The sequence below is a fragment of the Lytechinus variegatus genome, chromosome 9, assembly GCF_018143015.1.
Source record: "Lytechinus variegatus isolate NC3 chromosome 9, Lvar_3.0, whole genome shotgun sequence".
NCBI lineage: Eukaryota > Metazoa > Echinodermata > Echinoidea > Temnopleuroida > Toxopneustidae > Lytechinus > Lytechinus variegatus.
The window spans coordinates 11,467,853-11,612,031 of record NC_054748.1 but is presented as its reverse complement, the minus strand read 5'-3'; the positions used below and the strand labels follow the sequence as shown (position 1 = coordinate 11,612,031).

At 36.9% G+C, this 144,179-nt stretch overlaps 4 protein-coding genes across 4 annotated transcripts; 1 reads left to right on the top strand and 3 right to left on the bottom strand.

Annotated features, from left to right (window-relative positions):
* Positions 1 to 28,221: 28,221 nt before the first annotated feature.
* Positions 28,222 to 50,870, bottom strand: LOC121421729 (caprin-1-like). Its single transcript, XM_041616512.1, has 15 exons — positions 50,679 to 50,870; positions 47,877 to 48,026; positions 42,889 to 43,050; positions 41,796 to 41,896; positions 41,165 to 41,247; positions 40,486 to 40,790; positions 39,919 to 40,141; positions 39,156 to 39,254; positions 37,928 to 38,268; positions 36,207 to 36,297; positions 35,495 to 35,611; positions 34,975 to 35,226; positions 34,332 to 34,487; positions 33,297 to 33,464; positions 28,222 to 32,217 (listed from the first exon to the last, which is right to left on the bottom strand). The coding sequence occupies exons 1-15, from the start codon at positions 50,793 to 50,795 to the stop codon at positions 32,129 to 32,131; spliced, it is 2,454 nt and encodes an 817-aa protein (XP_041472446.1). The 5' UTR covers positions 50,796 to 50,870; the 3' UTR covers positions 28,222 to 32,128.
* Positions 50,871 to 63,583: 12,713 nt separating this feature from the next.
* On the bottom strand, positions 63,584 to 72,311 carry LOC121421110 (60S ribosomal protein L27a-like). The gene is made up of 4 exons (XM_041615744.1): positions 72,198 to 72,311; positions 68,638 to 68,780; positions 68,131 to 68,302; positions 63,584 to 63,957 (listed from the first exon to the last, which is right to left on the bottom strand). Exons 1-4 carry the CDS (start codon positions 72,294 to 72,296, stop codon positions 63,829 to 63,831), a joined length of 543 nt encoding a protein of 180 aa, XP_041471678.1. The 5' UTR covers positions 72,297 to 72,311; the 3' UTR covers positions 63,584 to 63,828.
* Positions 72,312 to 72,325: 14 nt separating this feature from the next.
* On the top strand, positions 72,326 to 80,436 carry LOC121421108 (hsp70-binding protein 1-like). Its single transcript, XM_041615743.1, has 7 exons — positions 72,326 to 72,490; positions 73,652 to 73,822; positions 75,962 to 76,142; positions 76,747 to 76,968; positions 78,230 to 78,385; positions 79,040 to 79,251; positions 79,868 to 80,436. Exons 2-7 carry the CDS (start codon positions 73,667 to 73,669, stop codon positions 79,943 to 79,945), a joined length of 1,005 nt encoding a protein of 334 aa, XP_041471677.1. The 5' UTR covers positions 72,326 to 72,490; positions 73,652 to 73,666; the 3' UTR covers positions 79,946 to 80,436.
* A 14,147-nt stretch (positions 80,437 to 94,583) lies between these two features.
* On the bottom strand, positions 94,584 to 130,222 carry LOC121420943 (transcription intermediary factor 1-alpha-like). The gene is made up of 15 exons (XM_041615497.1): positions 129,892 to 130,222; positions 112,054 to 112,250; positions 111,618 to 111,814; positions 111,186 to 111,365; positions 107,708 to 108,805; positions 106,744 to 107,179; positions 106,039 to 106,110; positions 104,726 to 104,854; positions 102,584 to 102,694; positions 101,342 to 101,488; positions 100,338 to 100,681; positions 98,682 to 98,790; positions 98,128 to 98,202; positions 97,048 to 97,200; positions 94,584 to 96,403 (listed from the first exon to the last, which is right to left on the bottom strand). Exons 1-15 carry the CDS (start codon positions 130,091 to 130,093, stop codon positions 96,233 to 96,235), a joined length of 3,621 nt encoding a protein of 1,206 aa, XP_041471431.1. The 5' UTR covers positions 130,094 to 130,222; the 3' UTR covers positions 94,584 to 96,232.
* Positions 130,223 to 144,179: the final 13,957 nt, after the last annotated feature.

The following is a 144,179-nucleotide window of genomic DNA, read 5'->3' as shown; positions in this document are numbered from 1 at the left end:
CCATATAGCTCGTTAATGATGCGTAGGGAAATTGGAAAAGTTAATGAAGGAAAATGGGAAAGAATTTATTTATTCTACTTTATAGGCTGACCACCTGAAACTTTTGCTGAACCACCCTGAACACCTACATATCCTGAAAAAAAAATTATTGCGAAATAAAAATTTGCACGATAGATATAAAGACAGGGGCTGCACCATAGGAGGGTGAGTGGAAAGAAAAAGAGAATGGAAAGGAAGAGCATAAAGAGGAGTTATGTGAAGTGCAATTCAATTGAGAGAAAAAAAGTAAGTCGTCTTCATATCCCCCTCTCCTATTATTACCTCAGTGTCGCCCCTATGTACAGAGCCCCACCCCGCTCTGTACCGTGATGGACTACCTTCGGTTTTTGATATACCGATTGTTCCATCTCCGTTTTATGAATAAAAACTGAAATCTAGATTTTTTGCAGTAAGTTTCATCGGTTCTTGTGTTTTTGCTTCGTTTTGATTTTTTTTGCGATAGCGCTGAGTCATATCCATGCAATAAATAAATTTATGTTTGTATTATAGATCAAGTAGCATTGAACTATTGTGCCTACCGGTATCATGATAGTTGTTTATATCTTATTTTCTGAAATGAAAATGAGATAATTCATATAAAAATAATCATTGTTGATCAGCCTTTTGTAGTACAACGGTAAAATATGTTTTATACTGAATTTGATTAATCTAGTATGATAATTTAGTTAGTTAGTTATCACAATGGCATCTTTTATGAAACTAGAGCCCTGATATGATTTAGAATGCTTTATCAATCATAACTGTAATATCAAGCAGCTCTGAGAATTTCGAAGTAAAAGAATATATAAAAAAATTTACAGTACTTACCTTAACACTGCATTTCAAAAGATAATAAATCAATTTCCCTGCGAATATCTAAAGTTTAGTTAACTTTCATAATAGTTCTGATGTATATTAATGGTAGTTCTGTCTTTGAGCCAAAGTTTGTAAAATTATCGTTAATCAATTCGTTGAAATTTCAGTTTGTCTCCCTTTTTAAATTCCATTTGAGTGATTCAAGTACTGCTAGCGAAGAATCGGATTATCAAATGCAAAGTACACTATTCTTCTTTATGACGGGAGGAACCAAACTAAGATATAGGCTGTTTATTATTATTATTCCGATTCAAAAATACTTATCATATGATAATTTTGAAAATACTTTATTTCTGTATCTGACAAAAACGTTTGATTAAAATGAAAATGCAAAGAAGTGATACTTCTGGATTATTTGTTGCATCTAAATCTTTACGTCATTAAGTGATCAACCATTTTTCTCTCCCCGAAATTATGTTCGTTAATTTACCTTGGAGTCTTACGACAGCAGTTGGTTCTTATATAATGTTTGATGCAAGAAACACCTCAATCAAATAAAATTCGTGATTTCCAGAAATATCAAAAACATAATGGCCCATATTCAAGACCCCCTTTGTGAATACAGGCCACTTTATTTGCAGTTGTCTTCAATACACATCAACGCGATAGAGAATAGGCTTTTTACTTTACAACTTTAAATCCAAAAGGGCTATTACTTCAGAATAAAATGTATTTTTATAATCTTTTGAAGTATGTGAAAAGGGGAACTGATTTGATATCTTTTGAAATACAGTGATTATTTACATCACCCTCTCGAGCTCGTCGACGACCTCATCGATGGTAGGTCGGCAGAGATGGGTATTCTGCCGACAGATGTTCCCTATGGCGGTAAGATCGGCGTTGGTCGTTTGATCTCCCATCATGGTCAACAGTCGTCCGAGCTGGAACACGTCACTCGAGACAGAGATCGGATGGTCATCGAGGGCGCACTCGGGGGCAATGTGAGTATAGATCTCCTGTAAAAATAAAAGTATAAAGGTAAATTACATGATTATATCATTTCACTAAATATCATCTGATCAGAGATTGATCTACTGTGATCCAAATTAAACAGAAAAGTAATACGAAGGTATGTTTCGAATTAGATACATAAAGGGATACCAAATTACTCTAAAGTTGATAAAATTTAAACTTTTGAAAACGTATTAAACATACCCTTCTTCGGTACTTCTCCTTATCCTCGCTGGAAAAGCAGAAGGAGAAGGGTTCAGTTCGGGAACAAGCCAGCCCAAAGTCTACGATAACCGCTTGCCATTGTCCAGATGTAGCCTTTCGAAGCAAACAGTTGTCTTCCTTGAGGTCGTTCATCAAGAAGCCTTTCTCGTGAATCACCCCAAGTGACTTGGCAATGTCGAGAGCCAGACTGAACCTGTTTCGAAAAGAAAGAATAGATAATGAATCTCGAAGAAAGCCAAATGAAACTCTAAATAATCCTACATAATATAAATACATAATATGAATCATCATTCTTACCATTCTTGTTGACTCAGTGCTAACTCTCTCATGCCACGGCTGAGTGTCCAGGTCTCTCCCGTAGTCGTGTCTCCGATGAAATCCATCGCAAGGCCAATCGTACCTGTGCTGATCTCCAAGCACCCAAGGAAAGTCGGGAAGCAATCCTCTCTGCCAAGAACGTCGAGGATGAAAGCTTCGGACTGGATGACCTTAACCTATTAAATGCAAAACGTTGGAAAATTACATCAAAATGAAAAGAGTATTTTATTCCAAAATATTTTTTAGTATGCCTTGAGTTACAACCTTTAGTCGATTGCATTGTTTAGCCGGTGTTACCCTGTCTAATGTTACGCTGTAACTGCTTTATTTTATTTTGATTTTTTTAAGAGAATCGACAAACCTTCTTAGTCATCTCCTCAAAGTCGTTGGGGAGGTCGAAGGTCTTCAATGCGATGGGATGATCGGTAACACGATGACGGAAGAGATGGACTGTTCCGTTTACTCCACTGCCCAAGAAGACATCCCCACCTCCAGGAAGGAAGGACTTCAGATCACCCATTGCCTGGACGAAGGAAGATGCCTGGACAAGGGCAGGGGCGGTTGAACTGCTGGAAGGAGAGGTGGATACAACAACAGCTGTGCTCTCTGATGTTACTCTACAAAGAGGGTATAAAAATAATAGAGCTTTATTTAACTCGAGGGGTACTAACTGCTGCTTCAGAACCACCGGCCTGTGTGCTAGATGTTGGTGGTCTATTGACAAACTGTGAAGAACGGAAGGAACATCATTTTATCCATGTTATTCATTTCACAATATTTCTTTTTTTTGGGGGGGGGGAAGGGCATGCAAAAGATTTTTAATGATGAGCTAGATGGAGTTTTTCACGAATGTTATTTATTTATTTATTTTTTTTTTGCTTTGGGGTTAAGTTTATATTACGGAGTTATCTGTTATAATTTTCTTTTGTATTATGTTGTTGTTTTGGTACATTTACAAAATTGATTTGATTACAAACTTTTGATTTATAATTATGCTTGCTTACGCAGGTGGTAGTGCTAAGGTGTCAATGGGGGCTGTGTCTGGTGTTGGTGGGTTGTACGGTGCAGTGTCTGGTGTAGATGGGTTGTATGGTGCGGTGTCTGGTGTAGATGGGTTGTATGGTGCGGTGTCTGGTGTTGACTGGTTGTAGGGTGCTGTGTCTGGTGTAGATGGGTTGTAAGGTGCTGTGCTAGGTGTAGAAGTGGGTGCTACTCCTTGGTCTAATGGTGCTGAAGACTGGGGGTTGCCTCCAGAATACCTGGGCGACAAAAGACTTGACATTAATCTAAATGTTTAAGTATCATTTATTTAATGAGCAAATCTGTATACGTCTGTCAGCTAACTATTCATTTTTAATGTTCCTTTGAAGTTTTCTTTGTACTTGCTCTTTACCCAACAGTTTGTTAGAAAAATAAATTTTGCGTTGCAACTGCCAGGAAAAAAAATTAATGAACATTGTTTTTTTATAATTTTTTTTACTTATGTTTATATCAATTTCTTTGAATGCATTTCATTCTGATTGTTTAAATTGATATTTATTTGACATTTACCAAGAGCCTTGAGAAGCAGCTCTGTCGGCAGGAGAAGAGCTCTCAACTGGCTCCCAAGTCAAATCCTTGGAAACAGAAATGGAAAGAAATTAAAATATCACTCAAAATCTTTCATTAGATGGATTCAAGATGTAATTTGTTTGGTGAAATCGAAAATTTGAACATTTGGGATATTTTTCGAAGCTATCTGAAATATTGTACCAGTAGTGTTTAACAATATATAAAGAAAGTTTTTTGTAGTTTCTAACAAATACTACAAGCTTCCTGTCAAACAATAATGAAATTGAAGATATTTACTTGAAGATTCTTTAAAGCAGCATCTCTCTGCTTTCTGGCCTCTGCCAGTTCCATCTTCAAGACCTGGACTTCGATCTCAGAGTCCAGGAACCGATCTTGGAAAGCCTTGGCCTTCTTCTCTGCCTGTAGCCTCCTTCCCTCTGATTCTGTCACCAGAGAGTTGATCTTAGCGAGGAGGTCTGCGCTGTCTCCATCAGGCCCAACACCAAGCTGGGAAGCCAGGCTCTGTGATTTAGATTATAAAAAAAGATTTGTGTAATTTCGCATTGCAAGAATCATAAATCAATAAATCTGTAACTTTTTCTTTTATAACTTATGTATGAAAATTATTTAGCCATAAAAAAGCAAAGCTGAAACATAGTCGTCACCTTTCCATCAGTGAAACTTTGTCGAAATTCTGTTACCATGATAATATTTTTCACATCATATTTTAAATTAAACTATGGATATAACATTTTCAAGGATTTATTCCCATAAATTTGTAGATTACAAGTGAAATCTACTTCAAGAAAAGTAAAAGGACGTACAACAATCTTTTCCTGAAGTTGCTGGTTCTCCAGGGACTGTTGAAAGCACTGCAGAAGCAGCTTGCCCGACATGTTGCCAGCTGATTTGTTGGGTGAGATGGTGGATGGGGAGAAAGTTGGATCCTGGTACGACCAACACAGCTCCTGTTTAGAATGGAAGATGTTGTTTTTATTGATGATTACTATAATAACATAAGTCATATTTTACTATAATTTACCATTCCATATATCATAAAAGTGTTTTTTTTTTTTTGAGTCTTATTTTCATTTGTATTAATTCATTAATTTATTTTCTGTACTTATACAATCTTCTATTAATTAATTTTGTTAATCATTTGTTGATTTTATTTTTGGTCACTTATTTGCTGATTAAATGATTTTGCGTTTTTAATAAAACTATTCGTTTACATTATTTAATGATTATTAATTAATTTATTCATCAATTATTTTCTACTTATTTATTTATTTGCTTGTTTATTTGTTGATTCATTTAGATATTATTTATTTATTCATTCATTAATTTATGATGTATCATTCATTCGTTCATTCATTTATTTTTTCTTATAGGTATTGAGGAAAAACCTTTTTAAATTTAATATTTCTTTATTTTTAATTCTACCCATAGATCACGTGCTTTATAATATACTTTCAATCTAACTATCTGACAATGAATTCAAATATAAAAATGAATCTTATGACTTACACAAACTTGATAAGCTTTAGAAAATAATATGAAATAACTTTTCTGTATTAAAATGCTATATTGTCAGTAATGATTTAATAAGTATTCATTCATTCCAGAATGTATTGTCATTGATATAAGCTTCATTATATAATATTCTTTCGGACAGAATAACAGTCTGATATTTATTCATTGTTATTGTTTTGTTGTTGTTGTTTTTTTTTTATTTCATGACATTTACACATTCTATTTGGAAATACTTTGCTTACATCCATGGGTTTAACCATCGGTGATCTGATGGCCGGAGAAGCTGACCCAATACGGGGAACTGGTCTCAGGACCCAGGGGGTAGGGGGACGAACAAGTCGATTGCAATACATCGCCAAAATATCTGTTTCCCGTGATCAAACTAAAAGAAACTATGTTCTAATAAGAGAGAAAAGATGGAAATATATGAATGAAGAATGAAGAAATGGTAAAAGGAAAAATTGATTTATAAATAGAAGAAATACAAACCTGGTGAGGGCGCTTCTTTCCCGGATGAACCCAGATTAGATTTGGGCGAAAGCGGGGGGGGGGTCTATATGTTCATTTTAAAAATATTTCACTTTTCGGCTTAACGTTAAATTTGTAAAAATCTACACATCAAGTAAATTTCGCTTGCAAATTCCTGAAATTGACTGTGATCTGTTCTAAAGTATAGTAAACTGATGTAACATGCCTAGGCCTACATCTAACAGAGACATTCATTTATAAATTATGTACACTCTTTTCTTTTTATTCAACTGTTTTCCAGATTTTATTATTCTGATATTTGAAATCTTCTTATGTAATTTATGTAAACTTTGTATGTGCCTTGTATTTGTTTTTTATGATGAATGGAATAAATGCTATCAATCTAATCTAATCTAATATGCGATATATCGGCCTTAATAATTATTCAAAATAGTTCTAACGTATACTCATCTAAAATATACGAGCTCACTATTTGATATGAATCTATCGTTTTGTAAGACTAGGTCCCTGCCATGTACAGTATTCTATCCCGACAAATTATCCATGGGGGTAGATCTAGGCCTAGATCTTAAACAGAAAATTTGACATTTATCCCGGGCATTTATCATGCCACATTTTTGTTCACTGCGTTTTTAATATTCATCCTATTTTCTCCAAACTTGCTCAGGTTATAAAGAATTACCTATAATTATGATACTGACCTGGCGATCGGCAAAAATGACTCGAAAATGCAAGCAAAATTCGTCAAAAACTGTCAAAAAATTGGCAGTGAGTTCTCGAGATCGCAAAGTTGCAAAGAGAATGAAGTTTGTTTACAAACAGTGACTATTGTTACCATGGCGGGGCGCGGTTGTTCCCAGGGCGTGGTCACCCACAGTTCGTATGAGTGTCAAGGCGCTGCGCCGTTATGCAGCGCTGTCATGTTATTGGTGCATTTTGATAGGCGTTCTATGCGTAGTCTGCTGACTTTTTACTTTCAAGATTTATATTATTACGTAATGTTTTAAGGATGACGTAATAATATAAATGGAAAGTAAAAATGTAAAATATGAATAAACTTATCATTCATCCGGCCGACGTTATAAATTTGATGGAAATTCAATTTGATTATATTCAAAACTACATTTTACTGTAAAGTGTGAAACGCTAGCTCATAAATTTTGTCAATCAGACCTGAAAAGGAATATGGAACATACGAAGAGGATAGGTACTTCACAAAATAAAATAATGCAAGTGCGTAGCGATAGCTTTAAAAAGATATTCAGACCTTTATACGGGACATTTTACTGAGCTTATTTTTTTATCAAATTGTAAATCGAACAAAATAATAAAAGCTTCGTGCCCGAGTTTAAATATGTTTTGCATATTGACTTCATAACTTCTCCTATATCCACTGGCGGAAATCCCGGGGGAGGGGGTATATCCCCCCACTTTTCGAGGTATGGGAATGGCCTGTACAAACATCCCCCACTTTTTACGAAAGAAATGAAAAAAAAAATCACAAGAGATAATTGTTTTATTGGTGAAAATTCTTCCTGAAATACTGCTTAACAAATAAAACAATATTATTGAATCATAAAATGCAAATAAAGAGCCAGTTCACCATTTCCAAACGAAATATTTATGTCCTTATTATAACATTGAAGAGAAACCCCCGTTTCTTCCAATTCATCAATGTTGGGGTCTTTGGGAAGGGATTAAGATGGAATGTCAATTCTTTTTTCATGTAATCTATAATAAAACCATTAAACCGTGATCATGGGGTACAAAGATAATAATAATATTGGAGGGGTATTTGCCATATGGGCATCAGGGGCGGATCCAGCTTTCGCCAATAGGGGGGGGGGCCGAAAAATATTTTCAGCAACTTTTTTCTCAATTGGCCGCCATAATTCTATTTTTTATGTTTTTTCAGGGGGTAGTCCTAATTAAAGACTGAAGTTTTAAGTATAGTTATAAACAAGAGAAGGTATCTCATGTGGTCTTAATATATACTGGTCTATCTGATTCCAAAAATCTGATCTCAATTCATCTACTATCCGTTTACCACTTTGTCTAATTGCATTTATCCCATTCATTATTTCGTCTCATTTCTAGCGAGGCTATAACAATGTTGTCTGATGCCCAATTGGTCTCACACTGCCCGGTCTATATGAACTGTTTATAAACCAAATTTTCATTTGAAAAAGAGCAAAGTAATAAGGAGAAAAGGTGAATATCAGACCATCTGGACATTAAAATAATTGAAAGTTAGCATTAGACCAAGTGATGATTCAACCGAATGGTAATGAGACCAAATTAATTGTAGATGAACTTGGGTGAGTCATGATGGTGTTAGACGATCTACGAATTGTACCATCTGCTATATCAGACTCTGTGGATACAAATCGAGAATTGAGAGGAGAGAAAAAATACAGAAAGGAAAAGCAAAAAAAATCAAAGAGAGTAAAGGGTAAGAAATTTGAAAAAAAAGATTACAGGAAGTCCCATAACAAAGAATATTCAAGACAACATTTTATATATTTGAAGAGATTTTTTTTATTGCATGACTGCATGGTACAAGTTATACAAACCAACTAAAACCATGTGCACCAACTCTTTATGCAAATCTTCCAATCACAATTACACAATTAAGGCAAAATTTTGAGCTATCCGTAACAAAAGAACACAAAATAGGAATCTTCACAAGCAGTTAACACACCAAACCATTGACTTACCGCAAGAAGGTCATTATGCCAAGTAGCACCAAGGACTTTCTTGCGGGTGAAGTCAACAAAATATACTTGGTATACAATAAAAATAGGATAGAAGCAAATAAATTGGATTACAGTTTTGAACTGGTTCATTTTTTCATGCTCTAATAGAAGCATAACAAAATATTTTTTGAACAATGCAGTAAAGGGGTTCATTTCACAAAATCATCATCACTGTCTATGACAACCTAGTGTGTTTAAGATTAATACATGATTCGATGAGATATGCATGAATGACTGATTGTGAAACATGGCCCCACCAGACCATGCATATCTACAGAGGTTATGATTTAGCTTTCTATCCAATACAAAGTCAGACTCCAACTGTTGACTAAACTATAAACTGCTGCAATTTCTGTGTATGTCAATTACTACCAAGAAAGAAAAATTTCATGTAAAGTTATACTTTGCTAAAAATTTCATTACAATTTGTGATATTCAAAGAAATACATAAGATTCTTGTCATTATCCCAAGCACACTGAATGGTGTTTCACAAGGCAGTTCTAGGTCATGTCCATCTTTATACAAAACTTAACAACTCAAACATGTTTTGGATGCCAAGTCAGCTAGCTACATAGGGAAACAAGTGGGCGTGTCATAAAGCTGTTACGCACAACTGGAACATGTTCTTAGGTCATATTATCAATTATACAGGGATATCATTTAGCACAAGAAAGGTTCACCAGTCATGAGTAAAGTCATTCTTATCTCATGAACAGCTTTACGAAACGGTGCATCAGGTCCCGGAACACAAAGGTTACCGATTAATTGCTCAATGAAAATGGCCTATCATCATCATCGTTGCATGCATATTTGCTCTGAAGACTGATGAGGAACCAATCAGAATTGTTATTTCAAATTGATGATTAATTGCTGACCTTTGTGTTACGGGGCCACGGTCGTTCTTAAAGTCATACAGCTTTATGAAATGGCATATTGATACAAATCAGTATTAATCGTCCAAGATGTCATACTTAGAGCAATACTTGCAAATCTATGTATTCTAATAAACCAAAGATTCGCTACAACGCCAATAAGGATTTTTTTTATTGATAAGACAACACCTGCATCCCCGTCAACTATTAAGACAACTTTGCCAACCAACGGTTAATTTTACACTAAATTCCTGATTTTGATTGGTCATTAAGCATCGTTACCATGGTAGCTACCTATTGTTTGGCAACGTAACCATGTTCAAATACTCGGGCGCATAATGGATGACGCTGGTGTGGTGCTGCTATAAAATATTAGATTGTGATCCCCTCTCTTTAAGGAGCCCCCATCCCCGCGGAGAGGACCCATACCCTCTAAATCCGTCACTACTTCTTCTTCCAGGTGTAGTACAGACCTCTGGGTAGAGTATTTTCGTACTTTGTGCAGTGCTGAAAAACTAGTGTGCCATGCTGCATTGCCAAACCTCAGTTATATGCTTATGAGGTTAAAGGTGTACGTACATACTGGGTAAAAGTGCTCCTTGTGCAAGTAAAAACTAACTCCTTTTCCATCTAAGCCTGGCGCAGCGTTATCCCGTCCAGCTGCCTCTTAAACTGTTCCAGAGAAGAAGCAGATGTTACACTGGCAGGGAGCTGGTTCCAATGGCGTACAAGACTAGGAAAGAAGGAGTTCTGAAATCCAGAGGTCCTACACAATTGTTGTCGATATTGAGTATGTCGTCGTCCAGATGATCGTAGTGCTGGGTAAAGGTAAGGTGGTTCAGGTGGGATGGCAATCAGTCCATGAAGAATACGGTAGAGCATGATCACTTTCAGATGAGCTCTCCTTTCAGCGAGAGACTGCCATTTCAATGAGTGAAGCATTTCGGTGACACTATGTCTGGGATGGTAGTCTCCAAGTGTAAACCGGGCAGCACGCCTCTGAACCATTTCAAGTTTTGAGATGTAGTCTTGGTAGTGAGGATCCCAGGCTGTTGCTGCATACTCAAGGATAGGTCGTACATATGTCCTGTATGCCTGGTCCTTGATTTTCTTAGGGCAGCCATACAGGTTTCTCTGGAGGAATCCTCGTGTACTGTTTGCTTTTTAACATGTACTGTCAATATGCGTCTTCCAGCTGAGCTTTGAGTTGATGTGTACTCCGAGGTACTTGGCATTGACAACAGCTGGAAGTTCAACTCCATGTAGAAAATAAGGTGATTTGATGACATTTTTCACCTTATTGGTCACTCTCAGAATTTCACATTTCGATGGATTGAAAGACATCTGCCACTTGGCTTCCCAATCTTGCAGGTTAGTGAGATCTTCTTGGAGTGCGTCTGCGTCAGATTGCGAGCTGATGTGTCGGTAGAGAAGACAATCGTCGGCAAACATCCGCACTTCCGACTGGACACAGTTGGGCAGATCGTTGATGTAGGCCAAGAAGAGAAGCGGGCCAAGTACAGTCCCTTGAGGTACGCCCGAGTTGACATCAGCTGGGAGAGAGGTAGTTCCTTCAAGCACCACTTGTTGGACACGATCTTTAAGGAAGGCTCTGATCCAATAAAGAAGATTTCCTTGGATGCCATAGAAGGCTAGTTTTCTCAAGAGTCTTTCATGTGGTACTTTATCAAATGCCTTTGAAAAGTCCAACAGTACTGCATCTATCTGCTGTTTGTTGTCAATCCCTTTGGCAAGGTCGTGTATGGTCAGTAGCAGTTGGGACTCACAGGAGTGGAATTTTCTGAAACCATGTTGCTTTTCAGACAAGATACTGTTAGCCTCCAGGTGATTGATGATTTCTGAGAATATGATGTGTTCAAGGGTTTGCACACAAGTGAGGTCAATGAAATTGGTCTACAATTGCAGTCTTCGTGCCGGTTACCTTTCTTGAAGATTGGTGTGATGAATGCAGCCTTCCATTCTAATGGAATTGCACCTTGATGTAGGGTGGACTGGAACAGTAAAGATAGGACAGGTGCAAGCTCTGTAGAGCACTCCTTCAGGATACGTGCAGGAAGGCCGTCAGGTCCTGGTGCCTTGTATGGGTTGATCTTGGACAACAGTTTCCAGACTCCTTCAGAACCAATTTCAATGTTGCAGATCTTCGGGTGTGGACTAGCTCCCAAGTCAGGAATGTTGTCTATGTCTTCTTTTGTAAAGACTGAAGAGAACTGATCGTTCAGGACAGCAGCCTTTGTTTTGCTGTCACATCGGAGGACGCCATCTTTCAAGAGTGGTGATACTCCAGAGTTGTCACACCGCTAATTCTTAATGAATGTCCAAAATCTCTTGCCTCCACTGGGACCTTCTCCACATATCAGATCTGAGATGTAGGTCTGGTAGGTTTTACGACATTCCTTTTGCATAGTTTTCTTAAGTTCCTTGTAATTACGGTGTTCTGTGTTGTCAAACTCGGCTGCTGCAGCTCTCGATCTCCTGAATGATCTTTTCTTCTTTCTGGAGAGACGTTTCAATTCTGTCGTGATCCAGGGTTGGCTAAATCTGCATGAGGTCATCTTCGATGGTACATCTTCCTCCAGTACAGATAAGATCTTACTTTTTATCTCTGACTTTCGACCGGGGTATCTAGTGAAGTCTGGTCCAAGTAGCTATCAGCAAAACTTGCCGTTGTTCCTCTGATGGTGTCCATGTTTGCCTTCTTCCAAAGATAAACTTTCCTCTTGATTGGTCTCTGTATCTTCGCTCTTATATCAGCAACCGTGAGGACCATATCATGATCACTGATACCTGGTAAGGGGATGCATTTCCTGATTAGAGATGGACGATTTGTGAGGAAGACATCTAGGATTGATTGACCTCTCGTTGGAAAGTCTACTATTTGGCTGAGGCATACGTCTTGAAAGGTTGCAAGGAATGCTGAGTTAACGCCGAGGTTGTACTGATGGCCCGTCACAGTCTCAGTCTGCCAGTTAATGTCTGGCAAATTAAGATCACCCGAGATCCAGATGGCCGATGGGTTGTTTCTTACGACGCCACTGATAGCACTGCATATTTCCTCACCACTGGCTATGTTGTTATCAGGGGGACGGTAGAGACAGATAACTATCAGCTTGTGACCACCAGCGATTTTTATTTCAGCAGCCACAATTTCCTTGTTGGTATCAATGGACACTTCTGATACGATAATATCTGATTTGGTTGCAATAAGTACACCTCCGTACCCATCATTTCTGTCTTTCCGGATGGCCGGTAAGTTGTAACCCGGTGGGAGGATTTCACAGCTAAGGATGTCTGGCCGTAACCAAGTCTCACTGCCAACAATGATGTCTGGGTTGCAGGATTCTACCGCTTCCCAGAAGGCTTCCTTCTTGTTCCGGATGCTCTGAAAATTTACAGTAAGGACTTTAAAGGACTTACAGTTATTTTTCTTGGATCTCCTTGCTCTTTGTGGTGATGAAGTCCTGGGTGGTGAATCTAAATCTTCGATTGTTCCAATCGAGATAAACGATGAAGTATCTGAAAATGTGCTGTATTCACTTTGGCCATCCGGAAGATCAGAGAGAACAGCAAAGCTGTTCTGACTCTCAGCAAGGAAGATGAAGTGTTGGGTTGATCACATTTTGCGCAGAACCATGTAACATTGCTGTTATTGAGACTGTTGTATGTGGCAGTTGACATTCCCATGCAATCTGTATGGTACCAAACATTGCACGAGTCACATGCAACAGCTGTCCTTTTCTTTGACCATCTTACTGCCTTCGCACACACTCCACATGGATACTTTGGTGTGTACGGTCCTGGGTCGAGCTCGATGTCATGGGTGAGGAGAAGTACACTAAGATACAGAAGAACCGGCTTACTACTAATTCTGCTTACAAAAGTTACAGCATACATGTTTCCTTGTGGAAAGAAAGAGTTGGTGTTTACACTTGAAGTCATTCCGGCAGGTAGGTTTCCCAAAGATGTCACATGGCTTCCTACGGTCAGGCTTGAGGCTGGGAACCATGTTGTCATTGGGAGCTGTTCCCAGGAAGGATGCTTGAGATGTGATTTCAAGGATTGATTTTTTGTATGTATACAGTTCACAACAAGGACTGGGAGAAGTAGAAGGGCAGCAAAGATTTTAGGGTTGCCCATATTAACTTTAGGTGTTATTAATCTAGACCAGTCGATAAATGCATGTAGTATACTCACAAACATTAGCATACAAACAAGAATATAATAGTATGTTATGTGTAGTCACTGTAGATCTATACTTATCAATGGCCTGTCATCAAGCAAGTTTCATGTTGCATATGCAGTCACATGGGTTCCACTATTCTTGCATACAATAATACACTGTGTGTGTTAAGGTGAACGAGATCCTTGAAATTATACCCTTTGATCCTATTAATGATGGCACGCTTACAACATCGAATAACCCTTGCTAGCACGCGACCAAAATGGCGCGCGAACCCTCATAAAAATACATGTAGAGATAAGACTGAAAACATTCAAAATATGCATTTTGGGGGAGGCCATTTTACATGGCATATTGTTGTGTATAATATGACTACAATCTTCGCGCCATTTTTGGTATCTTTTGTCTCTATATCACATCAGCTACGAGATGATCTCACAATACACAGGATTCAGGACTATTCTTCAAAGTAGTCATTTTGGTTGACATTCATTTCCGATTTTCTCCAGACTCTGAAAGTTGATAAAGTTGAAATCATGGTGATTGTACACCGCATTCTCTTGGTAATGATATCGACGATTATTTTAGGTAAGTTTGTATCGATTCTGTAATAGTTACTTTCTCTTGTTTATTTTATGTAGTACAACAAGCATCCAAGATGTATTTTGCTAATATCCAAAGCGCCCAACCTATGACATACAAGAAACCTATTATGTATTAAGGTAGATAAATAAAAGAAACCAATGTTTAGATCTAATATAAAAGAAAAAGAAAAATGTTTTCAGCATTTTTTTTGGTAAATTATGTCTTATTGATCCTTTTCATTAAATATACATAACAAAACATTCATGATATAATGGATCACATATTAAAGTTCAGATGTCGTTGGCATATAAAATAACATGTCTAATATACAAAATAGTATAAGATGAGAAAACATGTTTGTTTACAACAACAAAATCAGGCACTTGGCATTTGTTTTCGGCAGTTGCCTTTCCAAATTTAACCTTCAAATCACTCCTCATCATATGACGTTTATCTATCAGTATATAATCAACTAATTTTGTTTCAATTGATATTTCAATGAAAATGATGATGCAAACTACAATCAATTGATTCAACAAAAAATTCTTTATTCACTTGCAAATCGAAGGCCTCCATAGTAGCGGGATCAGTAGTAATATAACGATCGGATAGTCCTTTTTACGACCTTCGTTTGGGCCAAGTGCCAAGTGTCAATAATTAGTTGCTAAAATTATTATTTTGTTTTAATCTAATACGCAGTTGATGCCTCCATTGTTGGCACAAAACCATCTGTTCAACTTCTTAACGGATCCAGAGCTCTCCTACCATGTCAGTACAATCATGCTGTATATGAGATATACTGGGTATACCACAATGGCGACAACGAATCAGGAGGGGACATTATTGTCGACCTGGACATGTACTTTAACACTGGTAGCCGGTGTGGTAAGGGCTTTGAAGAAGGGCGTTTCAACATCAGTGATGACTTTTCTCTATTGATCGAGCCTGTCATGATACAAGATTATGGTCAATACTCGTGTATTGTGTCTGATAGAGCATCGGGAATTTCATATAATAATTCCACAAATGTCACTGTATATGGTGAGTTTTTGGTTATCATCCAGAACAAGATTTTTTTCGTCTAGATAATTGTGGTTTTCTCGCAACATGAATATCGAGAGCTAGAGTCCAAGTGACGCCTGGTTTGGTTTTATTCACGATTTAAAATATACATAAACAAATTAAACATTACATGATCAAATTATATACAATATAACAATAATTAAACTTAACAATGCAAGTAATTTCGACACAGTCTAAAAGTTCGAGCCTATACAAAAGACGAGTTGGGGAAGATCCATGGCCTATCTAGCATCTATCTCTACCAATAATTCTATCAATAATATTTTTCGTTTCTTATCTATTCCGCCTGCAGTTTATACCAACACCACAAACACGAATTTCGTCACCATCGAGCAATGTGAAGACTTGACCAATCTAAACCAATCCACAGCTTATGAAGAAACACCATGCATCCACCCTACTACCGATAACCACACCGATTTCCAACTGAACTGCTCAGTGTACGGGGCGATGCCGGAGGTTTCTCTCTCTTGGACGACCGACGGAACCAACGTCGGGACGAACCTGACGTTAACGATCGAAAATCGAGAAGACGGAACGTTTGACCAGATGCTGACGATGACAGGGTCTGTGAATGAGACTAAGAATGGTACTGTCTTTACCTGTGTGGCTGAAGGGTTGTCTGTTGGTGGACTTGCGAACAGTTCCGTTATATTCATCAAGACTGAATATCAATCTCCAGTCCCAAGTCATGAGCCTACAGGCTCTACAAATCTACTTGCAATAAAAATCGCCCTACCGATTGCGATAGGATTTGCAGTGACCGTTGTTGTGGGATTTTTCGTCTGGAGAAATCTGAGGCATGAAAGACAGGGTATGTGTATTCCAGCTTGTGTAAAATTCTTCTGTAACGACGGGACAGTGGTGACATTAAAAAAGTAAAGAGGGATATGAACTCTTTAGATAAAGAAATCGTTTTATTAGATACGTACATCTTCACACTGCCCCCCCATTTGAGAGCCATAATCAAATTCTGTAATGTAAATTAACAGTTTTAACCAAAGTGTACCCCCTCTTTGAAAGTGACGGCCCCTATGGGTTTTTTTTTTAATTTTCTGCGAACGAAATGACCTCCTTGTCACAATTTCATCGGAAAAAATGCCCCCCCCCCCTTTAGAATTTGGTTCCACCCCTGCAGCTCCACACTTTATCGTCATGCTGAACACCGAGAAAAAGGGTGGGAACGGTTATAGGTATCAATCGTGTAAATTGCCATTAGTTTATTTAAACAACTGCAATTTATCTTCTTCTTTTTTTAAATCTATCCCAACTATCTGGCCTGGTATCGGTAATAATTGCCATATTTAATTTAAAAAAACGAAACAGATTATTCCTGTCATCAATCGGCTATCATTATCAATTGCTTTTGCAGATCAAAGAATACCCGACTCTGAAGAAGGTGAAGAACTCCACGAATGAAGAGGAATGAAAGCAATACAAAGGATAATTTCACAAGCACAGAAGTTTTGAGAAAATGTTGAGTGTGTGTATATATTTGACTACGTGTCCTAATTTCATACTGAATTGCTCAATTATCTATTTATGTATTCATAAGAGATAAATCAAAATGTTTATACAATAATCCAGCTTTAACAAAATTAGCTTGAATGTTAAAAATTATGTACACAATATGGACATAACAATCTTGAAAATAGACAGTTTGCACCTATTGTAACAATTTTTATCACATTGATCTTTGACGCCAAAATGCAAATACAGCTGCCGCTAATTTTGTTTGCTTTCAACCCTGTCAGCTTTGCCTGTTGTTGTTTAGTGTTTTTTAAGGGGATGGCAAAAAGGATGTAAGAAGTGATAGCGGGCAGGTGACAAGATTTTTTTTTTTTTATTTGGGGGGGAGCAAGAGCATTTTCTTTACAATATTTTCTTGTAAAAATTATGGGGGAGCAATTTTTATTTTTATTCTTAGGAGGCGGGCAAATGCCCCACATGATCGTTCGCAGAGGAGGGGGTCTTGCCTTTAAAATTCCAAAACATTCACTGGAATAGTGCATGAAGTCCTTCACTTTAACAAACTCGGTCACTTCATTTCGAGTTTTTTTCGCAAATTTTGAATGTGTCTTCCCCCAAATTATGCTATCCTTATCTATTTGTATATGTATTAATAAAAGAATTTATCTGTCAGTCAATATGACTTCGCTCTCTGATTCTGATTGTTAGTGAAGGGCTCTTTGTCTGAATGGCGTCTATTATGGGTGATCTTTCATAAATTTGTTCATAACCTTTTAAGCACGACTGACCACCTTGACCCTTTTTTCGGCTTAATTCTGACACAATTTGATTTCCATGAGATAAAGATCAAGTCCCATCTCAACAAAACAGGTGATTGAAATGAGAAGAGATAAATCATACTATCATGGCATTCAAAATGGTATTAAAATTCAATGTAGAATAGGAAAGTTATGACATTTAAAAATTCCTCTTAAAACAATTATGCACAACACTGATTTGTAAATGAGAGAGTCGATGATGTCACTCACTACTTCTGTTGTTTTTCATTATAATGTCAATGGAATGGAATTTGGAGATAATGCATGTTGATAGGGAGTGTGAAAATGAAGGAAGAGATCAAGACGAAGAAGGGAAGAGGAACAAAAAGGAGAAAGCGAAGTTGAATAGGGAGAGAGAGAGAGAGAGACTGGAGGTGGAGAGAAAGTAAATTTTGAATAATTATTGATTGGTTGATAGTATTTATGCAATTCATCATATAAATAACTCTCGCCAAAGGTCTAGGGAGAACTAAAATAGAGAATGAATGAAAGAATGTGGAGCTAATAAAAACAGGAGATCGGGATATTACTTCAATGAAAAGGAGAATGAATGAGAGAGGGAAAGGAAACCTAGACAAGGAGAGGAGAATGGTGACTAATAGAAAATGAATGACAGAAAGTGGAGCTAATAAAAACAGAAGATCGGGATATTACTTCAATGAAAAGGAGAATGAATGAGAGAGGGAAAGGAAACCTAGACAAGGAGAGAAGAATGGGGACAAATAGAAAATGAGAGACAAGATATAAAAATACAGGTCAGGTTGGAATGGGGGTTGTCAAGATAAGATTTTGAGAGAAATAGATACATGGGTGGGGTAGGGGCGGATCCAGGATTTTCCAAGGGGGAGCACATTTTCCCGAAGAAAAAGTTTTCAACAAAAAATAAGGAAATTTCGTCAACACAAAAAAATGACAAAAAAAAAATAATTGTGCCTCTCAAAAGGAGGGCACGGGCCAGCTTTGCCCCCCCCCCCCGATCCGCCAATGAGTTGTGGGAAAGTATAGATGAGAGAAAAATAATAGAAATAATGAGAGAGAGAGAGAGGAGCGAGGATATGAAAAGATTAAAGTAGAGATAATGATAAATCAATAAAGACAGAGGGTGAATGAGGATGGGGGGAGATGAAGGAAAATACTTTGAGAGAGTAATAGGAAACGATTATGGGCAACGTTTCATCATGGATCTAATACTGTGACAGATCAGAAGTGCATGGTTTCATGAAATCATCATTTTTACCATTTGTTTTAAGCTACTAAAATTCTTGAATCTTTTTGACTCGCAGCAAAATTTTACTTACAGCAAAACTACTGAGTGTTTTATGAAACATTTCCTAAGATATTCAATATGGAACTCATACGGAGGAAAGAGTGAAACGAATCTCCATATGGACAAGATTTGAACCTGCATCGCCCCCAAAATAAAAATAAGGTACTTATTTTTAAGAGCGCAGGTGTCAATGTCTCCTGAAAAATAAAGGATACTTAAGATACCTAAAGGATACCTAAAAATATATTTTTTTTTTTACTATTCAAATTCTACAATTTTCTTGCTCGTTTGTTACATGCTCTTCGCAATATAACATCTGACTGATCTGAGAATACATAAATGCTCTCTTCAAATAGCAAGTCTCTGGTCCCCTGCAATATATTGCCTTTTTCTTTAAATTGCCCCCAACCCCCTCACTTCACCCACCACGAATATAACAACACTCATGCTGTAACTTAAAGTTTTTACTCAAAATATGACTATTTTTGTCGAAGGCGCTCCGAAATTAGTCATTATGTAGGATAATTTGTTTTTTAATGTTGAAAAAAATGGCTCAATCGCTATATCCTCCCCGAGTCCCCGACCGAGGCAAAAGTTACGAGTGTAGTCTAAAGTTCGAAGTTTCGATCAACATTTCCGATTGGATGGGATTAAAACCATATCCTAACTTTTCGCCAAATAATAATAAAGAATTTTGCGCGTAAAGTACGTCGAATAATTGACCATATTCTGTATATTTGATTTCTTTTTGGTCAAGTGCTTTCCGATTCTTTTCCAAATATATTTTATATTGCACTTTGTACAGTTTTTAAGTAGCCAAATTTAGGGGGGGGGGGCAAATCGATTTTCCCCAAATATTTTCATGGGGGCGATCGCCCCCTGCCCCAAATGATTGACGCCTCTGTTAAGAATTATTTAACTCTATTCTCTGCAATAATTGTGAATTGAAATAAAGAATTGAAAAGTGTTTAGACCACCGATGTGCCTTACATGAGAGCGATCCTGCGTGTCACGCTCTTTGCAGCCTTTCATTTTGAGTATGCCTATCCCATTCATGAATCTAAATAAAAGAAATACATGTACATTTCTTTGGAAGGTCATGATAATTAAGGTTCTCTAAATTAATGATACGTGTCACATCGAAAATAATCTCCCCGGTCACCATAATATTCCTTTGTCATAATATACCCTGAAAAAAAATTATTGTGCAATAAAAATTTGCACGATAGATATACAGTATAAAGACAAGGGTTGCACCATGGGAGGGTGGCGGGATTTCTCCCAGTGAAAAAGAGGAGAGTGAAAAGAGAAAGGGAAAGATAGAGCATGAAAGCGTATAAAAGAGAAGGTTGTGTGTAGTGTAATTCAATGCGAATAAAAGTAAGTCGTCTTCACAGTCCCCACCTATTAACACCCCAGTGTCTCCCCTATGTACAGAGCCCCACCCCGCTCTATACCGTGATGGACTACCTTCGGTTTTTTATATACCGATTGTTCCATCTCCGTTTTATGAATAAAAACTGAAATCTAGATTTTTTTGCAGTAAGTTTCATCGGTTCTTGTGTTTTTGCTTCGTTTTGATTTTTTTTGCGATAGCGCTGAGTCATATCCATGCAATAAATAATATGTTTGTATCATAGATCAAGTAGCATTGAACTATTGTGCCTACCGGTATCATGATAGTTGTTTATATCTTATGTTCTGAAATGAAAATGAGATAATTCATATGAAAATAATCATTGTTGATCATCCTTTTGTAGTACAACGGTAAAATATGTTTTACACTGAATTTGATTAATCTAGTATGATAATTTAGTTAGTTAATTAGATATCACAATGGCATCTTTTATGCAACTATAGCCCTGATATGTTTTAGAATGCTTTATCAATCATAACTGTTATATCAGGCAGCTATGAAAATTTCGAAGTAAAAGAATATATAAAAATATTTACAATACTTACCTTCACACTGTATTTCAAAAGATAATAAATCAATTTCCCTGCGAATATCTAAAGTTTAGTTAACTTTCATAAATAGTTCTGATATATATATAGTTCTGTCTTTTGAGCCAAAGTTTGTAAAATTATCGTTAATCAATTCGTTGAAATTTCAGTTTGTCTCCCTCTTTAAATTCCATTTGAGTGATTCAAGTACTGCTAGCGAAGAATCGGATTATTAAATGCAAAGTACACTATTCTACTTTATGACGGGAAGAACCAAACTAAGAGATAGGCTGTTCATTATTTTCTGAGTATTCCGATTAAAAAATACTCATGTGGTAATTTTAAGAATACTTTATTTCTGTATCTGACAAAAACGTTTAATAAAAAATGAAAATGCAAAGAAGTGATACTTCTGGATTATTTGTTGCATCTAAATCTTTACGTCATTAAGTGATCAACCATTTTGAAAATTATGTTCGTTCATTTACCTTGTAGTCTTACGACAGCAGTTGGTTTTTATACAATGTTTGATGCAAGAAACACCTCAATCAAATAAAATTCGTGATTTCCAGAAATATTTGAATAATAATTTCCCATATTGAAGACATCCTTTGTGTATACGGGCCAGTTTGATTGAAATTGTCTTCAATTAACATTAACGCGAGTGAGAATATTACTTTACAGCTTTAAATCCAAGTTTTTTTTACTTCCAAAATGAATGTGTTTTTATAATCTTTTGAAGCATGTGAAAGGGGGAACTGATTTGATATCTTATGAAATACAGTGTGTACTTACATCACCCTCTCGAGCTCGTCGACGACCTCATCGATGGAAGGTCGGCAGAGATGAGTATTCTGCCGACAGATGTTCCCTATGGCGGTAAGATCGGCGTTGGTCGTTTGATCTCCCATCATGGTCAACAGTCGTCCGAGCTGGAACACGTCACTCGAGACAGAGATCGGATGGTCATCGAGGGCGCATTCGGGGGCAATGTGAGTATAGATCTCCTGTAAAAATAAAAAGAAAAGTATAAAGGTAAATTACATGATTATATAATTTCACTAAATACCATCTGATCAGAGATTGATCTACTGTGATCCAAATTAAACAGAAAAGTAATACGAATGTATGTTTCGAATTAGATACATCAAGGGATACTAAAATACTCTAAAGTTGATAAAATTTAAACTTTTGAAAACGTATCAAACATACCCTTCTTCGGTACTTCTCCTTATCCTCGCTGGAAAAGCAGAAGGAGAAGGGTTCAGTTCGGGAACAAGCCAGCCCAAAGTCTACGATAACCGCTTGCCATCGTCCAGATGTAGCCTTTCGAAGCAAGCAGTTGTCTTCCTTGAGGTCGTTCATCAAGAAGCCTTTCTCGTGAATCACCCCAAGTGACTTGGCAATGTCGAGAGCCAGACTGAACCTATTTAGAAAAGAAAGAATAGATAATGAATCTTAAAGAAAGCCAAATGAAACTCTAAATAATCCTACATAAACAAAATGAATCATCATTCTTACCATTCTTGTTGACTCAGTGCTAACTCTCTCATGCCACGGCTGAGTGTCCAGGTCTCTCCCGTAGTCGTGTCCCCGATGAAATCCATCGCAAGGCCAATCGTACCTGTGCTGATCTCCAAGCACCCAAGGAAAGTCGGGAAGCAATCCTCTCTGCCAAGAACGTCGAGGATGAAAGCTTCGGACTGGATGACCTTAACCTATTAAATGCAAAGCGTTGGAAAATTACATCAAAATTAAAAGAGTATTTTATTCCAAAAAATTTTTTTGGAATAGTATGCCTTGATGGTCTGCCTTGAATTACAACCTTTATTCGATTGCATTATATAGCCGGTGTGACCCTGTCTAATGTTACGCTGTAACTGTTTTATTTTATTTTGATTTTTTAAGAGAATCAACAAACCTTCTTAGTCATCTCCTCAAAGTCGTTGGGGAGCTCGAAGGTCTTCAATGCGATGGGATGGTCGGTCGCACGATGACGGAAGAGATGGACTGTTCCGTTTACTCCACTGCCCAAGAAGACATCCCCACCTCCAGGAAGGAAGGACTTCAGATCACCCATTGCCTGGACGAAGGAAGATGGCTGGACAAGGACAGGGGCGGTTGAACTGCTGGAAGGAGAGGTGGATACACCAACAGTTGTGCTGACTGATGTTACTCTACAAAGATGGTATAAAAAATAATAGAGCTTTATTTAACTCGAGGGGTACCAACTGCTGCTTCAGAACCACCGGCTTGTGTGCTAGATGTTGGTGGTCTATTGACAAACTGTGAAGAACGGAAGGAACATCATTTTATCCATGTTATTCATTTCACAATATTTCTTTTTTTTTTTGGGGGGGGAGGACATGCAAAAGATTTTTTAATGATGAGCTAGATGGAGTTTTTCACGAATGTTATTTATTTATTAATTTTTTTTTTGCTTTGGGGTTAAGTTTATATTACGGAGTTATCTGTTATAATTTTCTTTTGTATTATGTTGTTGTTTTGGTACATTTACAAAATTGATTTGATTACAAACTTTTGATTTATAATTATGCTTGCTTACGCAGGTGGTAGTGCTAAGGTGTCAATGGGGGCTGTGTCTGGTGTTGGTGGGTTGTATGGTGCGGTGTCTGGTGTCGGTGGGTTGTACGGTGCAGTGTCTGGTGTAGATGGGTTGTATGGTGCTGTGTCTGGTGTCGGTGGGTTGTATGGTGCAGTGTCTGGTGTAGATGGGTTGTATGGTGCGGTGTCTGGTGTTGACTGGTTGTAGGGTGCTGTGTCTGGTGTAGATGGGTTGTAAGGTGCTGTGCTAGGTGTAGAAGTGGGTGCTACTCCTTGGTCTAATGGTGCTGAAGACTGGGGGTTGCCTCCAGAATACCTGGGCGACAAAAGACTTGACATTAATCTAAATGTTTAAGTATCATTTATTTAATGAGCAAATCTGTATACGTCTGTCAGCTAACTATTCATTTTTAATGTTCCTTTGAAGTTTTCTTTGTACTTGCTCTTTACCCAACAGTTTGTTAGAAAAATAAATTTTGCGTTGCAACTGCCAGGAAAAAAAATTAATGAACATTGTTTTTTATAATTTTTTTTACTTATGTTTATATCAATTTCTTTGAATGCATTTCATTCTGATTGTTTAAATTGATATTTATTTGACATTTACCAAGAGCCTTGAGAAGCAGCTCTGTCGGCAGGAGAAGAGCTCTCAACTGGCTCCCAAGTCAAATCCTTGGAAACAGAAATGGAAAGAAATTAAAATATCACTCAAAATCTTTCATTAGATGGATTCAAGATGTAATTTGTTTGGTGAAATCGAAAATTTGAACATTTGGGATATTTTTCGAAGCTATCTGAGATATTGTACCAGTAGTGTTTAACAATACATAAAGAAAGTTTTTTGTAGTATCTAACAAATACTACAAGCTTCCTGTCAAACAATAATGAAATTGAAGATATTTACTTGAAGATTCTTTAAAGCAGCATCTCTCTGCTTTCTGGCCTCTGCCAGTTCCATCTTCAAGACCTGGACTTCGATCTCAGAATCCAGGAACCGATCTTGGAAAGCCTTGGCCTTCTTTTCTGCCTGTAGCCTCCTTCCCTCTGATTCTGTCACCAGAGAGTTGATCTTAGCGAGGAGGTCTGCGCTGTCTCCATCAGGCCCAACACCAAGCTGGGAAGCCAGGCTCTGTGATTTAGATTATAAAAAAAGATTTGTGTAATTTCGCATTGCAAGAATCATAAATCAATCTGTAAGTTTTTCTTTTATAACTTATGTATGAAAATTATTTAGCCATAAAAAAGCAAAGCTGAAACATAGTCGTCACCTTTCCATCAGTGAAACTTTGTCGAAATTCTGTTACCATAATAATATTTTTCACATCATATTTTAAATTAAACTATGGATATAACATTTTCAAGGATTTATTCCCATAAATTTGTAGATTACAAGTGAAATCTACTTCAAGAAAAGTAAAAGGACGTACAACAATCTTTTCCTGAAGTTGCTGGTTCTCCAGGGACTGTTGCAAGCACTGCAGAAGCAGCTTGCCCGACATGTTGCCAGCTGATTTGTTGGGTGAGATGGTGGATGGGGAGAAAGTTGGATCCTGGTACGACCAACACAGCTCCTGTTTAGAATGGAAGATGTTGTTGTTTTTATTGATGATTACTATAATAACATAAGTCATATTTTACTATAATTTACCATTCCATATATCATAAAAGTGTTTTTTTTTCTTTTTGTTCGTTGAGTCTTATTTTCATTTGTATTAATTCATTAATTTATTTTCTGTACTTATACAATCTTCTATTAATTAATTTTGTTAATCATTTGTTAATTTTATTTTTGGTCACTTATTTACTGATTAAATGATTTTGCGTTTTTAATAAAACTATTCGTTTACATTATTTAATAATTATTAATTAATTTATTCATCAATTATTATCTACTTATTTATTTATTTATTTATTTGCTTGTTTATTTGTTGATTCATTTAGATATTACTTATTTATTCATTCATTAATTTATGATGTATCATTCATTCGTTCATTCATTTATTTTTTCTTGAGGTATTGAGGAAAAACCTTTTTAAATTTAATATTTCTTTATTTTTAATTCTACCCATAGATCACGTGCTTTATAATATACTTTCAATCGAACTACCTGACAATGAATTCAAATATAAAAATGAATCTTATGACTTACACAAACTTGATAAGCTTTAGAAAATAATATGAAATAACTTTTCTGTATCAAAATGCTATATTGTCAGTAATGATTTAATAAGTATTCATTCATTCCAGAATGTATTGTCATTGATATAAGCTTCATTATATAATATTCTTTCGGACAGAATAACAGTCTGATATTTATTCATTGTTATTGTTTTGTTGTTGTTGTTTTTTCATTTTTATTTCATGACATTTACACATTCTATTTGGAAATACTTTGCTTACATCGATGGGTTTAACCATCGGTGATCTGATGGCAGGAGAAGCTGACCCAGTACGGGGAACTGGTCTCAGGACCCAGGGGGTAGGGGGACGAACAAGTCGATTGCAATACATCGCCAAAATATCTGTTTCCCGTGATCAAACTAAAAGAAACTATGTTCTAATAAGAGAGAGAAGATGGAAATATATAAATGAAGAATGAAGAAATGGTAATAGGAAAAATTGATTTATAAATAGAAGAAATAGAGGGCGCTTCTTTCCCGGATGAACCCAGAATAGATTTGGGCGAAAGCGGGGGGGGGGGGGGGGTTGATATGTTCATTTTTAAAATATTTCACTTTTCGGCTTAACGTTAAATTTGTAAAAATCTACACATCAAGTAAATTTCGCTTGCAAATTCCTGAAATTGACTGATCTGTTCTAAAGGATAGTAAACTGATGTAACATGCCTACATCTAACAGAGATATGCGATATATCGGCCTTAATAATTATTCAAAATAGTTCTAAAGTTACTCATCTAAAATATACGAGCTCACTATTTGATATGAATCTATCGTTTTGTAAGACTAGGTCCCTGCCATTTACAATATTCTATCCCAACAAATTATCCATGGGGGTAGATCTCTAGATCTAGATCTTAAACAGAAAATTTGACATTTATCATGCCACATTTTTGTTCACTGCGTTTTTAATATTCATCCTATTTTCTCCAAACTTGCTCAGGTTATAAAGAATTACCTATAATTATGATACTGACCTGGCGATCGGCAAAAATGACTCGAAAATGCAAGCAAAATTCGTCAAAAACTGTCAAAAAATTGGCAGTGAGTTCTCGAGATCGCAAAGTTGCAAAGAGAATGAAGTTTGTTTACAAACAGTGACTATTGTTACCATGGCGGGGCGCGGTTGTTCCCAGGGCGTGGCACCCACAGCGCGTATGAGTGTCAAGGCGCTGCGCCGTTATGCAGCGCTGTCATGTTATTGGTGCATTTTGATAGGCGTTCTATGCGTAGTCTGCTGACTTTTTACTTTCAAGATTAATATTATTACGTAATGTTTTAAGGATGACGTAATAATATAAATGGAAAGTAAAAAATGTAAAATATGAATAAACTTATCATTCATCCGGCCGACGTTATAAATTTGATGGAAATTCAATTTGATTATATTCAAAACTACATTTTACTGCAAAGTGTGAAACGCTAGCTCATAAATTTTGTCAATCAGACCTGAAAAGGAATATGGAACATACGAAGAGGATAGGTACTTCACAAAATAAAATAATGCAAGTGCGTAGCGATAGCTTAAAAAAATATTCAGACCATTCAGACCTTTATACGGGACATTTCATTGAGCTTATTTTTTTTAATCAAATTGTAAATCGAACAAAATAATAAAAGCTTCGTGCCCGAGTTTAAATGTTTTGCATATTGACTTCATAACTAGATATTTTAAGCTCCATTTTAAAAGACACTTGAAGATATGTAACTCATCGAATAGGCAATCTGAGCGGGAAGTGCGAGCGAAAAATATAATGAAGCGAATTTTTTTTTTCCGAATCTTCCTCTCATCTTATTTTATTTACTTGTCTTTCTCCTCTCCCTCTCTTTTGCGCCATTAGCCCCCCACTTTTTCTCCTATATCCTTTTTTCTTTTTTTCCATCCCCCCTCCCTTTCTTTGCACCACCATTACCCCCCCCCCCCCCCCGATTCGCCTATGGAGAGGAAGGGGTAAAAGTGCCACTTGGCCTACATCTTCTTTGGTCTTTCTGATTCAAAAAATCTGATCTCAATTCATCTACTATCCGTTTACCACTTTGTCTAATTGCCATTTAGCCCATTCATTATTTCGTCTAATTCCTAGCGAGGCTTTAACAATGTTGTCTGATGCCCAATTAGTCTCACACTGCCCGGTCTATATGAACTGTTTATAAACCAAATTTTCATTTGAAAAAGAGCAAAGTAATAAGGAGAAAAGGTGAATATCAGACCATCTGGATATTAAAATAATTGAAAGTTCGCACTAAACCAAGAAATGATTCGACCAAATGGTAATGAGACCAAATTAATTGTAGATGAACTTGGGTGAGTCATGATGGTGTTAGACGATCTACGAATTTTACCATCTGCTATATCAGACTCTGTGGATACAAATCGAGAAGTGAGAGAGAGAAAAAATACAAAAAGGAAAAGCAAAGATATTCAAAGAGAGTAAAGGGGAAGAAAAAAAAGATTACAGGAAGTCCCATAACAAATGATATTCAAGACAATATTTCATATATTTGAAGAGATTTTTTTTATTGCATGACTGCATGGTACAGAATATGAAGTTATACAAACCAACTAAAACCATGTGCACCAACTCTTTATGCAAATCTTCCAATCACAATTACACAATTAAGGCAAAATTTTGAGCTATCCGTAACAAAAGAACACAAAATAGGAATCTTCACAAGCAGTTAACACACCAAACCATTGACTTACCGCAAGAAGGTCATTATGCCAAGGACTTTCTTGCGGGTGAAGTCAACAAAATATACTTGGTATACAATAGAAATAGGATAGAAGCAAATAAATTGGATTACAGTTTTGAACTGGTTCATTTTTTCATGCTCTAATAGAAGCATAACAAAATATTTTTTGAACAATGCAGTAAAGGGGTTCATTTCACAAAATCATCATCACTGTCTATGACAACCTAGTGTGTTTAAGATTAATACATGATTCGATGAGATATGCATGAATGACTGATTGTGAAACAGGGCCCCACCAGACCATGCATATCTACAGAGGTTATGATTTAGCTTTCTATCCAATACAAAGTCAGACTTCAACTGTTGACTAAACTATAAACTGCTGCAATTTCTGTGTATGTCAATTACTACCAAGAAAGAAAAATTTCATGTAAAGTTATACTTTGCTAAAAATTTCATTACAATTTGTGATATTCAAAGAAATACATAAGATTCTTGTCATTATCCCAAGCACACTGAATGGTGTTTCACAAGGCAGTTCTAGGTCATGTCCATCTTTATACAAAACTCAAACATGTTTTGGATGCCAAGTCAGCTAGCTACAAAGGGAAACAAGTGGGCATGTCACAAAGCTGTTTGTAAAGTTACGCACAACTGGAACATGTTCTTAGGTCATATTTTCAATTATACAGGGATATCATTTAGCACAAGAAAGGTTCACCAGTCATGAGTAAAGTCATTCTTATCTCATGAACAGCTTTACGAAACGCCCACCAGGGCCCGCAACACAAAGGTAATTAAACGCTAAATGAAAATGGCCTATCAGCATTATCGTTGCATGCATATTCTGCTCTTAAGACTGATGAGGAACCAATCAGAATTGTTATTTCAAATTAGTGATTAATTGCTGACCTTTGTGTTACGGGGCCCCGGTCATTCTTAAAGTCATACAGCTTAATGAAATGGCATATTGATATAAATCAGTATCAATCGTCCAAGATGTCATACTAATAGCAATACTTGCAAATCTATGTATTCTAATAAACCAAAGATTCGCTACAATGCCAATAAGGATTTTTTTATTGACAAGACAACACCTGCATCACCGTCAACTATTAAGATAACTTTGCCAACCAACGGTTAATTTTACACTGAATTCCTGATTTCGATTGGTCATTTAGCATCGTTACCATGGTAGTTACCTATTGTTTTGCATCGTTACCATGGTAGTTACCTATTGTTTGGCATCGTTACCATGGTAGTTACCTATTGTTTGGCATCGTTACCATGGTAGTTACCTATTGTTTAGCATCGTTACCATGGTAGTTACCTATTGTTTGGATTTGTTACCATGTCAGAAACTCTCATGCAAACTGTGTGTCAATCTAGTTGAGTGGCACCATTGACTTCCTTTAAAAACCTTTAAGGATCACATCTAACATACATAGCTGCAGAGTTGGCTCATGATGACTGAATGTATGTAAAACAGTGAACACAAGTCCATGTCATCCCTCATGACGCGAGAAGTATGGTTTTCAAAATCTCAATTATGACAGTGGAAAAAGAGGAGAATGTAATGCGATGAATGCGCAGTGCCTTGAATGATGTTATTACATCACAGTCCAATATTTCAACATCCTTACCTAAAACTCCCAAAATCTACGTGCCTTCGGTTTGCATTTCATGCATGATAAGAACCAACAAAAATAAGTAATCAGATGGCCATGACATTGCCTGATTTTTTTTCTGACATAGCAACACAACACTGATATTACAATCTGCATTAGTGTACAATGTATAATGTAAGAATTACAAGTATAATCAGTCATTACCATGGTCATTTAAAGCAGAACATTAATGTGTATGTCATGTACATGACAATATCTGGGATAAGGCAATATAACAAAAATATCACACTTTCAAGGTTACTTGGGCAATAGCTTCTACCATTTCCTCAGGAGCCTGTTGATAATGATATACTAACTCACAGATGGACCAAACTAAATCACACACATAAGCATAGAAGTGGAATAGAAAGCAACCAAAAAGTGCCCACATAAATGTCAAAATTTATTTAATTCCAATAAAATGTACTATATGATTAAATTTGGCCAGGGTTCTGATTGCTTTCAAACAGAGAAGTTATTTTCATATGGTTTTACCGAATACTATCCAAATTGTACAATCCAACAACCAAAGATGTCTTTCAAACACTATGAAATAGAACCTTTTCAATTGAAATCATATCTACCATTTCTAAATATTCAGGACAGTTTCTACATCATTGATTTTGATATTGTGAGAGTTTTACTTCATTGGAAAAAAATAAAATATTCTACCTATATTTCTGACCACAAGTTTCAAGTGCAATACATCCTGTAAGGATCCTTACTGTGGACTTATACAACATATTATCTCAAGCCTATTTGTTAATGCACGGAGCTCTGTATATAATTTTCCATACGATCATACTCAAATGTCTTTCCTTCTTTTTTTTCTGTTTTTAAAAGTCAATTGCAGAATTCAATGATGAATATGGCTCAATGTGGATCAGATTGGCTGCTATTCTAAAAAGATGGCTTCATGTTTGCCTGAACAAAGATCAACTTTAGTATTGCCTGCAATGTGCTTCTGATTCAATGCTAGTTTCAACATACCCCCCCCCCCAAAAAAAAAACCCAACTATGCATCAATTACATTGTTTTGAAACCATACTGCCAGAAATCACGAAAGTGGTTTCAATGGATAATGCAGATAACTTGTTTCATTGTGCATCATTCAATATGAATTTTGCGCTGTCTGCCAAATACAAAAATTTATGATCAGACTTTTCTTGGTAACACAATGATTATAAGCATAATTATGTATGAGAAATCTAGATTGACCATGGTATTGTACAATAGTACAAATGAAACAACCAATGTGATTTAAGGCCAATGTATCTCTATAATGGCAATTGCATTAGAATAACTTGAAAAATAAATGACCAGATATAAATGCAAGGGATTAGCAATCTCAGGAAAAACAAGCACGTACGCATGCTTCTTTCCCCTAACAAAAGGAAATCCAGCAGTATCTAAATATGCTATTTGGGGATGTGCCGATACGCTTAGGTATAGTGACAGGTTATAAAGTTGGTATGTAAAATCATCGCAGATGGAGAAGGACTATACTGTACATGCTCATACATATGCAATTTTGATTATATATTATCTTATAATACCTAACAGAAACAATAACTAAAAAAAAAGAAATTGATTCACAGAAATAACCCCTCCTCATTATTACACTCGTACACAGTGGATCCTTAGCTGCCATGCTTCGTCAAATTGGCAACTCCAAACCACACCTCTTTTTTATAACGACATTTTTCAAGCTTTTACAATTTTTTTTCAAGTTTTATTTTTCAAATTCCTCTGCAGTGCAGCCATACTAAAGCCTTCATGATTGCAAAAGTGTAAAATAATTACAACGCAATGTAGAAAATAAATATAATCTCATAAGCTTAGACGGGTAAATAATAGAGATTCATGTACCAGTAAGGATATCAATTTTTGTAATAAAAAATGAAAAAGAACTGAAATTAAAAAAGAAACATGAGATGCGAAGAATCGATGTAAAACTAAACTGTATTGGCTCCACTGCAGAGTAGCGTTTCTTGGTTTCTCCTTTCTTCCTCCTCCTCCTCCTCATCTTGCTGAGAGGTCAAAGGTTAAACGGTCACCTGACTTGGTTTCCCAAAGCTTCCCCTTCCTCCTCGGTATGGGACTTGATTACGGGGACCTCCCTGGGCACCACGACCTATAACAAAAAACAAATCGTACACTACTCTAATGGGGTTTAAGGGGTACTCCAGGCTGAATTCAAATTCATAGATAAGATAAAGAGATCTTCATCGCATAATAATAAATTATATTAATATTACATGTTCCAATAGGAATCAAAATGAAGTTTATTGAAGGAAAATATTGGAAATTCAAACAAATTACAAAAGAAATGTCATCAGATAACTCATTTGCATATTGACTATGAAGTGTACATTTGACTCTGACAGAGTCAAATTTCTTTCAACCACAAGTTTTGGAACCCGTAACACAAAGCTTAGTTATCGTAGAAGAATTATACCTTAACCCTAAATATTTTGACACCTATGAAGACAGGGGGAGGGGGTGGTGATTCAGCCCCCCACCCTATAATCTCTGCCATCGATGGCACAATCGCGCCAAAAATTGGCATGAACGTTACCAATTGCATAATCTACCAACTGTAGGATCAAATTCTTTCCAGTCAATTGAAACTGTTTATTTGTGGGACTTGACTCAGGGTGGGAAATAATTTTGATTTTCAAGGGGCAATCTCTTATTCGACATTTGGGTGACTGCAGAATTTTGGGGGCTATTTCTCTCAATTTAAAGGGCAAAATGTAATTATTAAGGGCCACAAGAATTTATGCAGTAGATGCAAATATCATTATTCTGCCATAGTTAAGTTAATGATTTTCTAAATACTCTTGAATATCGTTTGTGATAGATCTTGGGGCGAATCTAGAAAGAAAAAGCATGCATTTTGAGTGAATTCTAAGGGTGACTTGGGTCGTCATGAGGATGATATCAATAATTGGCCTCATGTACTTCCTACAAAGACCTAATACAGAGCTGCCAACCTGAACAAGAACATTTCAGTATTTTTAAAGCTTAAAATCAGTATTTTGGCGAGGAAATCAGTATTTTCAAAGAAATACCATAGGACAACACATAAAAATGGAACTTGAGAAATCAGTATTTTACATGAAACCATCAGTATTCTTCTCATTTTTCAGTACTAAATACGGAAAATCAGTACTGCTTGGCAGCTCTACTAATATATGATTGTTGACTTACCACCACCTCTAGGTCCCCCTCTTGGCATGCCTCCACGTCGATTGTAATAGTTCTGTTCTTGTTGAACTTGACTGAAGCTACCATAACGAGCTTGTGGGTTGTAACTCATATCAGGTCCTCGAGGTGCAAAGGCATCACGATGACCAAACGTATTGAAATTCATTTGACCTGCAAGTAATGATTCATATTACACTATTATATGAAAAAGAGGGCTAATTTCTCTCCCCCCATAAATGCATCCCAGACCCCTGGAAACTCAAAAGATCATAAAATTCTGTGAGAGATGAGATTTACCAAGTAGCAAATTTCTTTTTATCATTTATTTTCCCCAGATTACGGTGTACTGTTCAATTGCATTTAATCAAAGGATTTTTGCTTGATTTTTTACTGTGGTCTATTTAAACTTTCAAGCACCTTTCTTGCAAATCTCAATAGTGTATTCTAGGAAGAATGAATACAGAATAACCTATACATAAGGAGAACAAAAGAGAGACAGGAAAAGAATGTGGTCTTTATGAGCAGGGGCCTGTTGCACAAAGATACTTATAGCCCAAGAAAAAAATCCCTAATACGTGTGTCTCCTTTGTTGGAATTCAAATGTTTGATTTTTGAGCTGGCGTTTGATCAAAATTTTTATGCCTCAGGCCGCAGACAATCTTTCTGGACAGGGTGCCATCATTCACAAAATGTTTTTTTTTTCCAATGGAGACACATCTTGTGGTCCTGAAGCTACTGAAATCCTTGCATCCCCTCCCTGGATTCAAGAGATACACCATTTATTACCTCCTCTAGATTGGGGTGAAGTGTAGTGAGTTCCACCCCTGATAAAAAGAACATTTCCCCTGCTTCCATTGAAGTTAAGATACCCCCCCCTCCTACCTTCCTGAAATCAAGAGACACTGATTATTACCTCCTCTAGATTGGGGTGCAGTGTAGTGAGTTCCACCTCTGATAAAAGGAGCTTTTCCCCTGCTACCATGGAAGTAAAGATTCCCACCCCCCCTCCCTGGATTCAAGAGATACATCGTTTATTACCTCCTCTAGATTGGGGTGCAGTGTAGCGGGTTCCACCCCTGATAAAAGGAGCATTTCCCCTGCTTCCACGGAAGTTAGGGTTCCCCCCTCCTCCTCGAGGCTTGCCACCGCGTCCATTCTTGTAGTATCCCTGGTAGCCGCTGCCATATGAGTTACCTACAAAGAAAGGATATCAATGATCAGGGCGTAAAAAAAAGATAACACTGGGAATACAAAATTGAAATGCCAGTTGATTATTACGTATGAAGATGGTATGTAAACTGAAGTGAAATTTAGATGGATTTTGACTAAGCAATAGAGGTTTAAACTCAACGCTGTGATCTTGTGGGGTTTAAAAAAGCAAAAATTATTCTTATTGCATATTTCTCAAAACCTTTCAAATGGGTGAACATCAAAGCCTGATAGCAAAAAATCAAGCACATGAACTTATGTTCATTATTTGGAATAATTAGATGCTAGAGTAACTCGTGTGCAAGAGTTGGTGAAAAAGATATTTATTCAATTTCAATTGTGGAATGTCCTTAAAACTAGAAAATGGAGACAAATTACTTAAGGAAGATTCTCACAATTAGGTTGTAGTATATGCATATTTTATGGTATTGCTCAAGTGACCAATTGGAAATAAACCATAATGCATCATTACCATGTCCATCTGATGATTGCTGATGGTGATCCATTTTCATATCCTGTGAGGGTGAATGCGTCCTATCAACATCCCTCCCTCCAGAATGGTTGAAGTCCTGGCTCTGATCCATCCCAGTGTAAGCACTCATATCTTGGGGCTGTCCCACTTGACCTGTGGGGGTGGACTGCATCTGAGGGGATGATCGCATAGTGTTGGTCATCTGGAAGGGTGGGGCGCTGGCATTCATTGTGGACTTAGGTGGAATGGATCCTGAAAAAAATAATCACAATAGTGTAATCTAGGTATAAAGACATCTAAGATGTACGGAATTGTGTTTTCCCTTCAAAGTGGGAGAAAAAATACAGGAATTTGTGAAAAAGAGGACCTGAAGACCCCCCCCCCCAAGAAACTGATCAATACTCGCCGTTGATACATCCGATGTTTGCTCCCAAAGGAGTGGGATAGAAGCCTGTGAGGGATCAGTTATGTTGTGAGGACTAATAAACTCCCACTCCCCATGAAATTAATCTATACTCACCCTGTTGTACATCCGATGTTTGTTCCCCAGGGAGTGGGATAGAAGCCTGTGAGGGATCAGTGATGGTGAGAGGACTGGATGAAGATGGAACGCCATCATTCCCAAGCTGGCTCGAACCTGAGGAAGATCATAAGAGAAAACATCTGACCATTTTAATTGAACATTAATTGACCTTGGTCATGTGACCTAAAATGCGCACAGGATGTTCAGTGATACTTGATTACTCTTATGTCCAAGTTTTATGAACTAGACCAATATAATTTCAAAGTTATGTTAATTCAACAAATACCCCCAATTTGGCCAAAGTTCATTGACCCTAAATGACCTTTGACCTTAATCATGTGACCTGAAACTTGCACAGAATATTCAGAGATACTTGATTACTATTAAGTTAAGTTTCATGAATCAGATCCATAAACTTTCAAAGTTATGATGGTAATTCAACAGATACCCCCAATTTGGCCAAGGTTCATTGACCCTAAATGACCTTTGACCTTCATCATGTGACATGAAACTCAGGTAGGATGTTCAGTAATACTTGATTAACCTTATGGCCAAGTTTCATGAAGTAGGTCCATATACTTTTAAAGTTATGCTGTCATTTCAAGAACTTAACCTTTGGTTAAGATTTGGTATTAACGCCGCCGTCGTCGGAAAAGCAGCACCTATATTCTCACTCTGCTATGCAGGTGAGACAAAAACTATTACATACCTAATGAGGGTGAGTAGCTTTCACTGTACTGTGATGAAGAGTGGGTAAGGTTCTGTTGATTCAACATACTGGTTTGTAACACTGACTGATCCTAAGGAAAAAAGAGAGAAAATAAACATATTACAAAGCTTTGGATACATTCTAAGGGTATTTAGACAAATATTAACAACCAGTAGCACTTATTACATGTATATTTACAAGAGATAAATAAATTATAATTAGAGCTAATTGGTTTATACTGCTTGTTACATGAAGCAGACCAACAATTCAGTACATATTTCCAATTAATTGCCAGACTTATGATTGTTTGTTGGACCCTAAATTGCCATGGAATTGACAGCGAGTTCCTTGCAACACCTCATATAAGGGAATTTTCTCCTCAATGTCCACAAATGAAAAGAAAAGGTAAATCACAATGCATCCAACATATGCAGTTGAGGTTCGAAAATGCCACAATAGAAAATTGAATCTCGTGAGAATCACATACACTGCACGCAGAAATGCTAGTATGGGACTACAGATAGTTTCATAGTGTAGGGACAGTGATTTTCCGTTTCTAAAAATTGCCTTTTCCGTTTCAGAAAATCTTAAATTCCGTTTCAGCATGTCAGAAAACGGAAATTCCGTTTCCCCATTGACATTGTTCACTCTGAAAAGTAACAATAACACAAGTTAACGCTCGCGCTGGTCAAAATTTGGATCTGTCACTGTACCAACAACGCAGTAGAATCCGCTGTAATCGGATCTATGCGGGCACAAAAAAATATTTTGATACATATATCTAACATGAATACATCCTCACCTTTCACATTTCTAGCATTATTTCACTGTTGAATGAACTTTTATAGATAATTTGGGAGGTTTTGGACATCGTTTCGAGCAGTCAACGATTTCAATCTATCCGCCATTTTGGATTTCAAGATCGTGCTATACATTTTCAAACGTAGAGGGCAGCAAAACACGACCTGCATGTGAATGTTTTGGATACGGCCGATCGACCGTAACCTGCCAGAGCGGCTGGGATCAAGGACCGGGGCGAGGGGTACGATCAGGTGTGAAGGAGTGAAGAGCAGTCACGATGTGTTGATTTAGTTGTGATTGTGGTTTAGTGAGATCGTGTTTTGTGAGGTTTTGTGGCCATTTAATATTCATATTTTGTTGAGATTTTGGAGTAATTTATGTTGCTATTCTGTGTATTTTGAGGAAAAATATGTTTTCCGTGATTTTCCGTTTGAACTTTGAAATGCCACTTTCCGATTCATAAGGCCATTTCCGTGAATTCCGTCCGTTTTCCGCGATCGCGGAAAATCATTGTCCCTAATAGTGTTTCATCTTGTGCAGTTTTGTTTTAAGTTTTTACTGATTGTATGTTTTGTCATTTATACAGCACTTTGTAACTTTTGAAAAAACACTTAATAAGAAGTAAATATCATTATAGTTGATCGGTCCAGACTTTTCAGCAATTTTTAGTCAAATTACGTCTGTGAGGTATAATTGATGAATAATGTCTTCAGCATTAACTGTTCATGAATATGTTTTTTTTATACAGCAAAGTCTGCATAAATCAACCTTCAGTAAGTAAAATAATTACTTGATCGTTGCACTTTTTCAGACCAGAATAACTCATGTGATATTTACATCTCATAAGTCGATTTATGCATAAGTTTGAGAAATTTGACTAGAACACAAAAATTTTGTACAATCAATAGCATGATATGTACCTGTTGTGTATCAACGGGTGGACTTGGAAACTCAGGGAGTTCATTCATCTTGGTACCCGTCGACGATGTCTGCGACGATCCATAATCAACCTGCGCACTGCTCGTACTCGACAGATCCGTCTGGCCACCATACCCCGTACTACCCGCATCCAACGTTTGGCTAGCGTAAGGTGTTTGGTCGGTAATAGATTGAGAGCTGTATGTCTGTTGGGAGCTGTCGTATCTAGACTGCTGCTGGTACGTCTGCTCAGAGGGCATCTGTTGTTGTTGTGCCGCAGCGAGGGAGTCCGCTAACGTTTGGTGGTCTCTGGATTGTGTAGCCTGTTCCGTTTGTGACAGGTCTATGAAGCAAAAAAACAAATGTCAGCCAACAGTATTAATCTCAGAGAATTGGAATATAAAAACTTGAGCTTGTTTTTCTTACAATGTTTCATAAAAGTGCACGACATAACAAAGGAATGTAATTAAGACAGTATGTTGGTTGAAGGTTTGCATGGTGGCATGTACAATTGCTGATGTGGTTTACGGTACACCATGTGGAGTGTTATAGAAACAGTGGATAGAAGATAAGAAGTGGATAGGCGAGAAAGTGGAGATTTGAGAATAGAGTATTCTTTCTTGAAAATAGTCCTGAAAAGGACTGTAAACCAGAAGGAATGTTGAGTGAGAACAGCTTGAGTAGAAGAGCTGATGAGGAGATGCTGGCTTGAGTCGGCGAGTAGAGATGATGAGTAGTAGAGAGACTCGACGTTTCGGACAGGTTGACTGTCCGTCTTCAGGAGTGAAGACAGCTTCTACTCAAGCTGTTCTCACTCAACATTCCTTCTGGTTTACAGTCCTTTTCAGGACTATTTTCAAGAAAGAATACTCTATTCTCAAATCTCCACTTTCTCGCCTATCCACTTCTTATCTTCTTCTATCCACTGTTTCTGTAATTAAGACAGTAACAAAATTATCGGCCAAAATGTCCATGCTTCCGCCCTTAGCTCACCTCCCCTCCTCCTCTCCTTTGATCTCATTTCCTTCTAAAATTTATTCTATTCTATCTTGTTTAAAAACTCTATAATGATTCTTTGCTCCACTCTTTTCCTACCTAAATCACACCCTTCATTTATATTCCCAGTCCCTAAGAATGTAAATTTTTACTGATGACTGTACATTGTTTGTGAATGTTGCTGAAGGGATAAACGATTGTTGGATCCCCCCCCTTGTACTACCCTATTCTTACCTTGTGTATTTGTTGATGACTGTACATTATTTGTGAATGTTGCTGAAGGGATAAACGGTTGTTGTGAAACTGCTACCACCGCAGGATCCATGTGTGGCGCTGCAAAATGAAATAACAATAACAAGGGAAAATATTTGATAATGAGATAAGTGCAGAGAAAAATGTCACATAATTCCTATGAACAAGCTAAATCAATGAAAGCTTCTGAATGGAAAATACAATATAAGTTTGATTAGATAATTAGTTTATGGTTGATAGTGAATTTGATAAGGATATTCAAAGAAAAATATGGGCCTTCTTTTCCTACCTAAGTGTTAAGAGTTCAGCAATCTTGAACAGAATATCCAACTACGAAGTCATCCTGTCAAATGGATCTCAATATATCATGAGAACAAAATGGGACAGACAAACAATCAGACAGACGGACTGACAGTCAACATGAAAATATAATGCCTCGGGCAAGACCCGCGGTGGGCAGGGGCACAAAAAAGCTGACATCAGTCGAAGAGGTGAACTCTAACACCCCTAACATGAGTAGATATTTTCCAGATAACTACAAGTTAAATATCAAAAGTGCCAAATTCCTCCACTAAATCCAATATTCGAAGTCTTGAGCATTTCATGAAACAAATGATATTCATTGACAACTATGCTCTGAGCCAATCAGATGCAAAGAATTTCAGTAGCTTATAACAAATAATCAGTGAAAATCACTATTTGTTTCATGAAAAGCTCCTCAGAATACTCTTGTAAATCTACTTACAATCGTAATCAAGCATGGAGTCTTGGACAAAGTTAAAGTTTCCCAGGACGGGGGCCAGCACCTCGTTGACATCATGATGCGTTGTCTGTTTAGGTGGAGGCATCTCAATTGGTTCTGGTGCTTGGGGAAGGTCATGAACTCTGGATGGTGCTGCCATCTCATTGAGCGTTTGCTGCTGTTGGTGCTGCTGAGGCTCTGATGACAAACTCTGCATCGGAGGAATCTGGTATATATGAGAAAGCAAGATAGAAAGAGAAAGAACGGTTATCCTATGTCAATTAACCAAATTATTGAATACATGTAACATCTTAAAATACAAATGAAGAGGACCATGAATTTGACCATTTAAGCCCTGCCCCCTCCCCTATATCTATCACTGAAATTAACAATTTTCTTTTGTTAGCTCTTTAATCATAAATATCACTTGAAAATTAATTGTTTGATATTTGTGTAAGTTGTGTAACAATTCTTGTTAAGTGCATTTCTTCACACTGAGTTAACAGTGCAAGTTCACACACACAAATATCTTTTCAGGTAATTGTGAATCAATGCGGAATACAAACTTACTTCACTTTGTGTTGACTGCATGCTAGGAGGCTGTTGCATCTGCTCTGATGTTACCCCAGTAAAGAAACTCTCTGACGGAGCCTCATTCAAGGACTCAACAAACTCTTGAGGGTTCTCCTGGTAAGTCTCCTCATACGTCTCTTCCTCCTCCTCCTGAGCCTCATAGGCTGGTACAGGAGCCGGAGCTGGAGCCGTTGCAGGAGCAGGCTCTTCTGCAACAGGTTCAGGTTCCTCAGGAGGAGCAGGGATGTTGTCCAGGTAATTACATTTGTGGATTCTCTGGACTAAGTGGAACAGTTCTTTGTCTGGTCATTACAGGAGTCAAGGAAAGATTATTGTATTCAAAGGAATGGGTAATGATGGTGGTGATTGTCATGACGATGGCAATGATGGTGATGATGATGGTGGTGGTGATCGCATTATGATAGCAATAATGATGATGGTGATGGTGGTGATTGTCATGATGATGGCAATGATGATGATGTAATGATGATGGTGATGGCAACGATGATGATGGCGGTGATTGTCATGGTGTGCATCATTTACAAGAAAAGATCACCAGTCATTTTGTTAAGTTGCTCATAACTTACAACCAACTCTACAATACATTGTCCTATCTCTTCAACAAAATATATTTACTCATCATTGTGATAAAAATCATAATCACTATCAAGGATACATGTCGTTTGACAGACCTCCTTCTCATCCTCTTTCACGTAGCTGTTTAGATGACTCGTTGCCAACTCTAGCTTCTTATCAAAGCTGAAATGATAAACAGGCAAGACCAATCAATATGCAGAAAGATGATTTAAACAGAAGCTGAATTTTAGTTTCTTTTTCAAGTTTTGGTAGATTTCCCCACCCCGAAATGCAAGTCACCATTCCAATGTTATGGAGAATAAAATAATAAAATGTATTTTATTGCAAAAGGTTTGAGGTTTTACATGCAAAATTATCAAAAATGATTAACCGATCACAAATAAATATCTGCATTTTTCTTCTTTCTTTTTAAAAATTAAATGACTTGTCAAGCATGGAATGGAGTGAGATTTTTGGATATGAATTAATATTTCTGCTGTTTGATATCCAATAACTACTGAGTGTGTAAGCACTAAGACAAAAAATAAGTCATTTCTATGAAAGGGCTCCAGAAATTACCAATAATTTGTCCGGAATTCTAATTTTCACAAAGAATTAAAGACTGCTGCAGAGATCCACCAGTCACAATACTTAAGAAAGATCTAAAGCATTTATTTGACACATAACCAAAGCTTTAGATGTGCTTCCAAATAAGAATCGTTCTAAAATACCTTAGATTTTCCTCCTCGACATCTTCTTCTTCTGATTCTCTTGAAATATTAACCAGTTTGTAGAACTCATCTAGATGATCCAGCTCTTCTTCTTGTAGACTCTATATATCAATAAATTAATAGATATTCACAAGTTTCTGACCAATATCACGACTCAATTCTTTGACATTTAGAGATAAATGCCCGTAATGGTAATGATTTCAAAATGAGTTCATACAGAGTCAAATCAAATGACCACTGACATGTTTGTATGTGTACCGGTAAGTCAAATAATATGTGACAAATGATTCTGGAATACAATGATTTATTGCTGAGAAATTAGCAAAGTAAGCATGGAAATCTAGCCCTATGGTCTTTTACCAAGCAATGATAATACACTGTCCCACATGTGCTTACCTGTGTTGGTGATCTTCAGTATGATTGTTTTCTGCTAGTAAGATTTCATGATTTCACAAAGTTCAGTTTATGTAACTGTACCAGATTTTGATCTATGATGATATAGTGACAATTAAACTTGGTTTTACAGATTTTCTCATGAAGTCATTGTTTACAGCAATTACATTCCTTAACCAGGGTGCTACATAAGCACTTGCTCGATTGTCCTGGGCAAGTAATAGTTAGAGTCAGGCAAGTGTTTTGAAGTAAAGACCAAAACTACTTGCCCAAATTGGGCAAGCAAAATTCTCACAGTATGACCAAAATTAGGGTCGATATGATATATTGACCCTAATTTTGGTCATGGCAGGCAAGATGAAATCACTTTGGAAAAAGAAATACAATAACAAAGTAGATCAGTTCATGTCAAAAAAGAGAAAAAGGTCAATGGTTTATGAAACCGCAAAACTTTCTTTTAGAGAGGTAAAACTTTTTTTTAAATGATTTTTCGGAAAAGTGAAATAGATTTTTGGGCAAGTATATTCCAATTATTTAAAAATGTACTTGCGTGACCGGGAAAGTGCTTCTCAAAAGTTATGTAGCACCCTGCCTTAACGTTAATATGATACCCAAAATATATTGAACTAAAGTAACATTAAAAAGACATGAGGTCACAGTGATGGTTTGAATCTCTTCTTTCACACGATTGGAAACTCACCAAGGCTCCGTTTGTCCCTGCAAGGAAATCCGCCCTAATATGAGGTTGGCCCATATTGAAGAGTACATCCTGCAGTAAGAGAACATCCGATATCCTTCCAAGTTCTTGCTCATGTTTCTGCTGTTTCTCTCTTTTTGCTTCCCTTTTCTGCGCCTTGGTTGCCTGTAAATAGAGGTGAAATATGGACATGAGAGTCACATGCCTTGCATACACACAGGAATGCATGCATGGGAATACACAAAAATGGAGTGGCAAAGTGTATTAGCTATATAAGGATTATGATAGCAAATGTTTTGGTCATTTGGGGGTTTGTGCAGGTTGAGGGGTGTTTGAAACTGGATTTCAAATGCATTTTTAAACAAAATGTTCTTTTTGTGCCAGACGTGCTACATAAAGTCAATTAGTATGAAGCAGGATTTTTGAAAGGGGGGAGGATTTGAGGTTGAATGAAAATTTGACAAGTAAAAAAAAAAGGTTTTTCACCCAATGAAAAAAATTAGAAAAAAAAAATTGGTATTTCCATAAAAAAAATGACAATTGACAAAAAAGAAGTTTCCAAAAAAAATCTAAGGGGGGGGGGTGAACCCTGGCTGTACCCCCCTCCCTCCCCTTGTGTATGTGCCTGGTATGAAGCAACTCTAGAAATGTTTCAGAATTACTCTGTCCATATTAAGGATTTAAAATGAAGCAGATGAACTCTGGATCTAATAGGGGAAGGTCCCTTAATCATGAGACAGGATACAGGAAGGATATTAAAGGGGAAGTTCACCCTGAAGAAAACTTTGTTGTAAAAATAGCAGAAAAAATAATAAAAATATTGGTGAAGGTTTGAGGAAAATCCGTTAAAGAGTAAGAAAGTTATTAGAGTTCAAAATTTTGGATTTGTGACGTCATAAACGAGCAGCTGCCCCATGTGTTATGTAATATAAAATGTATGAATTTCAAATTTTTATGGTTCCTGATGACTTAATTTTTTTTTCAAGATCTGGTGTGAAATGATTTGTCTATTGATATACAAAAGTTACAGTGGAAACCATTTTCAATTTTCTGAGAAAATGACATTTCATTGATTTCTTACCATTCGCTATGTAGGAATGCTGCTCGCATATGACGTCACAAATCAAATAATTGAAATTCTAATAACTTTCTAATTATTTGATAAATTTTTCTCAAACCTGCGGCAATATTGTTTATTATTTTTTCTGCTATTTTTACAATAAACTTTTTGTCAGGGTAAACTTCCCCTTTAAAGAGTTATAAGAATTTAACAGATTTGGTAATTTTTAAGGCTAAATTCAGTAAATTATCAACAGAGTACAAGCATTAAAAACAAACATTTCTCAACACATCTTGGCATGTTTTTGTGGAAAGCTAAATTCAATCCTTTTTATTAAGGCTATCCAAGGAAACAGAAAAAAATGACCACTGTAGACAAGTGACCGTTATATTCAGGTTCTACAACACACAGTCCTTTCAAATGGGAGATAATGTTAGTGGCAACTAAAGACAGATTTGCTAATTGACTGTATGGCAAGTTCCCCCAAGTCTGCACGGTCCCCCTTGCCTGCACACACGCGTATCTGCACGATTCTAGTAAAACTAGCACATTAATGATGTGGAGCTCATCCGGCATCTCACAACACAATTTAACACAATTTTCATTTCAGCCCAGTTGACACTGTAGTGAATTATATTGGTGACATAAATTGAGGATATAGAATTGAAATTGATGAAGAAATGACATAGAAGCATTTTTGTGATCTATGAATAAATTTCATATGAATTTAAGTATTAATTATTATCTAGTCAAAGTTTCTTAACTCTGTGTAGAAACTTGGTGAACGGTAGCTCTCACATTGAACAAAAATAACCAAAATCAATCAACAAATAAATACCAGTAATCAATTTTTGTGAGTTTTGAAAATATATGAATAAATAGCAGATTCAATGAGTTTCAAAATTCTATGTTTAAATTTTGTATCACCACCTCGAGCTACCATATAAAGCAAACAAAACAGAAATTGATCAACAAATGAAGAAAAAACATTTTTTTGTGATTTATGAATAAATTTTGTATAAATTAGAATAAATAATTTTCCAGACAAAATTTCAAAATTTTGTGTACAAGTTTGGTGAACCTCATGCAGCTCTACCAGATGGAAGAAAAAAAATCAAAATCTGTCAACAAATAAAGAGAATTTTTTTTGTGATTTATGAATACATTTTGCATAAATTAGCAAAGATAATTTTCTACTAAAAATTTTCAAAATTCTGTGTAGAAATTTGGTGGGCCTCCTGAAGTTCTACCGGATAGAAGAAAAAATATCAAAATCTGTCAACAAATAAAGAAGAAGAGGCATTTTCTGTGATTTCTGAATAAATTTCGCATAAATTAGCATAAGTAATTTTCTACTGAAAATTTCAAAAATCTGTGCAGAAGTTTGGTGAACCTCATAAATTTCTACAAGATGGAAGAAGAAAAAGTAAAAATCGGTTAACAATCAAAAGAAAAAGCATTTTATGTGAATTTTTAAAAATATGAATAAATTGATTTTAAAAAAATTAGCATAAAAATTGTTCTAGTCAAAATTTCAAAATTCTGTGTACAAGATTGGTGAACCTCATGAAGCTCTACCAGATGGAAGAAAAAAAATCAAAATCGGTCAACAAATAAAGGAGAAGCATTTTATGTGAATTTTTAAAAATATGCATAAATTAGCATAAAAAATGTTCTGGTCAAAATTTCAAAATTCTGTGAAGAAGATTGGTGAACCTCTTGAAGCTCTACCAGATGGAAGCAAAAAATTCAAAATCGGTCCACAAATGAAGAAGTAGCATTTTTTGTGATTTTTTTAAAAATGCGCATAAATTAGCATATTTAATGAATTTCAAAAGTCTGTGTAGAAGTTTTGAATGCCCCACCTAGTGCTATCATATAAAGCAAACAGAATTGAAATCGGACTTGAAATGGCAAAGTAGTAGCATTTTGAAATTGTGGACGGACGACAGACGACGGACGCCACGCCACGGCATAAGCTCATCTTGCCCTTCGGGCCGGATGAGCTAACCAGATAATATGAACACAGACTTTACACATGCAATACATAGAGAGATATTCATTAAAAAATTTGACTCAAAATGCTGGAAAAATAATTTTGGGCATTCCATGTGACGGCCTCAAAATGCAGCCTTTCTCATCCAAATCCCTACATCGTGTGCAAAGTGAATATGTGCGCAGACATGGGGTACAATTTTTTTTTTCAATCTGAAAATGACTGCCCAAGGTTTTTTCCAAAAAAAATCCTTTGTTTCTTTCAAATTTTTATGAGACATTTGGTACACTTTCTCAAAATAATATAAGGAACATTATCAACTGAAAGATTTTGTGAAATAAAAAATTCATGTTAAATTTCAACTAAGTTGTTAGGTGCGCAGACTTGAGGACCACCGTCATATAAACGGGCAAATCTCTCTCTCTCTTTTCCAAGGCTGTTCAATCGTTAATGTTTTGATTTCCTGATTTGGCTACCATCCTATTTCAATGAGTTCTACATTGTATGGGAAAGCAGGAAGTGCTTTACCTGAATACAATGTACATAGATCTACAGACCAATGTACATGTATCCCTAATCAATGGCTATGTTTCTATTCCATACAATAGGGCCAAAGCCAAGGCATTGGTTCATATTTGACCGTTAAAAAAAAAAAAGGAAATCTGAGCTATAAGGTCCTTTTGGTACTTGTGCCTTTCACATGTTGTAAAATTGAAACCCTGAAAACTAACTCGCTCCTGAAAATCATTTTACAGTGTTTCAATAAGAATTGAAATATTAAGTGACCAGAAACACCATCCAAATTTTGTTACATATACTTCATGTGGTTGGAATTAGAATCTCAAGCATTGAAATTAGATGTTGATTGTTCAGTTATAGATATCTTGAAAGTCTCAGCACAAATTCAATTTTCTTTTGTCCCTTAAAGTGCATTAAGGATGTTCGTTTTAAATTGAAAAAGTAAATCAAAGTTCACAAATTTTTCTCAAGAGTTTTGTTATGGTATCCTGTAATGTAGTTTGTATTACATCAAACCAAAACAGTACGACTCAAAGAGAAGTTTTGTGATTGTGACTTGGTATATTTGAACCATACAAAGAAATGTATGAAAGTGAATGATAATGCAATGTTGTAAGGTTTTTGACACGCCAAAATGAATACCATTGACTCAATTTTGCAAAGTCATGCAAACACTGTAGTGACTGCACACATAGCGAGACACAAATATTCAGTCTAAAATTTCAGTTTACTTAGGTAAAATCAGTATCAGTATTCTGTAAATCTTTTCAATTTGTGTTAAATCCTTAAAATTTTTTTTTTAATTGTTTGCTACATCTCATTTCATATTTTCTTTGATGTCATTATATTGGTCAATGAGGTTTGGAGGACAAATAATAATGCAATTTTCAACAATATTAATAACCATGTACAAAATATCACCTATGTATTAAATTTCATTTTTATTGAACTAATTTACTACAGTTCCTGAAAGGCATTATGATTACAAGCATCCTTATCTTCCCATATATCAACTCTGAGAAAAGAACAATAAAGTGAATAAACATACTCATGAAGAAATAGAATACAACATCTGAACATGGAAACATTCAGGGTCAGGGGTTAATGGTCAAGGGTGAATTCAGCACAGGGGTTAATGGTCAAGGGTGAATACAGCACACTTCCTTACCTACATTGACTCAGAGAAAAGGACAATATGTACATACTCATGCAGAATACAACATCTGAACATGGAAACGTTCAGGGTCAGGGGTTAAAGGTCAAAGGTGCAAGCCTTTTAAAAAACGGCAAACCTCCTTACCTGCATCGTCTCAGAAAAAAAGATCATTGCACTTACTCACGTAGAATATAACACCCGACCTTGGAAACATTCAGGGTCAGGGGTTAAAGGTCAAAGGGCAAGGGGGCCAAGCCTACCTCATTGAGGATGGTGGTGAACTGCTTGGAGAGTTCTTTAGCAAACTCCAGCGACGCACCAACTTCCTCAAAGTGTGAAACAGCTTCCTCCTGGTCCTTATTTAGACCCTTTCCATTCGTTACCATCTCACGGTAGCCATCTAGTTTGGTCTGTGGTAAGAATAACAAATAATACATTCCATTATCAAATATGGCCTGTAGTCTGAAGTTGGGTTTAAAGAGAAATTCCAGTAGTTGCAGTAAACACTGATTTCATGAGAAAGTCTGTAAAACAAGGCTTAATTGTCAGTATATCATCGAGGATCTAGATCTGGTACAGTTACATTAACTGAACTTTGTGAAATCTTGAAATCTACGCTGAAAAATGTACACACCGAAGATCCCCAACACAGATAAGCGCACGTGGGACAATATATAATTATTGCATAGGGCGTCGGGCCCGACGCCCTACCCGATTCCTGTGCTTATTTGCTGATTTCTCAGCAATTACACAATTTCTTCCAGAATTCTTTGGCACATGCGTTTTATTTATACAAACAGACACCGTGGTGGTCATTTCATTGGATTCTGTACGAACTCATTTTGATATCGTTACCAAAACTAGCATTTACCTTTAACTAAGAACATGGTCTAACTCTGTGATAAAATGGGAAGCAAATGACATCTATTTTTTGTTTTCAATGTACATGTCTCTTCTTTGCTCATTCTTATTTCTTAAATGGTGAAGACGACCATCTCATTTATCGTTCTCAGACAGTTGAGAACAATTTGTAAGTCAAGTGGGCTCATACAAAATAGACATCTACTTCTAGAGATTTAGGTCACAATTGGCCATCCATAGTTAAACCACAACTTTAGAACAGAGTTGAATCTAAATCCCACTTCAGAATATAGGCCCATGTTTGCATGAAACAAAGCACATGTAATATTAGTTGGAATTACATAGCACTTTTTGCCAAGGGATACAAAGCGCAACTATTACTACACTGGCTTAGCTTCGGCTACCACTTTATCAACACACTCAGTGTTTGTTTGTATTTTTACCTCAAATCAGTTGATTTTGACCTGTAGGCCAATTTGTATCTCCTGTGAGGGGGTCTTTGTTGTGTGACTGATGTGTGTTGTGGGTAGATATTTTGCTGGCATGTGATTAGTCATACATGTTTGATGATTCATCATGCCATTCAATTGATGGGCAATTTACATACCCTGCATCATTAGGTGCTACCATCGTTTTCTTTCATGCTCTACTAAACAGCAGACATTAGGATATCAGGGAGCTTTTGCAGTTGTGGAGGGGGGGGGGGGGTAAACGATTTCACCCCCTAAATGCTCAAAGAGTCTTGAAAATTGATGTCATGTCTCTACTTTCCTTTTTTTATAATCATGAAATCAAAATCATTTGAGATTTTCAAATATGGGTGCACATGATGTCTCCCTTGGAACAAAATAAGTTGCATATATCATGAATATCTTGTGCATTGAATCAGTTGTCCATCCAATCATTTTCATTCTTGTTGGAAAAAAATGTGAATAAATTAATTGTGGATATCATCTGGCTCATTGCATATTCATGAAGACATGCATAGAACTGTTGTAATGAAATAAAGAAAAGCTTTAAAATATCATAACATTGGTCAATTCCTATTCTGACTTCGATTTGATGAAATTTTCAGTGATTTGTCTGATTTTAATCTTTTCTTTTTAGACCAAATTATTTTTAGCCAGGAGAACCCCTTAAACCTGGACCTTAAACTAGGGAATGATCCATAATTTTCCTAATGGGGGGGTTAAAAAATTTGAACAACAAACAAGTTTTCTTGTTAACCAGTCAATCTCATGGTCATGACCTGAAGTTGAATTTTTTGTCGTCTTTCCGTTGATGTCCACAATCAAACTAAAGGGGCCATTAAACTACATGTAATGACATGAAACACCCGCTCCAGACATCCTGATCACTAGATCGGTGGAGAGCGTATACGATCTTGATTGAAAGGAGCAGCATTACGTTGACGTTGTAAGGATAGGGTAACTGTGTAAAATTATTGAGATCGGCTTGACCTGCGAAATTTTTGAACATGTTCAAAATTTCATTCCGATCTTCCTGATCAGATAACACAAATTTTGACGGTAAACATCATGGGGGGGGGGGGGGTGGGAAAGGCATAAAGGACTGCAGCGTGCAGTCATGAGTGGATGAGCGTGATCAGGTCATTCCTAATTAATTAACTCTTCAGCGGCATGCTGACGCAAACTAATATTTACTGCCGTTCCCTTGCCTTGGACAATTATTAAAACTGCAAATATTTTTCACGTGTCAATGAGTCCCAGTAAAAGGGTTCATTTTCCCCCATCCAATCTCAAGGGTAGGCAAATCATGGACATGATGGACAGAGGTTAAACACAAAGTTAGATAAGAATCTGATAAGCGTTTGTTGATCATTGGTGAATTTGATTTTTGTCTTTCTTTTTGTGAATATAATTTGAAATTATTATGACGTTCGTTGTGTCTTCACATTAAATGAATCTACACAACGAGCCTATATCATCTATCAACACAACAATATTACTAATCATTCACTCAAACATACAAAGAAGAGATCACCATCATAAATTCAACAGACTATTAAAGTCCTAGCTTTTTTACGTACAAAGTCAATTAAAGCCGCAGTGCACCACACATATCTCCAGTGTCATGCGCGTGCGCACCAGTACAAAATCATGGAAAATGAATGAACGTACACTCGACAATAAAAATGGCTAAACTTCGCTATAACACGAAAATTAAACGAATCTCCTCACCTTTCTCTTCTCTAGATTCCTGATCTTCTTGTCGATCACCCCGACAAGTTGTTTGACAGTGTCTTGCCCCTCCAAAGGGGTGGTTTGGGGCGCGGGTTTTGACGAAGCAGCGGGCATTTTATGCTCGTAGAACACGATTCATCCGTTGCACTGTTATTTAGCATGCATCACGTTTTCAATTCAATGCAATCCCAATGCATTCACGTGGTTTGGTCGGAGAGCGTTGTCACACCTTAATCAATACACCATCAAAACATATCCCACAGTGCAATATAATTTCAAACTTGAAATTTCTATTTTTCATTGCAAATTATTTTTCATATTTCAGAATGAAATATTTAATAATAATATACTTAATGTTTGCTCACTATTTTGACTACTTAATCGTTTCACTGTGGAAAAAATTAATGAAAATGCTCAATAATTAGAACGACTGTTTAGCGGTAATATGAAAAAGGTAAATGATGACGTCATATTTAAAGTCCAATGTCTTTTCTTTTCTCGCTTTATTCTACACTGCACTAAGTGTGAGGGAGCGAATATGGTCATCTGTTTGCTGGTCCTTTGTGATGACGAATTCCAAGAAAATAAATAATATCTTACGAATATCTAACTACTTTGAGTTGTCTGGTCTTTTCCCTGAAAATGAATGCAACATAGTAAGATTGTTCCGGGGCGATTTTATAGGTTCATATTTTATAAGCAGGGTCAGACGAAAAGGGCACCGGGCGATCAAAAGGGCGTGGCCGCGCGGCTGCCCCCGGCCCTCTCCCCATGCATGGATCCTGAAAAAAAAGAGAGAAAAAAATCTTGCTTACATTTTGTTTATAGATATTTTCTTTCTCTTTCGTATTTTTCTTTCTCTCTTTGATTCGTTCTTTTTCTTTCTTCCTCCTTCTTTCTTTATATAATTCTTTTATTAATTCTTCACGTTCTTTCTTTCTATCTTTATTCTTTTTTTCTTTCTCAGTCTTGATGGGTGAAAATAGATATTAATCTCTAATTTATGTATATGAACACAGTTGTATAATCCATTTTTGCTTTGTTTTGTATGTGCATAATATTTTTTTTAATAGTTTTTTCCCCTTTCTTTATAGTTTTTTTAGTTGCTTTCTTTCTTTGGTTTTTTTCTTTTTTTTCTTTCTTTCTTTCAAGCTTTCTTTCTTTCAAGCTTCCTTCCTTCCTTCCTTTCTTTCTTTCTTTCTTTCTTCTTTCTTTCTTTCTTTCTTCTTTCTTTCTTTCTTTCTTCTTTCTTTCTTTCTTCTTTCTTTCTTTCTTTCTTTCTTCTTTCTTTCTTTCTTTCTTTCTTTCTTTCTTGGTGCTGGGTGATAACGATCTCATTTATAATTTATGTATGTATCAAAGCACAATAAGAGTCCATTAAATATCAAGATAAAAATGCCAGCTTCGCATGTATGCCCCATGGTCCCAGGAGGTTGTGCCTCTTCATTAACCTTTCTCTTAATTTCTATATCTTGACAAATGAAAGGCCGTATTTAAAAAGGGGTTAGATCCACATCACATTCCGAGAAAATCATTTTTTTCTTAGTGATCTCTAATTTTACTTTTGTGTGTATTTTTCACATTGTAAAGCACTTTGATATGATTTCATAAAAAGCGCTATATAAATCTAAGTCATTATTTTATTTGCCCGTATATTCTTATGCGAATTGCCACCATGTGAACAAAACATTGCATGGGTCAAGGTTAAGTGTATGAATCTTACTAATTTAGAGCTTTTCTTAAAGACTGGACATCACGTCTAGGCGAAGCGCATACGTATATGCAAAATACTAGTAAAACTTTTGTTAGGCAAATGAACTACGCCCTAAAACCCGATCTGAAGGCGTCGTGTACTGTAGGCCTATTAATTTTGGTCATTACGTTTTATTGGTTTGAATGGAGCTGACATGATTTATCTCGATTTGTTTTCGCCTTAGGGGCAATATCAACTTCATCGTTTTTATTCATTTTGCTATAATTTTAGCAGACACATAATATGGATTTGTCTTATCGACGAGCTAATCGTATTTTATGCTGCTATGTCAGGAAGGAGTTTTAGATGATTTCTATGGTGTATTTCTTAACCCACATACGTGGGTTTTTAGTACTGAGATTCTGAAGGCAGAGCCGTAGCAACAGTGAGTACTGAGGGTGCGTACGGGAACTCCGGACGGGACAGAAGTCTCGGGAATCGCCCTCCAGTGTGACGTCATAGTGATGAGTCATCGATGTTCGGATTCGCCATTGATCGCGATAATCTCGTCAGTTCTCTTCAATGGGCCCCAACGAAATGATAACAGCTAAGGACTTTATGTTATTCGAATATTGAACTTTCATTATTAATTTATTCTTTGATGCTATGCCATATTACTCACAGATGTGAACGTGTTGAATTTAATTATAATTAAAGATATTTCATTTGATTTGTAATCCCAATCCATTTTCTTTTTCGTGATTTGTTGTGTAAACAGTACATAGGCAATTATCTTTTCTCTAGAGTATTTTTGTCCTTTGCTTTTGCACTGGGCCTGTGACAAATGGGGGCATGTCCTTGGGATGAGAAAAAATAATTAATTGCAGTACTGTTCATAACAAATAGAATTTAAAGAATGGATTTGGAAAAGTTTATTGAATTCGGTAAAGTGTGTGGACTAGCGGGTAAAGAATTATTAGAATTTGCTTGTAAAGAACGTGACAAGGTTCTCGAAGAAAAGCGTAGAAACGAACAGATAGAAAGAGATGAACGAAGACTTAGGAGGGAAGATGATCAAAGAAGGTTAGAAGAGGTAACGAAACAAAAAGAGTTAGATTTGAAGATAAGTGAAAGTAGGAAAGTTATTGGGACATCGTCTGAGGGTCTTAGTAAAATCCCCTGTATGCCAGCGTTCCGAGAAAAAACGGATGAACTAGATGCGTACATAGACCGTTTTGAACGGCATGCAACTTTGAGTAAATGGCCAAAGGATTGTTGGGCGTCTGCTCTAGGCAACTTGTTGACAGGTCCCGCCCTAGATGTATATTGTTCAATAAGCGCAGAGGAGGCAACCGATTACGATCTCCTTAAGAATATGCTATTGCAATACTTTGCTCTTACGAGTGAAGGAAATTGGAAACGCTTTCGCGAAGCGAAGAAAGGCGGAGAAGAATCTTATTACCAATATGCTAACCGTTTGATTCGTTACGTCACGCGCTGCATTGATTTGAGCGGCAAAGAAAAGACATTTGATGCGTTGTTGGATGTAATAGTTCGTGAACACATTTACGAGACCTCGGAGCGTTCATTGTCTGTATTTATGCGGGAGAGAAATCCTGAAAACATTCCAGAGCTAATTTTGCTAGCTGAGCAATATAGGAGTGCGCATGTGTCAGCTACAACTGACTTCGGTAGACGCGCACGCCGTGAAGAAAATGCTCGCAAATTGAGAGATGGTAAAAGTAAGGACTGGAGCGACAAAAGTCCTAATCCAAAAGCTTGCTATACTTGCGGTAAATCAGGTCATTTTATGGCTAGGTGTCCAAACAAAAAGGGCAGTAATTCGAGAGACGGGTCAGGCAAGTTAAGCTCGGATTCGCGTAAGCAATCTGTGAACGCATGCGTAGTCGGCGTATGTCCGGATACGTCAACACCGCAAACGCAAGATGTTGGTCCCGATTCAGCTACGGTAAAGCTGCAGTGTGGTCATGAAATTCCGTTGCTTTATACGGCTTGCACAGTAGAATCAGATATGCCCACTTGTGATGGCATTATAAATGGCAAGAAAATAACAGTTTTGCGCGATTCAGGTTGTAGTTGCGTGATTGTTCGTACGGATTTAGTGGAGAAGGCTCAGTTTACAGGAAAAACAAAGCTATGTATGCTAATTGACCGAACAATTAGACGGATGCTAGAGGCAAGGCTGTATATTAGTACCCCATATTTCCAAGGTAATGTGACAGCATTATGTGTTGATAACCCGTTGTATGATTTAGTCATCGGAAATATTACAGGTGCCAGGAAACCTGGAGATGAGGATCAGAACTGGATCTACACTGAGGCGAGTGACGGCGAGTCATCCATCAAGGAGGATAGATCTCCCTGTGACAGTGATCCTGATGACATAAAGGAGACACCTGTAAGAGAGCAGAGTACGCCCTCATCGTCGGAGACCACAGAAGATGATTTGTCAGGCGTTACTCAAGTACCAGACGAAAAGATACCGAATGATGTATCCCAGCCACACAGCCAGGATGATGTCATCATTCAGGAGGAACCAAGTGAGTTGATGAGTGAGTCAACTATCCATGAGGAGATGGAACAAGGAGCAGGAGTGGAGACTCGAGGGACGAAGAGACGAAAGGATCGGCCATTTATGAGTCTTGGGTCGGCGAAGCAGCAGGAGTGTACCGCTACCCGTGAAGATGTTATTGCAGCACAGAAGGCAGATGCAACGCTGAAGAAACTAAGAGATTTAGCAGAAAAGGGTGAGTCAAAGCTTGTAGGGAAGAATAGCGAAGTGAGATTTTACTTCAAGAATGGTCTTCTATTCCGTGAATACAGGTCACTAGGTAACACCCAGGGGAAGACGTTTACTCAACTGTTGGTACCCAAGCCGTTCAGATCTCAAGTTCTTCGACTAGCTCATGACTCTGCATTAGCTGGACATCTGAAGACAAGGAAGACGATTGACAGGATCCTGACGCAATTCTTCTGGCCTGGACTACAATCCGATGTCAAGCGTTATTGTGCTTCCTGCGACGCATGTCAACGTACAATGCCTAAAGGACGGATTGGTAAGGTGCCACTTGTAATTCCCCCTTTGATAGATACTTGTTTCAAACGAATTGCAGTAGATTTGATAGGACCCCTAGATCCCATTACTGATAGAGGGAATAGGTATATCTTGACTGTGGTTGATCTAGCTACTCGCTACCCTGAGGCAGTAGCCCTACCTCGAATTGAAGCTGAGCGTGTGGCAGAGGCCCTAGTTGAAATATTTTCACGCTTAGGTGTACCTAATCAAATATTGTCTGATAATGGTACTCAGTTTGTTTCGGGAGTTATGAAAGAAGCTGCCCGATTGTTAGGAGTTAGCCAGTTTCACACTACTCCTTACCATCCAATGGCGAATGGAGCATGTGAACGGTTCAATGGGACCCTAAAGCAAATGTTGCGTAGGATGTGTCAGGAATGTCCTAAAGATTGGGATAGATACTTACCCGCGCTTCTGTTTGCGTATCGTGAGGTTCCACATGAGAGTCTTGGATACTCTCCATTTGAATTAATGTATGGGAGAACTGTTAGGGGACCCATGACTATTCTCAAGGAGTTATGGTCTACAGAAGTCCCAGAAGAAGAAGTCAAATCAATTTATCAGTATGTCATTGATTTGCAGGAACGACTAGAGTCGACTTGTGAGCTCGCTAGGAAGGAGCTTACGAAGGCTTCAACGAAGTACAAGACACACTTCGACGTTAAGGCGAAGGAGAGGAGATTTGAGTGTGGTGATCAAGTTCTTCTACTTCTACCAACTAGCAGCAATAAGCTACTCATGCATTGGAGAGGTCCTTATGAGGTCGTGAAGAGGGTTGCTAGGAACAACTACAAGTTGATGGTGAATGGAAAAGAGAAGACTTATCACGCCAACCTACTGAAGAGGTATGTCGAGAGGGAGCATGAAGATGGTAGTCAAGAAGTTTCAGCCCCAGCTGATCAAGTTGCTGCTATCCATATTGTGGATGAGGGTGACGAGAGTGATGGTTCTGCGAGGATTATATTCCCAGCAGTTGAGCAGACCGAAAGCATCGATGACGTGGAGTTTGGCGACGACGTACCCGTCGACATGCGAACTCAGATGCAGGCGCTCTTCCGGGAATTCACAGACGTCATGACCGATGTTCCTGGGAAGACAGACATCATTAGTCATTCGGTGGAGTTGACTTCGGCCGAACACATCAGATCACGCCCCTACCCAGTACCTCAAGCACTACGACAGACGATTAGAGAGGAAGTAGAGACGATGCTTAGGATGGGAGTAATCGAAAAGTCTACATCGCCCTATGCATCACCTGTGGTAATCGTCAAGAAAAAGGACGGGAAGAATAGATTCTGCGTTGACTATAGGAAGATCAACGCTAAAACAGTCATCGACAACGAACCAATTCCCAACATAGATCAGTTGATCGCAGATATCGGAGATGCCAAGTACTTCACTAAAATTGACTTGTCAAAAGGATATTGGCAGATACCTGTTGTCGAGGAGGACCGTGGGAAAACGGCGTTTGTAACTCCTGATGGCCAGTATGAGTTCTTGGTACTTCCCTTTGGCATGGTTAACGCCCCTGCTGTGTTTACCAGAATGATGAGGAAGGTGTTAGATGAACTCCCTCACGTCCTTCATTATATAGATGACATCCTCATCTATAGTTCGTCATGGGAAGAGCATATGGAAGATGTAAGGAGAGTCCTTTCACGATTAAGGGAAAGTCATCTCACTGCTCGACCGAGCAAGTGTCATGCTGCATGTAGCTCAGTAGAATTTCTTGGACACATCGTGGGACAAGGTGAAGTGAAACCTACACCAGAGAAGATCAAGCAAGTGTTGTCGTCATCCCGACCGACAACAAAAAGGGAGGTAAGGTCATTTCTTGGTCTAGTGGGGTACTACCGGAAATTTATTCCAAATATGGCCACCATTGCTACCCCTCTATCCGATCTCACGAAGAAAAATAGTGCTACAAAAGTAAAGTGGGAGGAAGCGCATGAACACGCTTTCCAAACACTTAAGAGCAGGCTGAGTCATTTTCCTGTACTTAGATTACCGGACATCGATAGCGAGTTCGTTGTGCGCACGGATGCATCTGATGTCGGCATCGGCGCCGTGTTGATGCAAACTCATGAAGAGAAATTGTTTCCCATTTGTTTTGCCAGTCGTAAGTTACTTGATCGCGAACGCTTGTATCCGATAGTGGAGCGCGAGTGTCTTGCCTTAGCGTGGGCTGTTAAGAAGTTCGCCTACTTCTTACATGGGAGGAAGTTCACGTTGCAGACGGACCACTTTCCTTTGGCATACTTGTCGCAAGCGAGATTGAAAAATCCCAGAGTTTTACGGTGGGCGTTGGCATTACAGTCCTATAATTTCCATGTTGAGGTTATCAAGGGATCTGATAATGTGGGAGCAGATTTTCTCAGTAGATGTCCCGAAGATTGAATGGTTCACAAAATTGAGTGGACTAACTTTTATAATTTGATAGCATTGAAAATCTCTAAAGCAGTAATATCATTTTGGGTTGGCGGTTATTTGTCAAGGTTAAGTGTATGAATCTTACTAATTTAGAGCTTTTCTTAAAGACTGGACATCACGTCTAGGCGAAGCGCATACGTATATGCAAAATACTAGTAAAACTTTTGTTAGGCAAATGAACTACGCCCTAAAACCCGATCTGAAGGCGTCGTGTACTGTAGGCCTATTAATTTTGGTCATTACGTTTTATTGGTTTGAATGGAGCTGACATGATTTATCTCGATTTGTTTTGCCTTAGGGGCAATATCAACTTCATCGTTTTTATTCATTTTGCTATAATTTTAGCAGACACATAATATGGATTTGTCTTATCGACGAGCTAATCGTATTTTATGCTGCTATGTCAGGAAGGAGTTTTAGATGATTTCTATGGTGTATTTCTTAACCCACATACGTGGGTTTTTAGTACCGAGATACTAAGGCAGAGCCGTATCAGCAGTGAGTACTGAGGGTGCGTACGGGAACTCCGGACGGGACAGAAGTCTCGGGAATCGCCCTCCAGTGTGACGTCATAGTGATGAGTCATCGATGTTCGGATTCGCCATTGATCGCGATAATCTCGTCAGTTCTCTTCAATGGGCCCCAACGAAATGATAACAGCTAAGGACTTTATGTTATTCGAATATTGAACTTTCATTATTAATTTATTCTTTGATGCTATGCCATATTACTCACAGGTGTGAACGTGTTGAATTTAATTATAATTAAAGATATTTCATTTGATTTGTAATCCCAATCCATTTTCTTTTTCGTGATTTGTTGTGTAAACAGTACATAGGCAATTATCTTTTCTCTAGAGTATTTTTGTCCTTTGCTTTTGCACTGGGCCTGTGACAGCATGGGTATACAAGAAATCTACTTGTCTTCATATTTTTAAAACATTTTTTTTAAAACTGTAAATCTAGACCCGGGATCTAGGCCTCTTGGAAATGGATCCAACCCCTTTTGAATAAAAATGATTTTCCTTTGCCATTTTTATATGGCGCGATGGGAATGCCAACTTTTCTTTCTTATTATCAGAGCGGTTAAAAATCTATACATTGAGACAAAAAAAATCAAATTTTATGAAAAAATGAATCCAACCTACTTTGTCAATGATCTATTCAGAAGGGTTTATTTGCAAAAGGGACTAGATCCACTTTAGACCATTCCAAGAAAATCATGTTTTTTTTTCATTCTCCCGGCCATATTGCAATATATATGCGAAACTGAATTGTCATTACACCCTACCATGAGAACATAAAATTGGGTATGGAAGAAATCTGGTAATTTTCATATTTTTTTTAAATATTCCCCCCCCCAAAAAAAAAATTTACCTATGTGGATCTAGCCCCTTTTGCAAACAATTGAAATGGATCTATAACCCCTTTTGAAAAAAAAAATTGTTCAATTTTTAACGAATGGGAATTTCGACTTTTCTTTGGTGTGGTCTTATAAAGCTACTTTATGAACTATAAATTGACACATTGAGACAAAAAAATTGAGGAAAAAGGATCTAACTCTTTTTGCAATTGAGCTCTTCATTGAAACAATTATTTATGCGGCTCTCAGTCTTCCATGATATTACCCAGGCCCACTGATTTTCATGGCCCTCGTTGACTTTTTTTTTTACTTTCGGTCCCAATACACTTGCCCGGCCGTGAGTACCCCCCCCCAAAAAAAAAAATGCTACCCCGCCAGCTGTACGGTTCTGCGGAATTATAATTTTCATTATTACGAAAGTACCAGGTTGTGTCGTTTTAATTTCTCTCCCCTATTGGCTATTCTATGCACCACCCCCTGGTGTTTTTTCATCCTCTGTTGCTTTGGGCTTTTTTGAGAGGTCGTGGGTTTAATCCCCGGCTATATAGTCAGCACCCTAGACCATATAGGTGTGACTAAATGGACATAAGTAACCAAAATGACCTACTGTACATTCATTTTTCAGACACCCTTTTTTTTGCTTCTCAAATTGCTCAGGACGAAAATGACCTTCCGTTGGTACGGTAAAACTTTTTTTCCCCTCGTTCTTTTGCTTGTCAAATTAATTTCTCGGGACGAAAATGACCTCTTGATCATTCGAAGTGATTTCTTTTTGCTGCTTAGCAAATTGACATCATTAGCACCCCTCCTCAGTGCTTTAATAGTCTGGGGGGGGGGGGTAGAGAAAACACTATCAATTCCAATATCATGCAGTGCTGCTGGTGGCAGAGACAGTAGCCTATTGACAATTCACCCCTCCCTCGACCTCGACGACGATCTCCCCCAAAGAAAAATGTGATCTGGAGGGGGGGGGGCACACACTCCCGCCATGTAAACCCCTTTTCGGGCCCCTTTTCTTATATACCGCCATTCCCATTTTTTCCTGTTTTCTCTCTTCTTCATGTTATTTGTTTTTACCTACCCTCATACTGCCATTTGTTCTTTTCTATCCTGTTTTTAACTCACTAAGTGGCGTATAATGAGTCAACATATTTGAGGTGGCCAGACATTTATTGAACATTTGATATAAAAAACATTGTGATAGTTTTTGACACAGTATTCAGAAAATATTGTTTTCCTTTCTTTGAAGGTGGGGGGGGGGGGGTCTGTACGTCAGTGCCATTAAGCCTTTACTTTTTTTTCCTTCGGTCGTTACCACTTTAATTCACTCTCTCACTTTCTATTTAATTTGATTTGTTCCCGATGCTCACAATGGCATTCTTATTGTTTACCGTCATTTACACTTCCCTCTCTCGTTTCACCCTTGTTTAATTACTTTTTAAAAATATAAATCCACCATTTCTTTCTCATTTTCTATTCGTTTAATGATTTCTCTTATCAACTCTCCGTTTTCCATCTTGTACTGTTTTTCTCCTCCTCTCGTTTCATAAATCCCTATTTTCTAATACTTATTTAGTATAACGAAGGGTAATAGAAAATTCACACCCATTATGTCAAATCATGAAAAATGGCGACAAATCATAAAGATTGGTTGCAAGGCTGGTTTTGATGATTAATTACATTATTGCGTACGATCATCATAAAAGTAAGCCCTGCGTTCAATCCTTAAAGGACAAGTCCACCCAAACAAACACATGATTTGAATAAAAAGAGAAAAATTCAACAGGCATAGAACTGAAAATTTCATCAAAATCGGATGTAAAATAAGAAAGTTATGGCATTTTAAAGTTTCGGTTACTTATATGAACAAGCCAAATGAACATCCAAATGAGAGAGTTGATGACATCACCATTTATTTTGTATTCTATTTTAGGAAATATGAAATATTGTTATTTTCTCGTCATTGTCATGTGAAATGAAGTTTCATTCCTCCCTGAACACGTGGAATTCCATTATTTTAAAGCCTGTGTATAGCTTTGGTAAAGGGTCAATAATGTGATTGATAATCGAATATCATCTAATATGACAGTCTTACTAAAGCGTAAAGACCGTTAAATATTTTTCCAACTGCACTTCTCTGAGAAAATTTCAAATATTCAAATCTTGGATATATAGCGCCCTCTCTCGGCGATGCTTGTTTTAAATTAAAAAAATTGACATTCAAGCACTTATCTTATAAATTTATTGATAGATATCCAAAAGTTACAAAGAACATATCTTGAAAGTTTCAGCCCATTCCATGATTTGGAATAGGATTTAATTGAAAGACAAAAACACACAGATATTTTAATTTGATCGGGTGACCCGATCAAGTTAAATTTCCATGTAAAATCGCAAAATTTATCCTGTAAAACACATTTTCATTTCATATCCTCCACATCACAACTGTTATAGGGCATATCCATTCATATTAGCTAGCAATGAATTGGAATAGTGATAGGTGCATTTTGGTGGATTTACCAAAACTATACACAAGCTTTAACATTTTGTGCTTCAGGCAAGGAGGTCCTAATCGGCAAATTCGTAAAAATTGAAATATTGTATAATTCAAACAATAAAAAACAAAAGAAATAGTGAGTGACCTCATGGACTCATTTGGATGTGACTGGCTCGTTCATATAACTATTTAGTTGAAAATAAGCGAAATTTTGAAACGTCATAACTTTCTTATTTTACATCCAATTTTGATGAAATTTTCAGCATTGTGCTTGTCTGATTTTTCTCTATTGATGAGGTGGACTTGACCTTTATGCTACAGAGCACAGGGTCCCCAGGTGTGCATAACTAAGAACGCCTACCACCAGATTCTTCATATTTGGGGCATACTAATTAATTATCACTTTAATTACTTCCTTGGGCTAATTATCATTAAGTTCAGTGATCATATACCTAATTGCCATTTTGTTTTTCCCTCATTTTAATGACAATTTAGACTATTAACAATTCATTAAATCTGAATCATTAGACATAGACCAATGAAATTGGGAGAATTAGTAGGTAGATATTGAAAATTGTACCAAATGGACCCCCCCCCCCAAAAAAAAGATTATTGAAGGGGAAAATTGACCCAGAGCACAAGTCGTTTTAATCTAAAAAAATAAGAATTAATGAAAGTTTGATTTTCAATTTTTTTTGTGATGTCACATCGGAGCAGCTATCCCATGTCATGTAATATGAAACTTTAAAATTCAAACTTACTGGTCAGTGGTCACAACTGATTTTTTTCTGCAAGGATAAAATATAATACCACACATAAATGCAAGAGCTGCTCTCAATGATAAAAAAAAACTTGATTTTCTCTGGAGTTTTCCACCCAACCTTATACCTGTATTTCCTTAATTTTTGCTGCATGTATTAAAACCACCATTAAGGTGAACTAAATGCCACTGCATATCTCATGACAAGTCTGCAACCAGATTTTGGGGAAAAAAGTATTAAAATTTATGCTAATATTGAAATATCTTACTATGTATTGTTCTAAATTATCATACGTATACCTATGATCAAATATGTGACTATGCCATCACCTTAATTAGAATAAAGGGAATTCAAAATCAAGTTGTAATGACATAGCAATAATAAGATTGGCTAAGATTAGAAACTAATTTCGGCCTTTACTCCAAAATTTTACTCTAAAATTGTTCTAAGAATACCAATTCAGAGAGATTTTAAGGATATTTTATCTCACTGATTTTAACGGAGATAAAATATTTTATTTCATCTGAGATAAAATGGATCTCAGAATACCACCCCAGGGGTGCATTCATGAAAAGTTCTGTCAATGACAGGTGTTATAAGTTACTGAAGATCCTTGCACCCGATTGGCCGAGAAAAAAATTGTCAGTAAAAATCACTGCCAAAACTTGTTATGAAATGCTCCCCAATTCACCTTTTTCATGACATAATCATCCACAGCAGAGAACCATCTTACAAAGAGTTGTGACTGATCTGTTTAACCACAACTATGGAAAGCCAGCAACATCCAACATTTAAATTGGATTTTTGCTCAAAATATTTCATATTTGTTATAAATTCACACATTCATTGTTTTCTTGAATTAAACTGTGCTTCTCTTTGTTACAAAGGACATTGTGCAATTTTTTGCAGAAAAGCATATGACATCGATAGACTTCCATACAGTTGAGGTTGATTGCAGCATCCATAACTCTTTGAAAGACAGGCCCCCAAGCTTCACATTCATCTGCACACATAGTACTACTATGAAAGAAAATATTACAAAAGTACAGGACTCAATAGCTATACCAGTGAATATGACGGCTTTATTTAGGCTTCCAGCCCGCATTATTGTATCATTGATGATGTAATACCATGCATCACGGTGTTGATTGGCGGAGATCAATAGAAGGAATGGTGTAACTTAGAATATAAACAGTCTGTTTTAGTGTGGGACATCAAGAAATATATTTGAAATATTTCAAGAATATAAGATTTACTTCATGTAAATGAGTCTGAGAGAGTCTCTGAGATTATTGATTATTGTTCATTTAGGCAACAAGAACGCAGCATCCTCCAACCTTCTTGATCTTTTCCTCAGCGAGTCGGGAGAAGAACTTGGCCTTGACGATGACAGGTTGCTTGGGAAGAACTCCCTTGCCAAGGATCTTGTAATAACCCTAGAGAAGGTGAAAGGAAAAGAAGGTGGGAGAGAGATGATTATATTGACACTTCACACTATATGGGTCTGGAAAGAACAGTGTGATCACATAGGCCTGAATTCACAAAGCCTATTCTGAATCAATGGTTTCAAACCAAATATGCAGATTTTCGAATTGCAAGTCTGTTGAGAAAGCATGAACGCATGCTTTCTCATGTTTTGTCACAACATGCAAATTTGGTGCTTGTTACAAAGTTACACAGGAGTGTGAGTGGTCACAAATAAAAAGATCTGAAAAAAGCTGAAGAGTGTTGAAAAAGAGCTCCCATATCTTTTGTACAGAGAAAAGCCGAAAATAAACTGAAATTAAGCTGAAAAAAAAATCTGAATTCAGCTAAAAATCTGAACTCTCACACCCCTGCTTACAGTACACGCACTTCACTGTATGTTTTGATGAATTTACATAAACAGTACGGTACTCATTGAAAATGTAATGTTTAATAGCAACTTAGCAAGAAGCAGCAATCAAGCGCAGTAATAAAAGTGTGCATGCATTATTGGATGCTTTCTCAATACACGTGCTGAATAAAGTGTAGTTGAGGTTGAAACCTGCATAAAACATGAGTGTGAACCAGGGATTCATAACACCTTTGTGAATTTGGATCATAAACAATAAAATAAAAAACAATCACTGTATGTTTGTTGAACAGGATCATTTTCACAGTGACTATGTTCACATACTGATTGTGATCTCATTATGTCACAATAAGTTGAATTAGACCATAGTGATTATGAGTTCACAATGTGATGGACATTGTTTACTGTTTACATGGAGCACTTTCATATTCTGTGTTCACACTGTGTCAAATGGTGTTTAACCCTATCTAGGCCGGGGGGGGGGGGCCTCGGAGGCCCCCCCCTCAACAAATCGCGCAATATTTTCGCCGCGCGAAATTTTTTGACCGCGCCACTTGCTGACTTTTTACTTTCAAGTCTTGCGCAACTTTTGAGACCAACTTTGCGTCCTCCGGGTACGTGGTTCCGAAATTACGCAACATTATGTAAGTGCATGTCAGACCGAAAATTGCTCAAAAACGTGATTTCGTGTACAAAGTCAATGCAAATAGTGTTTTCAACCAAAATTCATAAATGTATGATTATTTTTAGTTTTGCTGCTCTAAATGTATTTATTTTATGCTTTTTATGATCACAGAAGAGTCCCCAACAAATTTCATTGAAAAAACAATGAAAAACAAAAGGTCAAAAAACAAAGAAATACATAAGAAATTGCAAAAAACAATAAAATACATAAGAAAATGATTTGATATCGCAATTTTTTTCATGTACACTTGCTAAGAACACCACAAAGAGTTTCTATACCAAAAATTAGTACATTTGGAGCTTTATTTAGGGAGTTAGAGGATAAAGTATGATTTCGCATACTAATTACGCATAAATTAGCATAATCACTTAATAGCGACTCCCACGAAAAAAATTACTAAACAATCTTGGAGATTATGTCCCAGGCAACCAGCATGCCAATTTTCGGCGTGATCGCGCGGTCGACGGCCGAGATCTTAGGGGGGGGCCTGGGAGGCCCCCCCCCCGGCCATATGAACTCCCAAAATACCCCGGCCTAGATAGGGTTAAGTGGAGCAGTCATATACAGACTGTGTTCACAGTGTGTCAGAAGGTGTTTAAATGAAACACTTCATATTATGTGTTCACATTTGTGTCAGAAGGTGTTTAAATGGAGCAGTCATATACAGACTGTGTTCACAGTGTGTCAGAAGGTGTTTAAATGAAACACTTCATATTATGTGTTCACATTTGTGTCAGAAGGTGTTTAAATGAAACACTTCATATTCTGTGTTCACATTTGTGTCAGAAGGTGTTTAAATGAAACAATTCATATAATGTGTTCACATTGTGTCAGAAGGTGTTTAAATGTAACACTTCATATTCTGTGTTCACATTGTGTCAGGTGTTTAAATGAAAACTTCATATTCTGTGTTATTCGCATTGTGTCACATTTTCTTATCCAGTAGGGTTTTGACATTTCTTACTAATATCCATCTATAACATAGATGATGTATCAACTGTTCATATTGCTGTTTTGGAGTATGTCATTTCTTCCCACATGACTCAAATGAACGATATGAGTCAGTGGATTGCGCAATAACATAGAGGATGTTCTGCCTGTGTTAGCAATGTAAACATGAAAGATAACCCTGAATTATACAAGTCCATGTAAGGAAGAGATCAATGCCAGTCAGTTAAAGGAGAAGTTCACCCTGAAGAAAACTCTGTTGTAAAAATAGCAGAAAAAAAAGTAAAAAATATTGGTGAATGTTTGAGGAAAATCCGTTAAAGAGTAAGAAAGTTATTAGAGTTCAAAGTTTTGGATTTGTGATGTCATAAACGAGCAGCTGCCCCATGTGTTACGTAATATAAAATGCATGAATTCCAAATTTTGTATGGTTCCTGATAACTTAATTTTGTTTTCTATTCATGATCGGGTGTGAAATGATTTGTCTGTTGATATACAAAAGCTACAGTGAAAACCATTTTCAATTTTCTGAAAATGACATTTCATTTATTTTTTTACCATTCGCTATGTAGGAATGCTGCTCCCATATGACGTCACAAATCGAATAATAGAAATTCTAATAACTTTTTAATTATTTGATGAATTTTTCTCAAACCTTCGGCAATATCTTTTAATTATTTTTTCTGCTATTTTTACAATAAACTTTTTGTCAGGGTGAACTTCCCCTTTAAGGCCAATGTGGTATTAAAGGTAGAGATTGGATTCTAGAGGCCCAATCTTGCAGTTTCGTTGTTGATGGTGGTGGTGATGATGGTAGTGACGATGAACAACATTTGTATAGCGCCATTTACGTGTAAAAAAAGATTCAACGGTGCTGGCTCCCCAATATGACACACAAATAAAGTGGCACTACCCCTTTCTCAATCAACATCAATTTCTTTGTCTCTTCTCTCCACTTCTCCTTAATCTTTTTTTTTCTCTATCTCTTTTATTTCATTGGGGGAGGAGGGGGTGGCTTTGTTGTCACAAAGTAGACAGCATGAGCGTAGATTGACTTTCAAAATGGAACCTAATCAAGAAAACCCCTCCATATTTTCCTAACCAATTTTTTTTCCACCTCTAGTCTTAAGCATCTCTTAGCATTCACTTGCTCTAAACCTCTGTAATGATAATGATCATGAATTGAAATGAATTTAATGGAACAAAACAAAATACAAATACAAAACATATACGTTTTGAGGAATATTTGAGGGAAGCGAAATAACACAATGTATAACAAATTATTCTATAAATAATGATATTGTGATATTAGAATAATGTTCATTAAAATAATGACAATGATGACTAAAAACAAAGAGCCATTTATCTGTAACCCACTTTCACAATATGTAACTTATTTCCCCAAAGTTTGCTCTATTTAAATTAAACCAATCACAACTAAGGAAAGTTGGGCAACTATAATAAGGATGACTTGACATTCATTTATGTGACAGTTGGTCTGAGGGCACAGAGTTATAGTTTAGATAGTGGATGTGATTTCAGGATTAGAGTAAGGAATAAGAATAGGGGGATTTGGTTAACTAGATCTGCTGGAGAATTATCAATCAACAATGATGATGATTTACTTACTAAAACTGGGTAGGAAATAATTTCAATTATTAGGTTCTATTATTTTTTCCACTTTGGGTAATCGCAGAATGGGGGGGGGGCAATAAGCAATTGTGCAGTAAATGCGAATATCATTATCCCGCCATAGTTAGAATATTGATTTTCCAAATATTCTTGAATATTGTTTGCGACAGATCTTGAGTCAACTCTAGAATGGCTGCCCCAAAGCAAGCATTTTGGGGTAATTTTTAGGTTGATTTGGGCCGTCGTGAGAGCGAAATCACCCATCGCACTCACGCATTTTCTATGCTTTACAAGAGAATCCCATGTTGAAAAGCAATAAAATTACATCTGTTTAAGCAGTATAGAACCACAGCTTGTCTGTGGATAATTGATTTTTTTCAAATGGTGAATTAGTCATCATATACGGTAAGTATCATGGTAAACAATGCTCAACAGCCAATCAAAATCAATGATTCCATTGGATGGCAAAGTTTCCACAATGGGATCAGAAGGATCCATTCTTGTACTTACTGCTCGAACTGCATCAATGACTGGTGCTTTGTCTGTCTTGTCTGCGTACTGCAGTCTAGTCTGCTCACTAACCAGACTCCATAGTTTGTCCAGATTGATAGCTGGTTTGTAGTATTTCTGTTTGGTCAAGTGAAAGTGTCTCATGCCAACTTTGCCAAAGTAGCCAGGATGGCTGTGAAAGAAAGACAAGATTATGATTTAAGGTCAAGATTTTTATTTTTCATTGGATACATCAAGTTATTGCATAATTGACTATTACAATCCTTTACCTCAGGACATCTAAAATTTTATCATTGCTCCTATACCTTTTCAGCTGAATTTGAAGTTTCATAATCTTCTATTAAATAACAATGAATTGTTACAGGTCTTTGAACTTTAAACTTATACCCCCAACCTAACACCCTCACTCCATATGCACATTATATTGGAAATGATAGCATTTGATTAGTTATTATTATTGCAAGAACAAATCTGTTCCATTGTTACAGATAATTGATCTCATCTTACTATTTGTCATAGTTGATCCTATGGTGATGCTGTCCACCAGCGTTTCCCCTTCCACCGGGATGCTTACGATGTTTGCCAATACGACCGTGACCGTGGCTCACGTGACCACGCAGCTTACGGGTCTTCTTCTGCTTGCGGGGAGCCTGAGAGAAGTCAGATATACTTGAATTAGATCATGACAAATTATGGTTTTGGGATAAAATGTAAAATTTGGATCTGTTTACATGTATTTTTAATAATTTAGGAATCTATCCTAAAGTGACATAGCTAAGGTCAGGACTGGTGTATTGACTAAACCATTGCATAATCATTTTCCATGACAAAAGGGCAGCATAAACATCTATAGGCTAAAAAAAAATGTAAAACCTTAAGAAAATCTCAAGCACTGTGGTATAATTGCTGTGCTCAGAAGGAGTTTTTAAATAGGATATGGCAAGGTCTTTTTCGCTCCAACTTTAATATAAAATGATTAAAGGCCTAATTGATAGTTGGACAGTATTATAAAGACATTGTTTAGATTCTGACTTAGTTTTAGATTAACTGAAAGTTTGAAGTTTTACTGTACAGAACTGTGAGAGCAAGATTGAAAAAAAAAAAAAATGAAATAAAAAGTGTGCACAAAGCGCATACCACAAGCGCCAAGTCCCAATAGGCTCTAGGGTTCTAGATGCTCACTTTTATGCAATCTAGGCTATTTTGTACACCATTTCTTACAATTTCAAATGGTTGGTTTTGGGATATAAAAAAACAACAGAATTCTGAGGCTTGAAACTTGACATATGGAACAACTAATATATAGTATAGAATAGATGTATATTATTACATGTAGGGGAAGGTGGGGTAAGTTGAGCATAGGGGCAAGTTGAGCCACCAGCCCCAGGCCAATAATGAATTAGTCAGACATTGTGGTGGTGTCATGTATTGATGACCCATAGCATAACCCCTAACCCCACCACACTGTTTCCAACTTTGAAACAAAAAGTAGTTTTTTAAAGGGAAAAATATGAATTTCAGCCAAAAAAGTAAAAAAAAGAGTGTGAAATAGATAAGTGCTTTATAAACACACACGTCTTTAAATATAATAAAGACATGATAACAACATTATTAGTCCAGGTATGGATCTTCATTCTTGTCATAGTCTTTCATATGATGGATGCATAATAAATGTCTGGATACAATATTATTGCAATAAGTTTGGACTGGGGTAAGTTGAGCCAAACAGCATGGGGCAAGTTGAGCCATGGTAATTCCTATGGTAATGTATCTTAAAAAACAAACAAATCATAAAAATCGATTGAAATGCAGGCTGAAAGAAGCAAATTTACATGACTGCTCTTTTCCTTTTACAGGATGTTAGTGTTTATGGAGAATTAGCAAGTGAAAAGACTTTAAACAAAAAATTGACATGCTGGTTCTCCCCCATACATTTTGTACATAGTTTTTGTGGCTCAACTTACCCCATATATGGGGCAAGTTGAGCCATTTGACATCGTTTTTTTCAAAGGTCACGATGACTTTCAGTGTGGGGATAGAAAGTTATATATAGGTGGAAAATATTTCAGAAGAATTAAATTTCAAGGCAAGGTACTTATTTCAACAAGATTATTAATCATATCAATTCTAACATGCAAAAAGCAAAAACTGTCACAACTTACCCCGCCTTCCCCTACATAGTACTTCCAAATGTCAAGTTTGAAGCCCATGGTATCATGGTATGAAATTTTTTTTTAATAACCCCCAAATTCAACCATTTCAAATTGTAAGAAATGTTTTTTTTTTAAAGCCTAGATTGCACCAGAGAGAATGTAGAGTAACAAGCTGACCAGCAGTCAATCATCACAACAGCATCAAACACATTACAGCATTATCACTTACACATGAAGGCCCGATTTGAACTAAAAAAAGTCCAAATTAAATGTGGAATCTGCACCTTATTTCCAGAGCACAAGGCAGCGTAGCTCATTATTTAATATGCGGGCCACAGGGTCGCTGAAATATGCACTAAAAATGAAGAAATCTGTGGTTTTGTTCCAAGTTCTCAAACTTTCTCACTAATTTAAGGATCAAAACTTAAAAACTCTTATCACTTTAAAGGTCAAGTCCACCTCAGAAAAATGTTGCTTTGAATCAATAGAGAAAAATCAGACAAGCACAATGCTGAAAATTTCATCAAAATCAGATGTAAAATAAGAAAGTTATGACATTTCAAAGTTTTGCTTATTTTCAACAAAATAGTTATATGAACAAGCCAGTTACACTCAAATGAGAGAGTCGACGATGTCACTCACTATTTCTTTTGTTTTTTATTGTTTGAATTACACAATATTTCAATTTTAACGAATTTGACGATTAGGACCTCCTTACCTGAAGCACAAAATGTTAAAATAATTGAATTCCACGTGTTCAGGGAGGAATGAAACTTCATTTCACAGGACAATGACGAGAAAATCAAAATATTTCATGTTTCATATAATAAAATACAAAAGAAATAGTGAGTGATGTCATCAACTCTCTCATTTGGATGTAACTGGCTCGTTCATATAACTATTTTGTTGAAAATAAGCGAAACTTTAAAATGCCATAACTTTCTTATTTTACATCCGATTTTGATGAAATTTTCAGTGTTATGCTTGTTGAATTGTTCTCTATTTATTCAAATCAAGTTTTTGTTGGGGTGGACTTGTCCTTTAAATTTGCATATTGAAACTTCACCGTGCTAGCATAGCATGCACGATTCGATATCCACATGTGCTGCTACATACGAAAGTCAAGACAAGCGCGCGCATTGAATGTCATTTTATTGAAGTGCTAATTGAAAGTTGTACACTCACTCGATATGTCGTCAATGTCTAACGTTACTCAGAAATTAGAAATTGACAACACTAAAACAGGTGGAAATTGCTGTTTGATGTAAAAATCAGATTAAATTTTACACTTTTTAAACTTAAAGTCATGAAAGTTGACATTTTATCTCTTTTGATGTTTTGGAGTTTGGACCTCGCATTGTCAATACTCACTCAGACCAGACCTCATTCACTTTACGTTTTTCACACACACACCTGCCCAAGCAAAGGCCATGAACACTCGGCACAGGCCACACCACGACACTCCACACAGGCACAGCCTATTAAAATTCATTTCGGTCCCACCTATTGTTTATCATGTTCTTAAAAAAGTTGCAATTAGGGCCTAGTCAAAATTGATAAAAATTAAACACTGAAGTAGATGGAAGCTTGGTCATTGATAAAATAATGAAATCAACATATTTTGTATATGTTTGTCAATAGTGTAATGAAAATACATAGTCTGCAACGAAATACGTTTTTTAAGCAAAAACAAACTTCGTCTGGTGTCGTAACTCTTGTGTGATATCGTATGAAAGACCATCAGTTTTGAGTACTTTGTTACATTGTTTGCATACACTTCTTAAATGCAAAACGTGATCTATTATGTTAAATATTACTTAATCTACACATATTTCATCACTTTTTTGTCATATGTAGAGAAATAAGACAGATGGGGAACGATTTTCTAGAACGGTAATGACGTGTGTTCCCTACCATTTTCGTCGAGCAATGAAAAGAGAATTGTCCAGCGCCCTCATTGTTGAAATTCGATTGAAGAATTGTGTGGAAACTTCGAGATATGACTTGGGTCATCAAGTTTTGTAATCATAATTTTACAGAAATATTCATTCAAGTTTGTCCTTCAAGAGCTAATTGTGATCACTAAAGTGTTGGGACCACAAAATATCGAAATAAATCCGATATCAGTCGTTTATCGATTATCAGAGGCCCGTCGAAATATTTAGGGAGCTGCTGCTGAATCAGACTGAGTTGCACGGTGTGGTGAGGTAAGGGACGGCCGGCGGATCGGGGGAGGAAAAGTTGATTGCGATGCTGTCTGATGTGTGCAGTGCACTGGCCACTGCAGTGTAGTGTAATGTGTATGGCAAGTTCCCCCGGCCAAGCCCAAGGGCCTAGCCAGGAGGCTCCTAGAGAGTAAAATCATTTACTAATGTATGCTTACTCTCCATAGAGCCAGGGACAGGTTGCCATGCCATTGCTAATAATATTGCTATCACTAACTTTCTTTCTTTCTTCTTTTTTTTATCAATTTTGACTAGGCCCTTTCTTTCTTTCTCTAAGTTCCCCCAATCAAGCCAAGTCCATGACCATGCAGTCAGTCTGCAATTAAATCTGAATGAGCAAATGCCAAATGAGCAAGATTTATCCAATTCCTCTTGTGGTTGAATTCATATCCTTGCAAAATCTTGTGAATTGTGAGACATTCTTTCTCAAAGAATTGAACCATTTTCTCCTTGAGTAAAATTGATTATTTTTGTACCATAAGCTATAATACCAATAACATAAGAAAGAATAAATGTTACTCTTTTTTTCTTGTGAATAAAGTATTTTAGATTAAATAGCAGAAAAATATGTTAGTGGAAAGAAAAATTGCATTGCCTATTTGCAAGTTATGATCTGGACTAGACAGCTGGCAGCCGTCTGTTTCGAGGAGTTTTTTAACATTTTTAAAATATTTTTAATTTCTCGTACACAGATAGCTCGCTATCGTGCAGCCACCATTAATTAGGGGACTTACAATGCAAATTCCCCCCTGTCGGGGCTATTCAATTTTTGTTTTTAATGAATCAAAATTTTGAAAATTAACGCGACCAAAATGGAAATTGATATTCTCTCTTGGCATTGACTGCCAAAAAACGGGGAAAAAATCAAGTTAAAACTAATAAAAGGAACAAAAACAGTGGCTTACCTCAGCTGTTGCGCAACTTCATTTCCTGTTTTATCCGAATTCAATACATAAACATATGGCCATTGAGTCCCCTGTACAGATCGCGCCAGAACTTCGGTCTCTGTATTTGGTGAGTGAAGCCAACAGAGTTCAGCTGAACAACCAAAATAACGGAGACCGAAGCTTTTGGTCTAGATTTGGACCACCTGATCAAATATTGGTTTTAATAATCCCTTATTTACTATCTATAAACTTACAGAGCCTTTCAAGTATAATGGCAAGTGGCGATAGAGGCAATGGAGGAGAGGAGTGGCCAAAGGACTTTAAGAAGGCCCAAGGCACTCTAAATGAAGTGCTTCATTTTGCTGTTGAGAATACACCAGCAAATGAGGACCATGAACCAGAGACTAGAGAACCACTCACAGAAGAGGTAAATACCGAGATCTACTTTGAAGAATAGTCCGTTTCAGCTATCTCAGGATAAAGACATTCTGGCCCGTTCTCTGAACTCCAACTCTTTGCTACAATAATGGGAAGCCTTTGTAAATGTTTACTATTTTGTTTACCAATTTTTTCATGATGAAAAAAAACATTTCAATCATTATTTCCATGCAGTTTGATATGTTTCACTTGATAAATTGAACTTGTACTGTTAGATATTTGGACAATGCACTATCCATAGTTAAACCACAACTAGAGTTCAGAATACAGGCCTCTATGTATCAGTTTTAAATACCATGTAGAGAAGAAATCCTTTTTTCAAGTACAGTCAACAGAAATAGAAAAGGGTGGCCACTGAAGACAGATGGTCTTTCTCTAGAGACAGGTTTTATAACACAAATTTTTTTTCAATTAGGAGAAAATGTTCTTGGTCACTAAGGACAGGTTTTCACTATAAACGGGTGGCCGCTATTCCAGGTTGACTTTATACAAAATCCCCGGGGGGGCCACTTACATTGACGAGTGGATACCATGCGCGACCAAAAAACACGTAAAAGGATGTCTTTTTCATGATAGGGCACGTTACGTACGTAACGTGATAAGGGTGTCAAAAACACTAAAATAATGAAAAAAGGGTATCTATTTCACAAGGAAAATTACGTGTTTAGGGTCGACTTTGCGGGGATGATAAAACAAAATTAAAATGTGTTATAAAGGATGTCCCAGTGATGTAACTTTTCCGGAAATTGCCGGATTTCCGGTATTTTCATGAAATCTCAACTTTTCCGGTTTTCCCTCCCTCGAAAGTTGCCGGAAAACCCGGCCCCTTCGAAATTTCACGATCGGCACGTACTAAAAAAAGACGATCGATCGCCAATGTGTTTTGGACATGTGCTTTGCTTGCCACGTGAATCGCGACATCTCGGCTACTGAGAAATTCGCTCTGATTACGTTACGGTCAGTATACAGTGTATACTGACCGTAATTACAGTATTCAATGCACAGAACGCTCGCTGTCTGAAATTCTGATGGTCGAGCTGTCGCGAGTTGGCTTGAATGCGGAAGTGAACCCTGGATCGCAATTTCCACACACAAACACATGCACATGTGCCGCACATATTTTGTTTGCCAACCTCTCGTTCGGACTGTGATTTAACTCGGAATTAACAGCTTAAACATTGCTTGGATAATTTTGTTATTGAAGAGATCTGATCAGCATTACATTTTTTTACGGTGCTTAATATTTTTTTGTGCAAGAATTCGCGAATTTGTTTGAATTGTAACTTGCAATTTGACAGTACTTTTAAATTCGTTCTCGCTTGAAAATGGATGGTACCGTACACCGTGTAAATCAAGCTTGTCATCTGCAAGAAAGAGTCTATAGAAACCTACACAAAAGGTAATTTTTTTTACAATTTAAACCCTGAAATGGCCTCTCCTGTGGCCCCAAATGTGCAATAATGCTCTGGCTTCGGGGGGCTTCGCCCCCCACCCCCACCGGGGCGTTGCCCCTGGACCCCACCAGGCCCAGGGGCCCTTAAGCGGGCCCCTGGACCCCTGCCGTAAGGCGCGAGAGCTTCGCTCGCTCCGCTTCGCATTTTCAGGTTTTTATACAAAACTCCAGTTACATCCCTGATGTCCTTTTTGCTCCAACACTTCGTGTTTAGAGTCCGATTTGCGCGAGGTGTAGAAGCTGGGGTCGCCGTACAAAAACAAATAAGGTAAAGCCGACGACCGAAGGACCCGTAACAATAAAACATTCATGTATTTGTTTAGGGGTTCATTTCAGGGAATATTTGCCAAGAATATCGTTTTGTTTCCAATACTTGTCAAGGGTAGGGTTTCACACGCCAATACTTGTTAAGGGGTGCATTTTCAGAATATGGAAATTACGTGTTTAGGGTGCTTTTCGAGACCCTATGGTCGCGCATGGTATCCACTCGTGAATGGAAGTGGCCCCCCCCGGGACAAAATCGGAACCGATATTGAAGTTGATACGTGGATTGTTCAATTATCACCATTTATATAAGGCTGGTATAATTCTCCATCAAATATAATCCTATGAGCAAATAATGTAGTAAAAAAAAATTGGTAGTGATATTCATACAAGAATACTTTGTTGTTACAGAAAAAGGAATTTCTAAACAAAGTTTTCAATGATATGCTGAGAGATGAGGTGAAGGAGATGAAGGAACATATCGAGGTCTTGAAGCGGATCCAGGACTCGGAGACGGAAGAGGACCAGGAGGAGAAAGAAGAACGTTTAGAAGCCCTCTTAGATCTATGTGAGACCATTGATAATGCACAAGGTAAGATTGGATGATGATGACAAAATGTGGTAGTGGTGGTGTTGATGATGGTGGTGATGATGGTGGTGATGGTGGTGGTGATGATGATGGTGGTGATGATGGTGGTGATGCCGGTGGTGATGATGATGGTGGTGATGATGGTGGTGATGATGATGATGATGGAGATGATGATGATGATGGAGATGATGATGATGATGGAGATGATGATGGTGATGACAATGATATGATGACGATGATGATGACAATGATGATGGTGATGATGATGACAATGATATATGACGATGATGATGACAGCTATGATTATGATGATAATGATGATGATGGTCATCGAAGAGGAGAAGAAGGAACATTAAGAAGCCCTATCTTTTGACGGATCACAATATGATTTAAAAATGATGGTGATAACAATGATGATCAATATTGATGTGATGATAATTAAGGTGATGAAGATAAGATGATGAATTTCATACTAATATTCTTGATGTATATGATAATCAGTACTTAGGTGTAGGATGAGAAGAAGAATAAGGAGGAGTTGTATTTTCATTTTAAGAATGGAAAGGTATTGTATTGAAAGTTTGTGCTATTTTTGCCTCCTCTGCAGATTTCCTAAAAGTGGGTGGAGTCAGTGTTGCCATGGTGCTATGTCGTGACCCCAGTTCAGAAGTCAGATGGCGAGCGTTGGACTTATTAGCTATGACTGTCCAGAACAACCCCTATAATCAGAATACTGTGGTTGAGCAGGACGCCCTTAAACTCTTCATTGAATTACTAGACAACGATAGAGCATATCAAGTTAGGGTCAAGGCACTTTACGCTATTTCATGTAAGTCTTTGTTTAATATTTGCAAAAGTGTCAGTTTTGGTACTGAAAATAAGATCGAACAGGATTCAATGAAATGAATGCCTTTCTACCAAACTCTTTGGACATAATCCTGATTTTTTACCATCACATGGAAATAAACAAAATAAATTTAAATAAAATGCGGCTGATGAAAATTGCATACAAACCATCCAATGAGCATTGTTATGAAATAATATTTGTTAGTCAAATAGTAATGAAAACTCAGAGTAGCTGTGCTAAAGATTGTATGTAGTGCTTTGAAACATTGTATAAAGCACTTTATAATGTTGCATATTATTAGTATTATTATTTCATATTTTGGTGATTGTTACGATACTGCAACAAATAACAATCAAGATGTAATTTAAATTTCCCTTTTTTTATTACAGGAAATAATTATACATAAATAAAACAAATAATGATCTTACATAAATCTCTTGAAGTGTCTGATGTACAATCCAGGGTTATAGTTCACTGTTATAGTCCAATATATATTCCAGGTAGGCTGGGAAGATTCCTTATTGATGATGGCGATGATGAAACTGATGTTGAAGTCCGATGAATAATAAAAGTCACTGTAACGAGTTGAAATGTCCGTGAAGACGATGTTGATGATGATTAACAGTTAATTTCAGCAATCCATGGGTTGAAACGTGTTCATTGAACAGGTTGATGATGTTGATGAGAACTGATAATTTCTCTCTCAAAATAACTGCAAACAGTTCATTGATGGTGGGCATAAACTGCTCTGATCTGATCTGGTGAAGTGATCTCATATGATGTGATGTGATCTCCTGCTCTCATATGATGTCATGATCAAGTGATCTAATATGATGTGATGATGTCCTTAAAGAAACTGCAGCTATATATACTAAGTTTCAACTAATCTAGAAGCTTCTAAAAAATTTCACCACCATGGAAGGTTCTAGCACCTTCCCAAAGAACATTCTCCTTTCAGGAGCAGTCAAAATCCAGAAGACTCTTGAATGACCTCATTGAAATCTAGAGTGTCAATAACATAGCTAAGCCTATTGTTCCTAATCTCTATTCAGAAATAACAATAAAACTCCTTGGCCTTTAAATAGGCAAGGCCTGCATAATGAAAAGACATTCTTGAATGTTCTTTACAATTCTTGGCCATCCTTAAAGGGAAATAACTAATAGATGAATGTAATTGCTTTTAAAATTCTTTTACAATTATTCTTATATGTAACAGTGATGATTTTTTTTCTTTTCCCTTTAGGTTTGGTACGAGAAAATGAATTAGCTCAAAATGCACTGGTAAAAGAAGATGGTTTTTCATCCATGATGAGAGCTATGCAGAGTGATATAGAGAAGTTACAGATCAAAGCTGCTTTCTTATTAAGTGCACTCCTATGGGAACAACCAAAGTTCAATGGTAAGATCATCCTATCTCTACTTTGAATAATTCAATTCATCTGAAATGAATATTGTTATTGAGCTTCCTTTATTTCCTGGTGCGTTCTAAGGTTCCCCCTTTTGAATGATACATATATGAATGTTTATCAAAACCACACTTGGTTTGTATTAGATTTATAAATGAAATTACTAATTTATGCACCTTTTGGCCTGACGTGTACTTACATAATATTGTGTGATTATGTAATGGCAAATTCGGTCCTACAAGTTGCACGAGAGTTGGAAGAAAAGGTCATGAAACAATACGACCTGAGCTTATGACGTTGCAGATATATCGCGAGGAAATTTGAGATGGGGCTTAATCAGCACCCCCAGTCTTATGGTTGAAATAAACAAATTGGCCGTAGGCTTCCCCTTGTCTGCTGTGCAAACCCTTCACTTGAGTAAAGGGTCTGAATTGCAGCCTACTCATGCCTTGTGTACGGAAAGCCCTCTCGCTCAGGAATTGAAACAGCAAGTTTTGTATGTGCTAGTCTTTGCATGGAGACACACTTGTTGATCAAATTTTCAATCAGGGTCTGTGCCTGCAGACTATGCTTCCCCCACATACACTCTATGGTATGAATGAATATCCTACAAATCAGATATTTTTTTTGTTCTCTTTATTTCACAGAAGCTTTATACAGTATGGGTATGGTACAGCAGCTTATCTCACTCCTCCTCCAGACGGAACACAAGTCTTATCATGAGTATGTTATGTCTGCCATCCTCCATCTTGTATCCCAGCATGCCGGGTGCCTCGCTGACTCGTTGATCCCAGATCTGAACTTTCGAGGGTTTCTTGAGGAGCGCATGAAGGAGCTCAATGGAAAAGAAGAGTATTTGGTAAATTATCTATTTTTTTTCTTTGTCTTTAACTTTATTAGAAATGATGTCTAGTTTGGTAGGACCTCAAATGCATTTTTTTTTTTTACTTAATTCAGTTAAATTTAACCTACTTGATTCAGCTATACACAATTTTAGCTAAAGTAACTTGTCATAAATAACTTCATATGTTAATCAAATTTTCCAATTGCTTTGCATTCATCATGTATTATTCTTTAAACAAGCAGGTATTTCTGAGGCTTGAAGGTGGATTGTTGATCACGCAATCGTGATGAAACTGACTGATTGATTATACCAATTTATGCATGAAATTTAGATCTAACTGTTCATCGATAAATCAAGCCCTTGAAGTACAATTTATTTTTGGCCCTGCAAACTTTCACATTGCGGATTTATCACATACAACAACATTGACGAGGGGAGGGGACCAGTTCTCTATTACATGAGGGTTAAAAAAATCTTGCAATTTCTGTCATTTACATGAACATGTTTTCCAGGAGCTGATATATAGCACCTTTTCCTTATATAACATGCCTTTGTATCTTGTGGGGGTCATACATTTATTTAAACTATTTCTAGCTCACTCACCTGAATGTTACATTTTTTCTTTGTATAGGAGGAACTTGAATATTGTCAAAAGCTAACAGCCCTCTATGCATCAGAAACACAGAATGACACAGGAGCAGACAGATGACCTTTCACCTATGAACTTTGACCTTTGACCTGCATTCACCAACTGATGCATCTGTTGGAAGGTTACTCAATATTTTGCATCCTGTTCTGTTACTGCTTGCGCTTGATAAGAACTTTATACTCTCCTCAAGAGTCACCAATTTTCAGTGATCAGGAGGGAAAAAAATAACGGAATTCAAGAAGTACATTGAATTCATAGAATTTTATGGAAAACGTTATTTTTTTCAGACTAGAAAGAGTGAATAAGGAAAAATTCAGTGAAAATAAGAATCAAATCAATATCACTGTATAAAAATGTGCATAAGTATAAAATCTTCCCATCAACCGTGTTCACATTATTTCGCTTTTAGCATTATCTGCATGGAATCTCATGTTCTAAGATTTTCACTATTAACGTGACTCCGAAGAAGTCAGAAAGTGAGATATAGAACACTGAAGAATACGGAATTGGCATTTGAGGAAACGGTTATTTGGGGTCTCTACCCCACTCATACTACATTGTACATTGTAGGTGGTGGAGTTTGCAGGAATACAGTTTGAATATGAATAGATAAACTTTTCTGCCACATTGGAAGTCCACTCTTAATAATCTGACTGTAGTCTAAGACCATTTGGACCTACTTTTTGTCTCACCTTCATAGCAGAGTGAGACTATAGGTGCCGCTTTTCCGACGGTGGCGGCGGCGTCAACATCAAATCTTAACCTGAGGTTAAGTTTTTGAAATGACATCATAACTTAGAAAGTATATGGACCTAGTTCATGAAACTTGGCCATAAGTTTCATGGAAACATCACAAAAATAAAAAACAAATTACATGTCCTGGGCCCCGTCTTACAGATAGTTACGATTGATCAGATCAATCGCAACTATGGACAGCGAGCAATGTCAACATCTATTTTGCATGTTTGTTCAAAATATTTTCTAGCTTTGATGTATATTCATGCATTCATCGCTGTCTTGAAAATCACCATGCTTCTCTTTGTTTACAAAGGACATTGTGCACATTTCCTGTAGAAAAAATTATGACACTGATGGATTTCCATAGAGTTGCGATTGATTGGATCAATCGTAACTCAAAACAGCCCACAACCCCCCCCCCAAATAAAAAAAACAGCCCACAACCGCAAAAATATCTGCATGTGAATTTAGAAATGATGTATACAGTAATGCTTAGTCTTCCAAGAGCTGAATACTGTTATCTTTTGACCTAAGGAGTGGGCCCAAGGATAGTAAAGGGAGAACAGAGCATGTTGTCAGTGATGTTCACTGCCAAGCTTGCTCTGAGCCAATCAGATGCAAGGATTTCAATAGCTTATAACAAATAGTCATTTGAAATTACTGAATATATGTTTCATGAAATGCACTGCATGGCTAAGGACACAGCATGAAATCGCTATATAGTAACTGAAGTGTCTGAAGTTTTGAAGATAATTTAATACTTTTACCCCTTTACATTTAAACAATTCATTGTGTTTGAGGAATGTTGAAACTTCATTTATATAAGTGTTATTCATAATAGTAGACCGGCCAAAACGATTTTTTATACTTTGGACGGCAAAATTTGTTAATGCTTGCTAATGCTTGGCATCCCAGCTAATAGTCTTGCAAAAATACCCAGGAATAGCGTACGGCCGGATGCCAAGCGCAATTTTGCGTGAAAGTGTCATTTTTAGCGTAAAATCTGAAAGACTGTCGAAAATCACGCATTTTGATATTTTGACGGATTATCATCATATTTTTGATTATCTTTGATATGAAATTATTTTTATTCAGAATTTCAAATTATAAGTCTACTAAATATGCATTTCAAATTTGAATATTACACACACACACATATGGCACAGGGAAACATAAAACCGCGATTTCCTCGAAATAAAAGTTTGTGAAAACTATCAATAGTTTGAAGTTTTTTTACGCAACATAAATTCTTCGATTTAAATGCGTTTATCCATCGAATGTATAGTAAATGTCCTAGTGCCACAAATATCAAAAGAATTTTCAAGTAAGATGGTAGATATCTCATTTTATGTTATCCGAAAGGAGACAATGTGCATTTTACCAGGTGCGCATTTTAAAAGAAAAATTGAAAATACCGTACATTATGTACATAATTACATGTGTAAGTATACATGTACATACTAAAGCGAGTTTTTATTTACATGTATAAGTCCATAATAAAGCGAGTTTTTAATTGGATAGCACAATTTGTCAATTCCTTGCATCCCAGCTAAAAGTCTTGCGGAAATACTGAGGAATAGCGTACGGGCGGTTGCCAAGTGCACTTTTGCGTGAAAGTATCATTTTTAGCGTAAAATCTGAAAGACTGTTGAAAATCACGCATTTCGATATTTTGACGGATTATCATCATATTTTTTATTATATTTGATATGGAATTGCTTTTATTCAGAGTTTCAAATTATAAGTCTACTAAATATGCATTTCAAATTTGAATATTACACACACATATATGGCAATATAAAATATAAAATCGTGATTTACTCAAAATAAAGGTTTTTAAAAATTATTAATGGTATAATGTTTGTGTTCCGCATCTCAATTTCGTCAAGATTTAGTGCTAACCGAATAAATACTTAATAATTGTTGTCATGTCACATATAGTGAAAACAAATACTGAAATAAGATGCAAAATATATATCATTTTATGTTATATATGCGAAATATAACAATGCACATTATTTTATCAGATGCGCATTTCTGATAAAAAAAAATAAACAAACAGCGCACAATATTACATCGATATTGCACATAATATCTTATATCTGTGCGATACTCGTCATGATATTATACAGGATTATGTTTGCTTTTGTAGAGTTCGATCTTCTTGCTATTTCCACGAATGAATTGGTGCTGAACTTAAATCTACCTGTGGCGATATTCAGAAATAGGTCTGATATTTAATTTGCCGTTACCATGGTAGCATTAATTTTACAGGAATATCTATATCCAAAATCATAGAAAACATACATGTATGAATAAAGCGATTGAATTAGCATTTTTAAACCACTCTGTCAATTTTCAGTGTAATGCTTATTGGATTTTTTTTCTCTTTTCAATCAAATCAATTTTATGTTGGGGTGGACTTGTCCTTTAAAGTTCACATTTAAAGTTCACATTTCAAATCTTAAAGCTCATTTCATCACAGTGTATTGCCATTTTGGGAAATGCCGTCGCACGACCATTATGACAAACAAATCTAAAGGCTAATGACCAGCGTCCAGCGCATATATTGTAATATATAGATGGTCGTACAACTGCATTTCCCAAAAGGGCATTGGTATGTCCAGGGCTGCCCAGGGTCGGGCTGTCCGGCCCCCGTCTTATAGACCAGGATATATAACAACATGGACCTGTGATAATAGCAAATGCAAAAACTTTGATGAAGTAAAATGAATTGAATGAAAATTATAATTTGCAATGCAAAAGACCAAATAACATTTATTATTCATATTTTAACATAATAATTATAGCAGCAGGACATTGGAAACAACTGAAATTAATAATTAAAAAAAACGCCATCCATAGCTCATCGAACCAAAATAACGTATGACCTTGATCATGTGAACTGAAATATGTGCAAAATGATCGATGATACTTTAATACCCTTATGTTCAAGTGTAATCTTTAACTGGATCAATAAAAATAAAAAGTTATGATGACATTTAAAAAAATACCCCATATGGCCAAAGTTCAGTGACTCTAAATGACTTTTGACCTTAATCATGTGATCTAAAACTTGTGCAAGACGATCAGTAATACATGAATATTAAAGTGTCATTAATTTTTTTCTATACGTTCAAAGTTATAATGAAATTTTGAAAAATGTAACTTTGGTTAAGATTTCAAGGTTGATATGACGCTGTTATATCAAAACTACCGTCACCTCCACCGGAGAAGTGGCTCCTTTAGTCCTGCTCTGCTATGCCGGCGAGACAAAAAATAGGTACTGCCGTGCAACGGAAATTTTTTAAAATATACTTTGATAATCAAATAAAATGTAAATTGACAGAGTGGTTTAAAAATGCTAATTCAATCGCTTTATTCATACATGTATGTTTTCTATGATTTTGGATATAGATATTCCTGTAAAATTAATGCTACCATGGTAACGGCAAATTAAATATCAGACCTATTTCTGAATATCGCCACAGGTAGATTTAAGTTCAGCACCAATTCATTCGTGGAAATAGCAAGAAGATCGAACTCTACAAAAGCAAACATAATCCTGTATAATATCATGACGAGTATCGCACTGATATAAGATATGTGCAATATCGATGTAATATTGTGCGCTGTTTATTTTTTTTATCAGAAATGCGCATCTGATAAAATAATGTGCATTGTTATATTTCGCATATATAACATAAAATGATATATATTTTGCATCTTATTTCAGTATTTGTTTTCACTATATGTGACATGACAACAATTATTAAGTATTTATTCGGTTAGCACTAAATCTTGACGAAATTGAGATGCGGAACACAAACATTATACCATTAATAATTTTTAAAAACCTTTATTTTGAGTAAATCACGATTTTATATTTTATATTGCCATATATGTGTGTGTAATATTCAAATTTGAAATGCATATTTAGTAGACTTATAATTTGAAACTCTGAATAAAAGCAATTCCATATCAAATATAATAAAAAATATGATGATAATCCGTCAAAATATCGAAATGCGTGATTTTCAACAGTCTTTCAGATTTTACGCTAAAAATGATACTTTCACGCAAAAGTGCACTTGGCAACCGCCCGTACGCTATTCCTCAGTATTTCCGCAAGACTTTTAGCTGGGATGCAAGGAATTGACAAATTGTGCTATCCAATTAAAAACTCGCTTTATTATGGACTTATACATGTAAATAAAAACTCGCTTTAGTATGTACTTACACATGTAATTATGTACATAATGTACGGTATTTTCAATTTTTCTTTTAAAATGCGCACCTGGTAAAATGCACATTGTCTCCTTTCGGATAACATAAAATGAGATATCTACCATCTTACTTGAAAATTCTTTTGATATTTGTGGCACTAGGACATTTACTATACATTCGATGGATAAACGCATTTAAATCGAAGAATTTATGTTGCGTAAAAAAACTTCAAACTATTGATAGTTTTCACAAACTTTTATTTCGAGGAAATCGCGGTTTTATGTTTCCCTGTGCCATATTTGTGTGTGTAATATTCAAAATTCAAATGCATATTTAGTAGACTTATAATTTGAAATTGTGAATAAAAATAATTTCATATCAAAGATAATCAAAAATATGATGATAATCCGTCAAAATATCAAAATGCGTGATTTTCGACAGTCTTTCAGATTTTACGCTAAAAATGACACTTTCACGCAAAATTGCGCTTGGCATCCGGCCGTACGCTATTCCTGGGTATTTTTGCAAGACTATTAGGTGGGATGCCAAGCATTAACAAATTTTGCCGTCGAATCCTTATCTAGAGCACTTTTTGAGGTTTGGCCGGTCTACTATAATTTGTAATGAATTATCAGGAACTTCCAGACACATGCATTGATGTGATAAAAAATAATACCTTGATTTGAAAACAAAATAAAAATGACTGATGATACAAATAATAATCATATACTTATTGGTTTAGTGCAGAAACTATGTGTATATATTCTACTGCGCTGTAATTAAGAGCTTATGAAATGCTTGAAAACATATTTAGAAAAGGGGAAAAAGAATGTTAAGGGGATTGGTTTTCAGTCTACTGATGGAGAGGATCTAATTACATATAGCAAACCATTCCATAATTTGGGGCGTGCACAGGCAAAAGCATGATCTCCCAAAGTTATCTTTGTATTACGAGTGGGGATGTGAAGGAGCAAATTATGAAAACTGTGCAGGTTGTGAGTGTGTCTGTGAACTTTTCTTGGGTAAAAGTTCAGAAATAAAGCTGGGGGCTTGGCGACTTAGACAAGTACAATGTTTCAACAGTCTACCGCATACCATTAAAATCAACTCCGAATAAATACAGTAATGATATGACAGAATTGATATCATTGATCTAATCAGTTCTAATAGCTTTTTATAAAATGTAAAAGTAATAATAGCTCAAAATAAAATGTGAAAACTGCAAGAAAAAGGACAAAATACAATAAGCATGGACCTGTCTACTGAGAGATGCAATGCATACTTCTGTGAGTGCTGGGCAGTTACTTTTTTTTACCAGAATCATGTTGCAAATATTTATACATTGTAGACAGACAATTTTTGTTTGATTCTCTTAGAATTCTTGTGATTTTTACCAAAACCGGAATGAAATTGGTAAACATTTTTTGAATGGAAATAAATGTGCTTTAAAGCTATTTTGTACAAATGTTCTACAAAGAAATGTTTTGTTCTCAATCTAACATAATCGACCTGGGGTGTTTCACAAAGTCTGACTGAAAAACATGCTTAAGAATCAAAGTGCACATTTGATATGTGGTAGTTTGCATCCCATGTGATGGTGGTATATACAGTACCAGTCACAATAGTTAATTCAGGTGTGATTTTTAGTCAGGTGTAATATTTATGAAACATCCCCCTGCATTTCCTTTTGCTTCTCTCTCCATCATTCCCTTACCCCTATCACTCTGTACTCTCAGTCATAATCCCATCTGTTAAACTCTCTCGTTAATTTTCCATGAAAAACATCTGTACCTTTTATTCTATTACCCCACCACTGTTTTTATGCTTCCCTATTTTCATCTTCCTCTCTCTACATTTATCTCTTCTCCCCTTCACTTATCCCATGCTCTCTCCGTCTTTATTCTACATGTCTGCAGTTTTATCTCTTCATCCCATCATTCTTCCTCATCTTTATCTTCTCTATACAATATCTATCCCTCTCTCTTTTCCACATTTCATCCCATCTCTCTTACCTTCCCCATGCTCTGTGCTCTATCCTTTACCTTTATAACTTGGCTGATATTTGTTATATTATCTTTCAAAAATACCAAGAGATGAAAGGAAAGAGAGGGGGGGGGGGGGCTGGAAGTGTCTGATGGTAAAGCTGAGAAACAGAAAAAAAAACAGAAAGGGAGGGAGTTACCTAGCAGGGGCGGAAATCTCTCCCAAAAGGTGGGGGGTGGGAGACAAGGGGCTGGAAATTTTGACAAGCAAAAAAAAGGGTTATCACCCCAAATTTAAGGTCATTTTGATGAAAAAAAATGACAAGCAAAAAACAAAAGTTACCATCCCAAATGTAAGGTCATATCTCGTCCTAAAATTGATTATGAATGATGTACCTACAATCATAAAAGACCACAAATAGGAGGGGTGACATTTGATGCTGTGCCCCCTACTAGCACACCCAAGGGGGGGGGGCAGACTGCCTCCCCTGACGAGTCACAACCCATTCAAGGGACGTACCCCTGCCCCCCCCCCCCCTGACGAGTCACAACTGATCCCTGACGAGCCACAAGTGGCCCCCTCTTTGGAACATGAAGACCTTTTTTTTGGCTTGTCAAATTTTTTGGCGGATGAATTTGCCCCCCCCCCTTCTGAAAATCCTAGGTACGCCACTGGTGTCCCCCCTACTATTCTGAGTAGGGGGGACGGGGGACACGCCCCCCCCTGGGATTTTCGCCCATGTTAGCTAGACAGACTGGGAAAGGACAAAATGAAAGAAGAAAAATAAAAAAGCCTAAAACACAAATAGTGTGAGAGAGAAAAAGGGGTAAGTTAGAGAAAGAAATTGAGAGAAAGGAGATTGTCAGCGGCTGAGAATTAGAAAATTTAGAATGCAGAGCTGCCAACCATGTGAAAAATCATTTTTTCCCCATTTTCAAGCCTAAAATCCTATTTTTCTTTAAAATTTTGAAAAACATACCAAAAAAAATCATTCTTACAAGTTTCAACAATCCTTTTTCTAGCGGGAATATCCTATTTAGTGTCACTTTCCCTTAAAAATCCCACTCTGAGAATGAGAGAGACTACCAAATATCCGAGAAACGAATGAAAGGGAAGGGAGAAGCAAAAGAATGGAGAAGGGTATGGTCAGACTGGGAGGGGGTTATGGAAGGATAAAAAAGATGAGGAAAGATGAGTCTAGGAGAGAAGTTAAAATATAACAGGTATTCAAGAGAGAGAGAGGGGAAGAGAGCAGTAAAAGTGAATAGATAGACTTAAAATAAAGAAATAATTTATACGAGAGATTGAAAGGCAAAAAAAAAGAAGATGGATAGAGATTAAGAGACAACAAATGAAAGAGTAAATAAGATATAGTGGAAACAGACGCCCCCAAAAAAATGAATAAATAGAATAAACAAAAATAAATGAATAAAAGATCATTTGGGAAAGGGTATGTGTGAGGGACAAAGAGAGAAAAAAAGACAAGGGGAGTGTAGCATCTTGTCCATGCTTCTGAATGACAAACCTTGTTTGGCCAATCAGTTTGCAAGAATTTCAGTAGCTTATCACAAGTAGTAAATGGAAATCAATGACTTCTTATTTAGAGGTGGGAAGAGTCAAATAAAGACAAAACGAAAGACAACGTAACAGCAGAATTTACAAAGATGTTTCATCTTTTAATTTAGCTTCTATGGAATTGAGCCCATAAACATTCAAGGAAAAACTAAACTTATCACAAAAAAATGAAAGAGCATTCTAACATACAAACAAGTATAAAGCTCACATGAAAAATAATAAATCTGCATTTTACTATAACAGATAAACATTAACCAACACAAGGTATATATATTCCAATAATTCACAAATTCAATTATTCACATTGGAAATGACGAATCATCGCAAGAAATTCAATTCAGAATCACAATCATAGATTTATTCTAGTAGGACTACGATCTAATAAAAGTCATAACTCGAGATGAATCTATAATTTCACAACTAATCTGTTCCAATTCTAAGGTTTATTGCGTGAATGTTGGAATAATACAAACCTAATGGATATAATGAATACATGCAGATTGATGATTGAAACATGGCAGATGCATGTTGAGTTTTTTCACCCTACACCTTTTAAGATGTGATAACACTGCAATACCACCGGAGGGGAGGGGGGTGTTTCACAAAGATTTAAGTATGACTTAGAGTCGCACTTAAATGCGGATGCATACATGATATGCAACGCGCAATCTTCTTGATCAATACGCAGTAGTGTACGTCCTCTTGGCATGATCTGACCAATACTGTCATGCCTTTTATACAGCGTGCAATTAGACTTTTAGGTGCAACCCAAGTCATATTTAAATCTTTGTGAAACATCCCCCCCCCCCGTCACTTTGTTCATATCATCACCTTGGAAATTTAAATCTTTGTGAAACATCCCCCCCCCGTCACTTTGTTCATATCATCACCTTGGAAATTTAAATCTTTGTGAAACATCCCCCCCCGTCACTTTGTTCATATCATCACCTTGGAAATAATGCACATAGAACAGGTATTACGTACCAATGAAAAGGCAAATGAGAGTACCGGTAGTGCTTTGTTACATCATTGGCTCTTATCAATCAAAACTTTAATATATTTTGGGCCTAGACTCTATCTTTTTTTTTTATAGAAAATTGTGTTAAAAATGTATCAAACACAGAGCGTTTACCTTTCTTTTTTAAAAACATTTCTGAATATATATTTGTAAAACAAAGCTATTACAATCATATTTGCATTTGCATCCATTAATCCCAAATATAAATAACTACTCACTGGCATTAAAGTTAATAGTGTTTGCTCTGGAAAATTTCCAGCAATCGATTTTAAAATTGGGCTCAGCAGTCAATTGCAAATGAATTACTTCAATATCCAAAAAAAAAATAGGGAGCCGTTTCAGACAGCTGATCGTAAGTTAAGAGCGACTATAAGAATGACTGGATATCCTTTCTTGTGGTAAATGCTATTGACCAATAAATATTCATTGGTGATTATTCAGAGAGGAAGAAAGGTTCACCGGCCATTCTTAAAGTCACTCGTAACTTACATTAGGAACAGCTTTAGGAAACACCCATCTGGCATCAACCCATCTAGGTTGGTGTTTTCTTCTTAACAAATGTCAAGTGGAAGATATGCATATGAAAAACCCGCACTGCATCGTAGTTGATAAAAAATGACTAAAGCAAGAAGAAAGGGTATAGGCAGTGGTTGGTTCCACATCAGACACATTCCTTTAGTTCAGCATATCAGCAAAGACAGCTGCAGTCTCTGCTTAGATATGCTTCAGAACCTACAGATGATTAAAAATGTGCCTTTCACACGTTGATGAAATCCTACTAGCAAACCAAATGAGTTGTATTAATCCTGTCAGTCATACAAGTTTTAAGTCCGGTATAGTACCGGACTACAAGCATAATTGGATTCATTTCATATTCACAGAGATAACCTTGTCTGCTGTGCAAACGCTTGAGTAAAGGGTCTGAATGTGCAGCCTACTCATGTCTTAGTGTGGATACACACTTGCTGATCAAAGTTTCAATCTCCTTCTCCCTCAACCAAACACTCCTACTTTCCTCCACCACTCCTTCTTTCATGCTGTCTTTGGTTGCCCCACTAACCAGTCACCTGTTTTACTTGTATTCACCCAAGCCTTGACTGTTCTTTATTGAAATGATGCACTGTTGGCTCATAGCACTGACTAAAAATATACAATGATGTATTTTACACAAAACATTGACACTTCTACAAACAACATTCGTCATATAAATAGGCAAATGACATAGTTTCCACTATATACATGTACAAGGTATTACATTTGAATGAATGACAAAACTGGCTCAAAAGATTTATAGCAGTATAATATATTTACACATATTTACATGCATACATGTATATCCTGCTGAAAAAAATTATCATTATTGAAAGTCTGTTACAGGGCATACATGATTTAAATGATCTATTTCATAAATTAGTTCACACCCTCCTAAAGGTCATACCAGGAGGTCAAAGGTCACTCTTAAAGATTAAATCTGGACTTAATGAGATTGATAAACAAAACACACAAAATCATATTTCAAAAATTATAGAAAATTATAGTGAAATAATTTGAAAACGGGTACAGGCAATTTCATAACATTACAAATGAAGTTCATCTTTAATAACTTGTTTAGATTAGAATTAGAAAAAAGGATATGTCCACAAATGATGCACTTCATTTTCATTGCATAATGATGATATAAAGAAAATATACACAATGTCAAAATTCAGGAATGAGATAATACACTATGGCAAACGGTTGATGAAATGTATCCCACATGCTCTAATCTTATTTTTGTCTCCAAACTTGCATTTGTCTGACAACCAAAATGGCACTGACAAATGCCATTCTCTGATAGTTACCATAGTAACAAAGTCTAGTAGTTATCTGCAAGCCTATCAATATCAAGGATTTCATCGAGATAGTCAATGTTGACATCATTCATATAATACCCCCTTTTTCTGCTACTGAGGCCTATTTCTGTTCAACATCACATACATGTAGAATGAAATGCAGGAACCTTGGTTGTAATTGATGGTATTTATCAGTATTTGTGGAAGCGCCGTGGTGTAGCGGTTCTGACTCTCGCCGTGTAATCAGAGGGTCGTGTGTTCAAATCCCACCATGGCCTAGCTCCCTTTGGCAAGGCGCCAATCCACACTTTGCCACTCTCACCCAGGTGCTAATTGGGTACTGGTAGGAAACAACCGTCATTGTGGTTGGTTTAGCAAGTGTGCGCCTAACAGGCTGCTTGGAATGCTATGAATCCAGTGACCGGGTAATGATAATTGTGAAGCGCTTTGAACAGTCGTAGATTGATAAAACGCTATATAAATGCCAATTATTATTATTATCAGCTACAATTTGTAATTGATACATCACTTTGATTTTGAACTATGGCAATATCAATGTACTCTTTGTTATATAAAACTGATGAGATTAAAATCTTAAATCTGTGATCTGAAACCATGATTTTTGCAGATTTCAAGCAATAACTGCATTTAATTCAACACACATATTGAGAAAATGTTCAATAATAACAATCTTTTATCTTTGAATTCACAATGAGCTAAATTCATGCATGTTACTGGGCTAAAGCATTAATGAGCCAACTGTTTACATGTATGTGAATTTAATCATATAAAGAATGGGTTCATTAACACTGTAACCTGAAACTCTTCATGAATTCATGGATGCAGCTTATTTCAATTCAAGAAATGTCAAGGACCAATATAAGCCTAATTATTTAAGTCTTCCTTTTAGAACTCAAGCCACAGTCAATCCTCATCCAACCTAATTTTTAAATTAAAAATTAATTAATTGATTAATTAATCTTATTATTTTTTTAAACAGAGAGAGCGTTGTTGGCTCAGTGGGTAAAGTGTCTGCCCGTCGAACCAAAGATCATGGGTTTGAGTCCACACCGGGCAGATGACTGAAGCCAGTGCATTGTGTGTACACATCTCTCCTGTTTCATAGATGCAGGCTACATTACAGTAGAAAATACTCTGTCCCTTGCATAGGACATTTAATGGAGGCCTGATGTAGAGGAAAGTCACAACCTTTGCATGTTAAGAAGCCACTGCACTATTTGTATAAAAGAGTAGGGGGAAACCCCGGTGTAGTGGTCCACCTACAGTCCCCCCAATCAGTTATATCGGGAGGAGAGACCTGCGGGTCATAGTGATTCATTTTGCTTTTCATTTCCCAGGCACAGGTGATTTCATTTCATTTATTTGTCCGTGTATGTAAACGTCATTTACCCGGTATTCATTTGTTAGCTAAAATATGCCAAATGAATAATCATAATAATAAATTCATAAACGGGATTCTCAAATAATGCACCTTATTCTGTGGTCAAAAGGTCTTTGTTTCGCAGACACTGCTCTGACTGACTTAGCAAGGACAATAAACTGCAGTTTCCTTGATGCACTAGTCAAAGATAATGCAGATTATTTCTGAATTCATGAATGCAACTATAATTGCCAAGTGGCATTAGCTTGACACATCCTTTGATAAAAGTCCATCTAATCTGCATTAAACATGGTTTCATACAACAGATTCAAATCTACCTTTGTTAGTTTAAATGGACCAGAGTTTGTAGCCCAGTGACAATAATACAAATTTGACAGGCCAAATGTCACAAAAACATAAATAATAACATATTCCTATTTCAGTTGTATTACAATTGCAAAAATACTTTCTTCTTCAAAAAAAGGGAGAGAAATTAAATCTATACAAATATCCAAAATAAAATATTAAACAGGCCTGAACCATACATTATAGGTGACGTTGGAAATTTATGAGCCAAGAATTCCTTTAAAAAATTAAAAACCAATTAAAGAGAAGTTATGTAGATCGGTGGAGGTGATGGATTAGAAATCAGCAAAAAGTCTTCAAATTAGCAACACAAAGTGCAATTGGATATGATCATTATTTTGTATAAAACACAATTGGCAATTTCTCATTGAAAAATAACATTAATATCTTTATAATTCTGTACGTCTTATGAAGGAGATGGGATTCTGAATAACTGCATAACATCATAGCCAGCCACAAACTAACTTGTATAATAATAATAGTCGTCTGGTTCTTGTATAGTGCATATCACTTTACAAACCTAAAATCTCTATAAATGTCCAAAGGGTCTTGGATATTATGGCCCTGGCAGCCTTCTAAAGTGCACAAATATTTCAAGGATTTAATTCATGCCAGCTACCAATTACCTCACATGTGGCAAATGAAGATTAGTTTCTTGTCAAAAGACATTAACACCGTGGCAGGGATTTGAACCTGGCACCTTGTAGTTCAAAGTCTTGATACTTAGCCACTGGACCATGACAATTAAACTTCTCTCTTTAATTGAAAAATATATATTCCTGGTTCTGTATCTATCTATCTGAGTATAATCATATGCCACAAACATAACAATTAAACAAGTCATTAGTAAACCTCCTAGAAAAGTCACTCATACCATCCTTGCAGCAAGATAAATATTTACAACACATTAAATACATCTCACTTATATTCAAATGCCCGGCATGATCTAAACATTTTGTTAAGATCATTTCAATAAGAAGGTTGTTTGACTGCATACGCATGGAAATTTAGAAATATACAAGTTAAAACAGCACCAACAAAATATACACAAGTTACATCAGTATTAACTACAGTCATCTACCAATTACCCTCACAATTCCTTTCTATAATGCTCTGTAAACTGTTCTTTCAAGCAATACCACAGACTTATAAGCCCTAGACAAAAAGATACCGAGACAATATGCCATTCATGCCCATAACTCACAAAATAGTTCCCTTATATTGCTATAGGTTTCAGTACAAAATGTGGTTTTAAATGAACATAAATAGTGGGAAAATACCATGTTGGCATAGGAAGTTTCTATTCTATTTTTGCTGTGTTGATTAAGAAAAGGTGTACATGATTTGAATATGGTAAGCCCTACATGTGATATGTCTACGATGAAATTATTGAAAGCCCCCACAATGTAAAAGCCTTCCATTATACTGTATGTGTCATAATTTAACAGAATTCTTTTCCAAAACTTATTTGGTGAAAATAATGTCTGTTATGATACTCAGTTATAAGAAATTCTATAAGAGTGATATACATGTATAAAACTTTTTATTTTATAAAATTGTGTCCTTTTATCGCTAGTAAACCCATGATTTTAAACAACAGCTTGAAACATGCCAGAATTAAATATCATGCTTTAATGTTACATGTCAGTGAACCAGTAACACATGCCCTATCAGCATACAAATAGAACAAAATATCAAATTCAGTGTTAAAAAGTTCTCTTGCACTCTTTGCTGGGTTTCTCATCTTACAAGCAACGCTCTAAACATTAGGATGTAAAGTACAATTAGAAGGTTTTTTTTAACTCACTGTTGCAATGACATTGCTAGACTTAATACAGACAAGTAACCAAGTTTCTAAGATACAAGAAGCAAAAATGTGTTTTCAATTCTTGGTAGAGTTACTAGGGACTTTGCAGTATTTTACGTGTATTTGTGTCCAATATGTTTCACAGGCAACTCTTTTTTGTAACTCTTTTTTTTTGAAGCATTGTGAAACATCTGCCCAGAAGCATATGAAGCACAATTCATGTGGCAAACCAATATCCGATGACTGTGTAATCTGTAAAACCACCTGATAAAAGCAGAATAATACAGAATAACATTACTATAGTCAATGGCTTTTCTAGTTTGGCAGGAGATACCCCATCAGGGTAGCTGACAGGATGGATGTGATAATACCTCCTTTGAAGGAGATGCTTCCTTGCCTATGCAGCATAACACAGACAGTCCAGGGAAAGCACTGCCTCAGGACCTACTAGGTGTGGCTTGATCTGATCAGTCATCCACAGAGAACAACCCATGCTCCTTCACCGTCCTCCTTGACAGTTTGAGATTAACCCCTTGTCAATACAGAACCTGTTGGCTCAGATTGCCTCGTGCCTTGCTTTTACAAACTTTGCTCATTCTTCTGAAGACGACAAGAACACACTTGTCCAAATGTCAAGATTGGGTGGTCCTTTTCAGGACCAACACTTGCCCAAGAAAGATACATGGTGTACCGTGAAACCTACTACACCTTGGGAACTCTACAGAGTGGATCTGGCACATTAAAAGTAATATATATTATTACCAGCCATCTGAGGTATTAACCATACAGACTATCCCATGCTCCCTCCATGATTATTAGATGGTCCTTGTTGATCCTAATGGGCAAACAGCAGGAGTCCAGATACTGTCCATTCTTTAACAAGCTAAAGAAGATACGTGTGGGTTCTTACATGATCAGCTTATTAGCTTTGATCCATTTGTCTTCAGTAGCCTAGCCTAGTCAACACCACCACACTTTACAGTCTACATTGATATATTTCATGCTTCCAACGACTCACAACCCACAGGAATGCACAACTGATGAATCCACATCTCAACCTACTACAGGAAACAGTCCTTTACTAATCTAATGGGAAAGGGAATTCCTGGAGCAAAGAATTAGCTCCAGATGTCCGCAGACTCGCAATCCTCTTTTCATTGCCTAACATCATTCCTATAAGGTAACCCTTACGTCATCAGCAGGACCAACGTCCAACACCATCGTGAGGCAGACATCATCCACAATTCTCCTGCACTACACCCAGGTTTGGCAAATGCTTAGGCAGATTGGTACTTGGCAGGGATACTCATTCTTCAAATGAACGACTGGACTACAGCCAGGGTCACGACTAGTGCTTTGAAGACTCTGCTGGGTAGATACAAGGTGCTTGATGACATCATTACAACCTTGTTGGAAGCATTTATCTGATATGAAATACTGGAGTGGGATGTTCCTGTTTTCTTCGCTTGGTCGGCCGATCCTGGTTGTTGGGTACAAAGTTGGAGTCCATGTAGTCTGACAGGTATCGCTTCATGAAGCGGGAAGCGTACCGCTGTAGATGCTGGGCTATCTTGCCCAAATCTGACGTCTCCTGAAGGAATAAGAGAGAAAGAGAGAATGAAATCATTTCATCAATAACTAAATCAATCCGACAGTCAATCCTGTGTTATTGATCACATGGTACAGAGGGACAATCTGTCCAAGACTAGGTGTTTGGTTTCAATTAAACAGAATCCCCCATTGAAAAATTAATGAAAGGTGCCTATCACTTTTCTTGTCTTCAATGGATGGAAATGAATACAGGTTTAACTGTACATATATTCATTTATAAAATAGTTGAGGTCTCTCTATGAGGGGGAGGGGGATTGATTCACAAAATGCTGAAACCAATTCTTCTTCTTAACAAAAAGATAATGTATGACAGTTTGGTTGCAACAAATCAATCTCTAGCTAGTTAACTGGTTAAAGGTTTGCAAGAACATAATGTATGTATATTCTATACTCCCTTTGCAGTCTCCCTTTTAACACACAGGGTTAACAAAGCAATCATTATAATGTAATCATAACAAAGATGCCATCTTTTAGAAATTGTTTTTTAACCTAATTTTATATTTAGTTGTTTTTATCAATTTGGCTAATGAAAACAGTATTACAGTAAATTGTCCTGTAAATCTCCATCACGAATGTAAAAAGGATGATTCATCCAAACTATGATTTATAACATCCTGTACTTACCCCATTATACTGATAACAATTGGTGAACATGACACGAAGGTCTTCAACCATCTGTCTTGGTGAGGTGTATTTATCATCTGAAGTTAGACTGAGTTTGTTCTTTATGGTTGATAAATCCATTGGTATTGCAATCAGTTCATGGTATCCAAGTACCTAACATAAGGGAGAAGATAAGCAATAAACAATTACATGGTGTTTAATACATTGTTTCCCTGGCTTAAGCATGTCTACCCTGATCAAGCATTCATTAAGTACACCTGGGCCCCGTAAATGAAATGGCCAATCAAGATCAACCTTGCATATATGAAAGGTTGATCTTGATTGGCCATTTCATTTACGGGGCCCAGGTGGGCAATTCCACAGGTTGGTCCAAATCATGTAACGTGAGTAACCGACACATTCTAAAGATTTGCCAGGAGCATAATAGAATTTCCAAAGTTTTGTTTTTATACAAAGGATAGTCAGACTGTGTACTTTGTTGTGATAAGGAGATGTTTAGTTCCTATCAATAATAATGGAGTTACAGCTCCAAGTATGAGTCAAGGTGTCTCCAAATGTAACGTAACCGTGGAATAGCCCATATGCATTTTGCTCAATAGACTGCCTAGGATTCAATGACAATTGTTCTTTAAAATCAACGATTAATAGTCAAACTTTGTGCTTTGTGGACCTGGGTGGAGAGTGGTAAATGTGGATAAATGCCTTGCCAAAGGACGGCACTGTTGTAGTGGGATTCAAATCCCAGATCTTGTGGTTTAAAGTCAAAAGACTTGTCAACTGAAGCACAGGGGAGCATTTCATGAAAAAAATAGTCAATGATTTTGACTGACAACTGTTATAAGCTACTGAAATCCTGCCATCTGAATGGCTAGAACAGTCAGTGAAAATTATTCTTCAAGTGTTACTCTGTTGTTGTAGTAATGATTATTGTAGAAATTAAGCAACCGATTAGCTTAACAATCTCAGGTGATTCCTGTCTGATCTATATATTTGCAATTATCATTACAGCCTTAGCTGAAGGATAATTTAATCCTGAATGAAGTTGAACAATTCTAAATGATAAACAGGTCCTGGTCTTACCTCTGGTCCAACAGGTTCTAAAAATGGTTGGGAGTCCTCCAGACAGTACATCTCAATCAGTAACCTTTGACATAACTGCAAGGCAACATGGACAGATATATCTTTATAAACAAAGGGTAAAATGCACAAACATTTGTTTCAAATGTCATTTAAAATTCCATCCAGTAATGTATTGGGTAAATTGCCACTTGGTCTACACCCAAATCATCTTCCTGTTTGGTCTCATCTCACAAGGTCTAATCTTATTTTGTCTATAACCTGTTTATTGACTGGTCCAATTGCCATTTACTGAATACTGAATGCACTATTAGGTGACTGTAATTGTTATCTGAATAACATTCTTTTCATATTAGTCTAATGCAAATTTAAGATTCTTGAGTGAAAAGGCCCTTAGATTACCTGTTATAATAGATCAAGTAGACTTGTATTCACTGTAAATTACAATGAGTGTTTCAAAAGACTTGTTCTACCTTCACAAAGGAAGCATAAACACACCCAATATCCAAGCAATTTCACCTGGGTGGAGAGCATACAATATGAGATAATAAACATACCTTGTATTCTCTCGCTGTAAATCCTTCTAACTTTTCAGCGTTTTCATCATTGCTTTCCTCGTCCTCATCTGCTACGACATCAAAACACAAAGTACAGTTGAAAGGACCCCTGTTGGAAACACAAAAAGATGAAAACAAGAAAATAAGAGATTAACAAGACATAAAAGATAGTGAATCACCAAGAAAACACCAATCAATTCTGCAATGAGTAACTTATTAACAAAACTAATAAAGCTGTAAAATCAATATGCAAGTAAAAGAGATTTTTCTGTATATATATAGCATTAAATCCACATTTTGAATATACAGTCCGACCTCTCTTATCCGGCCTCCCCTTATCCGGATCTCTCTATTATCCGGACGCACACTTGCCGATATTTTTTTTTTAAATCTAGTACAGGTACGTGAGGAAATGAGGTTTCAATCTAAACTCAATCCTATACATAAACCCACTCTGATTACATATATTTCCAACATAGTCACCCTACACCAAACATATTTTTCATGAAAATATCTCACCCAAATCACCAAAAGAACTTTAGGAGTTATAATTTCCAGTAAATCAGGGTGCAGCGCAAACATTTCATCATGTTTCTCTTTTTGATTCGCGGGAAAAACATCACATGTCTTGCTAGCTAACTTTAGGCCTCAATACAGACAGCGCTATCTATCATGTTTGAGCCTACAGTCAGTGGAACAATGGCTGACACTGCGAAGCTGCGATACCCGTCGCAATGATCTAATTTTAAAACTTGGTTTCATCGAGTCATTCACTTTCTTTCGCAGTATGCTCGATGTATACCTCAGTCATTTTAGCAGGTAAATTATCCAAGAGTTTTGGCCATCGATCGATTTCATTTCAATAAAAAAAACTGCCTATAATTTGCACTGACTCTGTGAATATTGTCTTTACCGTACGCCCACTACAATAGTGCAGTGTAGCTACCGCCGGTGGCCTGGGGAGGCAGCCGGCAGCGCAGCTGCAAGTATTTAATATTGGGTCTCCCAGATCCGGATAAATCCCTTATCCGGATTGGTGCTGGTCCCAACTTTTCCGGAAAAGAGAGGTCGGACTGTACATATTTTTTTTAGATTTCAGATGCATAATCATTCGATAACTTAAAAGATAAAGGAGTTTCTTTGAGTGAAATCTAGTATAGCAAGATACATTAATCTTAAGTATTAAGATTAATGTATCTTGTAATGTACTTAATGTAAGTATACATTAATCTTAATTCAGTGAGTGTATAAGCTTACTATTGAAAAATGTTATGGAAGTATAAAATATTGGCAAATATCTATGTTGGCTATAAGAGGGCCTGCAGAAATGACCCCTGAATGAGACATGTATAAATGTTACAATATCGGTGGGTTACACTGAAGTGGGCTCAAGATAAAGGCGAAAATATGAAATACAAAATTTAGAATGAAAAGACAGGGAAGTCAACCTAATGAAAGTATTTTGAGGGGTGGAAAAAAGGATATGGATGTAAAAAGAGTATTTACAACTTTCTCAAATATACATGTATATCAGATGATTTTGAGAAAAAAAGTATTTATTGTACATGTAGAACCTGCAGTATTTTTATTTGAAAAAGGGATGAAATACTGCAAACAAGAATAGGTTATAATGAATAAAACTTGTCTGTTACTCACTCTGGAACTTCATTTATCACTGGAACATGGCAGTCAGGATGGTATACACGTGGACAACGATCGCAGCAGATCAAATTACCACCATTATTACATACAGCACACCAATCATCGTTGGGGTCATCGGATCGTGAGCACTGCATACCGTTACGTAACTTATAACCTTGTTTCCATGACGGTATAGGTTCCATGCTCTCCTCGGCATCCTTCTCTGCCTCCGGCTCGCTAGTACCCTGGGCTACCTCGTCGTTTGGTCGTTTCTCTCCAGACGAGGGCGCTGTTTCGCCTGTGACTGGGTCAACATCTGTTGTACTTGCAGTGGAAGAATCTTGGTTTGGTTTCTCTCTCTGTCAAAGAGAATGAATTCTCAAATGAAATGGAAAGATCCCCACTAAAATCAAATAAACTGTTTACAGACAAAATAAATATTGTCAATATACATGTACATAGTAGAACTCATATTTAAACCAAGTCAGTACAACAGAAGATTGTTGTATTAATAACAACTATACAAATCACTACCATCATACCATCATCATCATCACCAACACCATCACCATAATCACCATCACCATCATCATCATCATCATCATCACCATCATCATCACCATCATCATCATCATCTTCATCATGATCACCACCACCATCATCATCATCATCCTCTTCATCATCATCATCATCACCACCACCACCATCATAATCATCATCATCCTCTTCATCATCATCATCACCACCACCACCACCATCATCATCATCATCTTCATCATCATCATCACCACCACCACGACCATCATCATCATCACCACCACCACCACCACCATCATCATCCTCTTCATCATCATCATCACCACCACCACCACCACGACCATCATCATCATCTTCATCATCATCATCATCATCACCACCACCACCATCATCATCCTCTTCATCATCATCATCATCATCATCACCACCATCATAATCATCATCATCAAAAATATAAAACTTATCACTGTTTTGGGCTGCACCTTGAAATACTTGTTCATGGTTTTGACGAAGCCGATAGAGAATTGCTCCCTCTGTTGGGGACATACGATGTAGAACTTTTGATGTTTGTGAGAGTAGAAGAGTAAAAGAATGATTTCTGGCTTGGAATACAACCTAATAGCACCAAACTGTGGAAGAGACAGGTCAGAATGTTAAACACATAAACATTTCCAAAACATGAGTAGGGCAAAAGAGTAGCACGGTCTCAGAACTTCCATAAAATTACATGTATAGCATCCACAACAAATTATTACCAACTGAAATGTGAGTTCATGCCCGACAGGCCCTCACACAGATTGTACATTTTGGTAGGAAATAAACATAATCTAACAAACAATAATACATAATACAATGCCATATGTTAAAGGAGGAATCAAACTTTGTTTCAAGTGATAATGAGCAAAGATTGAAATATTCTATAGATGAAATAAAAACAAAAGAAAATGTGACGCTGTGACATTATGATTGCCTAGCATTTGCATATCATTCTTGTGCATATGACTGTTTTATGAAAATAAGTGAAAGTTTGAAATTGAAATTTCATATCTGATTTTAATTAAATTTTCAGCATTATGTTTCTTTGATATTTTCTCATTTTATCCAAACTATTGGTTTGGTGGGTGGAATTCCCCTTTTTAACTACTCATGAATGGAATTCAGTTGAACCATACGGTACATGTACTTCATTACTTGTTTGTCAAAATACATTTTATCTCACTGCTCATGAATGGAATTCAGTTGGATCATAAGATACTTCATTACCAGTACTTGTTTGTCAAAATACAGTTTATCAGACTGCTCATGAATGGAATTCAGTCGGACCATACGATACTTCATTACTTGTTTGTCAAAATACATTTTATCTCACTGCTCATGAATGGAATTCAGTTGGACCATACGGTACTTGTTTGTTAAAATACATTTTATCTGACTGCATATGAATGGAATTTAATTGGACCATACGATACTTCATTACTTGTTTGTCAAAATAATTTTTAATCTCAATATGACTTGCTACAGAGTTTACTGATTTTTTTATATTTGAGAATTAATATTCAATAAAACAAGTTCAATTCAATTCATTGATTTTCAGATGTTACAAAGTTATTAATGCTATAATAATTTCTATAATATTTTTTAAGCAAATAATATTGCATCACTTTAATAACTTAAGGCAGTAGTTCTCAACTATACACTGATGTCAGTATTAAGTGTGTACCTACCACATCTTTGTTCTTGAAGATAGCAACCAATTTTCGGTATAGTTCTTTACATTCTGGATCACATTTAAGGAAGAAGAGTTGATGATCTCTCATGAGTTCAATCAGAGGTTTCTAAAAGAAATAGAAATGATTGAAACAAAACTTCTATCATGCATTTGATCAAATGATGCTATTAACAGTACATTAACATTCAGTCTATAGAGTACCAAAGTGATGACATCACAAAAAAGCTTTCTTTTAGCACCTCAGCATTTTTTATACATTTTCGTACTGCAGGATGAAAAACCCCCCACAACCCAAATTTGATGAGAATCGGTCCATGGGAGCCTTAGATTTGATCTCATGAATACATAATTAGTCCCATTGAAGTCAGTCAATTATTGGCCCTATTCTAAATTTTATGAACCAGGTCAATGATACATTAACTTCAATGAGGCTAATTATGTATTCATGAGGTCATATCTTGGGCCCCCACGGACCGATTCTCATCAAATTTGGGTTGTGGGTGTTTTTCTATCATGCTGATATGTAAAAAGTGAAAATTGATGACATCACACTTTGGTCCTCAATACCACCATGACCTACTTTTCATTTGGTCTCATCCAACATAGTCTAATCCCAGTTTGTCTACAACCAGTTAACATATCATTATGTCTTATTGCCAAACCATTTAGGCTATTTCCAGTAAGGCTATACCCAATTCATCTTACATCTACTTGCCCTAACACCACTTGGTTAGACAAACTTTCTAGAGAATCAAATTTTTATGTGACAAAAAAGCAAAATAACTAGTTAAAGAAATGAAAATTAAACCACTTTAGAGACTAATTGTAAATAAAACAACAGGAGCAAGTGTAGTGATTACTAATAACTCGGTAACATTTGAACTACGGCAGCCATACGGCGAGTCGAACACGGCCGTTTTATTCATTTTTTATACAAACCATCTATATGTAGCTGGTACAAAAATGTTAAAACGGCTGTTTTTTTCGACTTGTTTAGCACACAAGCTATTTGACTATCTAAGCAATAGACAAACTCCTTGTACACTTCTATAGCAAAAAATAATATTGCATATTAAGATTCCATGTGTTGACCCAATGTTAAGGAACAACCAAAATGATTTCAGAAAATTAAGATCCACTTCCTCCCATATACACTCAATAGTAATATCTAAGGTACAATGTACTATAATCTTCCTTGATTTCTCAATGGCATTCGATATTGTTAACCATTGTAATATTATCAAAATTCTCTCAAATTATGGTATCCAAAGTGAGGTAATACAAGCAATCAATATAATGTATACAGATCCACTCTCCTTTGTTCAAAGTGTAGATGGACCTACTAAACAGTTTGTGACAAATTCTGGAATTCTTCAGGGTGACACTTTGGCACCATATCTATTTGTAATTGTGGTAGATTACATTCTAAGATATTCACTGGATTCTGTACGAGCAAAATGAATAGGCATCAAATCTACCTCTACAGATAGGGACTAACAAAAATATTTGACTGATTTAGATTATGCTGATGATATAGCATTGACTACTGCTCTTTTAAATGATGCACAAGAACTGTAGAGAATTCATCTGCAAAGTTTGGCCTCTACTTGAATTCCTTAAAGACAGAGTACATGACATTTAATGAGGTAGTTTCAGTTAAACTGAAGTTATTGTGTTTACAAGGTATACAGAAGGGTAAGATAAAACATGTCAGTGTGACCTTTGACTTTTTGATCTCAAATCAATTATATGAGCCTAGGCTAAGTCAAACTGAAGTTATCACGTTTACAAGGAAAAGTTAACGGACAGACTGACAGACACAGAGCGTGATACCATAATACGTCCCGTCGACGACGGGCGTATAAAAAGCAACTCCCACATGACGCATTTTCGAACAGACCAACAAACCAAAAGGAAAAGAGATTACTAGGTCTCTGTCGAACTTCGCTCAAGTGAGACATATAGAAATGGGTGATTCCACAAAAAATTTGAATGAACTAAATTTCAACTGGTCCTATATATACAAGGTTGGATATACAAACTTTATATTTGTAAATTACTCAAACCCCCTAGAAACATGATTTTAATCATGGGAATGAACGTCACAAGATGCTAATGAAAGGAGATGAACACATACCAGCATTCCAGAATTCATCATTTTGATGTGTAGTTTACTGGGCCATCCTTCTCGACTGTATCTCTTACTTGTCATTCTGAACAGACTCCCGACAACAACCTGTCTCTTGGGCTTACCATGGTCATCACGCTGTGATAGTGACAAAATATAAAGGAAATTTATTTTTCTTAACTTAAAAAAGTCATTCAAGGGTCCTGATTCAGCTTCTTATCATTAGGTTATTGCTGGTATACAAAGAATATATATCAGTTGAGGCCTTAGTAAGAATTACAAGCACGAGGTACATTTGAAACAGATCTAACATGCACAGGGTATAGTCAAGGGTATTTGGTGATGTGTTTTGTAAGACAGTGATGTGAATCTTGCTATTTGATAAACCATCCTCACTTCAAAACCTGTGTATTATTTGTTTTATAAGATGGTGATGTGGATACTTATTTGATAAACCATCCTCATCTCAAAACATGTGCATTATTTGTTTTATAAGATAGTGATGTGGATCCTTATTTGATAAACCATCTTCATCTCAAAACATGTGCATTATTTGTTTTATAAGACAGTGATGTGGATTTGTTATTTGACAAACCATCCTCATGTTAAAACCAAGACTGGTAAATAGAATTAGACATCAGTACCAGTCAATAGAGTACAAAAGCGATGACGTCAGTTGCTATGGTGTCATGGCGGCCTGGTTCTAAACAAAATACATGTAAACCAGGGGGCCATTATGAGTGACTTTAAGAATGACTGGTGAACCTTCCTTACGCGCTAAACCATCGCCAATTTATTAACTTACAAACAGCTTTATAAAACGGCCCCATGTTTGCAAATACAAATAAGTACAGACGATTGTGCAGCTGCGACTCAGTATAGAACCAGCCGGTTTGTTGTCATGACATCATGACATCACACTTCGGTACTCAATAGTAAATTTTCCTGTTTTGCTAAAATTAATGACAGGTCACATGATAGATTTAGGCCAATAATTTTACATGCCTTGATACATATCAGATTGGAGGAATCACTGAAAATATCTTTGAGGGAAATCATCCAAGATATGAGTTAATAAAACATTTTCTTTTGAAAGTTTGAGTGGTATAAGATAACCTACTTCCCAATTTTTAATGGGCTAACAGGGCTAAACAATTACAATTTGTGCGTAATTGTGTATTCAAATTAATTTTTTCTTCACATTATTCTATTACGGCATAGCATTAATAATACAATTGCTATAAAGGTGATGCTATACTATGCCAAAAACAAAGTTGGTATATTTTTACATGACAATAAATTACATTCAATCTTATACTCACCTCCTCCCAACTGACATCACCTTTCCAGAAAGCTACTATGCTTTCTTTTGTCGCTTCATGCATGATGTCATCCTAATAAGATAAGAAATATGAGAAAATATAAAGTTGAATAATAAAGTTTTGTATCTTAAGCTGTGAACAAAATACACATACAAAAGCCTGTTAAAATTTAATTAAATTTATGTTCAATGTAAATTGTAATTTGAAATGAGAAAAGTGCGAAAAAAAATTCCTTTTGGTTGTGAAATGCGAAACATGGTCTTAAGATTTCATTTTATGTTTCTGACTTGGGCTATATAAAGAACTTCAAGTCTCAATTTATGATGAGTAATAGCAGACCACTGTCCTATGTATAGTGTAAAAAGAAAAATATGAAAAAAAAAATATTGTGAAGTAAAGTTATCCAGAAAAATAGGAAGATCATATCTAAAACAATAGCTCCGAATTGTAAGAAATTCATATTCTTTCCTCTAAATCCATAATGGTTATCAGGTTGATTAAGTCTCAAGATACAACGCTGATATTCATCAAAAGAAGGAAAAAATATAGAGAATGGGCCATTTTTTAACCAAAAAGGTGCATTTTATACTAAATAAATGTTAAATACATGTATAAAAAAGCATAAGGAAAGATGAGTCCTTTGCCGACAAAGTGGCATGTCCCGATTCAGAGACAATACATTTCAAAATAAATGATATTACTCACCATCTCATTTAGAAAAGTTTGTATTCCACTTTGCCTCTCCTTTTCTCTGTCACCATCTTCACTTCCTGGAGCTTTGGTTACTACGGATCCTGCATCTCCAGGAGCTTCTACAACGATTACTGCAGTATCAGCAACGGATCCTGGGTTATCTCCACTGCCCTCGGCTCCTGATCCAGATGCTTCCTCCATTGCATTCTCCTTGGAAGCAGCAGTATCTGACTTGTCTGCAGACTGTTCTCTCTCCATTGCCTCTATGTTAGCTACCTCATCCATGATGTCTCCAATGATGTCTGCAGCGTTCATCGGGACGGGGAGGTCAATGCCAAGGACGTCTTCCGCTGCTGCAGGACTTTTGGATGAGGAGAGTGGTGGGGTCTTGCCCGTCTGCTGATCAGGTGTACTAGTCTCTCCACCAGAATGGACATCAAGTGCGGGACTGGATTTGAACAACATATCATATTTAATCAATAATAAAAACAAAGGTTGCACAGCACTTAGAAGCATATTGATAGTACTTCTCTGCTGCTCAATAATAAGAACTTTATTAGATTTGTGACAATAATATACAAAGGTACTTGAGGGCTGAGAGTCATTCAGCCCAAGGAATGTCAAAAACAGCCCCTGTGAAGTAGTATTTGGATCAATACATTCACATATACAGAATTGATGACTAGTATAGCCATAACTTTTTCCTGGATGACATTCTTCATGAATAATGCCTTAATGAACTCACAGATTTGACAACTTTGCCATTATTGAAACTAACCATCGCAACAGGGCTGAGAAAACAAAATCAAGACTTCAAAGGTAATTACCATGATGGCAAAGTTACCTGGTTGGAGATTGAATGATTTTGCTATCACACATCTTTCATAGACTGAAGACTGCATAAATAAGGGCTAAGTCTCCAATGTAACAACATACTGTAATCTACCAGTGCTCACAACAGAAAGTATGTAATTACCTTGTTTTATCACTTCCCTGCATCTCAAGACCTGATGAAGAAGGTTGGTTATCCTGGAGACCATTCTGGAAGCGGCAGCTGGGTCGTTCGGAATCACTCTTTGACAATCTCCTTTCACTCTTGACGCTGACAATCCTCGGACCTGAATTGTCGTCAGCAGGTGCGATCACGGATGATGGGGAAGCAGAGTTGGTACTCCGTACAGACGTGGCAACTCCCGGGCTGACAGAAGAGGGTGATGTGGTGGATAGTTGAGGTGATCTGGAAGGAACACCCTGTTGAGAGTTCATTTGTTTTGATTTATTAAACAGCATCATTTGAGCCGTGGTGAGGTCTCCAAATGTCATCGCACTGCTGACGGTTACGTTCGGAGGGCCTGTGTTAATGACAGGCTGGAGGGCGGTGGGAAGCCCATGCGGAAGCTGGTTGTTTTGCTGGTTGGTCAACACTGGCAAGATATTGGTCTGCATGACTGGTCTCACTGTTTGTGGTTGCTGAGCTTGATGTGTGCGTGGGACATGTACAAGAGGGGCACGGACCGTTGTTCGGTTGACCCCCATCGGCCTTGCTCCAAACTGCGAATGATTTATAGCTTGTTGCTGCATTTGCTGCTGCATTTGAGCCTGCTGCTGTGCCTGCTGTTGCGCTTGCTGTTGCGCCAACGCAGCTCTGTTCATTGCCATGCCTTGTTGCATGTTATGAGGGAACCCTTGGTTCTGTCTCATCTGCTGTTGGTTCTGCGATCCGAGGACCACTTTGGTTTCCATGCCCTCTATAGATCCAATTCTCTTGAAGGCGTCCATACTTGGAATGTTTGTTGGTTTGAACTGAAGCGCCAGTTCTGTCACAGGCTGTCGGGTCAGTAGGGTCCGTAGCACAAGGTCTACCCGATTCCTAACCAGCCGATTCTGCTGCAAGGCTGCGACATCATTATCACTTGTAATGATGCCATGGATGACCCGATGGCATTGACTCAAAGCTGAATCTACCGTACCCACCTCTACAAGCTGTTGTTTCAATGCTCTGCATTTCAATTCTGTATCATTCTGAATCTTATTCTTCAAGGCCGTTGCTTGGTTATCAAGAACAGTTCTGATCCTGAAATAAAAAGACAAATAACATTACCGTTTAGTCGGAGATCACCCTTCCAAAATATAATATCTCAACACATTAGGCAAAATAATGTATCACTCAAGACATTAGATTCTTTTTTAATTGTATTCACTGGCTTGTCCTAGAGCCGTAATATTGAAACACATGTGACTTTTTTGTAACCTAATTGACTGGACAATTGGGTAGATACCAATGCAGACCAATTTATGATTTGATTTTTAATATACTACATCTATTCTACTATTGTACAACAATGACAAGGGAGTATTTCACAAAGATGTAAGTCCATCTAAAAGCCATGTGTAAGTGCCAATGGGCATAGGATAGTCAACACATAATGTTGTTGATTAATCAGGCATGAGACAGAGAAATTTGAAAAAAAAAGAGGAACTTCATGGCCCCCTGGGGGAGGGTGTGGGAAAATTTTGGAATTTAAGGTATGCAAAACCCCATTTTGATGCATTCTACAATCAAATTTTACTGTTTTGAAGAGGTTATTTTGTAGATAAATATAGTCACCGTAGCTGACTTTGCAAGCTCAACTTCATGGTCCAACCACTGCCATTTGAACTTGTTGGAGACATCCTTGTCAATATCACTAACACGAGGGTCATTCTTCTCAACAGTCTTCAATTTGTAGTTGAAGAAATTACACCACACACCCTACAAATTCTTGTAAAATCCACGATAATCCAACTCGAAAACCCTGTACGTCCGTATCACTTGCATTCAATGTAAACAAATGTATACACACGTGCACGCAGAAAGCTGCCAGCTGCATAACCCAGGGAGCTTTTAATTCATTTTTAAAATTAATATTGAATATAAAATCCCTCATTGAATATTCGATGCATTGCCTGCTGACAGAAAACTCGCCAGAAAATTTAATGCATTTCACAAATTCACATGTTACGCCAGCACAGTCAATCACACCATCCTAGCACACATGCAGTTCACCCAACAGAGTCACAAGCACACAATCACCGTAACACACATCTAAGTACAGGCGCTATCACTCACCAAAAAACACGCTGAAATACATATTATGTCATTAAAATTGATTTATCTGCACCATATTTCCAAAACACGAGACGGATTAATTCAGATTCAGAAAGCGGGGTCCCCGAAAATGCACTAAAAATGAAGAAATCCGTGATCTTATCCGAGTTTGCAAACTTGATTTCCTCCCTAATTTATGATGGTATCTTCAAAATTCCAATAATAAACCAAATCAGATTTTTTTTTCTTTCTTGCAATTACGGCGATATTGGACTTTGCAACTGTTTTTGAAGTTGCGAGAGAGATCCCAGAGTAATCTTGTGAATTTTTTTCGCTATTCAGCAGCCATAAAAATAGTTAATATCAAGAAAATTGATGCTGAAATCGAAAAAAGCGAAAAAAGGAAGAGGACGCGGACGAGAAACAACACAATTTTTTTTTTTTTTTAGAAAATAGTAAATAGCAAAAAATTTCATGCGGCGGCCAAAATTGATGCGCGCGAGGACGATCAACTACTTTCATATTTTACTTGGCCTAATCGTGGTAAGTGCATAATTTTTATTTTCACAATTCATTTGGAGAAATATTTCGACCATAAATCACGCTAGTCCCGTGAGAATGGTCAAATACACGGTAAGCCCCTGGGCTCCCTGGGTTACCAGCTGCATAGACAATGCACACGTACGGTACTAACACTGCTTTTTAGCTTTTTCATTTTTTTTTTTTTTAGAATTTCAAAATCCGCGGAAATCCGCCGATCCGCAGAGAAATCTCATGCCTGATTAATGTATGTCTAATCAGCGTGGTCTGACCAATGCTGTGTTGCATTACAAATCACAGGTCAGTATGAGCACCAGATGCACCAACATAACCTTCAATGCTGAATTAAAATCATCAAATATTTTTAATGAATATCTAGTGAAGTCGATCTAACCACTGATATCTTCTCAAGTTTGGTTTTGTGGCTGGTGTTAACATCAGCTGACACTAGCACCAGCTGTCAACTCAGAACTTGAAATCACAGACTGATTTATTGAGGTCAATTCAAGCACCAACACCTTTTCATGGCTGGTGTCAAAATCAACCTGACACCAATATCAACTGTCAACACCTAACTTCAAACCAACTTAAATATCTTTAAAGAAAGAGCTTACATCTAGTGAAGTTCATCTAACCACCAGTATCTCTTCCAGTCTGGTTTTGTGGCTGTTGTTAAAATCCTCTGTCAACACCAAAATTGAAATCACAGACTGACTTGTCTATGCCAGGCCAAGGACCAGCTTCATTTTATTTTCAGCGCTGTGGCTAGTTTCAAATCAGTCTGATACGAACATTATCTGTCAACACCAAACTTGATATTACCCACCTTGTGAAGACATCATCTATCCTTCCTAGTACGGCTGCTTCCTGGTCTTTCATCTTCTTGAAGATGATCTGTATAGTACTCTTCCACATTTTGGCATTCTTACGCTTCTCCTGTAATTCCTGGATGACACGTCTCAGCTTCAGCCGTTGACCAGCTGCTGCTTCGGTCAGAAACTGGTACCTGATGAAATTAAGGGAAATAGAGGCTAGAGGCTTCAATTTCTAATGCATTTCAATTCTATTCAACTACAAAAAGATTGCATAAAAATCACTAAGAATTAGCTCACTATTATTGAAGTACTAAAACAATATGTTCATTACATATTTTAAGTAATGCAACATTACTTTTCTCTTTCCTACTATCCATTATCTGTACCATCATGCAAATCTTCAAAGACCATTTGCTTCCATGTGACATTGTAGGGATACTCACGGGTGTTCTTTATGGGAAACCAGTTGGCAATCTCGACATGTTAGACGGAAGCACTTTTCACAGTAGAGCTGAAGTCTTTCTTTTGGATGAATGTTACAGAAGGGAGGCTGGATGCGAGGATTCTCGCGAGGGGCCATGTTCTCCTCTGACCTTGGCTGGATGATGTGGTCTTTCAAGATCCTCACCTTCCGATGGAGCTACAAAGATGATACCAAGGCCAAGTGTTAGCAAAAAATCCAAAATACAAGTACAGCAGCTAATTATACAGACAGGGTAGGCCTGCAGGAACAGGATATTGTAATGTTCAATATTTGGGTGTAGTTCACATAACCGGCCCTTTACCAAATCTAAAGATAGACATTTTCTAGTTTAAGGAATATATATGATTTTGCAAACATTTTGCTTTTCTAAGGAGATACTTTCAGAGAGTGCTTACCCCAACACATGGCTCACATAGGCCACCTTGGCAATCTACACAGAAGTGTGATGCAGGGACATTATCATCACAGTTTGTACAGAGCATCTCCCCTCCAGCATTGCTTTGAGCCGTTACTGCAGGAACAGTCCATGTGTCTTCAACGATATCATCACGACTTCGGATGTCATCTTTGCAAATGGGGCACTTTGCAATAACTGCAAAAGAAAAAAAAACAGATCAGGAAATTACTACATGAAGATACATTTAAGCTACTGACTGAAGTCTTGCATCTGACTGGCTAAGAGAGACTTGGTCAATGAAAATAACTTCATGAAACAAGGTTGTTCCATTGAGGCCAAAGCTCATCGGTCAGATAGACTCTATTGCTTTACCCTCCAGCTCTTTGACTTGCCTAACATTCTGTTTGGCCAGACAAAATCTACATACATGTATATCTAAAGCAAGTTGTTCACATTACTAAGATTCAAGACATAGGCCACTCAAAAACTTTTTTACTTTTCCTATCTGGTGTTAGGTCAGTCCTGAATCAACTCTTCTCCTGCCAGAAGAGTGTTTTAACTTCTGGGGCCTGTTTCATAAATAGTTTCAACTGTTGTAACTTTGCCATTATTGCAACTACCATGGTAACATTGTTTTGATTGGCTGCTAAGCCCTGTTGCCATGGTAGATACCATAATGACAAAGTTACAACAGTTGTAACTCTTTATGAAATTGGCCCTCGAAGATTGGCCTTCCAAAATATCACATTGGTTAAGTTTACGCTCTGGATGGAACAGGGGTATTTGCATCCAAGTTTCACTCAAATTATGGTACAAATTTTGCAAGTGAAAGGCTTGGCCTCCAAAACATCTTTTGGGGCGGAGCTTAAGTGACCTTCCAAGGTCTATTGTCGATACAATTGTCATGCACTCATCGTAGTTTGGATCTGCAATGCAGTGCTTTGCTTGACAAGTCACCAAGGACACATACTGCCTTCACTCAGGAATTCAAATTCAAATCACAGTTTACGAGTGAGCATGTAAAAGGTCTGACAATTCTAAAGACGAATTGCAATCATCATTACAATGATGATTCAAGATTCATGTGTGAAAAGGCCCTAAGGGAACTCCAGTCATTAATTAAGACATGAGTATATTCCAGTCATTCATGGGTAAGTACATCCTTGCATCTGACTGGCTCAAAGCAAATTATTAGTGAAAATCACTGACAAGAGCTTTCATGAAAGACTAGATGTGCTACAAAGTGTTAACATGTGATCCTCAGTAAGGAAAATGATGAGGATATCATTTTGATCATGTGTGCAAAGTTTCATGCTTTTTAATAGCACAATCTGAACAACTGTAAGGGGTCCTATAAGCTATGCACCACTATCTGTGTAGCAATTTTAATGGCAAAATGTGCACTCTATGAATGGACCTGTGACTGCATTGTGGCAAACAATTCCTATTCAGATTTTCTACAGAGGCAGCAATAAATCACAAAGTACAGAGAAAGCCCACAACTGTTACCAGTTTTGGAGTTTGACCTCCAGTATTCAGGATAATGTCCTATTTTCGTATGTAAATGTGAACATAATTTAGAGGTTGATGCACAGGAAATACAATTTCTTTCAAGATTAATCAAGTTTGTATGTATGTAGCTTTTGAAGTTTGAACCCAATCTGAAATAGTTTGGCAGTGAAATAAAGAGGTGTTTCGGAAATCACAGTGCAATTTTAGTTAAAATAGTATGTTTTCTTATATTTTCTTTTTGGGAAATGATTTTCAGAATAGTTACCATATTAAATAAGAGTAAGAAAATATGTTGAAATTCAAATTGTCATAGTTTTCTCAACCTTTGCTACTCAAGCCATATTCAGCTCATTACGGTCCTTTTCAGGACTTCACCCACTTTCAAGAAAAGAATACTTCTAATTTCCTCTTTTAATTCTTTCTCGTGTTTCCATTTCAATTTTCAGCCTGCATTTCCTTTCCGTTCATCATATTACACATGGTGAACAGTAAACCACCAAGTTAGCGCAATTTTCGGACAAAATATATTTTGAGAGTAGATATGCAATATCTGAATATGATACTACTACGTGAAGCAATGCAGGTCCTACATCAATACTTGAACACCACAAGAGGTAGGTGATGGTGCCAGAAAGACTGTGGTCAGAAACACAATAAGATTAATGGCTAATGTATCATGAACTTGTTTACAGTTTGCAGAAGAATAACGGAAACACTGGTGCTTAATTGCTCCCAAACATTCAACCTTTCATTCCTAAGGCATAAGGCATGATAGCTCAGTCGGTAGAGTGGGGGATTCGGATTCCGGTGACCCGGTTTCGATTCCCAAGTGGTGCGCTAGTGCCCTTTGGTAAGGCATTTATCCTCATTACCAGGTTCATCGGAGAGGACCATAAGCTGTTGGTCCCCTGGTTGCTTGCTCACAGGCATTCCTGCTTTCTTAGCAGTCAGGTAAAAAACTTTGGTATAAGATGAGATGAGGAAAAACAGGTGAGCCAGTAGATTGCATGGCAATGGAGTTGGAAGTTGGAAGAAAAGCTTGACAGTTCACTAAAAGTTTGATGAACTTCAGAGTTAAAGGACTTTCTGAAGAAAAAAGAAGCACGGAGACATGATCATGTCAAAAACAAAACAAATGGTTCATCCTTCAGGAACAATGTACTCTTGAAAGCGTTGCATGGTCAATGAACTCGTCCAGAACGTGAAGTTCTTACCGTCTTAGTTGGCGTTGACACTGGACATGTTTGTGTTTGTTCATTTTCAGTACATTCATCAATATCTTTAGCCACATTAGGGGGTGTATGCACAGTGTTTGGAGTAGATTCCTCCTCAAGACAAGTGGAATGCCTCTGGCCGTCTCACCTGCATCACGCAGTTCAATATAGCAGCAGTGCTGACTTTGAAAACTACTCTAACTCGCACAAGATGTTCAGTGATACATGGTTACTATCATGTCCACTTTTTATGAACTAGACCAATAAACTTACAGAGATATGATGGTTATTCAACAAAAAACCCCAACATGGCCAAAGTTCATTGACCTTACATGACCTTTGACCTTGATCATGTGACCTGAAACTCGCACAGGATGTTCAGTGATACTTGATTACTCTCATGTCCAAGTTTCATGAATCAGATCCATAAACTTTCAAAGTTATGATGGTAATTCAACAGATACACCCAATTCGGCCAATGTTCATTGACCTTTGACCTTGGTCATGTGACCTGAAATGCGCACAGGATGTTCAGTGATACTTGATTACTCTAATGTCCAAGTTTCATGAATCAGATCCATAAACTTTCAAAGTTATGATGGTAATTCAACAGATACCCCCAATTCGGCCAAAGTTCATTGACCCTAAATGACCTTTGACCTTAATCATGAGACCTGAAACTTGCACAAAATGTTCAGTGATGCTTGATTACTATTATGTCCAAATTTCATGAATCAGATCCATAAACTTTCAAAGTTATGATGGGAATTCAACAGATACCCCCAATTCGGCCAAAGTTCATTGACCCTAAATGACCTTTGACCTTGGTCATGTGACATAAAACTCATGCAGGATGTTCAGTGATACTTGATTAACCTTATGTCCAAGTTTCATGAACTAGGTCCATATACTTTCTAAGTTATGACGTCATTTCAAAAACTTAACCTCAGGTTAAGATTTTGATGTTGTTTCCTCCAACATGGTCTAAGTTCATTGACCCTAAATGACCTTTGACCTTGGTCATGTGACATGAAACTCAAATAGGATGTTCAGTAATACTTGATTAAGCTTATGACCAAGTTTCATGAACTAGGTCCATATACTTTCTAAGTTATGATGTCATTTCAAAAACTTAACCTCAGGTTAAGATTTGATGTTGACGCCGCCGCCGCCGTCGGAAAAGCGGCGCCTATAGTCTCACTCTGCTATGCAGGTGAGACAAAAACCGACTTTCAAACAGTCGATACTAAGTAACTGTTTCTCGCTTATTGTTAATGAGAACAACAAAATAATTGTTTGTATGTCGTATCAATATAAGTTCCTATATAAGGGGGTTGAAGTTGTATCCTCACAGAATCTACTCGTACAAACACATGCGTACATGAATCCAGTTGCTTAGGGATGCGAGATGAAATTTGTTGCTTACGAGGACTAGTGAGTGATATGTCACTCATATGCTGTCTTTAGTCTATCGACATATTGGCTTGGGTCGATGTTGTTGTTTGACTGTGGTACAACTAACTGTCCTGGCAATCTAAGTGTAGTTCCATAGGCCAATTCGGCAGGTGTGCAGTTGAGATCAGCTTTCACTGTGGCGCCAATTCCTAAGAGGATGATGGGCCACTTCTCACTCTATCTCTCTGTGTTTTGTTGAGCTTTAAGGGCTGACTTCAGAGTTCTGTGAAAACTCTCTACCAACCGTTTGCTTGAGGATGGTAGGCAGTTGTGCAAATTAAATTGATCCAAAAAGCTTTATAGATAATGTTGAAAAGAGAGTTGATTCAAACTGTCTACCTCGGTCATGCATGATTGTACTTGGTGTCCCAAAACATGCGATCCAATGTTCAATTAAGGCAGGTGACTGCCACTGTCTCAGCAGTTTGGTCGCGAATGGCGATAGCCTCTGGCAACCTGGTGTACCTGTCCACACATGTTAGCAAATAGGTATAATTATCTGAAATTGGCAATGGTCCAACAAGATCTATATGGATATCATTGAATTGTGCTAAGTGAGAAGGTTCCCAAGGGAGCTTTAATATGCCTATGTACCTTAGCACGTTGACATTGAATACAATTGCGGGCCCATTCACGAATGTCAAGGTTAATGCCAGGCAAAAAAACCTTGAAGTTATCAACTTCTGTGTGGACCTAATTCCAGGGTGAGATAAGTTGTGGAGTGCCCCGAAAACTGCACTCCTGTGCTTTTTGGCACAAAAGGGCATGGAGTGACATCACACCAGATGTATCCATCACCTGCAGGTAGCAAGACCTTTTCTAAAATCAAGCTTGAGGTGTCATCCAGTAATGACGCAAGTTCTTTGTCGCATTTCTGGTCACTAACGATTCAAAGAAGATCAATGGATTGTGATGAGTGCAAGGCTGACACTTCCATGCGTGAAAATGCATCTGCGACTACATTGTCTTTTCCAGAGATATGTCGTATATCAGTGGTAAATTGTGAGAGGTAATCAAGATGTCGAACTTCACGTGGTGAATATCTGTCTGGTTTGGCTTGTAGTGCTGTCACAAGGGGTTTGTGATTCGTGTAAAATTGTGAAATCACGTCCTTCCAGCAAATGTCTGAAATGCCTCACAGATAGGTACATGGCCAATAATTCACTGCTGAGTGTGCTACATGTATACCTGCTTTCTGCAGGCTTTAGTTTCTGTGAGAAGAATGCAATAGGTTTCCAATCATCCTGGTCTAACTGCTGTAATACGGCACCGACAGCTGTGTTAGATGCATCCACCATAGGACATGTAGGCCGATCGGTAGAGGGGTGAACCAGCAAGGTAGCCTCGGCGAGGTCACTCTTAGTCCGACAAAAAGAAGCCTCACATTCCTCATTCCATGGAAGAGGCTTCCTGGAATGTTTGGGCTGCTTTTTTAACAAATCCGTCAGGGGCTGTCAGGAGTGTGCCTGCCCCATGTGGTAAGAAACGGCGGTAGAAATTGACTGCCCCCAGAAATATTCTGAGCTGACAGATGGATGTGATACGTGGATATTTCCTCACAGATTTGACTTTCTCATCAAGTGGCGAAATTCCTTCTGTTCTGATGTTTATGACCAAGGAAATCGAGGCAGTCGACCCGAATTGTGACTTTGCTACATTAATGATGACATCATATTCTGTGAAACATTGAAAAAAAGTGGTGTTTCACTGGCAAATAATACGTCATCTACGTAGGCATAGACAAGTGGCATGTCTCGGATGACTCGGTCGATGAAGCGTTGGAAAGTTTGTGCTGCATTTTTCAAGCCAAAAGGCATGCGCACAAAATGATAAAAGTCCAAAAGGGGTGGTGATTGCAGTTTTCTGAACATCATCTGGATGAATTGGGATCTGGTGATATGCTCTCGCTATTACACTTGAGAACATTGATAGTACCATTCTATTGATGTGCCTTCGATGAAAATAATGTTAGCCAGACCCTTGAGCATCATGGTATATTATTACACAAGGTGCTCAAAAGCATGTGCTGTATACTAGTACTCAACTTGGTCAGCGTTTGTGAGGTGAGAATTCCCCCTTATTGAGCTGATGGGGGTATGATTGTGTGAAAATTAATCTTGAAATTAATCTCACTTTGATGACTTATCAGGCTAGAATCTTAAAAGACTGAGTAATTTAAGGAGTGTTTATGCTTCCATTGCGGAGACAGAATCAGCATTTTAAAATGTTTCAGAACATCAATTGCAAACCTGGTTCTGGAAGTGCTGTTTATTCCGAGAGGCGAAATCGCGAACTGCAGCTGGCTTTGCATCATAATTTTTGTTAGCAGGAAAGCAATGTAAAATCGGGCACACCCTTTTTCTCCTAGTGTTGTTATAATGTGGTGGATTATTATTTTTACTTGTACTTCAAACAATTTTTGATCTTCAAGTATTTGCATGGAGCTACTTTACAGCCATGTAGAATCTCCACCATGGTGAGCACAATAGTAATACCTCGGTCACATTTGCTCTACGGCAGCCGTACAGCAATTCAAAAACAGCCGTTTAAACATTTTTTTTTGTACCAGCAACATATAGGTGGTTTGAATAAAAACGAATAAAACAGTGTTTTTTTCGACTCACCGTACGGCAGCTGTAGAGCAAATGTGACCGAGGTATAAGACCCCCAAAAATCAGACAATCATACATGTACAATAAGACATAAATTATGGTATTATGCTAGTCTGCTATGCAGACTCTGAATGGCTCATGAGGTGGGATCTGCTACTGGTTTGCAAAGCAAACCAGCCTGAAAGGGCGAGCGAAGCGAGCCAGTCTGCTATGCAGACTCCTTGAATCAGCTGTGGCACACACTGCAGATGTGGGTCTACATTTGTAGACTAGTATTATGCTACTGAAGCTTCTGGCTCTGCGATATAGATTATAACTCATTTTTAATCCGTTAATATTCATTATGATGATTATCAGAGGAGTAGTTAATATAGTGATAGTAATAATCACACATGCAAATTATATACATTGCTTATTACTTGAACCATGGAGTTGAAAGGTAATCCCGGCCATGGAGGTATTAAACTCCCTGTTAGGACCATGTGACGTACTGTATTTGCCCGCGGATTTTCATCTCCCCGGAAGCATGCACCAATTGACTAATTTAAACATGTTTAGGATCATGGTCCTCTTTATTCTTCCCCAGAAACCCTGATTATGGTCAAACAATGTTTTGAAACGCACCTTTTTGTAAAGTTTACGATCGGCTTTCTAGAACGATGTTTTAATGAAAAAAAACATGGATGCAATCATGTTTTGGACTAATGTATACTAGAACGCTGAAGAACTGGCCTAAAAACTAGAAGGATGAACATGCCCTTTGGCTCATATCATATGGAGAACCACAAACATGTGGTTGAGACAGCAGGGGTGGGTTTAATGACATCTTTTTATTGGATAACCAATACAAATTAAAACATACTGTAGTTGTTAGGACATTTCCAAGAAGAAACCTGTACATGTAATTACTTTCATGAAGTTATACATGTAGGCCCAAGATATGGTTTAGGACTTTGGGTGTTGTTGTTTTTACACAATGAAACTGTTAGAGCGGGTTTCAAGGAAATGGCTAACAAAAGATAATTTACTGACAGGTTAATATCTATTATCATCTGGCTAATAGCATAATCCATTGTAAGTGCTTTTGTTCTTCTTTGGAAGCCCCCCCCCCCTTTATGGCTGCAATGTACAGTTCTTTATTATTATCATTATTAGGTGGTCAGTCTTTGACATTTTTAATGCCTTTCTTAAAATTATACACTTTACAATTACATTTAATATGAATAAAGCTGTGGGAAATATAGCTTTCAGAACGGCGACTATTTGTCTTCTTTGTCTCCATAAATATTATCATACCTTATGAACAGTTTTAAGACAAAATATTTTGATAAAAGTATGGGTCATATGACAGGTTTCAAATTACGCTTTTCATGGTTAGTGACACTGAGAAATGAAATTTGATACCTCTTCATATTGCCTTATTGGAAGTAACATGTATTTTTACATGCAGTTAGCAAAGTAGGCCTATGTATTTACATGTACAGTGTAGTACGCAACTCAGGACATAAGAGAAATGCCAGTTGTGGTAGCCAACTCAAAATGGGTTCGAACAGGATCCAATAAAATGACTACATGTACAATGTATACAGGTGTCTGTTCATAAATAAAATATTATGTCAAATGACTCTGGAAGCAAATATGCTGAGAAATAAGCAAAAAAAACCACAGCATTCCATCAAATATTGTGTATTTTTCCAAGCAATATTAATACAATGTCCAAGAGCATACCGTACATGTATACTGTATGCTATCCTGTGTTAGTGATTTTAAGTGCTGTCCGTTTTCAGCTAAAAATGTCATTTTTCACAAAGTAATTTAATAATTCAATGTACCAGAACTATATCTACATGTATGACAATTGGGTGACAATAAACATTGGTTTTAAAGACTTTCTCATGAAATTAATGTTTGATGCAACTACTGTACAATTATTTCATGTAACAAAAACCTGTACACTGTGTATGCCTAGTACACAGTATGCACATTTCCACCACTGTACCTACATACATGACATGTATCCATTTATAACCAGCAACATCTCTTGCAAAGCTTCCCTCAATTCCTCCTTTCCATTCTTCATCTCGAATCCTAAAAGCCCAATCTTTCATCTTTTGTAATAAAGTGATCTGTCAGTAAGACAGATCACTCTCTTAATTACACTGAGTGTTTTCTTTCTCTACATTATTTAGGTGTTCAGTCAGTACATCAGGTTGCCTCTTAAAGGACTAGTCCACTTTGGTATGCAAATGAGGAGACTGATGACATCATCAACTCACTTATTTTTTTGGTATTATATTACATGAAATGTGAAATATTCTAATTTTCTTCTTCCTCCCTGAACATATGTGGAAATAGCATTGTTTAATACTACATGTATATGGATGGGGCAGTCAAGTTGGTCCTTATTCTCAAAGCTGTAAAAAATGGAATATTGTATAATTCAAACAATAAAAAACAAAAGAAATAGTGAGTGATGGACATCATCGACCGTCTCATTCGCATGTCACTGAGTTGTGCATATAAATATTTTGTGAAAAATAAGCGAAAATTTAAAATGCCATAACTTTCTCATTTTGCATCCGATTTTGATGAAATTTTCAGCGTTATGCTAGTTTGATTTTTCCATATTTATTCAAATCAACATTTTTCTGGGGTGGACTTTACTTTTAGATTTGTACAGATTTTCCATCTTATTATCCCGGTAGGATGCAAAAGGTATTGTATGTTTGATTTTGCCTGCGCCATAATGAGGCTGCGATGAATCATGCAAGGAATGCTACCCTCCGAGTGGAAATTGTGCACTTTTCGTGTGGGATTGAAATGAATCCAATGACCGGGGTAATGATATGCTGTCACGCACTTGGAGTCATTCTGGGAAAAGCGCTTTATAAAAATTGGCTATAGTATGACAATTTACAAATCAAATCTTAATTTAAATGTATTTTATTTCTCTTGAGGTGGCTTGTAAATCACCTCTTAATTTTTGTGTGATTTATTTTGATAAAAAAATCAAACAAGCATAAACTGAAATTTTCATCAAAATCAGATGTAAAACTAAAATTTAATTCGTCATGTGGACGAATTACATGTAGGTGGTCTGTCTTTATTCTCGCCATCATGATTTATAGACACAGATCTTCACGGATCAACACGGCAATGCCGGCATGATCCGGGGAGGTCCGGGATAGTTTTGCCCCAGATGACTGAACACGGCATCAACACGGCAGCTTCACACGGATCTACACGGATCATGCCGGCAGAGCACGTAGTCAACACGGACCAACACGTCAGCAACACGGACCTACACGTCAGCTACACGGACCAACACGTCAGCAACACGGACCAACACGTCAGCAACACGGACCTACACGTCAGCTACACGGACCAACACGTCAGCAACACGGACCAACACGTCAGCAACACGGACCAACACGTCAAATGCGTTATCCATTGAGCCACGATATTCCCCATAGTGATTACACGTAAGCAATTTTGAGAATTACAATTCAAATTTTGCAAGCGAAATACGGGCATGATCCCGGCATCTGATCAAAAAATGGAGGGCACATTTTCGAAAGCTCAGAATCTCAGCTACAACATACTTAAAGCTCAGGGAAAACTGACAAGAAACAATGGAGATATGTCTCACGAAATAGCGGAATGTCGAATCTAGTTTTGAGAAAAAGTCATGTCCCATAGAGATTACACGCAAAATGAGGAAAAATGACATGCCTCTTTTCATCGCTGTTTTACGCAATGATGCGTTTCTCAAAACGAAAATTCATGCTAACTGAGGAGAAAGGGTACATTCTAAACTACAACATATCGAAATCTGGGCGAAAAACAATCTATATTCGAGAAGTTACAACCGAATTTGCATAAATTTGATGACGTCATTTTTTTTAAAATGAAATTTTTAGTTTAGGCGCCATTTTGATGACGTCATGATATAATTTAGGGACATTGATGACATGAAATCGAATCTACAACTCATACTCTATCGATATATGAAAAAAAAATGGGGGGTCAATGGACTATTTAAAGAGCTACAGTGAATTTTCAAGAGGCATGTTTTTGCCCATATATGGCCTATAGTGAGAGCTCGCGCGCACACGTGCTGCAAACTTCAAGGGGTGTTAATTTCGTCATTAATGGTCGTAGAAGGTTGATCAAGGTATCAAATTGTTCAAAATTTTATTATCAATGCAAAGATGTAAAAAAAAACGGTGTTTCTGGATTGCGTTAAGGCGTTACGCGCGGAAGCGCGCGCGCGCAAAATTTTGAAATGCTTAAAATGACCTAAAACGTACTCTCGTTTGGTCAAAAAGTGATTTTGAGCATTTTTAAATTTTGACGCGCGCGTACGCGCGCGTCGTGACCTCCAGATGACCTTTGATGACATGACCTGATGACCCTTGACCTGAAGTTGATGTGATAATAATTTGATTGATTTTTGATAATTGATAATGGAGATATGATTGATAATGTGATTTTACAAAATGGCGCCTAGATGACGTCATCATGACCTGATGACCTTGAAAAACTTCTCTGCACGTGTCCATGACAGATCCTATAGATGACATGAAATTCAATGAAATTGACCAAGTCCATTTTGAGATAACTTGGCGACAAGAAAATCCGTAAAAATAAATAAATAAATAAATAAATAATAAGAAAATTCTGACGAAATTAAGAGGTGATCTGTCATAGACAGACCACCTAATTAGGAAGTAATGATATTTAAAAAATTTTCTTGCAGCCTTACATGTATTTTCTTGTTTGTTTTTTTCTTCATGGTTCACTTAGCGACCGGCTGGCATGTCGTCAGTGTTTTGGATTGAAAGAAAGTACTGACGACATGCCCGCTGATCATCGAATCAAACTATACTGTTGGGGCAACGCATTCCGGTACTCTGTTCTATTTGTTAGCTATTTTCTAGAATCATTCTTATGTTTTATTCTTGGTTTCCCTTTTTCAAGCCTTTGAAGCTTTTTGGGATACCTTTTTCTTTCATTATTTTTTTTTAATCTCAATGTTTCATAATTATATTTGTATATTTATGTTCAAAATAATTTATATTTGTATGATTTTACTTGTATATTATTGAAAGAAATAAATGAGAGTATTTCCACTCTCCCTCAATCAATCAATTTTCCTTTTTACAGACTTGACAATTTAACTGAACCTAAAATGTTCTATGGTACCATAAATAAAAAATTTTAGGGAGGAATAATAATTTGTTTCAAATTTTTGCATGACAATGAGGAGAAATTTAGCATATTTGATATTTTCCAAAATGAATAAAAAAGAAATAGTGAGTGGGTGATGTGATGTCATCAGTTTCCTCACATACACACATGTACCTACCAGAAAGTACATAAAATATTACTGTTTTGCGAAATTATGTGAAACTTTAAAATGTTATTACTTTCTTATCTTACATGTACATAAGATTTTGATGAAATTTTCAATGTTTGTTGGATTTTATCCTTTTATTCACATCATTTTTTTTGTTGGGATGACTGTATCCTTTAAATAACATCCATCCAAGCTTGTTAGCATGTGTGTATACACTCATTAAAAATATCTGATTATTGTATAAATTCTTAAAATGAGAAAATTCATAATCTAATGAAGATATGAAATGAATAACCTGATTTTAGATCTGACAACATTACTGCTAATACGTACAGGCCTCCAAGCTCTTCAGTCTATTTATTGGTAAGTGGAGCCAACGTACATGTAGTTCAGCGGAACAACCAAATACAGAGACTGAAGCTTTTGGTCTAGCTCATGAGTAATTAATATCAGCCATTCCATTGTGACTCACATGACATTTACACAAAGTTTCAACTTCTCAAGATTCATTGCTTGAAAATTGTATAATGCAGACTTGTTTTTTCTTCTATTTATTTCAATCAAAGTAATTTGATAATACACATTTTTCAACAAAAATTTTGAAATTACAGTCCTTTTTAAGGAGATATTTCAATTTGTTTATTGTGACTCGTGTGACATGACACTATTGAAGATTCCTGACCATACTGCATTTGTCTGTAATTTCCTAAAAAGATTTTGATAAAATTTTCTAGAGGGTATTTAGAAACATCTGGAAATATTATCCTAAAAATTCATTAACGTCTGATTTTTTGTTTTGAGTCGAGTGCCATTTGAAAATGTGAATCACGTTACTCGCATGAAACAAGAGTGTAACTCGCATGACAAGAATCATTTTAAACTATAAATTGAAGAAATTATCAGGATTTTATACATCAAAATGGACCAAATTTCATTCAAACAGAACATTTATGGTCATTTGCATCCCCTTTGTCTCTAAAACAAAAGCATTTTAAAGTCAAGCTCTGATACATCTACTTACATAAAAGTTTACATGTGGGAGTACATATTGTACTTAGTCCCATATGTGTTGTTAATAACCTTTAACAATGTTTTTCTAACTTAAAGGAATCATTCAGGCATGAAGAAATGATATCTGCCAAAAAATTCCAATCATTATCCCTTTTCTAAAAAATATTGCTTGTTTTGTGATATGTGACTCGCCTGATATACCCTAAACAACCTTAATGTGACTCGCGTGACAGCACATAGGGGTGCTTTTTCATAATGAAGGGGTCTCCTGGGGCCAGTTGCAAAAAGTTTTTACCTGAGAAAACTCATGTTGTTTTTACCAGAGTTTTTGCCCTGTGTCAAAGTCAATGGCAGAAATCAGACTAACCTTAGTTTTCAGTTTTTACCAGAGTTTTCTCAGTTAAAAAGTTTTATGCAACAGGCCCAAGATGGTATCTTATTTGCTGCTCTGATTTTAAAGTACCTTATGCTTTTTTTTATTAACTACAAGTTAAACTACAATGTACTTAATACTTTCTTTAGTAAACTAAAATTATATGAAGATGTACTATTGTGACTCGTGTGACACATAAATTGAGGGCGTTTTTAACTTGACATATTGCCAAGCTCGGTTTAGAAAAGTGCGAAAAACAAAGACATAGTTTAAATGGCTGTAAGATTAGGCAGAATACAAAAATTATGTACTTACAGACAGCAGAACACATTTAATTAGTGTCATCAAAAAGAACTTAAAAAAAAACTTTATGCAAATTAGACATCTTTTATGATTGTGTAACTTGGTTATTTGTGGGGCAAAGGCAGTGAAAATCCAGATTTATACCACTTGAACATGTACCTAGCCAAAAATAGGTATTCTTTATTGATTAGTTTAACTTGAAATTGAAGCCTAGTGTGTCACATGGAATGTACATGTAGGGACAGTGATTTTCCGCGATCGCAGAAAACAGACGAAATTCACGGAAATGGCCTTTTGAAACAGAAAGTGGCATTTCGAACGGAAAACATATTTTTCCTCAAAAAACACAGAACAGCAACATAAATTACTCCAAAATCTCAACAAAATACGAATATTAAATGGCCACAAAACCTCACTTCACCACAATCACAACAAAATCAACACATCGTGACTGCTCTTCACTCCTTCACACCCGATCGTACCCCTCGCCCCGGTCCTTCCCGGCCGCTCTGGCAGGGTACGGTCGATCAGCGTATCAAAAACATTCACATGCAGGTCGTGTTTTGCTGCCCTCTACGTTTGAAAATGTACAGCACGATCATGAAATCCAAAATGGCGGATAGAATGAAATCGTTGACTGCTCGAAACGATGTCCAAAACCCCCCAAAATTATCTACAAAAGTTCATTCAACAGTGAAATAATGCTAGAAATGTGAAAGGTGAGGATGTATTCATGTTATATACATGTGTCAAAATATTTTTTGTGCCCGCATAGATCTGATTGGAACGGATTCTACTGCGTTGTTGGTACAGTGACAGATCCAAATTTTGACCAGCGCGAGCGTTAACTTGTGTTATTGCTACTGGATGGGTAAACGGAATTGTCAATTTTTCATGTGTACAAAGTCTATGGGGAAACGGAATTTCCGTTTTCTGACATGCCGAAACGGAATTTAAGATATTCTGAAACAGAAAAGGCAATTTTTTGAAACGGAAAATCCATGTCCCTAGGAATGGCTGATATATTCACGTCTTCACTAGATTCCAAAAGGCCTCGCAACCAAAGTCGCTCGCTCTCTAGACAGGAATAACCGTCGTTTCTGGGGATTTATTCAACATTTTCTGACATTTTACTATAATCCCCATTCACCGACGGTAATGTGTCAGTACGAGCCTGCATGTGTAATCTGGTCCGACAATTCGGCGGACGGGTTTTGTCCAGATTTTTTACTTCTTTTAGATTCTAAATGACATTATATTATCTTGAACGAAGGCCCACTATTTTCGTTAGACTCTAATCTTTCTATTGATACTATATATTAATTTTATAATATTTCGAAAATATATGTTACCGATGAGTTATTCCCCGGGTTATTCCTTATTTTTGGATTTTCTGCCAGAGAGGAAAATATGGCAGCCGTCAACGAGTTGTGCTTTTATCAAGGCTTTCCGATTAAATTTTCGATATCTTGGCCAATCAATGCGAGCGACAAGTTCCGAACGCACGCACATCAATTATACAAGCGCAAAGCAGCGGCACAAATCGCGATAGGTAGCGACTGATAATACGTCTGTAATGATGATGACGTCATCCAAGATGGCAACTTACGTTGACCAACGAAAGGATCGAAGGTGACGATGTTTCGATCATCATTTCAAAAGAATAAGCGGTAACTGCAGTCTAAGGTACGATATTTCTGAATTTTAAACATTTTTTCGTAAATATGGATGTGATTTCTTTTTCATAATGTGACATTTTATGTACAAAAAACGATCGGAAAATCGGGTTTCCGCTGTTAGATCTAACGTTACTGCTAAAATATGTTGTCTGTATGTACGGGCCTCCAAGCTCTTCAGTCTATGTATTGGTGAGTGAGCCAACGCAGTTCAGCGGAACAACCAAAATACAGAGACTGAAGCTTTTGGTCTACTCGCTCTCGTGCTCACTCTGGAATAGCCAGTTCTCTTCATCAGACTCTCAGCCACCGTTTGACAAGGAACAGAGTCAAGTCATGAGGCCTTGTCAAAAGGCTAAGTTAATTCACGAGATACAATTAAAAAACATTGAATTTCATAATCATTTGACAATTAATAACAATAAAGAAAAAATAGATAACAATGAATTACATAAACACTGAATTAATTTGTAATCAAGCAGGTCAAACTTAGTCTTGAGGACGCAATGATGATGATTTTTTTAGATATGTCTTACATTCTTTTATCATTGACGTCTTGACACTCTCTCCATAACGCCTTCAGCGAACGACCAAAACAAAGATGGATTTCCCCCAAAAATCCATCTTTTTAAACCGAACTAACTAGAAATTTGTTAATTTTATTAATTCTTACACCTTCCTACGCCTAATGCGTAGGAAGGTTTTAAATACTACTTTAAAAAATGTAAAAAAATGAAGATTTCTTACCTAACTGATGCCGCGTAGACCTCTCGTTCCACATGTAAACAACGGAAATACAATAGCGTCGACCCTTGAACCGCTTATGTATGACGTACTTCCGGAAAGCAATGCCGTCTTAACGAACAATTTAGAGATAAAAAATCTTATTTAACAAATATTAAAATTTATTTTGTGATCATAAATATTTCATATCAATATATATAAATTATTTATGATCACAAAATAATTTTAATATTTGTTAAATAAGATTTTTTATCTCTAAATTGTTCGTTAAGACGGCATTGCTTTCCGGAAGTACGTCATACATAAGCGGTTCAAGGGTCGACGCTATTGTATTTCCGTTGTTTACATGTGGAACGAGAGGTCTACGCGGCATCAGTTAGGTAAGAAATCTTCATTTTTTTACATTTTTTAAAGTAGTATTTAAAACCTTCCTACGCATTAGGCGTAGGAAGGTGTAAGAATTAATAAAATTAACAAATTTCTAGTTAGTTCGGTTTAAAAAGATGGATTTTTGGGGGAAATCCATCTTTGTTTTGGTCGTTCGCTGAAGGCGTTATGGAGAGAGTGTCAAGACGTCAATGATGAAAGAATGTAAGACATATCTAAAAAAATCATCATCATTGCGTCCTCAAGACTAGGTCAAACTGCAATGCGAAGCCATGCGTTTAATCATAAATTAAAAAAAGAATGGCTCTCAAAAAATGAAAATGGCTCTGGTAAAATAAACAATGGTTATCAATTTTTTTTTTAAATGGCTCCCTTAATTTCAACACTGTGTTACTGTTAGTGTAGTTCAGCAGTAGAGGCGCACGGCCAATAATGGAGACTGTCTCCCATGAGAGAGCTCATCTCCAATATCAGAGACTTTTATAAAGAATTTGGGTATCCAATATCAGAGACAGTCTCCAGTTTGGGAGACCAATTTTCTTTGTTTACATTTGCTTAAAAAGGATTATCTTGGCGGCAAATAAAAATGTGATAAGCAGATTCCTCATGAAATATTACCCCTTTTCACCGTCTACTTTAAAAATTCACCGTCTACTTTTGTTTTTATAAGGATTTTTGTTGTCATCCACACACAAAACAAATGGGCTTCTGACCTCAGTGGGACAAAAGTTTGGGTGGAAAAAATCATGCCTTTGTTGGTGTTGTTTCTTTTGTTCTTTTGCAAAGCAAGTCTCCAATATGGGAAATTGTCTCCCTTATTGGAGAGAGTCTCCCATATTGGCCGTGCGCCTCTACTGTTCAGCAATCTCCAACATTAACAGAGAAAGCATAAAGGAGTGTTCATTTAATGAATGGATTAAGGTTTGGTTTTATGATGGAAAATTCAGGCCTCAGCACCGGATTTTTCTCCATTCGAGGTGCTGAGTATAGTACTGATCAACAGACTATTTACACGTCGAGGCTGGACTCGTTTAACTTAATTAAAAATAAAAATGATTAAAATGCAGTTATTGTTCTGCTGTATTTTCTTGTATTAAAGAAAGCCCTGGATTTTCAGAACCTATTACATATAAATTCGAAAAGGTTTTAGTTTGAAAGTCAAGTGTATGCTAATATAGAGAGATAATTACCAATTGCAACACCGGGAAGACTCCCCTGTCCGCTGGCAAGCGCGGTGTTGTTGGTCACGTTCGCCAAGCACTGGGCGCATACCGTGTGCAGACATGGTAGAAATCGTGGCTGAACATCGGCAGAATATTCCCTCTCGCAGACCTTGCATTTTATATCAAGAAGTTGGTTAGAAGTACCTTGTCCACTCGTACTTGCCTCCATGTTCTTCAATGTGATATAATCACCTAAATTTCAATAAATTGGAGGAAAACATGATACAAGAAAGAACCCCGCTGACAGCTTTCCTGCGGGCGGTGATAATACAAATCCCTGTAAAAAAACTTCATTCGAAACACAAGTCGATTGACACGGTACAAATTGAAAAGAAAATGAAAAGTGACAATAAAAAAGAGAAAACGGGGCCTGCATGGCCAGCGAGCAATATCTGTCATGGGCAATTACTACTAGTATACATATGTTTCATAAATTCTGTTCTTCATGATTATTTTCCTCCTTTCGTAATTAATTTCTACTTTTTAAGATCCTGGAGCAATAGTTTTACTTTTTAAAATCTGAGTGGGGTTATTTTTGTATTTTGTTTGTGTGTGTGTTGTTGTTTTTTACCTAGTCCCCGACGGTTTTCCACGTTTTGCTTGCTAATTGTTTATTAGACAACTATTTAGTTTTTATTTCATTATTCAATTTTCTCAACTCATAAAAGGAAAAATTTTGTTGAAATAACCAACCGGTGTACACGGTACGTCATGCCTATATACAGTCCCGGATAGGAGTCTCAAAATTATTTCATATAAGTCCTGGCTACCCCGGCCAGACTATACTTTCATTATATAATATCAAGAAAAGAAAATCTATTTTTAACCCATTCATTATAGCCTAAATTGTTAGGCCTACAAGTAATTAACCCTTACCTAATCTATGATGAGTAAGTTCACCTCGTATATGAGACAGAAATAAAATAGCACAGCGCGGACCGTAAAACCGTTATAAATTACAAAAAAAAAATTCTTTGTTGAACCAAACCTATACCTTCATGGATTTTAAGAAATCTATGAACGTCGTGAGTCAATTCGCAGGAGTAAGATTATCCTTGAAAAACTGAAAGAATGACAAATAGCTTGCACAACGGTGTTGAAGTTAAGGCGGGCATTACAACGTCGTGTCTACATAATAATTGCATCCGTCTTTGATTGCATCACTCTCATTGGCATTGCGCAATGTCGAACCGATGACGTCATTGTTATTTATATAAATGTATTGTGTAAATGAAGTACAATACTAGCATGTCGAAGTCAATGTATGAGTCACACGGCGACGGTCGGTCGACGAGCGAAATATTTTTTCCGATGTTATTGCGCAATTTGTCGATCGTTGACGTCATTGCTATTTTAAAATATTGTGTAACAGGTCGAGATCGACGGATGACGTCATACATAGATATATTGCGCAAGATAATATCGGCGCTATAATTATGCATGACGTCATCACCAACACTGGAATGTTCTGTTTTATGAAGAAAAAAAACGTATTGCGTTCAAGTATTAGGCCCACTGTATACGGAAGACAGAATAATTTATTTGGATATCAGTCCGTCCAACCACTTAATGATTAATATCCTCATCTGTATAGAGCTAGGGCAGCGTTACCGGGGGCGACACGAAACAAGGAAAGGGAGGGGGCATGCACAGTCCCCATGCGCCCTTTAAAAAAAGTGTACCAAAACATAAAAATTGCCATGTGATTTTGTGATCATCATGCCCCCTACCCCCCCCCCCCCCTCAAGTTCAGCTCAGCTCCCATTTTCAAAACCATTCCCTGGCCCTTTTCGGGGGCCTATACCATCATCAAAAGCCACGTCGTGATAATTGATCGAGAAATCAGTCAACACGGATGGTTTGGGCTTGCCCGCTTGTTCATTATTCAAAAGATAATACCCCTGTCAAGTCGAAATTCCAATAGCCCAGCTACGTCAGAAACCACCTTTGTGGCCAAAAGAGCAACCCTGAGGCTATATGGGGGGATATATTAGTATTTTATCTCGTAGATGAATGGACACGTTTCGTCAATCATCATCATAGACCTATAGTCTGATGGTTTGTCTTGGGGATCAACAGATTGAGTCTGATGGTTTTGGTTTATTATGAGACTACTGATTTCCAGGTGACCAACTGCAAAACTTCCAATTCGGGCCGAATTTGGAGGTTCGTTTGGGTACCCCGTCACAGTTAGTCCAGGATAGGCCCCATAGAAACTTGACCAAACCTTGTTTTTTTTATATATACAATATTTTTTTATGGTTTCTTGTTTTGTCTTTTTTGGCCCCCATTGCCATTGTACGCAATACTGTTTGGGCCAGTGGCGGCCATTTTAGACATCAAAATACAGAAATGTTCCCATTTATGACATAATAAATGATATATCTCGGTAGTAATGATGATTTGCATAATATTACTTCGTTCATATATCGCGATTTTTGCGGTTTGGTGCTCATTTTTGTAAAAATTAGTTTTCCCTATTCATATTGTACATAATATAGAGAACAATGGACTATGGCGGCCATTTTAAATATGAGGAAAATAAATATTTTTTTAAGAAATTGTTTTTTCAGGGAGTATCTCACTCCTGCCACACAATTTCATGCATTTCGTAGCTAATGTGCGGACAATTTTAGGATTTTTATGGGTAATTTGCATATTTTGGCGGCCATATTGGATTTTGTCCATTTGCGGAAAATGCTCAAGGTTACACGAGTGGCATCATTCAGATTCGTAATCAGCACCCTCGAATTGACAAGAAACCATAAAAAAATATTGTATATATAAAAAAACAAGGTTACGCCTCTTCTATCCTGGACTAAGTTGACAGATTCTCCCAGGCTCCAATATCGCCCTTTAATTGCGAATATTCCATCTCTGGAAATGATATTACTTTAATTGTTTGAACATATGACAAAAGGGACTTAATTATAATGGGAAGGGGGAAATGCAATTCTAGGTTCTGTGATTTGGGGGTTCTGTTTGTCCGTAGGTCTATTCCCATACTCTATGGTCCTCATAAGAGTAAATTTATTTCTGATGGTCTATCCAGGGAGTTGGGGAAGACATCAGGATCATGTGCTAAAAAAATAGTTATATGTAGTCCCTGATCCTTATTGTATGGTTAACAAATAATTAGTAATTGAATACATGTACGTCACTGACTAGACCCTATTGCTTTATGAAACATAATTATCTCTTAATATAAAATATCTGTTGGTCTTTTATTGCTGGATGGTATTGGTAAAAATTGACGGTCACAGAAAAGTGTCGAACATAGCCCACACACTGAAATGGAAAATAAAAAGACAGAGGCAAGCCATGATTACGATCCAATGCCTATCGAGCGATTAAAGGAGATCGAGAACTGCCAAATTCAGAGATAAGCAAAGCAGCTATGTATGAGCCACATGATATAACTTCAACTTGGGTTAACAAGAATGTTTGAAATGGTTATGGCTGTGACTAGCTGATCTGAGAATAGGCCTAGCTAGGCCTATATCTCCAATGGTCCGATCGATGTAAGCTCACTGAGGAGAAAGTTCTGTGAATATTGTCAGATGAAATGTCTTTGACCACATCTTCTTGCGAGAGAATACCTTGAAGCAGGGAAGTGGGAAGTCTAAAGAATGACACCACCCTGGAAAGGCCAGCAGTGTCGATCTAGACAAAAGTAGATATAGGCCTATATTCCTTATATGGGTGTAAACTCAGGCAGATTAAAATCAGGTCTGGAAAATTGGTAAGATACCTCGGACATAGGCAGGCCTACAGAACTAAATTGACTTTCAGTGGACATATAGGTAATTGGTCGCGTGAGTACACTGGATGAAATAGATAATTGGTCGATCGCGTGGGTACGCTGAAGGAAATAGATAATTGGTCGCGTCATGGGTACGTTGAAGGGAATAGATGATTTGTCACGTCATAGGTGCGCTGAAAGAAATAGATGATTGGTGGCGTGGGTACGCTGAAGGAGTTGTTCGCGTGGGCGAAGGAAAGTAAATAGGTCGCGTGGGTACGCTGAAGGGAATAAAAGATTGGTCGTGTGGGTATATGAGTACGCTGAAGTTAGTCACGTGGCTACGCTGAAGGAAATAGTTGGTCGCATGGTTATACGCTGAAGGAAATATATAATTGTTCGCGTGGGTACGTTGAAGGAAATAGATAATTGGTCTGCGTGGGGACGCTAAATGGATAATTGGTCGCGTGCGTGGGTACGCTGAATGCGTAATATGTCGGGTGGGTACGCCATTGGTCGCGTATACGCTGAATGGATAATAGTCGCTTCCGCCTATGTACCCTGAAGGAAATATATAAATGGATCGCGCAGGCCAGATAGGCGATATTCATCCCCGGGATTTATTGGTCGCGTGGTTACGCAAATATAGAGGATATTGATCATGATTGGTCGATATATTTATAGTCGCCAAATTTGGCATGCTTTCGTTCTGAAATGCCCACTCGCATATTATACAAGATTCAGAAAAAGCCATCCTGTAAGCAAATATCAATTGAGCTAAGTAAAATATGAAGCGCAAAGAAGCATGGGGTCCAGGATTTTTAAAAGGGGGAGAATTAAGCAGCATTTTTTTCAGAAAAAAAATAGGAAGCAATAAAAAAGGTCTTTACTTTCTTTGCTATTGCCCCTAAAAAATGGGGAAAGGGTGGTTGACATGGGTCGACTGGATGACCACCTCCCCCGACCCAAAAAATCATGTTCGCTCAAGATACAGCAACGGGACAAATACAAATATTAGGCACTTAATTTATTTTCCTCGCTTGTATTTTCATACATTGTATATAGGTCGAATACGTGCTGAAGAAAACATGTGAATTAAGTGTGCATAGGCATATACGAATTAATCGAGCAAAGTAGTACGTTATCAAATTGGCCCATATGCTGTCTTATTTCAGGGGAATTGATAGTTTCGCATTGCACTCAGAAGTATTTTGTATATGATATATCATCGTTTTCGAAAGAACAAAATCACATAGCTATGGGATATCAATTTATTACGAAATTACCATTCCAATGCAAGTGAATGACTTGCTTGGGATAAGATAGTACATAAATCACGCGCAACTTGAGGCAAGACAAGAGTTAAAATGCGTACATTTTCCTCCCCCGATACACTCGCTCATATTAGGATAGGCCTACAGGTTGTTCAGGGAAGTCAATGGATTCGTCAAACAAATTGAGTGAGGTGATTAAAATGTATTAGGTATACTAATGTATGCCCCCCTCTCTCTCTTTTCTGACATCAAATCATTTCATCCGCAGCCTTCATGAGACACTATCATTTTGAAGAGATATATAAACGCGTATTATGTACTGCTTTTTATAAGGCCTATGATATAATTGTGATTCTTATCATGACTTTCTATAGTCTATATAATTTCTGTCCTAGAACGTCACGAATGGGCAAACATACAAACTGGACAATGACTCTCCGGGGGTCTGACAAAGCCTGATCGTTGAGCCAGTATACGATATAGTGCCATGTTTGGCCGATACTATATAATTATGAATGTATAATGGAGTATTTAATCTTTCTACAGTGAGATCTGAGGATTCAGTTGGGGAGGGGCACTGCTCCCCTCAGTGCCCCTTTCGTTTTGTGTGAACTTTAGTTTATTTCGTTTGAAATGAAGCCAGATTACCTTTCTGTCGAAAATCTATCAAAATATGAATAAGTCGGGAAATATCGACACATAAATTATAATCGGGGCAAATGAATGAACGCTCGACTAAACTAATATGAATTATTTGCTTTAATCGTATACTGTAAAAAATGAAGTGCTATTTTAGCACTTACAGCTAGTGCTTGCATATAGTGACCGCACTACGAGTGCTGATTTATTAGTTCAAATTTAAACTCGAAAATCAGCACTCGTAGTGCAGTCACTATATAAATCAATGGGCAAATAAATGAACGCTTGACTAAACTAAATATGAATAATAAATGCTTTAATCGTATATGAGTAAATGCACTACTAGGTTAAAGGGGAATGAAACCAGTGGATTAAATCGGCTTTGGTCGAAACAGAAAAATCAAAGAATGAGAACAAAGAAATTTTGAGAAAAATCGGACAAATAATGAGAAAGTTATGAGCATTTGAATATTGCAATCACGAAATGCTATGGAGATCCTCCAATTAGCAATGCGACAAGGATGTTTGATGTCACATGTGAACAGCTTTCCCTTTGATGGACTATAAAATACCCTCAAAATATCTCTTTCTGCTTTTTCTTGTGGTGATACCAAATTTTTATCTATAATGTATTCTTTAAAAATCTGTATTACATGCCCTCCTATAGAAAGAACACATGATCTACTGATATATGTGATAAAAGAGGCAATTTTGAGCAGAATATATACTAAAGTAATAGGGAGAGTTGTTCACAAGTAACATCACACATATCTGTCGCATTGTCATTCTCCTTTAATGAATAAATGAATAAAAACAAAATTATCAAACAATTTATCGATAGATCACCCAATACGCCAAATATTTTACCAGTCAAACTTAATTAATCGGGCAATATTTTACAACAAACAAACAACACATTATTAAATCATGGAGTGAATCAATTCTTCATTCAGTGAATTAAATATTCTGTCATCAACCAATTCATAATAATTTGTTAATCAAATAAGAAGTCTATAACTAATCAACTAGTCCATAACTCTCAGTCATACTCAACAAATCACAAAATCTGCAATCAATCAATCAATCAATATATAATTGAATCAATCAATCAACCAACCAACCAACCAATTTACCAACCAACCAACAAACCAACCAACCAACCAATCAATCAATCAATCAATCATCAATCAATTACGCAATGATGAACAATAATAAATATTTCTTTGTAATATGCTCTCCTTTCTGCTATATATTTTGTAGATATTGGTCAATCTATTTATTTGCACATTGTTGCGGAAATAAATGCGATGTCTCAAGAGGCCCTATAGATAGATTGTTGTGGAATTAATTTAAAAAAATGATTGATTGATTAATTGATAATCAATCGATCGATCAATTAATCAATCAACCAAGCAATCAATGTAAATCAAATCCTTTTTTTGGGGGGGGGGGTCCATGGTACCAAGCCTCACATCTATACCAGTGGGGGAGGTGGTGCATGGAGTCCTTTAGGCCAAAATTTGAAGTACAATGTTTGCTTTATTTGAGCAAAAAGATTAGATACTTCGTAACGATTAGCGCGAAGCGCGAACTAAAATTTTTGATAAAGAGCGTTGTGGCCCAGTGGATAACTCTTCTGACTTTGAAACAGAGGGTCGTGGGTTCGAATCCCAGCCATGGCGTAATTTCCTTCAGCAAGAAATTTATCCACTTTGTGTTGCACTCGACCCAGGTGAGGTGAATGGATTGACTTCTTGAATGCATGAGCGCTGAGAGGCAGCTAGAGCTAAAGCCGGGGTAATAATAATAACAATGCGTGTGTGTGTGTGTATATTTGAGTTTTGTCAGACGTGTATCAATCAGATATGATTATTTACGTCTGGGACCGACCTTTAACGTCACCATCCGAAAGACGTGACCAGGGCTCGAACCTCGAACCTCTGCATCAATTTGTAACTTCCCCACAGCTTGGATTACAGGCGCACGCCACAACGCCCATCCAGTTGCGCCCAAATAATAATAATAATAATATAGGGTATTTATATTGCGCACATATCCACCTTGTTAGGTGCTCAAGGCGCTCCTATATTACCCGGCTAAGCTAGGCGTTCATAGCGCACACAGCTTTTTAAGGAATTACTTCCTACCGGTACCCATTTACATCACCTGGGTTGAGTGCAGCACATTGTGGATCAGTTTCTTGCTGAAGGAAATTACGCCATGGCTGGGATTCGAACCCACGACCCTCTGTTTCAAAGTCCGAAGACTAATCCACTGGGCCACAACGCTCCAACGCCCATGCGCCTCGGAATAGAATATTTCTAGATAGATGGCGCTATATAAATGCTATATTATTATTATTATTATAAACTGACCTGAAAAGTTATTTTGAGGACTGTCATCGATTTTCAAAGTTATGACCTTTTCATACAATCTTTTAAATCTTAATTCTCATTACAATTGCATAATCTCCACTTATCTCACATCAAGGACATAATGATCTTCATAAGGGTTAAAAGGGGTTAAATACAAAAAGATAATGCCATATTTAAAGACATTAACATTTTCTCCATCTATCTATTTCTAACATTTTCTGAAAGGAATGTTTTAATTTAATAACAATATATAAACACAAGATTATCATGAGAAAAATATCAATGATCATCATGGGTAAACAAGATAATCAACCTTTGGGCCTATTATCCTCTTCATAATCATTATTACTACTGTTACTATAATAATGATAATACTACTACTAATAATGATAATACTAATAATTATAAAAATAATAATAATAGATACTACTACTACTACTGCTATTACTACTACTACTACTACTAATAATAATAATAATAACAACAATTAATGATTATACTTGTATTATTATTGAGGGTATGATAACAGAGGCCATCCCCAACCGAAATATTGAGGGCGGGGGGCGGCATATTCCCCATCCCGGTGACTGGCACCCATGACATATAATGATAATGTACAGTTCTTGTATAGCGCATATCACACTTATGAATGTCTTTATGCGCTTCCAAAGGACTTTGATGTTATTACCCCAGCTGTAGGTTGTCAGCCGTAATTACTAAGATAACATTCGCACATGGGGAATCCTCTACTTTAGATACATGTATTTTAAGAAATGAAGAAGATAATAAAGAAATGGGAAAGAAGAAATGAGGATGAAGAATTATAAAAAGTAGACCAAAGATCAGATAGGTCATGTAATTTACACTCCTGCAATTTATTAATTTCAATCTGACTTTATCTTTAAGTCTCATGCATACCCAATCCATACAAAAACGGCAAACTTACTATTGGTGACTAATTTTTATTAATGATAAGAAGCTTTTCATGATTAAACTAAAAAAGAAGAAAGAAGGGGGAGACGGAATCACAGAAAGAAGAAAAAACAGCAACAGATAATTCTCACCATTATGACGTACAAAACAAGTTCGGTTACTGACCCTCTATATATAAACTGCTTTCGTCACAATGAACGAGTTTGAGTGTACGCATCCTCTTCATAACGGAGAGAACGATTGGTCGAAGGTTGGACGCCTTGGGGTTCCGATGAAAGATGGGACTCGTTGATTGGACTAAAGAGTAATGACGTAACATCGTGCGCACTCTTGTGAAGCAGATTATGATAATGTAAACACAGAATTGAGGTATTCGTATTCACTTGTGATTATATGCACTTCATCTTATTGACGTTGTTGCTTATATCTGAGTTTATATCATCAAATTTTCTATTTTCGGATTTTCTTCAAATCCTGAAATGATGGATAAGTTGGTGAGTCTTTAATTCATGGCTTCGTGTGTCTTTACTTTAAATTTTCTTTTTTAAATGATTCGATCTAATCCGTCAATCTTAATTCGGAGAAATCTAATATATGTTTAATCAAGTTCCGTATCCTATGTGATGATGATACTTAAGAGAAAAGCTTACATTGACATGTAGACCTAGGACTAAATTAATTCTTACTTCATACATAGTGTATAGATGTCGGTTAATTACTTTGTTAATTGACCTGGGCCTATTATATTACGTGATGATTTCATAATAAATTTCGTTTACTAATGATTTTCTTTAAACAGACAAGGAATGCTTTGTTTAACAAAATATTTCAATATCATTATGTTAAAACATTGTTGTTAATTGCTTGAAGTTTGTTCATATCTTAAGAAGATAATCTCATCTCATCATATATAATGTTACACATTATAAATGCGAGTTATAATTAGTATCATGATTTAGGTATAGAGATAAAAAAGAAAAAAAAGTATAATTTAGTAAAGGGAGTGACCCACTCCCCCTCACTTACATAAACCCCTTCATATTTCTTGAATTGAAATAATGATTAAAGTTTGCAAACTTGATTATCTTTAATCAATTTAAAACATGATTTTCATGGATTTTGTCACAAAACACCATGCATTTTCCAATATACGAAATGTATTTGTGGGATAACTTCCTTTCCTATCTCATTTTTTTCATTTTTTTTATTAAAACATGCATACGAGCGAAGATCTGTCTTCAGTTTGTTAACGATTCCTGCACTGTATCACCCAATCGAATCCCCCCATTAATATAGATCAGATTTGGGTGATAATCTAGTATCAAATTGTTACATTTTCAAAATGAAAATATTCTTGATTGCGTCCTTATTCGTTGTTAACAGACTATTCAACCCTCTATCCTGCCGAGTGAGGAAGACGAACCTGTTACCAGTGTCTTCTGTTGTCCTGGATTCTTCAAGGTTCCAAGGTTTTGCTCGCTGAAGTCATTCAGACGGACATTTCGCCGCCATTCACCTAAAGTCATTCCAGTCATTGTTGAGACAAATGGGAGTTCATCCTCGTTTTATGTTCAATCCGAACAAGTAATCCCAGTGACCACATCATCAAGCGATGGACTAAGAAGACATTGCTGGGAAGAGAAGGACACCATTTGTTCTACAGCAGAAGACCAATCCAACAAGAGTTTATCAGAAGAGTGTCAAGAGCTGTCGAAGACTGTTTCTGCAGCCATTGGACACTTACCCAATTGCTCTAAGCTCAAAGCCATCCACTCCCGATTCGAAGGGGCATGTGGATCCAGTGATGCAGAAAAGGACTGCAATGAAAGCTCAAGGACATGCTCTCTTCTCCTTCGTTCAATGGTATTGAGTCATGATCTTCATGATAGCATCATCTCCAGTCTGAAACTGTGGAAAGTTGTTGGCAACAAGCCATTCTCCAAACCCGAAGACTGCAAATTGACTGATTCAGAGTTTGAGGACAATATCACCAATCCCATCAGGAAAAGAATGAAGGAGATTATCAAAGACCTGCGTCTGCAGACTACCCTTGTTGAACAAGTGTTGCAGAGGGCCAATGAAGCATTGGAAGGAAAATCTTTTCCAAAAGTAAGTATTTATAATTATGATCTTCCTCAGGTTTCAAACATTAATACATAATTCTTGATTATTTTCGTAAATTATCTTTTTTTAAACATACTTAACTGTATATCGCGATTCTAAACTAAGGGCATTAGTGAAAAATAAATATAATTGATAAAACTGCTACTACGATAAGTTATGGGAGTTGTAAATAATTTTAGAGAACGTGTGACACTAATATCACAAATGGTTCCCCCTTGTCAAAATGCATTACAACTGAATAATCTAATTGGACATGCAAATACTTTGTTTCTTTCTCTATTCTTTCAGAAATTCAATGCCACGGGTGACTACTTCAAAGAGTTTCGAAAAGTGGCACCCGAGTGCATTTCCTCTCAAGTCTTGGCAGACTTTGCTCGAGTTGTTTCCGCCACCCAGGTGCTCATCAATAAATCCTCTGTTCTTGCTGATCGCCTGTCTACTCTCGGCCCAGAGATCCCATTGAAAGTAAAGCATCCATTCCTTCGTACATCCATTGACGGCGATATAACATACAAGGGCTACCCTCTGGAGAAGCGATTTACAAGACTCACCAAGGAACTTATTTGGTATCGTAAAGCGATGCTCTATGTCTCAGATGAGATTAAGACCTTGGATGACAAGCTGAAGAAACAAGCTAAGAAGGATAAACAGGGAGCTCTTAGGAAGGAACTGGGAAAGAAGAAGTGCCCAAAGTCTAATCTCACTGCTGCCCAGCTTAACATGGCCAAGGTTCCAAGCAGCCGAGTCATCAGCGTCATGCCAAGCATCGAAGAGGTGGAGGAGATGGAGTGAAACTCGCGAATGGGGGTTATGGACAGACTCGCGAGAAAAAGAAATGTTGCTCAGTTTGACACCACCGAGGTTCAAGCCAGCTTTGAATGTGATGAAGACCATCAAAGTGATGACGGATGCAGGGTGGAAGTCAGGAAAGTATGGACCTTTTTCTTCTATTGGGGAAGACTTTGCTTCATGTGAAAGAAAGTGCCCATGTTCATTTTCACATGGACAAGGCTCCAAAGAAGCAATTCACCATTATGATGCCGATAATCAAATTGATGGAAGAGGCAGAGTGGAATTGAAGAAAGGATGGGCTACAAACTTCTATTTGGGAAGACATTGTGTCATGGCAAAGAAAGTGTCCAAGTTCAGTTTCATATGGCCGAGGTTCCAATGAGGAACTGACAAGCCGAGGGTCGCAATTCATCACTAAGATGACGACCATAAAGTGATGGAGGGGACAGAGTGAAACTCAATAAAGGATGGAACAGAAACTTCTATTTGGAAAGACGTGGTGTCAGAGGAATGAAGGTGTTCAAGATTTATATGAGCGACAAAGGAAGTATGTTATCCTGCATCAACGATATACTGGTGAAAGCCAACACCGAGAGGAAGGGGTGTCAAGGAGCTTAAGATCTTCAGAGAGAAAGAAAGCACCCAAGACACCTGAAGTCACTGATCAATCATCCTGTAATGGTTTCTGATAACTAAAAATCGACTCGTAGCATAATAAATTCCAAACACAATGCTGAGAACAAAAGCAGTCCAACTTCAAGAGGTGCTAGTGACAATCTATCATTGAAATATGCGTGGTAGGGAAGCAGTTGACCATTAGCCATTTGAGTAGATAGTGAAGCCTGTGGACAAGGACTGAAACTTTTGCAGGAATCTCTTGTCACCATCGAATGTGACAGACAAATGAGTAGAGAGTGAGAAATATATTACAACGGGAATATGATAGTTGAATCACTTGGTTAGTTACACACCTAAAATGGACCACTGATTCTGTAAACTCCCAATTGGCTCGCTACAGGTAGAACTGGGTTTCCAAAACCAACACTGATAAGCATATGAAAGAAGAAGAGTGATGCATTGTTGGAGGTCTTATCAAACACAAAATGTCTGATTTTGTCATCGCACCATCGAAGTATTGGTGTAAAATGAACTGAGTGGGGTTTAAAGTCATGACGATAATTACACTTGAAAGGCTTAAGACTTGCTTAACCGAATTAAACATCAACGTCCTACAAAATGAGTTTCTCCTTGACAGCGAAAGTTATTTTAAAGAGAATTCCAAAAGACAAGACTCACGTGAAAATGTCAGGGTAACTTTAAACATCCCCAATGAACGGAAGAGAATATTGGGAACTCCTGTCAACAGTGTGCCTTAAACAGAACAAAATTGGAATGTTGACCTCCGATTAATCAATACAATCTTACTCAAAATCTATATATAATTCGAGTTTAATTGCAAAAGAAATAAGAATAAACTACAATACAATACAAGACAAATGAATCGTGTCATTATTGTGTTATTAAAGGACAAGTCCACCCCAACAAAAACTTGATTTGAATAAAAGGGGAAAAATTCAACAGGCATAACACTGAAAATTTCATAAAATCGGATGTAAAATAAGAAAGTTATGACATTTCAAAGTTTCGCTTCATTTTACAAAAACAGTTATATGAACGAGCCAGCTACATCTAAATGAGAGAGTCGATGTTATTCACTCACTATTTCTTTTGTTTTTTTATTGTTTGAAATATGAAATATTTTGATTTTCTTGTCATTGTCATGTGAAATGAAGTTTCATTCCTCCCTGAACACGTGGAATTCCATTATTTTAACATTTTGTGCTTCAGGCAAGGAGGTCACAATCGTCAAATTCGTAAAAATTGAAATATTGTATAATTCAAAATAGTGAGTGACATCATCGACTCTCTCATTTGGATGTAACTGGCTCGTTCATATAACTATTTTGTTGAAAATAAGCGAAACTTTGAAATGTCATAACTTTCTTATTTTACATCCGATATTGATGAAATTTTTCAGCATTGTGCTTGTCTGATTTTTCTCAGTTGATTCAAATCAACATTTTTCTGAGGTGGACTTGACCTTTAATACAATATTGACTATTTGTTATGTAATAGACATTGAACACAATAAATAATATAGGATTGGATAGCTAACGAATTCATCTTGTTAGGAATGTTAGGTGATCAAGGTGTTCCTATATTACTCAGGCAAAGCTAGTACAGTATACCATTGTGCTCATAGATCTTTTAGGAATTACTTTATGCCTGTACCCTTTTACCTCACATGGGTTGAGTGCATAATAAAGATGAATAAGTCTTATCACAAACTACATTTTAAAAAATCAGCTGCATGTC

What these genes read in the sequence shown, in the direction of transcription:
- LOC121421110 (XM_041615744.1), bottom strand. Translation starts at nt 72,296, where the DNA reads ATGACCCAAGTCATATCTCGAAGTTTCCACACAATTCTTCAATCGAAT. An exon ending in TTCATTGCTCGACGAAAATG is followed by an intron (nt 68,781 to 72,197) that starts GTAGGGAACACA and finishes GACTTCTCTCAG; the next exon opens with GCTCCCCGCAAGCAGAAGAA. An exon ending in AGGATCAACTATGACAAATA is followed by an intron (nt 68,303 to 68,637) that starts GTAAGATGAGAT and finishes TTTCTTTCACAG; the next exon opens with CCATCCTGGCTACTTTGGCA.
- LOC121421108 (XM_041615743.1), top strand. Translation starts at nt 73,667, where the DNA reads ATGGCAAGTGGCGATAGAGGCAATGGAGGAGAGGAGTGGCCAAAGGAC. An exon ending in GAGAACCACTCACAGAAGAG is followed by an intron (nt 73,823 to 75,961) that starts GTAAATACCGAG and finishes TTGTTGTTACAG; the next exon opens with AAAAAGGAATTTCTAAACAA. An exon ending in GGAACAACCAAAGTTCAATG is followed by an intron (nt 78,386 to 79,039) that starts GTAAGATCATCC and finishes TTTATTTCACAG; the next exon opens with AAGCTTTATACAGTATGGGT.
- LOC121420943 (XM_041615497.1), bottom strand. Translation starts at nt 130,093, where the DNA reads ATGGAGGCAAGTACGAGTGGACAAGGTACTTCTAACCAACTTCTTGAT. An exon ending in TGATGAATTCTGGAATGCTG is followed by an intron (nt 102,695 to 104,725) that starts GTATGTGTTCAT and finishes TATTTCTTTTAG; the next exon opens with AAACCTCTGATTGAACTCAT. An exon ending in TTACAGCGAGAGAATACAAG is followed by an intron (nt 98,203 to 98,681) that starts GTATGTTTATTA and finishes GTTGCCTTGCAG; the next exon opens with TTATGTCAAAGGTTACTGAT.
- LOC121421729 (XM_041616512.1), bottom strand. Translation starts at nt 50,795, where the DNA reads ATGCCCGCTGCTTCGTCAAAACCCGCGCCCCAAACCACCCCTTTGGAG. An exon ending in TGCAGTCAACACAAAGTGAA is followed by an intron (nt 40,142 to 40,485) that starts GTAAGTTTGTAT and finishes CATATATACCAG; the next exon opens with ATTCCTCCGATGCAGAGTTT. An exon ending in TGCACCCCAATCTAGAGGAG is followed by an intron (nt 33,465 to 34,331) that starts GTAATAAACGAT and finishes CATTACTTGCAG; the next exon opens with GTCAAATGAATTTCAATACG.